Source organism: Pinus tabuliformis, chromosome 5_1 (genome assembly GCF_031772625.1).
Source record: "Pinus tabuliformis cultivar Carrire ecotype Pingquan chromosome 5_1, CPIR1, whole genome shotgun sequence".
NCBI classification, from domain to species: domain Eukaryota; kingdom Viridiplantae; phylum Streptophyta; class Pinopsida; order Pinales; family Pinaceae; genus Pinus; species Pinus tabuliformis.
The window spans coordinates 39,771,692-39,915,870 of record NC_142305.1 but is presented as its reverse complement, the minus strand read 5'-3'; the positions used below and the strand labels follow the sequence as shown (position 1 = coordinate 39,915,870).

General features: G+C 39.1%; 1 pseudogene; it reads right to left on the bottom strand.

The window, feature by feature from the left end:
* Positions 1-41,962: 41,962 nt before the first annotated feature.
* Positions 41,963-138,406, bottom strand: LOC149163372 (uncharacterized; annotated as a pseudogene).
* Between the last annotated feature and the right edge of the window lie 5,773 nt (positions 138,407-144,179).

Sequence of the window (144,179 nt, the reverse complement as noted above, 5' to 3'; positions counted from 1 at the left end):
GAGTTTCAGTTTTAATGGTTAATTTGCAGAGGAGCAGAATTCACAAGACTTCTTTGAAAAATGGGCAAACAGAGTGATTTGCAATATAAAGATGCACAGGCCATAGTGTAATTCAACTGGAATTCTAACTGTTCGGGCGATTTTAGCAGAGAAAGTCGAAAAAACAGGGCTTATCAGTGAGTTTTTTGGTAAATACCTGTTCTATGGGCGCCAGGTGCTAAATGCGGGTTGAGGAGCAAGGTGAGGGGCCGAGTTTGCGGACTGAACTCCTCAGGGTGGTGGACTGGAGCTATGGTGGCGAATTGGTCGTGTTTTGCATGCAAAATCGTCGTAAATCAATAAGAAGAAATAAACAAAACTATCGCTTTCATGACTTTTTAACAAAATTTTGGGTTTTTTCGGGCTTTTTGGCGCTTTTTTGGGATGACGTCATCATGACGTAACTTTGTCCTGTAGCGGGGTACAGAAGGTGACGTGGCAGATGACATGGTCGCTGACATGGATGGATGACATGGCAGACACAGTGGATGAAATAGTAATGCGGGTGCTGACGTGGGTGCAGACGTGGTGGATGACGTGAGCAGCGGGAACAGGAGGCGGTTTGTGGTTTCCATCGGACCGCTTTTTGTATGGGGGCGGTTTGCGTCAGAACAGTCCCGATGCAATAGAAAGGTGACACGTGTCCCAGGGTACGGCGGGAAAACCGCTTTCCATCGGGAGCTAACGAACGGACGTAGGAGCGGCTCCGATATCGATGAGAGCCGTTGGATCTAGAGGGCGCGATCCAATGGTTGACGGGAGGCATAGATGGTGGAGGTTTAAAACAAAGGGACCTGCGTTAATATTTGGTGTTTGAATAATGATTGTCGGGGTTTAAAACCTTTGATTATGGGTTTTATGCAGTTTATGAAGGCGGCCATGGTTATTTGTTTAACCAATGGTCAAACAAATCCCAGCGGAACACATGGTGGGTTGTTATTGGCCCCAGGTGGACCAATGACTCCCGAGAAAATTAAAACATAGCCATATTAGGCTAGGGCGAGATATTTATAATGTTTTTGGGATTTTTATGTATAATAAGGGAGGGGAAATATAAGTGGGAGTTATATAATAGAGTTAACACGTTAATATGAATATGAGGGGAAGTTCTAGGTGCATGAAATTGAATCACCTAGACTTGGGGGTGTGGGGAGAAATAAAACTTTACACAGAAATGTGGCTTTGAGCTTTTAAGCAAACCTAAAGTTTCACTTAAGTTTTTATTGAAATGGAGTGAAGTTAAGAGTTTAAGCAGATCCCAATCTCTTTGAGGGATGTTAGTGAATGATTATTGTGAGGGGAGAGAGGGTAAGTTAGACATGCAACATCTGATCTGTCATCACACCTTTTCCACAACACTTCAGATATCCATGAAAGAGATCATATTCAAAAAGATGACATTGCTGATAGACCTGTTTCTGCAACTTCAATCTACTTACCCATTCTACAATTCCTAACATTTTTCCTTCATTTTGATTGGGTGCACTTGAACTAGCAAACCGTTATTTTCCTCTTTTCTTTTGGCTGCCCTCCTATCTAAATCTATCCTTATTTCTTCCAAGGGCTTAGATTAAGCAGTTGGGCCCTTTATTTCTCTATCTATCTAGTGATCTGCCAAGCTTGAACTGTTTGGACAGACCTTCATTCTCTATTCTACAACAGGAAATTTAAATATGGACTGGCCCAGATTGAGCTGTTGGGCCATCCATCAAGTGTGATAAGAAATAGTGTTTGCACATTGTGAACTTGCTTTGCACAAATAGGATAGTAGTGGCATTTTGACTGGCCACTTTCCTGGTCTTTCTTTGGGGTTCATTTTCTTTATCTTTTGTTGACCAATTCATTCTTCTTGCCCTTTGATTTTTCTTTTAGGGCATACCCTCTTTACATTTTTTAATTTTCTTTATTTGTTTACAAAATATGGAACCTTTGCAGCATGGAAAGGATGATCATATTTGGCACTTCCATAGTCAATCATGAGAAATGACACCTATTGGTATAGGAACCTAACACATCCTTTGATACACCTCCAAATACATCAACTACCTCATCTCTTCTTCCACCACCTCCATTAGTGTCATCGTCTTTACCTACACAGCCCATTGTAGTACCTCTACTACATCCTCCAATAGTCATGGCACGATTCGCACCTCTTATGTTACCTGCTCAACTTGTTGCTCTACCTCAGAACTATGGCCAAAGACTTCCTCTGTTTGATGGAAGTTCAGAAATGACAGCCTAGCAGCATGTCAAAAAATTGATAGATTTTATTTATCTTGAAGAGATTGATGAAGAAGATGCTAAGATGAGAATCTTAGCTTAGAGTTTTCCCGGAGATGCGAAGAAATGGTTTCACAATTTAGCTACTAATTCTATCAATAATTCTCATAGATTGATAGAGTTGTTCTTAGCAAGATGGCAAGAAAAGAAAAATCCACTGCAGATTTTGGCTGAGTACAATTCTATGAAAAGAAATCAAAATGAGTCAGTCCAAGAATTCACAACATTGTTTAATATGGTGTATAATTCCATCCCTGAAGATATGAAACCTCCTCCTGGTTTAGCACTTCTCCACTATCCTGATTCCTTCGACCCAAACATGGCATATCATCTTAGGGAGAGAGACCCTGCAACTCTTGAAGAAATGCAGCGAAATGCAGTAAGTGTCAAAGCTAATCTGCTCATCAAGAAATCTAAATCAAAGCCTGAGAGATCTGAGAAGAAAGTTGTTTTTAAAGAAGAGCCCTCATCATCATCAGATGTAAAGCTTGACAATCTGATCAAAACCATGGAAAGAATGATGGATAGAATGTCTATAACAGATTGACAAGTGGAGCCTTCAGTAAGGAATCCAAATTTTCGAGGCCAACAATAACAATAGTTCAGAAATAGACAGAAAGAGTAGCGAAATCAAGATCCTTAGGGACAAGTAAGAGCCCCATTTCAGTAGAATTACAGCGAAGGGTAGGAAGAAGATGAAGAGGACATTGTAGAAGCAAATCATTTCTTTGAAGAAGATGAGCTACCCACCTTTCTGATGGAGGAAGATCAGTTTTTTGAAGAGTCTTTTATACCAAGTGATCAACATCTTGTACTTGCAAGTGATGATCTATGGGTAGTGCAAACTGAAGAATACCAAAGAGGATATCAGAATGCTCTTAGTCATTTGCAGAAACAATACAACTTAAGGAATAGAAATGTACCTGTTACATTGAATCAAAAGAGGTAGAATGCACAGAAAGATACACAAAGCAAAGAAGCAGCCCCTGCAAATCAAAATAAAGAAAAGGAGATTGTCATACTGAGCCGGGATAAAACCAATGAAGCCTCTACTAGCAATGTGAGAAAGGATAATGAGGTTCAAAGCGAAAGTCATAAGAAGGAGTCTCAAGCTAAAGGGAAGATTGAAAAGAAGGACATCGCTGCAAAAGAGGTAGAAAAGCAATCTAATCTATTTAGTTTAGAGAATGAAATTTCTAAGTTGAAAGTTTCAATTCCTCTAACTGAATTAGTGAAGAATGATAAGTACAAGTTTTAGATTGCTAAAATGCTAAAAGTAGACCAAATTTTAGACACATTAAATGTTGTCGATGATGAGCCTACAATTCTCTTTGGTCTAGCCTTAGAGGGAAGTCCTGAAGATAGTGAAATCCCACCTTTTATCTTAGTCTAAAACTTCATGATTTCATCCTCCATAACACCATGCTAGACTCCAGTGCCTTGCATAATCTTATGCCAAAATTCATTATGGATAAATTAGGACTAAGTATCACCCAACCTTATCATGACCTCTACTCATTTGATTCCAAAAGAGTGAAATGTCTTGGCCTTATTAAAGATTTAGTAGTGTCTTTGGACCAAATTCTGACCAAGAATGTGTTGATGGATGTAGTGGTCATTGATATCTCACCTCGGTTTGGTATGTTGCTTTCACGGTCTTGGGGGGGAAAGCCGAAAGGAACCTTACAACTTGACTTTTCATATGCTACTATTCCAGTATTTGGGCAACTTAGAAAATTCTATCGGGAAAAGACGAGGAAATTCATGATCAGTAGCAAAGAAAAATTGATAAATCACCCCATACATGTTGTACATACTGATCTAGATTCTTTCATTTTGTATAGTGATATGAATTCAGTAGATGATGATAGTCAACTTGTAGAAATTTTAGAAGTTTCGGATGTTATAAGTAGTGTGCAAAAAGTTGTGATTGCTGAAGGAAAAGAGAAGAATGAAAAATGTTTGCAGCCAATAAATTATTTTGAAAGGATTGTTGAGTTAGTGTAGAAAACAAAGTGTGTTGAGACAACAAGTCATCCTCCAAAAGGTCAAACAGTTTAGCCTTTAGAAGTTCTTTTTCTAGATGAAGAAAATGGTCTTTGGACCATGGAGTTTGATGGTGCATTAGGAAAAGAAGGAGTTGGGATTGGTGTCTGGATTCATGGTCCATTGCATCATTCATGTAAAATTCCACGCAATGTAAGAATGAGTTCTTATAAGTTAGCTTTTGATTGCTCAAACAATGAGGCGGAATATGAAGCATTGATTGCTGGCCTCAAAATTCTGAAAAAGTTGGGAGCAAAGAAAATTTATGTTTATGGCAACTCCGAGTTGGTAATCAAACAAGTGAAAGGGGAATACTAAGCCAAGCATCCAAGAATGAGAGCTTATCGCAATGTTGTCCTTGACATCCTCAAAACTTTTTCAGAATATACTTTGTCTCTTATTCCTAGAACTCAGAATGTTATAGTTGATTCTCTTGCTACTGCAACTAGTATGGTGAAGATTCCCATTCACTCCAATCAGAAGTATTCTATTCATGTTAAACATCACCCAGTTGTTCTTGATAATATGAGATTTTGATAGGTGTTTTGGGATGAAAAGCAAATCAATAATTTTCTGCAGATGGAAGGTGAATTCTAGAATTCCCGTATTGATGATTCATCTAATGTGAATGATCCGGAAATGGAAGCAACTGAGATTGAAATATTGCAGTTGAAGGATAATAACATTTCAAGAGGTCCTGTTCCTTTGGAAGAGTTGTTTGATCGAGACAATGTTGCCAAAAAGCCCACCATGGTTCCCACGGAGAAAGGTGTCGAGGATGTGAACATTGGTGCAACTAACAAGCCTAAGATGGTCAAATTGTCAAAGTCTTTATCTCCTCAAATGAAAATTAAGTACATGGATTTAATGAAAGAATTTTTTAATGTATTTGCTTGGGACTATTTAGATTTGAAGGTGTATGACAAGAACATCATTCAACACACTATTCCGGTCAAACCTGATCAAAATCCATTTCGCCAGAAACTGAGGAGTATTAATCCTAAGCTGCTGCCATCAATTGAAAAAGAGGTAAATAGGATTTATAAGTCTAGTATCATAATTCCTATTCGATTTTCTAGATGGATGTCAAATCTAGTGCCGGTAAGAAAGAAGACCAAGGATATTCATCTTTCCATTGATTTAAGAAATTTAAACAAAGTATCCTTGAAGGACAATTATCCCCTGCCAAAGATGGATCATATTCTTCAGAGGGTAGTTGGGTCTTCCAGGATGTCATTGCTTGATGGATATTCCGGGTACAATCAGATTTTGGTGCATAAGGATGATCAACTGAAAACAGCCTTCACAACACCATGGGGTGCATTCATGTATGCCAAGAGGCCATTTGGATCAAAGAATGCAAGAGCAACTTTTCAACGAGCTATGGACATAGATTTCACCAATGAAAAGGATGTACTTTTGGTTATTTATTTAGATGATCTCACAGTTTTTTCTAAATCTGATGAAGACGATTTATACCATTTAAGAATTGTCTTTCAGAAATGCAAAAAAATTGGTATATCTCTTAATCCGAAGAAGAACTTATTCACCATGGAAGAAGGTAAGTTGTTGGGACATATTTTCTCCAAGGATGCATTCACATTGACCCTACAAGAGTTCAAGCCATTCAACAATTATATTTCCCAAGGAACAAAAAAGAAAATCAGTCTTTTAATGGGAAAATCAATTTTTTGAGAAGATTCATCCCCAACCTCGCTGAACATATGAAAGAGATGACAGACATGCTGAAAAAGGATAGTGAGGTAAAATGGTCTTTAGATGCTAAGAAATCTTTTCATGTAGTAAAATTTTCATTATCTACTGCTCCTACTTTGATCAGTCTGGATTATACTTTAGATTTCATCATATTTTCATTCGCCTCTAAGCATGCATTAGCAATGGTCCTAATGCAAAAGAAAGATCAGAAAAATGAACAGACTATAGCATTTTTCAGTTGAACAATAAGGGATGCAGCACTAAAATACAACATAATTGAGAAGCAGGCTTTGGAATTGGTGAAAGCTCTCAAAGATTTTCAAGTTTATATTTTTCATTCTCATACCATTGCTTATGTTCCCACAACAATTGTAAAGGAAATTCTTATGCAGACATATTCAGAAGGTGGGCGGGGAAAACAGATCGCAGAGATGCTAGAGTATGATTTGGAGATAAAGCCCACAAAGCTCATCAAGGGACAAGGTTTGGCTAAGCTCATGGCTGAATCTAATTTGCATGCATTAGATATCAATTTGATTGTTGCACTTTCTAAAGAAGAAGAAGAAGACTCACAGTTACAAGTGTCCGACATGTTCATTTCATCTCCATGGTATTCTGACATTGTTTATGTGTTGTAGCATTTAAATCCTCCACCGGAAGTACCCAAAGGTAAAACTAGATCTTTAAAGTTGAAAGCTTCAAAATATTGTATTCTTGATGGTGTTTTATTTTGGAAAGACCCTGGTGGTGTGTTGTTGAACTGTTTGGTAGAAAATGAAGCAAAGGATGTAATGAGAGATTTTCATAAAGGAGACTGTGGTGGCCATCACTTCTGGAAGACTACAACAAACAAAATTTTGAGAGTCGGTTTCTATTGGCCTACTCTTTTTTCTGATGTATATAAAATAGTGATGAGTTGTCATGAATGTCAGATTTTCCAAGGAAAAAGAAAACTTTTGCCATTACCCTTGCAACCCATTTCAATCACAGCTCCTTTCCAGCAATGGGGTCTTGATTTCATTGGCGAGATCCATCCTTCATCATCAGCACAACATAAATGGATCCTGACAACCACGAACTATTTTACAAAATGGATTGAAGCAATCCCAACCAGGAAAGCTATTGATTCTGTTATCATTCAGTTTATTGAATCTAATATCTTGTCTAGATTTGGTTGCCCACAGAAGATAATCATTGATAATGTTGTTGCTTTCAAGTCAAAGAAGATGGTGGAGTTTTGTGCAAAGTATCATATTGTATTGGGGCATTCCACTGCTTATCATCCACAAGGGAATGGTCTGGCCGAATCATCCAACAAATCTTTGATCAACATCATCAAGAAAGTTTTAGAAGTCAATAAGAAGAACTGGCACAAAAAGCTCATTAATGCTTTATGGGTGGACAGAGTCAGTACCAAGAAATCCATAGGTATGTCTCCTTTTCAGTTGGTGTACAGGGTTGACACTATTTTTCCTTCATCTCTTGTTGTCCTGGTCATGAAAATTCTGCAGGAAATGGACAGTGAAACAAATGATATGTAGCAAAGGATAAATCAGATGATCCATTTACAGCAAACTAGAGAGGAATTTTTTCAAAACACTTTTAAACTTTAGGAAAGAATCAAAAATATTTATGATCGCAAGACAAAAGAAGACAATTCAATCTAGTTGATGTGGTTCTTCATTGGGATGCGAGGAATGAAGAAAAAGGAAAACATGGAATGTTTGAAAATTTATGGAAAGGACCATATAGAATTTCAGCTTTCAGAGGAAAGAATGCTTTTCTATTAGAGGAATTGAATGGAGAATATTCTTTAGGAGGAGTGATCAATGGTAGACTTCTCAAGCACTACCACACTACCATACTTGAAGAAATTTCTGCAAATTCTCACCACCATTGTATATACCAGTTTATTTTTTATGTTCAAGTGTCCAAGTGGCTATCATAGGAGTTTGAAGCCCAAGGAGAAGGCCATAAGGCTTCTTTGATCAGCTGCTGCTTTTATTTTACTTTTACAATCCTGTCATGTCAAATAGTCAGTCAATTTTCAGTTTCAGTTTAGTTTTCTGCATTTTGACTCCATTGCCCAATGAATAAGGCTACTTGGTCTACGGTGTTCTTGACACCTCCAAGGAGCTTCCATCCCCAACTGGAGCCAATGTTAGTGTCAGTCTTGTTTGCCTATCACCAGTGATCAAATATGATTTTACCAAGTCTGTTAGGGGTCTCAAGGTCAAATTTTATCATGTCACTAGGTTTTCAGAGTAAAATTTGGTCATTAGTTAGTTATCTAGGAATGTCTCTATTCTCTTAAAAAATCTCACATGTCGGTCACTTACATCACTCAGATGAGTGAATCATAATAAAGAGAATGTCTTCATCATATTAGTCATCATCATTACCATTTCACTTAGTCTGATGTCTTCATTAGGTCATTAGGGTTTCAAGGTCCATCTTCATTTCATGCATAAAATCCGGCATAGGATGAGTTGTGATAAGCAGCTCTTTGCAATAAGTTTTTATGAAATTTCATAAGTGTTTCATGGTTACAATCTCAAGGTTCCAAAAGGAAGAAGTTTCACTATTCAAAAAGATAAAGAGAAGTTCAGGTTTCAAGTCTCCAAAGTGGCCAAGTTTAAAAAGGTGAAAGTCATGTTTTGAAAAGGTATGTGGGGCCCATTTTTATTCAAAAGAAGATCTTATTGTGCCTATAAAAGCCAAAAATTCCCAAACATGTTTCTTTTGCATCCTTACCTCCTTTGTTCATTGAGCTCTCCCGTCCTTTGGTGAAAAAACATGGGTTTTATAGCTAAAATTAGCAAAAATCTCTTGGCGTTGCGCTATACTTCTGGAGGTGGTGCTGCGCTTCCATGAACTACGTTGTGCTCCTACCAACGGCACTACGCTTGTGACAGAGTGGCCCAAAAATTGAAAAAAATCACCCAAACTTCAAATTTAATCTTGCATTCCTAACTTTTGTTCTTCTAAGCTAATTAACAAGTAAGTATCATCATCTAACTCACCTTTTTCCTTTGGAAAAGTAAGTGCAAATGTGAGTTTTCTTCATCTAGGGTTTATGTGAAATTTCGTGTTGCAAGGCTAGTACAAATGATGGTTTTTGTTAGTTATGACATTGAAAACTTTTAAATTTGTGATCTCATACCTCTGTACATGTATAAATCACCCCATCAGTCACTAATCAACTCATTTACCTACAATTTACCTCACCTTTGCATAAATCCTAGCTCATACCTATCATTTTGGACAATTTCTTAGCAGGATTGTTTTTAAAATTATCCTACTCATCTCTCTCTCTCATTTCACTCCATTCAAACTTCATAAGTTTCCTACAACCCCTATCCATCTCCCAAAATTCCCCTATCATCATTTCCCTTCCCTAACCCCCCCCATTTCATCATTTCACTCATTCCTCACTGTTTTTCCATTTTCCTGTTATCTAGGGTTTTTATCAAAATGGAGGGAGATTATTCACCATCAAAAAGGAGAAAACATCATAAAGGAGGGAGAATCTTGAGATATGAGCCTACCAACTACAATGAAATCATCTCCTCACCATTCATCAAGCAGTGCTTTGAGGATGTCAGCTGTCTAGGGTTTTGTCAAAAGGTGGGTGAAGTGGGTTTCCATGAGCAGTGAACTGATTGGATTGCCACCAATATGAAAGGGCAAAGGGCCATCATAGCAGTGATTTTCACATTTTCAGTAGCTTCCATCTTTCTTGCCATAGGGATACCTAATCATGGGGTGTACTTGTTCAAAGGCATGAGCTTATACCTTGAACACTACCGACCTTTCTTGAAATTACCCTGCAGAGAGACCCATTCACACATCATCCCATTCAGGTACCTATTGGAAAAGTATGCGCCATTGATGAAGGTTGTAATGAAGTTTTTCACCTGTGAGGGAATATTTTCTAGATTGTATGGGTACCACATTAGACTGCTAATGCATTTCACAACTCTAAAACCTCTCAACATGTGTAATTATTTATGTAGAAGCCTTGTCAAAATGTCTGAGAAGGTACAAATGAAAGGAAAATAGCATCACCCTAGTCTTTTTCATCACAGCTTAATAAAGATTGTAGTTCTCCATCAATTAATAGAAAGGAACATTGCATGGGATTCTTTCATAGAAACAACTTTGTAGTGGCATGAAACTACTTCATTAGGTCATCATCTAGATACATCAACACAACAGGTGGAGGTAGGATCATCAAGCAAGTTAGTGGAGGTTCCAAAGGCACCTAAACCTGAGGTGACCAGAATATATCAGAGAGGAAAAAGGCTTGTGTTTACTTCTCAAGTTGAGAAAAGGGCCAAGCCTTCTACATCAGCAAAACAGGGATCACATGTACAAGATGAAGAGAAAATTGAACATGATTTTGAATTAGTTGACTTAGAGGTAGCAGATGAACCTTCAAACCTACAACAGATTATCAAAGAGAAGGATTCTCAAATCAAAGAACTCATGGACAATATGGCAAGGGCAAGATTCGTCATTTCCTTCCTTGAGCAAGAAAACAATCAGCTTAAGGCCAAACAACTCATCATGGAAAAAGAGAAATATAAGGTGCTGCAACAAGGAGGCAAAGATAAAGCAATGTTGGAACCTGGTGAACATGATGAACATGAAAAACAAGTAGGAAAGAAGAAGCCAAGAACCAAGGGACTCAAAAGGGCATTGAAGGAAGAGAAAGAACATAACCTGCTAGATGAAAATTTAGACATGGAAGACAAAATTGCCTTGGAGATCAATGAAGATAGAGAGTATTGGCTAAGTAATGTCAATGGCCACTTGGAACATCTTCTTGACAAAGCCAACAGGGACAACTAGCTATTGAGGCACATGGCCCATCATTATTAGACCATAAACATGATTTGCAACATTAAGCTCAAACAATTGAAAAACAAGCTAAAGGAAACCCTAAAGGACAAAAATGAGAGGGATAACTTGGAGATGCTTGCTGAAGAATCTATGAGAGCATGACACACCTAATTTTACACTTCATGACCAATTTTGGAGGTTTTCTGAGCATTTTTGTTTTTCTGAGAATTTTGGAACAAATTTCAAAAATTGGGCTAGTCACAAAAGTGTAGCGCCTTGGCGCTGTGATTTTTCCTTAGGGATCCAAATGACAAGCGGCTTACATTTTTAGAAATATGATGACCTCCTCTCAAAAAAAATTTCATCATATTTCTCAGACAGGGCTCAAAATTTGAGAAAAGAGAGAAAAAGGGGTCAAAAATGATCATTCTGCCATTCTTTTTGACAGGTGCTGCGCTTTTGGAGACACTTTGAGAGAATCAATTTTTGAAGGCCTTCCCATGGGTAATTTTCAAAAATTCAAGGTGTTAGAGAAACTAGAAAGGAAAGGCTAGTTGACGATTCTTTGAAATCTCAAATTTGACCTCAGGAAGGCACCTAAAAGTGGCCTCAAATTTGGCGCTACGCTTTTGCAAATTTCTGAGTTTTTATTTAAAAATTTCACTGTGTAATCTCAGGTTTTTACTTTGACTTGGTCAAAGTTAAACTCATGATGTAACTTAAGTAGCTAGAGATTTAGATGATGCAATAATGAATAAATAGGCATGATAGGTTGTTTTTATGGTTAATTAGGCCTCATAAAGGAAGCAAAACTCAAAACAAAGTCTAAGAGAAGAGTTTATGTTTGACCTTCTCACTCTCACTTGTTGGTTGAGAGAATCTTGGAAACAGTTCCACCACTTAAAAATTTTACTCCTGAAGGTGGGGAAGCTATTTGATTGAGTCTATATGTATCATTTATCATTCAGAGAGAAGGGTTGGACTTCAGAGGAGAGACTTGTATCTTATGCTTTCATACAGTTAATCAAGGAGCAATTGCAGCTATTTTTTAGGGATACTTGTTTAGTGAGTTTGTGGTGTTGTTTTCCTTTCATATCAGTTTCTTATTGATGAATCCATATCTTTTAAGATGATTTTCTTTCTTCATGTGGTTTTCCTTATAGTCATATAGGCAGAATTCTTTAGATTCAAAGCTCTATTTAGGTGGAAAATCATGTTTATGTATCTCTTCTTCCAGGTTAATGAATTCATGCTAATACATGCTTATTATGATTTCTTAAAGTGTTCAGACCTATAATACATTGACCAAATCTTAATTTCACCACTAAACATTGTTATCTTGCTCCTCTTTATGCCTGCTACTACAAACTTTGATACCTTGACCTAATTACTTGCTCTTATTCTCTGGTCTAGCAACCTAAAAAACCCTAAATTTCCAAACACTCAAACAAAACCCATACATATAGCCTAAAATCTATTTATCTTCCAGTCATTGACTAAGAAATCCTTAGAGAGATCCCTCTCTGGTTTAACAACGTTAGCTACTGAACTAAAAGTGGTTTGAGATTACTGTCATCAACCCAAGAAACTCACTTAGGTTGTAAATCAGTGATGCTCAGGAACATTATAAATTCAACAATTATGGTTGGATAAGATGATGGATAAATGGAGATATGTTGCACATTTAAGCCAGATAACCACTCCTACTATGATTATCCCTAGACATGGGTGAAGACCTCCAAACTACAAGGCTTTCAACTGCCAACTACTCACAGTTTAAGGTAAAGGTGATGATGGAGAAGACTAATTACACCAGCAGATGCACAGGACCCTATGACGGCCAGCTGCAGCCAGTTAGAAGATATGTGAAAGTATTGTTTAACACACAGGCAGGATGACAGCTCCCTGATATCCAAACAACAGCAATTTGCAAGCAATTTCAATGAACCACTAAATTATAATACAGAGGTGGGATGATAGCCCCCCTGATATTAAAAATCCACAGCACATCAAACAAATGCAAACAGACACAGCCTGGACCAAGAAAGAGGAGTGGAAAGTGAGCAAATGACAGCAAAAGAAGCTTGTATTAGTTGAAAATCAAGACCAGAAGCTACGGGTCTCATAGTATTTACAGTCTCCAGAAGTTAAAGGCAACAACAAAACTATCATTCATCAAACACTCATCCCCCCATTACATCTATTTTTTCAGTATATATGGTGTCTCATTACACAATCTCTGTGTTAGCTATGCGTGGAGGAGCCCATAAATGGTCACCAACCACATTTACATTTAGGAATGGGCCTCTGATACAAATATGGCTGTGCTGTAAATGGATTTGACCCCTCTGTTGCTCTGTAGTCCTCCTTTGAGCAGGTGGCGTGAAATACCAATGGAACCATAACCATTGAATGCTCTGAACTCCCTAGCGGTGTCCTGCTTCCTCCTTGGTCGTACTGCTGATTAATTGCAGCTGTTGAACATTAAAAATGGCTCCATTATGACTGTGTTGCTTTAAAACAGTGAAACGCTGCCCAAACTATTCATTCCCACCCATCATTGCTTCAAATTTGACTTTTAAGAGGTGCATGCATGGTTCATTCACTATCGGTTCCGCCTTTAAGGTCGCAATTCATATTAAAACAGGCCCATCCTTTGTTTTTTAATATTTGACAAATACATGCAAAACTGTCGCAAAACCATGAAAAATGGCTTTGGCGGATTTGAATCATATATATATTTTGTTTCTGAACCCTTTCGGATCCGAAACCCATCGCAATCGCACCCGCCAAGCATCCTTTGTATTTCTTTATATTTCATTATACACAGAAAATGCGCCCAAAACCATTGAAAATGGCTCAAGCGCGGATTTGAAATTTTATGAAAAATGACTCATAAACCATTGGGTTCGACCCATCGGGTCCGAAATCCATCGCAATTGGCACCTGCCCAAGGCTTCCCTTTGTATTTCCTTATATTTCCTTTAACAAAGAAAATGCGCCCAAAACCAATGAAAATGGCTTCAGCGCGGACTTGAAATTTTAATAAAAACCATTTATAGTCCCATCGGGTCCGACCTTCGTCGCTATCGGCACCCACCAGGCCTCCTTTGTATTTTCTTTATACAAAGAAAATACACAAAAAACATTAAAAACGCGAAGGGCGCGGACCTGAAAAATTATGAAATGGAGTGTTGTATTGCTATCGGGTCCGGCCCATCGCATCGCAACATACATATGTTAAAGCCCCGCCCCTTTGTTATCGCCGATAGCGATATCGGCGATCGCTCATCGCACAATAATAAAGCCCTTTTGTAAGTCCTCCATTGCGATACGCCGATAGCGATATCGGTGATCGCTCATCGGCGATGTCTCATGTCGCTGTCGCTGCCTCCCCCGACTTGCGATATGCCGATGCGATCTGGACCGTTGATCGGCCAGATCCAACGGCTGAGATTAATGCGGATCCTTAAGCCTGTAATTTTGATTTTTACATGGTTTTTGGGGTATTTTCGCCTCCCGATAGTGTATTTCTACCCTCCAAAGGGCTTTCCTCTTGCAATTTTTTCGATCGGTGGAAGGCTTTTAGCCAATATTTGAGGATTTCAACAACAACCACGGATCCTTTGGGATAATTATAATTGTATTTGCAGCCTTTGAGAGTGTTTGAATCCATTTTTTATCCTTTTGCATAGCAAAGCTAACACTGGCTCCTTCTGGGGATGAGATCCTCCCTGTGAGGTCTCAAGAACTATAGACCAATGCCTTCATACAAAACAAGCTTAAAAAACATTTGCCTAGTGTCCATTGGGCATGGAGTCAACTAAGCATACAACATAAAACTGTAAAAGAACTTAATTACAAACATTAAAGCCTAAAAATGTAAACTTCAAAATTTGCCCATTTGCTGGGCCACCAAAATTGTTTTTCCTGCTCTCAGCCCGGTTCACCATATATCAGAAGGATTGGATTTAATTGATCCCCTACCTCAAACAGTTTGGGACATTTGAGGTTGATAGGTAGATAGGGATCATATTTCACTTCCCTTCTGCGTATTTTTCTCCTTGGATGCTATTCAGAGGAGCCTTTGTACACCTGCTGGATAAAAATGAATGTTGTGTACTTCTTTGTGCTATCTATGGCCTGCACCGTTAACATGAATGGCAAACCAATGTACTCTCGTGTGGAGGACACACAGACATCACTTGCTCCAGCATCTTCTTTAGGACAGTCCTCTTCCAAGGAGGATTCCCAAAACTGCACATCCTCTCCCTCTGTTATCTGGCAAGCTGCCTTTTCATTTTTTGTGAGGGCCATCTGAGCAGGCATTAGAGTATCAAGATTGAGGTGATCAGTCTCAAGCTTGGGCATTGAGCTATTTCCTGCCTCAGTGTTCAAGGGGCAACAATGAGGGCTTTCCTTTTGAGCAAACAAGGAAACAAAAGATGATGGGGGACATTCTTCTCCCTTCTTGATTACTAGGCTGAGGACCAAAGCAGGCTGTAAAATTGGCAGATCTGCATAGTCATGGGAAGTTAAGATGGCTTCAGCTTCAGATTCTTTGAGGATGAAGGGATCTATTGCCATCTGGTGCAGTTGATCAGCTTGTTGTTCTGCAGCTACAACAAGCTCACGAGCAGTTCCTCTAGCTATTGCTTCTTCATATGCAGCTCTGGTTAGGAAAGGAGCACCTCCCAAACCATGGACCTCCTCCTCTTCTTCAAACAGATCTTCTTTCATGACTATATTCTGACAAAGGGTCTTCACCCTTTGATCCTCGTTTGCATCCCTGTTTCTCTGCAAAATCTGCAATTGCTCCTGTGCTCCTTTATATAGATTTGGAGCTGGAAGAGAAATGGAACAAGGAGCTCCTGCTTCCTTAGAATACTACTCAGCCTTTAATTTGGAAACTTCAGAGGTCAAAAGCTTGATCATCCTAGCTAATTTATCAATCTCAGGCTCTGAGGATGATGAGGATTCACCTCCCTGACTTCTGCACTCGGCATCATCTTCAAGTCTCTCTGCAGCTAGAATGTTCGATTCAACTTCAAAAGCTGCATCTTGCATATCAGCTAGAGAAGCACATCTCCTTTCTCTTAACAACAGGCAGAACTGAGAATCGAAGGCATTGGCATATGTGAGCATGGCAGAAGAAGGGGTAGGTTTTATTTCAGCTGGTATTCTGCTATACATTTGATTGAATCTGATATTGAAATCAGACAGCAGTTCACCATCTTCTCTCTGCAAGTTCCCAAATTCAGTATGATAATAGAGTAGATCTTTATTACTTCCCCAGTGCTTTAAAAATACATCATCTAGGGCCCCAATATCTGCAATAGACCTAGGGGGTAATTCTCTAAACCATTTTCTAGCCTCCCCATCTAGGCTTTGGACAAAAACCCTCATGCATACATCCTCTTCATTGATATCTAAGTTATCAACATAACAATAGAAAGATTCGAGGTTTTCTTCAGCTGATACTCCTTCTGCACCAGTAAACTTAGGCATAAATTCTTGATAATCTCCTGCAGGCATGGCATTTAAAGGTGTAGGCAAGACTAAGGGTCCATACCTAGCAACAATTATTCGTTCTATCTTTGAAAGGGCTTGCTGGCCTGCCATGACTGAGGTATTCTAAAGGGATACTGGTAAACTAAGTGATATGAATCAATGAAAAGGATAGCAGAGACCGAGGAGAATGATGGACAACATAGAATGCTTTTATGGATAGAGATCCGAAAGGGAAATGAATAAACGGGAGCTGTATGAATCTCCGAAGGTGAACTTCACTAACAGAGACACATAAAATTCTTTAAGGCTTACCTGATCCTGATGCTCCCATCTGCAAAGTTTTCTTCGATTAACAATCTTCTCAGGATCAGGCACTGGCCAGCTAGTGATTTCTGAAGATTTCTCCGAGCATGCTTCACGAACTGTGCCAGAACTTCAATGTGGAGTCGCCAAAGGATGGCCTTCCTCTAGTGGAGTCGCCAGACAGATGATTACAACCAAAATCTGTGTTCAAACCTTGTCTGTCATCAAAGCTTGAAGCTGTGTCGTCTCCCAGGGAAGCTGAGCTTCGATTCTCCTCTCCCCAACAACGGTGCCAATTAATGTTATCACCCCAAGAAACTCACCTAGGTTGTAAATCAGTGATGCTCAGGAACATTATAAATTCAACAATTATGGTTGGATAAGATGATGGATAAATGGAGATATGTTGCACATTTAAGCCAGATAACCACTCCTACTATGATGATCCCCAGACATGGGTGAAGACCCCCAAACTAGAAGGCTTTCAACTGCCAACTACTCACAGTTTAAGGTAAAGGTGATGATGGAGAAGACTGATTACACCAGCAGATGCACAGGACCCTGTAATGGCCAGCTGCAACCAGTTAGAAGATCTGTGAAACTATTGTTTAACACACAGGCAGGATGACATCTCCCTGATATCCAAACAATAGCAATCTGCAAGCAATTTCAATGAACCACTAAATTATAATACAGAGGTGGGATGACAGCCCCCCTGATATTAAAAATCCACAACACATCAAACAAATGCAAGTAGACACAGCCTGGACCAAGAAAGAGGAGTGGAAAGTGAGCAAATGACAACAAAAGAAGCTTGTATTAGTTGAAAATCAAGACCAGAAGTTGCAGGTCTCATAGTATTTACAGTCTCCAGAAGTTAAAGGCAACAACAAAACTATCATTCATCAAACATTCATCAAACTTTAACAAAGTGAAAATTCGGCCCTCCTGCAAAACACTGCCTTGAACTGCATGTACTGTCTTCCTCTGCCTTGAAATGCATGCTTGCTCCTGGTTCCTCCATCCCCTTTGGCGCACTATGCAAATGGAGGTTTATATTAAATTTCCCAAGCATATTCACCAACAAGCCCACGTGGTGGAACAGTTGGGCGTTGGCATCAAAGGCGGGAGGTTGAGGGATCAAATCCCGCCCCCACCAAACTTAGTGTGTTTTACACTAGTTGAAGGTTGTGGTTATAACTGCGTTTGATTGTTTTAAATGGTTGGTTATGGGGCCACCCAGTGGGCCGACCCACATGGCCGAGCAGGTTCAACTCCGGCCAGCCTCTCTTTTAATAGAGCAATGTTTCATGGGGGTGGTGGGGATAGTGGCCCCCACACCCTTTTATTATTTTTTTTGTTTTTAATATAACAAATGCACATTTTTTGAAATTCGAACTTTAGCCATAGGAGTGAATTTAATGACCCCACAATTTTGCCTGGAATCCAGCCCATTTTGGTCAGAATCTAGTGGCCGAAAAAAGTCCAAATTGTGGCCTCCTTAAGCTTGCCCAGTCATCAAAAAGTCAACCCAACTTTGACTGCTTCTAACTTTCGTATACAGACTCGGATTGATGAACCGTTCGCATCGGTCCTGGTTCGAAAGCATTCTGATCACTTTGATTTTTGAGCTTCCCTGAGTCCTCCTTGTCCTGTGTGTGTCTCTGGAGCCACCTGGATCAATCCTCCCCATTGAGGAGCTTTTGGCCCTCCAAAAGCATGAAAAATAATCTGCAACTTCTCTATACCCTATCTGCATCACAAGCGTCCTGAAAATTCTCGCTTCCATCTCCTTCACCTTTGTTCTTCAGAGCCTCAAGCGATGAGCCGACACCTACAACCTCTAGTACATTGTTTTGCAAATTACATGATTTACTTTCATGACCAAATAATGACCCAAGCGTCCCACACTTGCCATGAGTTTATAACACATACTTGGTGGTCAAGTTTACGTCAAGATGGACACAACACTCCAGCTACGAAAACAAGGCCAACATATCATTGTTGCTTCAAAAAGTGATGGAAAAACACATCATCACTGCAACACATGATTTACAAAGATAAGGCCAGACAATATTTGCTTTTACAAGTGATGGAAACACGACATCACTTTCACAGTTTATCATGCAACTCAAAATAAGACCAGACATCATTGTTGCTAAACAAGCGATGGAAAACAGATAATCACTTTTACATTTTAAAATGCAACAAATGATTTACAAAAGAATAATGAAACGACAACATGTCTAGAAACCATTTTTCACTTATCAATGGGAATGGATCTCCTCCTTGTGGCGGTTTTGCTTGTCGAACAACTGCTTCACCTGGTTCACGCACTGACATTTTGTCTTTATGGCGCTGCTTTGGATGGAGCCTCCAACAAGTGGCTCTTTGCTGGTCACTTTTGTCGTAATGACTACAATAGGTTTTCTTCCTCCAGATCTGCTTAACATGTTTCTTTTCATGCGGTTGAGAGGGTCTTTCACGCCTCATCCTTTTGTGCACTTCCATTCTTTTCCAACACTTAGAAAATGTATGGTTATGTAATCCACAAAAGGTACATGTTTTCCGACGCCATGTTTTACGTTCATCATTAACAACATGATTATAATCGAAATTAACATTCGAATGTCAAGACTGGTTATACCTTTCCTTGCTGTCTCTGGTGTAAGTATGGTGATGAGAGCTTGCCTCAACTCTCTCCCTGCAATTGAAACTGCCATGGGATGATGGGGATATGTTCCCATCATTTTCTTTCCTCGACGATTGTGATGATGTCTTAGAAGCATATGACACCTTCGAACATTCTCCTTTGGTGTATCTCGAGCCTGCAAATTGAGGCTCTGCACAACCTCCAAAGGTTGAGTTATGCCTTGGTTATTAACACCAAGTTCTTCTTCCTCCTCGTACTTCGTCTTGGTAAGGAGCCTCATGTTTGTCCCTGTAATTGGGATCTCCAAATCTCCAATAGAAATCATACTATGTGAAGATGAAACCGAAAGGAAATCAACATCTTTTACCTCCTCTTTCGATTTGGAAAGAACTGAATGAGGGTTTCTCATCATCCATTGTTGGTGGTTTGCTAACTGTCGTGGCACATTCCCCAACTTCCTTTCTAACATACCCAAGTCCTGCCTGACGGGGTAATTCCTCTACTTTGATGGGGTTGACAATGCCTTGGCCATTAATGCCTAAGCCTTTTCCTTCATACCCCATTCTCTTCAACAGTTTGGAGCCAATTCCTATGGTATGGTTTTTGAAAACAACGAAATCATCATCAAGAAATATACATGAAGATGGAGAACTACTTTTTACCTCACATGGGTTATGCTGCAGCTTTTCCAAGGCCTCATCCTTTTCTTGCAGCTGTCGTAGAAAACTTTGTTTTTCCTCTTTCTTTTCATGTAGAAGCGTCTTCAATTCAGCATTCTCTGTTTGAAGATTCTGTTTGTTGTGATTTAGTTCTTCCAGGGCCTCTTCCATGGCTTGCAGCTGAAGCTGCAATCCCTCCTTCTCCTCTGTCTCTTTCTGTAGAGTTTCATACATTATTTCCACTCTTTTGGAAATGTTGAGCATGGTCTCGTACATCGCTTTTTCATCCTCTATCGCTGCATGTTCCATTGTTCACGCTGCAATTCACATCCACGTAAAGACCACTCTGATACCACTTGATCCAGGTCCGAGTGTGACAAAGGACCCTTCCAAGACCTTTTACTTTCGTGATGTGTTAAATTGCATTTTTAAAAGAACATTAATGAATACATCTGCATGCTGTAAAGAACAGGAACATGACAAACATCAGAAACATAAAAACATAAGCCGTTGATAATAGAGTTTGTCCAGGAGGGACTACATCTCTGGGCCCCGCAGTCAAGATGGTGTAGGAAGCTGCATTAAGTGTTGTCAATAGTGATGATGTACATAGAGGTGATGTTGCTATCATATAAATAAAATACCCTCACACAAGAGTGGATCTAAGAGATGTTCCACTATAGGAACTCTTAGTCAAAAGACTCCTATCAGTATGACACAAAACTCATGCACGATGAGCATCCCGCCAACATGGCATAAAAGGGATCTCAAAGCAAACATGCATGGCGACACATGAGTATCCCATCAACATACAACAAGGGGATCTCAAAACACAACAAGATGAATCATGACAACAAGTACATCACATAGGCGATTCTACGTCACATCAAACAGGAATCCTAAGAATGAGTAATAAACAAGATCCCACATCAAGCATCAACAAGGATATGTGCAGCACAATGCATAAAGAAGAAGTACATGAACACAACGTATATCTGACAACCAAGGGCCATCTGAAGAAGTGGATGTCAAACTGCTGAAGCTTCTCGAACCATCTATCTCACAGCATCGAATAGCATGAAAATGGTTGCTCACACATGAATGTTGACACCTGCATTCCGCTTAGAAAAGTGGCTGAAGAATAGAATGAGAGAATGAGAAATCTGAATACACCATCAGATTTTTGGCGTCAAATAGTGCAAAATCGACTATCCAAAATCTGAATTCTGAGAAATTGAGAATCTGGGGCTCAAGGAATCTTTTAGATTCCCCCTAGATTCCTCAAAGATTCTGCTCCATGGGTGGACTGGAAATATGCAACTCCAAAGGCGAATCTAACTTTTCCATTGCGATCCCTATGGAAAACCATGAAAAATGACTGTAAACTTGACTATATTTCAACATGGAGAAAATTTACCTCCTCAGGAAAATTGCAAGGATCATGGTTCCGCTCCTTGTTTTTGCAATGATCATGGTTCCACTTGCATACTGAGAAATGGCCATAAAATGCAGAACTTTGATGTAGACATGGAAAATGCCATTGCATTCATGGTGTCGAGAAGTGTTGAAACCATATAAAATTTGTCAAATTCTGACAAAGTGAAAATTCGGCCCTCCTGCAAAATGCTGCCTTGAACTACATGTACTATCTTCCTCTGCCTCGAAATGCATGCCCACTCCTGGTTCCTCCATCCCCTTGGGCGCATTGTGCAAATGAAGGTTTATATTAAATTTCCTCGGTAGATTCACGAACAAGCCCATGTGGTGGAATGATTGGGCGTTGGCATTAAAGGCAGTAGGTCGGGGGATCAAATCCCACCCCACCAAACTTAGTGCATTTTACAACGGTTGAGGGTTGTGGTTATAACCGTGTTTGATTGTTTTAAATGGTTGGTTATGGCGCCACCCAGTGGGTCGGCCCATGTGGCCAGGCGGGTTCAAATCCCAGCGGCCTCTCTTTTAATAGAGCGATGGTTCATGGGGGTGGTGGGGTTGGTGGCCCCCACCCCTTTTATTATATTTTTTTGTTTTTAATATAACAAATACACATTTTTTGAAATTAAAATTTTAGCCATAGGAGTGCATTTAATGACCCCACAATTTCGCCTAGAATCTGGCCCAGGTTGGCCGGAAAAATTCCAAATTGTGGCCTCCTTAACCCTGCCCAGTCATAAAAAAGTCAACCCAACTTTGACTGCTTCTAACTTTCGCATACGGACTCGGATTGAAGAACCGTTTGCACCACCACGATCAGAATGACGAGGTATACTCTTTGGGCATAATTCAAAAGTATTCCTATCACTTTGGTTTTTGAGCTTCCCTGAGTCCTCCTTGTCCTGTGTGTGTCTCTGGAGCCACCTGGATCAGTGTTTTATTGTTCACATATCAGTGGGTGGAGGTAGAAACTCTCGGACCTTGGGATCCACATTTACTGCAGTGGGGAGAGTTGATGCCTCGTCATGGAGGTGGTCAACAAATTTCCTTTCCACACGCATTATGTATATGGCTACGTCAGTAGCTCATCATGGTGGATGATTGGGCCTACGTTGGGATAGATTTTTGAGGAGATCTTGATATCCCACTGCCACTTGGGACACAGTGTAATGAATAAGGTAAAGAAATGTTTTTTAAATTTTTCAAAAGTTTGATGTTTTTTAATTATGTGAATCGAGATTAAGACTTGTGATATTTTTCAGATTTTGTTGTGCAGGAAATCCTTTCTGTAGACAAAAATGATCCCTCTAGTCCTATGGGAGGATCTAGCAACAAACGAAGACAAATATATGTAAAATTTCCTAGTTTATACCAGAAAACACAAAGGAGGATAGATGACCTACCTCACTCTGATGCTAACATCTGTTGGTTTTGTCCTTGATTCTTTCATTTCCAAGCTCAATCTCCTCTTCACCATTATGGATGAATACCTACAAGGAAGATCACGTGGAGACAACAAACACATACATAGAAAAATTCATTCCAATATAAACCATGTAACAAATCAAGGAGTATTACACTAAATGAGCAATAATTAACACATTTATGGAAAGAAAACACATAATTTATTATTAATAGATAGTAAAGGGAACAATACAACCACTTAATCCTTGATGTGGGAAGCCTCCTTTAGGTGAGTTTCCAAGTCCTAGCCTTAACCTTCAAGCAGTCCTTTATACTTAGCAAAATGGACAACAATTGGGCATAGTTCAGCACTAGGAAGGCAACCAATCATTAGCCAACCATTAGTGGATAATAGCGATCTCATTTATAGGGAAGGAGAGGGAGTTGAGTATCCATGAAAGGAGGGATAAGTTCCACATCTCAAGGGAAAGATCCATGAAATTAGGATCAAGGACTAGGAATGGGAGGTCATGTTCCAATCTTCATTCACCTATAACCAGCTCATCATTCTCGAGACTTCTAGTAAGAGAAGTGTCTCCTCCATTTTGGGAAAAATTGCCTGAAGAAGATCAACACGTACTTCCCTGATAAAATTCGTGTTGGCAATGCCAGGATAGTGTGATGCAACAAGTGATCATCACAGGTCACTAGTTATGAAAAATGCACTGGTCTTGAAAAACAAGGTTTTTGACAAGTTCTTAAGAATTATCTCAAGGCTAGTCTTCTTCTTTTCTTTAGGGATGCTTCTGAACATGTTTCATGGTGAATACACTGATAGCTTTATTCATTTTGCGACATTTGTGGCATTAACACACAAAGTTCAACACTTGAGGATACGAGATGGGTAGTGTGACAAAATATTGTGTAACATGTGCCCCCTAAAGCATGAAGGTAGAACAGGAAGTGATGCTTGAAGTGCTTTACAAGCCAAGCCAAGGACTTAGAGAAACACCATCAGCAGACCTAGAAACCAAACACAATATAATATATTTGACATTTCTGATGTAAGTATGCCTAATAATACATCTCTGAGTAGGCATCTAATAATACATGAATCCAAGGCATGGACGCAACAATCTTAATAGAAGGGATCATGTGTACAATCATGAATACTTAATAACTCCACACAACCTAAATTTATGAGATGGAACCTAGAGTCTTCATCTCTATGCCGATCCAGCCAAAGTATGAACCTAACCATGTGAATAAATGTGTCAGAGTTGAACATGGTATAAGCCATCTGATTACTGGTCAATGATGTAAACCATTAACAGGTATGAGAGAAACCACCAATGATGACGATGGCTCTCAAGGTACAACATCACAATCCATGAGTGTGAACAACGAAGTTGAAGTCGAACACTTGCATAATCATTTGATTGAAGGCTAGTGATGTTAACATGTTAAGGTCAGTAGGTTTGTATTTGTCGAGTGTATACAAATTACTTAATGGTTTGTTTGAATAAAGTTGAATTTAATGTCACAGATGATGTCATAAGTTCGAGTGTCGCTATCCAGAATATCACAATGGGTGTGGTCATCAAGAGGTCTAGTCTAAAACATGAAGTTGTTTTGAGTTATTGGGAAAATTGTCAAAGTCTGAGATAACCAAGTCATGAATGTAAATAGTGGGTCTGTCATGAGATTTACATGAGACAATTGAGAATATCATTGTTCCACAGCAAGATAGTTGTTGAAATTCCACCTTTCTTTTCTCCCCCTTACTCTATTCTTTGCCCTAAGCATTATAACCTACATTCTAGATTCCCTTTTTCCCATTCACTATGTTTTAAATCCCCTACCCTACTCCCCTATATATCTAATCATTTGTCACTCCTAAACAAGAAATCATCACGACTCCCTTTTTCATTTTCATATTCAAGAGCTATGATTGCACATTTAAAATGGCATTACCCATATCATCCTCTCATCACTCCAAATCCTATGATAAATCAAATCTCCTAATGATTATAAGGCCCAAGTTATTATGTTTTGCAAAAGAAGGCATTGTATGACATCACACAACAAGACAAAATAGAAACAATTTGAAATCCAATGGACAGACCACCATTTTTCTTCACACAAGTTGCCTATGTTGTTGATTTTTAGTGAAGTTTGATTGAATGAAGTTTCAATTGCAGAGTATTCAAGCCAGTATTGGAAGAACATAGTATGCAGAGGTTTTGTTTGCAAGAGTTGGTTGATACAGGAGGTGATGCGCATTGGGTTGTTGCACATAGGACGCTATGCAAGTTGTTGCACAATTTCTTTCGATAACCATCCAGAATAAATTTAACTCATCCTTGGTTTTCTAGAGGTAGGGTCATGCCACTTAGCATTTAGAACCCTCTGTTGCCTTTCTAGAATGTGAAGTTATGGTTGTTTTTTAGTTTAAGCTTGTTGCACAGACCATGTTGCCATGCAGACCCTAATTTCCCTTTTAAAATTTTGAGTAAGGGTAATAGGTAGATAGCAGTTGATATTTAACGTTGAGTTGGCCTAGGGTTGGAATCTGTAAAGTCCTGAAACTCATTACTAACCCTTTGAAGCTGTCAACTTATCATATTTGCATTGCGCAGCGTGTTGGCAGCATGATGAACTAGTGACATAAATAATGGAAGAGATAAATGAAGATGAGTAGCTTAATAAGAAACCAAGAAAGAAATCCAGCAGAGGGTTAAGCAAGAAGCAAAATGCAAGAGGAAAGAAAAAGGACTAGGTGCCAGAGGTTTACGAAGCAGAGTTTCATGTAGTGGAGGCCCATGAAGCAGAACTCTAAGCAACCAAGGTTCAGTTGACAACAAAGGAGACAATGAAAGATAAAAAGTTCTTGTTGAAGCCTAAAAATAGGTTGAATGTGAAGAAGAATGTCAAGGAGTAATTTCTGAAATCAAGTGATGAAAATAAACAAGAAAAGGAGGACACTAAGTTTGTGTCAAGACCTAAAACCAGGTCAAAGGCCAAACAAAGTACTAGCAAAGTAGTGGAAGGTATAGTGGAAGTTGATGATGCCTCAAAAATTAACAACAACAAGATGTCAAGGAAGAAATGGATTTTAAAATGAAGAAAGTAGATGATGAGGTTGACAAATTGAAAGATGTACTCACAAAAGTTCAGTTTAAAATGGTACTTCTAAATAAGAAAGGTAAATAATTTCAAGATACTAATGCATAGGCAGTTAAGGTCAAAGAAGAACTGAAAAAAACTTCCAAACCTACTGCGCTAGATAAAGAAAAAAAGGTGATTGACGTTGAGTAAGAGCAAGAGCCAAAGTCAAAGTCTAGAAGACCCTTTACCAAAGCATCGAAAATCAAACAAGGTTGGGTTCAACAGATGAAACAAATAGCTCAATCTCATGATAAAGTAGACTTTGATCAGTGGAGAGAATATCATAGGTACCTAGAAGAGCTTGAGGAATGCCAGATGCAGGTGTTGCAAGTTTCACAGGACAATGATGACTACAAGAAGGTTGTTAATCAATTAATAATAGATGTTGACAAGGAACTGCTTCAAGCCAGTAAATCACTTGACAAATAAAAATATTTTGTTAAATGGACAATTCCTATAAGAAAGCAAGTCAAACAGTATTATATAAGAAATCTGGTTCTGAAGCAAAGGGTAAGGATAATGAAGTAAAAGTTATTAAAGGCATGGAGATTGATCAAGAAATATAGTGAAGCTTCTAGAGTATCTCAACCTAGCAATGTGCCTAGGCCAAGGACTAAAACTCAACCACAGTCAAAACCTCCTCAATCAACATCAGTTGTAGAAAAACATCTTCCACCCAAAAGCATTGGAGCCAAAGCAACCACCAACAAATCTCATCCAACAAAAGGAAGAGGAGGTAACCTGATATTAATTAAGTGTTGAAATTTTATTAATAACTGAAGATTGCTGGTGTTGTGTATCAGAACTTCTTTTTGTTTGCAGAAGCCATGGATATCTTTTTATAGATGAACCTGGGTATTTTGAAAGTGTTAATATGTGGCTAGTTTTGATGGAGTGAAAGAGGCACAAAATGGGTTTGAAAGCTAGTTTATACAAATGTTGTGCAGTGGCTGCATACATATTTATGTGTTTTTTTAATTATGCCACTGGTCAAGAGAAGAGTGGTTCCACATATTGTTGATTCAGAAGATGAATCATCATTTAGTCATCAGCTAGGTGTTTGATTTTTTGGAGACTTATGCCAACGGGGCATCATACGTAGTTGTTGGGTAGTTGCTATGAAGTGCAGGGCTTTATTGTTGTTTCCTCTTTTTATTTTATGAAAAAAGTATGGTCGATGTTTTTTGTTTTTCTATCAAAGAAAAAACTGATAAGTATGTTAAATTTCTTGTTTTTTTTTCAATTCGATCCATTTCATGGATAAGAGATGTTTTGCATCTGGACATAATGTTTAAAATTGTATGGCTATTTAATGCCAAAGTTTGGAAATTTGAAGGGGTTGGATAGTATTGCAAACTAGTTTTCAGAGACTTGTGTATTGTGATCTAGTTTTTCATGAATAAAGGTGTTTTGTGCTCAGTGTTCTAGTGGATATTCACAAAGATACTTATAGTAATGTGATTCAGATTTGTTCCTTCTTGTGATAATTATATTGTTATATTTCTTTTACAATCTGTCATCTTATGGGTATGTTGATTCAACCGTGTTAGAATTCAACCTTGCATTGCTCTAATTAAGTTGTGTCAAATAGTTCAGTTTCAAATGGAATATATTATACCCTTGTTTTATATCCTTTCCTCTTAATACTTAGTCTCAAATATGTGACACCATAACTTAATCTTTTTCTTTTATGTGTGAATGAGTATTTTTCATGTTCATATTCCACTATATGATAATTGGTTTCCTTTATCTGAAGTATATTCCAGACATGCCTATGTGTATGTTATTAATTTTTAAATGCATAAAGATCATTGGCCAATAGTATTAGGATCAAAATTTTTCACTTCTCAGTAATCTTTGTTTACTTCCAACAAGACATTTCAAAAAAACCCTTCAGATCTGGTCTATGTCTGCCATATAATCGAAATCTTTAGTTTTCATAAGTTGAGGGAGCCCCTTTGGTTGGAGAAGACAAATCTATCAACCCAAAGAGGTTTGTGGTTACCTCTTATTTTTCTCCTTTCATCATGGAGAGAACTACATAGTGCTAACACAATGGCATTGTTGTCAGGGAGTAAACAGTTTCATATTCCCCGGGAAAGATCATCATAGTTTAGATTTGATTGTTGATGGTGGACAACATTCAGACACAGGAAGGTTGAAATCATTCACCTGGTGACTCCAAGACTTCAAAACAGATTTACAGAAGGACAAACTTCATCAAGGAAGGATGGAAAAACAACTTGTGAGAGTCAGGTACTTGAACCTGAATTTTTTGCAGGATATAATTTTTTGTTGTATCAATTGCCTCCTATTTTTTCCTGAGTATATCAAAGGGATTTTCTTTTATTTGTTAAACCTAAATGTAGACTGTAAATATGCACATGAGTCTTCTTTGAGAGATGTACATCATTCTCCTGAAGTTGCAAGTGTATCTCTTGTTTGTACGAGTTGTCCTGAACAAGGTCCAATTGATAATCATAGTCTAGTTGATACAATTTTCTTTCATACATTAGTCTTGTATGTTTCTCAGTATGCTCCATTACATATGTTAGCCTCTTTGCATGAATTACCATAGGATTATGGGCAAAGGCTACATAAATTTGATAGTACAAGCAAAGTCACAACACAATAACATGTAAACAGAATTATCAATTTTATGGATCTGGAGGAAGTTGATTATGAGGACGTGAAATTAAGGTTGTTTTCTCAAAGCCTTACTGGAGAAGTCAGGACGTGGTATAAAAGCCTGGCAGTTGGAAGTATTCCTTCTTTCCAACAGTTTGAACATGTTTTCATTAACAGATGGGAGGTCAAAGTGAACCCTTTTCAGATTATGGATGAATATCAAAACCTAAAGAGGCAGCCTGGTGAGACAGTCCAAGGATTCTCAACTAGATTTAATAGAGTTTTTAATGCCATACCTTCAGATATAAAACCTCCTCTCAGATTGGCTATGCTTCATTTTTCAGATGGTTTTGAGGCCGAGATTGCTTATCAACTCAGAGAGAGGAACCCTGCCACTTTGGAGGACATGCAGAAAGTCGTGGTTGATGTGGAAACCAATCTGTTGGTAAAAAGGCTAGTATGGAAGCTGAAAGGAAGGAAGCAGTGAAGGAGGAGATTTCTCCATTGTCAGACCATAAGTTGGACATAGTGATAAAAACCATGGAAAGGATGATGGAAACATTCACCTTGCAAAATGAACCTGTTGTCAGAAAACAATGAAGAAAGCCTCCTTGCCAAGCAAAATGGGCAGAAAAAGGAGAGATTGGTTATTTGTCTCACAAGGAGTTAGACACTAATTGTTTTATTTTTTCATTTGAAGACAGTCCTGAAGGACAACCAACACTATGCACTCAGCAAGAGGACATTAAACCCCATTAGTTTGAAGAAAGTAGTCAGCTTGCATGTGTCAGCAATAAGGAATCTGATGAAAGTACTGAATCAGGTGAGCAGTCTTGTAGCTTCAACATGGAACACAAAGGAAAGGATGAATTTGTTGACAATAATTCTTTACCTTTATGTTATGTTGCATTGGAATTGGTGAAAGAAAACTATAAGCTCACCAAGAAAGTAGAGAGGCAATATGAAATTAGCATAAATTGGCAGCAATCCTTTCCTATATGTGATGCCCCTATTATCTGTTACATGGAAGACCCCCTCAGTCCAAACTTACACCCATTGAGTAATTACGAGGCTCAAGATCATGTAGTATTTTCAGAACCAATACACAATGAATTGTAACAACCTTCTTTAATTTTCAATGATCTAGTAGCCAATTATTTGGATGATTTCTGCAGTTAGAATGTTCCTCCTTTAGTTAGTTGTGAGCCTGAAAATAGGGGCAAGGAAGATTTTATTCAGTAGCCAACATTTTTGTCTTGTCCAACAGTAGTTCGATCATTTCCATTACAAAGGTCTCGGAAAAATTTGCAGCCCTATCTGTTGAAAATAGCAACAAGAAATGTTAAAAATAGAATCCAGAATATTCCAATTTTAATTTGTCGTTGAATTAAAATTGTGAATTAAATTCGAATTTAGTCTCACCAGCTGCTTTAAAAATAATTAATTAATTCATTATGGATTAATTAGTTGGAGAAATTTAAGTTAGAAGTCTTTGTGAAGTCATGCAACAGTTATCCCTTAAATTAAGGAGATTATCCCTTAATTAAGGAGATAAGATTGAGTTATATTTGAGTTGTAATTAGTTAGCTTAGTTTACTGAGTTAAGTCCAGTTAAATTAGTTCCAAACTGTTTGAGGAACTAATTGTGAGTTCATTCAGTTAATGCATGCATGCATCCAACTAGTGTACTCCAGATAACTGAAGATTCTCTCATCAGTAACTCATGCATGTCTATTCTAAGAAAGACCCAGTTGAGATTAAAGATAGGGACAATGTACTATCAATTGCATGTTTTCTCCTATAAAGGAAACTCATGCATGCAGAAGGAATAAGGTTCCTTGAGGATTGCACAATTTTACAGGGTGTGAGATCAGTGTGAGAGATCAATGTTACACTTGGTAACGGGAGGATCACCTAGGAGAAACTGCGCAAGGAAATAGGAGGCTTGAAGGGTAGAGGAGAAGGTTTGTGAGAAGCCTTGTTGCCTATGATCATCCAGGAGGATTGTACTGAGAGCTGGCTAGCTGTGGGAGCTAAGTCTTTGTGTAATCTTGATGTATTTCCACCTTGTATGATAATACATATAGTGGGGTTTTTAGCTGAGGCTTTCCCCTGAGTATTTTATGCGTTTCATGTATATTGATTCTTCTTCTCTGGTTATATGTGTTCCGCTTGATCTTACTCAAAAATTTTAAGCTTCCGCTAATTGATTGTAGAAGTAGATTAAAGTATTTTGCTTTAGTTATATTGCATTATCAGGTTAATATACAATCAGATTTTCTACATGGTCTTAGAGGTAGATTTGTAGAGAATTTGCAAAATTTCTACATGGTATCAAAGATGAGTTTATCGGAGCTGTGAACAATATACGAAGAAGAGAATTTTAAGTTTGAAGTTCAGGGTTGCAGGTGCAAATCAAATTCATATCATACTTTAGGTTGGTCAATGGCGTTCTATGGCTTGAGACTCGAATATGCCTTGGAAGGTAGCTCGAATTACATAGCATGGAAAGGTCGTATGGAGGTTGTATTAGAAGACAACGGCTTGAAGGATTTCATTGATCAAGAAATCCCAAAACCATGTTCAACTAATGCACAAGAGTTGTTTGAGTGGAAGAAGTGTGTGGTGAAGGCGAAACAGATCATCCTTGAGGGAGTTTGAGACCATATTATTCGAGTCTCCATGGGAAGGATACTCCATATTCAATGTGGGAGACATTGAAGGACCTCTACCAGAACAATAGCAACCAGAGGAAATTGGCGCTCAAGGATAAGCTTCGAAGAATCAAGATGGAGAATGGTGATACTATTTCCACATATCTGAACAAGCTCACTACCTATAGAGATGAGCTTGGAAGTGTGGGAATAACTACTGTCGATGATGATATGGTGAGCCTCGCTCTCTTTGGCCTTCCAATGAGCTGGCATAGCTACCAGGACTCTATGAATGGAAGTGAGAAACTACCGGATTGGGAACGACTGTGGTCAGATCTCATGCAAGAGGAGATCAGGAGGAGCACTCGAGATGGTTCTTCATCCAAGGATGATGATGAAGAAAATCTGGCCTTAGCAAGTAAGGAAAGGAAAGGGAAGGGGAAGTTGTCCCATTCCGAATCGAATTCTTCTCATGGAGGGAAGAAGGGTGACAATTCTAAAGTGAGATGCTTTAATTGTCACGAGATGGGACATTATGCGACTAATTCCCCATCGAAGAAATCCAAGAAGGGATCCTCAGAAGGATCAGAAGGTGAGGCATTAGCCTCTCAGTTCAAAATGGACTTTACTCTCATCGCATGCATGGTGTCATCGATGATGGGTTGTGGTTGGTTTCTTGACAGTGGAGCCTCATTCCACATGACTGGTGATAAAAGTTTATTCAGTACCTTGGAGGAAAAAGACCTGATGATTCGCATAGAGATGGGTGATGACAAAAATTTTAGTGTTTTAGGAGTGGGCATGGTTGCTTTTCAAAGGGAGCATGGAGCTTTTATCACCCTAACCAATGTGAAGTATGTGCCTAGACTCAAGAAGAACTTGGTATTGGTCGCAATGTTGGAGGACAAAGGCTACGATGTTGTCTTCAGTAAGGGAAAGGTTTTCCTTAGACACATCACCACTAGACATCTGAAACAGATCAGTTCACGAGTTAAGAACCTGTATGCACTTGAGGTTCAAGATGCATGCAAAGCCTTGAGGAGCAAGGCAAATGTTAGAGACTTGGTGGTTGAGAGGGAGAGTAAATTACCTCTCAACATGCAACCCTAGAAGAAGTCTCAGATAATTGTGGAGAAGCCACATTTGGAGATGCTGAGAGGAGACCGAGTGGAGGCATCCACTCATGCAGAGACCTTCAGTAGGGGGAAATTTCGAGCCAAATGGGTAGAGGGATCACATGCAACATACCTCCAGGTGTGAGGTGGGGCGATGTGAAGTGATAGTCTGAAGAAGGTTGAAATTGGGCAGGGTCCATTGAGAGGTTTTATCTCATGGATCGTACCTTGCTATGGGAGCCCAAAGTACATAATAGCAGGAAGAATCACTGGGATTGATGTAGTCAGAGATAAAAGTGACAAAGGCTAGAGTAGTCAGATACAGAAGAGTGCAGAGAAGGATTGACAATAGTGCAGAAACGCTGAGTCAGTAGAAGCGCAAAGTTTTCAATTGATAGAGGCAATAACAGTCAGAGACTTTGATGATAGAGGCATCATTCTGATTTAGGTTGGATGTTTTTTCATTTCTGGAGGTTGTTGGAGCAATAACACTAGAGAGAAGTGTTGCATGTAGAAAATTCCAAAGGTTTAGGATCGGGATCGAGTTGAATTCCTTTCTTGTTGAGAGGGAGTGTTGAAAATAGCAACAAGAAATGTTAAAAATAGAATCCAGAATATTCCAATTTTAATTTGTCCTTGAATTAAAATTGTGAATTAAATTCGAATTTAGTCTCACCAACTGCTTGAAAAATAATTAATTCATTCATTATGGATTAATTAGTTGGAGAAATTCAAGTTAGAAGTCTTTGTGAAGTCATGCAACAATTATCCCTTAAATTAAGGAGATTATCCCTTAATTAAGGAGATAAGATTGAGTTATATTTGAGTTGTAATTAGTTAGCTCAGTTTATAGAGTTAAGTCTAGTTAAATTAGTTCCAAACTGTTTGAGGAACTAATTGTGAGTTCATTCAGTTAATGCATGCATGCATCGAACTAGTGTACTCCAGATAACTGAAAATTCTCTCATCAGTAACTCATGCATGTCTACTTTGAAAAAGACCCAGTTGAGATTAAAGACAGGGTACTATCAGTTGCATGTTTTCTCCTATAAAGGAAAATCATACATGCAGAAGGAATAAGGTTCCTTGAGGATTGCACAGTTTTGCAGGGTGTGAGATCAGTGTGAGAGATCAGTGTTACACTTGGTAACGGGAGGATCACCCAGGAGAACTGCGCAAGGAAATAGGAGGCTTGGAGAGCAGAGGAGAAGGTTTGTGAGAAGCCTTGTTTGCCTGTGAGCATCCAGGAGGATTGTACTGAGAGCTGGCTAGTTGTGGGAGCTAAGGCTTTGTGTAATCTTGATGTATTTCCACCTTGTATGATAATATAGATAGTGGGGTTTTTAGCTAAGGCTTTCCCCTGAGTATTTTCTATGTTTCATGTGTATTGATTCTTCTTCTTTGGTTATATGTGTTTCGCTTGATCTTTCTCAAATCTTTTAAGCTTCTGTTGACTAATTGTAGAAGTAGATTAAAGTATTTTGCTTTAGTTATATTGCATTATCAGGTTAATATACAGTCAGATTTTCTACATGGTCTTAGAGATAGATTTGTAGAGAATTTGCAAAATTTCTACACTGTCAGGATAGACATAAGTTAAAGTTGCAGGAAAATGATGTTGCAGATAAAGATTTATCATAACAGAATTACAATCTATCAGAGGATCTAGAATTCAGTGTGCATTCCTATGAGGATCTTGTTGCAACATTCTTGAAGTCAACTAGTGGGCTCATGTTCTTTAATCTCATTGTTGTTGAAACTATTTGCAAGCTTTTATGGGAGTTTTCATTAATTAGTTTTCCCTTTTTGATTGGGAGAGATAACATGCGGAGAATTCAACCAGTGGATAAGGTGCTAGCGTGGTTGCACTGGTTGTTTGAATCAAGCATCTTATGGATTAGTTGAGCAAGCAATATAGCACGTGTGGACAACTATCATTCGAGTTTGAAGCCCAAGGAGAAGGCCCTAACACTTTGGTGTTGGGCTGTCAGAATTTCCTTATTTCCTTCAAAGTTTGCAGTTTATACAGTATCAGTTTGAATAAATGTAATTGGTTAGTTAACTAGTTTAGTATTTGTTTTTAGTATTTGACTCCATTTCCCAATGATTAGGCCACTAGTATGCGTTTTTTTCTTGGCACCTCGCTGGGAGGCTGCCATCCCCAATGGAGCCAATGTTAGGGTCAATAGGTTTGTATTTGTCGAGTGTCTACAAATTACTTAATGGTTAGTTTGAATAAAGTCAAACTTAATGTCATAGATGCTATCATAAGTTCGAGTGTCACTATCTAGAATATCGCCATGGGTGTGGTCATCAAGAGGCCTGGTTGAAAACATGAAGTTGTTTTGAGTTATTGGGAAAATTGTCAAAGTCTGAGATAACCAAGTCATCAATGTAAATAGTGGGTTTGTCATGAGATTTACATGAGATAGTTGAAAATATCACTGTTCCAAAGGAATATAGTTGTTGAGATTCCACCTTTCGTTTCTCCCCCTTGCTCTATTATTTTCCCTAAGAATTATAACCTACATTCTACATTCCATTTTCCCATTCCCTATGATTTAAATCCCCTACCTTACTCCCCTATATATCTAATCATTCTTCACTCAAACAAGAAATCATCACAACTCCCTTTTTGATTTTCATATTCAAGAGCTATGACTGCACATTTAAAGTGGAATTACCCATATCATCCTCTCATCACTCCAAATCCTATGATAAATCAAATCTCCTAATGATTATAAGGCCTAATTTATTATGTTTTGCAAAAGAAGCCATTGTATGCAATCACATAACAAGAAAAAATTGAAGCAATTTGAAATCCAATGGACATACCGCCATTTTTCTTCAAAAAAGTTGCCTACGTTGTTGATTTACAATGAAGTTTGATTGAATGAACTTTAAATTGTAGAGTATTCAAGCTAGGAGTTGAAGAACACAATACACAAAGGTTATTGCACATTGGGTTATTGCACATAGGATGCTATGCAAGCTACTGTGCAGTTTCTTTCCATAACCATCTAGCATCGATTTAACTCGTTCTTGATTTTCCAGAGGTAGGGTCATGCCACTCAACATTTAGAACCCTTTATTTCCTTTCTTGAATGTGGAGTTGTGTTTGTTTTTTAGTTTAAGCTTGCTGCGCAGACCATGTTTCCACGTAGACCCTATTTTCCCTTTTAAAAATATGAGTAAGGGTAATAGGTAGATAACAACTAATATTTAATGCTGAGTTGGCCTAGGGTTGGAATTTGTAAAGTCTTGAAACTCATTAGTCACCCTTTGAAGTTGTCAACTTATCATGTTTGCATTGTGTAGCGTGTTGGCTTTATAAACCTCTATCTACTGCTGTAAAAAAAGTGCATTTGTTATTGTTGTTGCAAGAGCCCACGTGGTCTCCCAAAACTTAGAAGTTTTCCCTATGTATAAAGGTGACCATGGCTCCTACTGTAAATAGAAAAGGAGGGGAGATTGTGAATACAAAACCCAAAAATTTGGCTCTCATAAACTCTAGTCCAACAATTAGAGTTTCTTTCGAAAATGTTGGGTGCATCCCCTTCTGTGAAAAGATACAATTAGTAGGTCATCATGTTCAGTTAGCTAGTCTTTTTTCCTTGAGTTTTAAAGATGGAAAGGTCAAGTTGGGAAATCTGGAGATAGCCATCACAAAAGAACTCATTTCTAATGCCACAGACATTCCTTCAGATGGGGAAAAATTGTTTAAAGGAGATGATAGAAATGCTTCATTTTTCAACGAATTTGTAAAACCATATTTTAAAAATCAGTTTGACACAACCTTCCCAAACACATACCTCCAAGATCACTACAACCAACTCCTAAAGGTCATACAAAGGTACTTTACTTGTGAGGGTAGATACAATCGAGTTTATTAGTATCACCTCAGACTTTTGGTTCATTTTACATCCAAGAAAACCATGAACCTACCTTACTATCTGCTTAAGAGTTTAGGAAGAATGTCTGAGAAGGTCCAACTCAAGAGAGACAACCACATGTCAAGTTTGTTTCATTTTTATTTGATTAAAATTTTGGTCATGTTTGAACTAGAGAAAACAAATGTTTCTTGGCCTAGTTTTTTGACATATCTCAATCTATTGCCTCAAGAGGTTTCTTAACCAATGGAATTGTGTGAGGGAAAAGAAGAGCATCATGATGAACTAGTGATAGAAACAGTGGAAGAGATAAATGAATATGAGAAACTTAATAAGAAACCAAGAAAGAAATCCAATGGAGGGTTAAGCAAGAAGAAAATTACAAGAGGAAAGAAAAAGGACTAGGTGCCAAAGGTTTATGAAGCAAAGTTTCATGTAGTGGAGGCCCATGAAGTAGAAATCAAAGCAACCAAAGTTCAATTGACAACAAAGGAGACAGTGAAAGATAAAAATTTCTTGCTAAAGCCTAAAACTAGGTCAAATGTGAAAAATAATGTCAAGGAGTTATTTTTGAAATCAAATGATGAAAACAAAAAAGAAAAGGAGGACACTAAGTTTGTGTCAAGAACTAGAACCAGGTCAAAGGCCAAACAAAGTACTAGCCAAGTAATGGAAGGTATAGTGGAAGTTGATGATGTCTCAAAAAATGAACAACAACAAGTTGTCAAGGAAGAAATGGATTTTCAAATGAAGAAAGTAGATGAGGTTGACAGATTGAAAGATGCACTTACAAAAGTTCACTTGAAAATGGTTTTTCTAAAGAAGAAAGATAAATAATTTCAGGATACTAATGCACAGGAAACTAAGGTGAAAGAAGAAGTAAAAACACCTTTCAAACCTACTATGCTGGATAGAGGCAAAAAGGTGATTGATGTTGAGCAAAAGAAGGAGCCAAATTCGAAGCCTAGAAGACCCTTTTCTAGAGCATCGAAATTCAAACAGGGTTGGGTTCAACAGATGAAACAAATAGCCCAATCTCCTGATAAAGAATATTTTGATTAGTGGAGAGAATATCACAGGTACCTAGAAGAGCTTGAGGAATGCCAGATGTAGGTGTTGCAAATTTCATAGGACAATTAGGACTACTATAAGGTTGTTAATAAGTTGATAATAGATGTTGACAAGGAGCTGCTTCAAGCCAGTAAATCACTTGACAGAGAAAAATATTTTGTTAAATGGACAATTCCTGTAAGAAAGCAAGTCAAACAATATTAGATAAGAAATATGGTTAGGAAGCGAAGTGTAAGGATAATGAAGAAAAAGTGATTAAAGGCACAAAGATTGATCAAGAAATACATGGAAGGTGCTGGAGTACCTCCACCAATCAATGTGCCTAGGCCAAGGACTAAAACTCAACCATAGTCAAAACCTCCTCAGTCAGCATTAGTTGTAGAAAAATATATTCCACCCAAAAGCACTGGAGCCAAAGCAACCACCAACAAATCTTCATCCAACAAAATGAAGAGGAGGTAACCTAATATTCGTTAAGTGTTGAAATTTTGTTAATAACTAAAGATTGATGGTGTTGCATAGCCGAATTTATTTTTGTTTGCAGAAGCCATGGATATATTTTTGTTGATGAACCTAGGTATGAAAGTGTTAATATGTGACTAGTTTTGATGGTGGGAAAGAGGCATAGAAAAGGGTTTGAAAGCTAGTTTATGCAAATGGTGTGCAGCAGCTGCACACATGTTTTGTACAGATTTATGTGTGTTTTTTCATATGCTATTGGTCAAGAGAAGAGTGGTTCCACATGTTGCTAAGTTAGAAGATGAATCATCATTCAGTCATCAGCCAAGTGTTCGATTTTGTGGAGACTTATGCCAATAGGGCATCATGCCTAGTTACAACACAGTTGTTACACAATGCAAGGCTTTATTGTTGTTTCCTCTTTTTATTTTATGCAATAAGTATTGTCAATGTTTTGGAAGACTAGACTTTGGATAGCTATCATGACAATATAATATGATAAAATTTGTCAAGCTTTTCTTGTTTTTTGTTTTTCTATTAAAGGAAAAACTGATAAGTATGTTAAATTTCCTGTTTTGTTTTCAATCTGATCCACTTCATGGATAAGAGATGCTTTGCATCTGGACATAATGTTTAAAATATTGTATGTTTATTTAATGCCAAAGTTTGGAAGTTAGAAGGGGTTGGATAGTATTGTGAACTAGTTTTCAGAGACTTATGTATTGTGATCTAGTTTTTCATGAATAAAGGTGTTTTGTGCTCAGTGTTCCAGTGGATATTCACAGAGATACTTGTGGTACTGTGCTTCAGATTTGTCCTTCTTGTGATAATTATATTGTTATATTTCTTTTACAATCTTTCATTTTATGGGTATGTTGATTCAGTTGTGTTAGAATTCAATCTTGCATTGCTCTAATTAAGTTGTGTCAAATATTTCAGTTGCAAATGGAATATATTATACCCTTGTTTTCTATCCTTTCCTCTTAATACTTAGTCTCAAATATGCAGCACCAGAGCTTAATCTTTTTCTGTTATGTGTGAATGAGTATTTTTCATGTTCATCTTCCACTATACGATAATTGGTTTCCTTTATCTGAAGTATATGCCAGACAAGCCTATGTGTGTGTTATTGGTTGTTAAATGCATAAACATCATTGACCAGCAGTATTAGGATCACAGATTTTCACTTCTCAATAATCTTCGTTTAGTTCCAACAAAACATTTCAAAAAAACTCTTTAGATTTGGTCTCTGTATGCCATATAGATGAAATCTTTAGTTTTCATAAGTTGAGGGAGCCCTATCCTGTTGGAGAAGACCAGTTTATCAAACCAAAAAGGTTTGTGGTCACCTCTGAGTTTTCTCCTTTCAGCCTAGAGATAAATACGAATTTCTAACATAACCTATTGTCGAATGTGAAGAACCCGCCATTAAGGCATGCAAGCTCCAAGGTAATTGAAAGGTAATTCCTAGACCATCTTCCCAGATAATGTGCTGGAGTCGACATGAAGTGATCCATCAAAGGAGGGCCATAATGTTTCCCACATCATCGACACAAAAAATAGGATTTTATAAAGTTGGTAAGAGTGATTCAGGATTGATGCAGAAAAAGTCAAACAGGGTATAAGTGGTTTGAATTTCAGATGGGACTTCTCTTGAACATATCAGTGACACGAATCTGGAATTTGGCAGCATTTGACTCCAAAAAGGATCAGAGATCATGGTGACAATAGGATATAATAATATGAGAGGCAAATGGATTCCTCAAACCCAGTAACGCAAGTGACGAAGTGAGGATAACCCAAACCTAACATGAGATATAGATAAGTGTCATGTTCAAGAGCGACATGCTGCATTTCATACAAAATATAGGATATATGTTTCCTTCCATCCCCCCTCCCCCCAATTATTTGTAGTGAGTACCTCTTTATTTTTAATCTCAAGCTTGAAGAGGATACCATATGTTTGTCATATAAGTTCATCCTTCAGATGAATCCATCCAGTATTTTTAATGAGCCCTTGGAAGGAGTAACTCAGTCTCGTCATGGTGACAAGTCCTTCTCATTTCAATTTTGTGAATCCGACGTAGGGGTAGCTCAACATCTTTTTCATGTTTAGAAAGTTTGAAAAAATGGTGAAAAGAAAAATCCAGATGTCCCTTTTCGTAGTAGTCTCTTAAATGCGAAAAGGTAGAAAACAATACTCAAGAGAACCTCTTAGTCATGTTTTACTAAGGTATTCATTTTTCATGACTAGTCTATCTCAGTATGGAAAAGGGTTAAACTTATACTAAGTAGACATATTTTCATTTACTTTAACAAGTTCAAAAAGACAAGTGCTCAACAATATTTTTATATTTTTGGAGTCTGAAAAGAGCTAAAAGAGGACTCCACTTGGAGGAACGAATGGTATAAAAGGATAACAATTAGTTTTGATCATGATGGAACTTCTCAAAACATGTAAAGGTCAATAGGTTGGCTAGTAAGACCACTCATCACAGATGTTCCTCAGTGAAGGGTAAAAAAACCAAGTGAAAGTGTATGATTGGCCAAAGAGATGGTGATGATGGAATGAAAAAAACATGGCTCATCTAGCAAAAATAGGCTGATAAAAACAAAAATAACGAAAGGTAAAGTGGGAATGGTTTCACTTTTACACAAGCTTGAAGCATGGGAAACTATGCTTGAGGATACTTGAAGATGGTTTCATTTTTCCATAATCTTGAAACATGAGAAAAAACTATGCTTGGATTTGGTTTCATTTTTACACAAACTTGAAACAGAGACAAACTATGCTTGAAATTAGTTTGCATGCCCCCAACATAATGACTCAATTTAGGGTGCATGCCCCCAAGCTTCATTCCATGCATCTAAGTAGATTACTAGGTACTAACAGGTGGATGGTGTTATCACTCAGGTTTTCCTTAAGCTCCCGAAAGGATACGGCCGAGGTAACCACATACCAACTTTGGATTGCAAGTTCTAGCCCACCTGCAATCAGAGAGGGCTCTCTCTTTTTGATTTAGCTTTGCTGACGATGTTTTTAGGCTAGTTATTAAGTTTAGGATTTTGTTTTGATTTTGGTGGGAAGGAGAATACTTTCAAGTAGAGAGGCAAAACATAGTCTGGTAAGTTTCAAACCATTGGGCATGGAGTCATGGAGGAGGACTGCTGGTGCATTTTCTTGGTTACAAGAGAAATGAGGAGCAAGGTAGCTGCTCATGAAACAACATTTAAGCTTAAAAGGATGGAATGAATGCTAAGAAATGAGAGGCAACAAAGAATCTCTCAAAGGGTTTAGCAGATAGAAGATGGACGATCTCTATCTAGGAGCAACTAAGAATCCCTAGATAACAGTCGTTCATATGTGAAATAGATCAAACACGAGCCATAACAGAATTCATATTTATGCCTAGATCAAGAGGAAAACATTAAGAAGCCACAGAACCTGAGTATAGAGTGCAGCAAAGAAAATTCTAAACCAATCCTTTGCTCTGTGACCTGAGCATATATGAAATTGAAATAACAGAGTTGAGGAACACTTATTGATTCATAGAGCAGCACAAGAATTCCACATTCAATTCTTCAGAACCATTAACAACACATCAAACAGTCCCTTCTCCAAGCTTGTAAGCAGTCTTTGATTATAAAAAAGTATCAGACATACAGAGCGAGACTCTCCTGGGATGCATTAGCCGACTAACCCTTTTAACAATGCAAAGGGCTGTATATTTACAAAAACAAGATACACAAATATCTAGAAGATGAGTCATTAACTCATAACTTCTTTACCAACTCGTAAGGAGCAGTTGATGAGAAAATAAATGCTGAAATAAAGACAAATGTAACAACTGTTCTTTTTTGCCAGCAAATGTTGACTTTCGAGTTCATTTGAGTTAGCTGGGGTTGTGCTCTCAAAATCTGCGCTTTTTGGGTTCGCTGTCCTAGCTCTTTGCTTCGTCACCGCTCTGACCTATTCTGCACATTCCTTAATTGCTCTCTCTGATGCTTTCGTGCCATATCCTGTGCTTGCTGCTGACCTGTAGCTGACCAAGATTCTGAAGTAGACAAAAAGGGGCACATATTGAAATTACTTGGGAAAAATGGCCAGCATTTCCTGCCACCGATCCTCGGGAGGTAACTGATGCTGCTGTATTTTGACAAGTGTCTCATTAGCCTCTGTATACTTGTAATAGTTGGGCGGCATTTCAAACAGGTGGTTGACTTCATGCTCCATGAAAAATAGGCTTTCCAGCTTGTCATAGAGGGTCTGTCCTGAAGGCGGCCCTGCCTCTGCTGTAGAACTTGATGCAGCAGTAAGCTGATTTGTGACGTAATTATTAAGCCTAGTCGCATATAGGTCACGTGTCAACAATTTTCCAGCGCTGGTCAGTAGGCTGGGAAATCCTCTAGCCTGTAGTGCCGCAAGCTTTATGTCAAAATTGTCTACATCCCTTTGTATTTCCCGACATCTTGCTTCCAGAGTTTGCACAAAGCTTCTCAATGTGGGCACCCTCTTTACTGTTAATATGGCCTCTGTTCGGTTCATGATATGCAGCGCTGCCAGTTCTTCCTTAGTCTGATGATTCATAAAATTAATCATTCTGTTGGCCTGTTCAGGCATGTTTCCTAATACTGCCTTGGCTCTCTGAATTTCAAACTTAGCAAGGCCAAGTAATTCTACATGTTCATACATTGCCTGAATTGACCTCCACTGGCTGGTGATTGACTGACTAATCTTGGCCCACAGGATCTTCTTTATTTCAGCCAGGGTCTTGTCCAAAGACAACTCTTTCTCCAAGGTTTTAACTTTGTCCTTCAGGGCCTTAATTTCCCTTGTCTGCTCAGCCACTGTCATTTTGGACTTATCATATTTTTCTTCTAGTTTGGCCAGCTTTTCTTTGGCCTCCTTTATCTCTGTTGCTTGTAACTTTAGCTCATTGACAGCTTTTGTCAGTTCATCCATGCTCATACCTGTTTCAGGTGCTGATGTTGTTGATGCTGTGGCTTCTGTAGCTATTGTGGTTGCCAGAATAATTGGAGGGGTTGTTGCTGCTTAGGCAGGAGGGACATCAACAAGAGTTGGAACTGTTTGAGGTGGCTGGGAGGTCGACTCTCCCTGCTTTCCTTGTAGTGCTCTCTTCAACTCTCCTTCCAAATCAATTACTCTCTGGTTCAATTTCATCATCAAATCCAGTTGATCCTCAGCTTCTTTCTCTTTTTGTAGTTCTCCTGTTTGAGGGTGCTCAGTAGGAAGCAACCTCAATCTCTTTTTCAATGCAGCTATATCATCACCTTTCTTTTTCATAAGGGCCCTCACACCCTTAGGATCCTTAGGATCATGTCCTAAATCAACAATAATGTCCTCCAATGTTTTGATTCTATTATCTTTGGCTGTGGAGGAAAGTCGTTCAAAATCCAGCTACGTGTTAGTATTCTTCAATGATTCCTTCAACTCATGGGCCAATGTGGCCTTCTTTGCAAGGGTGGCATAGACCATTTCCCCTGTTTGCTTATGTAGCTCTATTTGATCCATGGGGTGAATGTCCTTGGCTAGTACCTCTAACCTTGTCTTAACAAAGTCTGCAGCTGACTGTGGCTGCTAAACCTTGGGTTTGAAATGGCTGAGAATTATCTTTTCTTGTTTGATGTCAAATGCTGCCATCAACCTTTCCTGCTTGGTAGGTGTTGCCTTAAGAAATTGCTCATACAGTTGCACTCTTAGTAGCTCATTTTGAGCTTTGATTTCTTTGAAGCTGGCCTTGACGCTAGCTGGTTTCTTGCCTTTTCGTGTGGAGGAAGACACCTCCATGCCATGCTGTCTATCTTGCTCTTACTGAAAAGAGCTTGTAGGTGTGTGTTGACTTACCTCCCTGCTCGGGCTCTCTATGACCTCTTCACTAATCTCCTCCTCAATTAGAGGATCAACTCTTTGCCTTTTAGATTCAGGCTGCTGTGTAGACCCACTAATAGGTGTGGAATCCTCTCGGTCTCGTTTTCTGCCTTTTTCCTCATTGACAGGAGTTTGCAATGATGGCACTTGTAGTGCCTCTGTTTTCTGAGGAGGAGCTCGTTCTTGGGTTTCTTCCATTGAAGTGGCAGGTTGCTCTGTGACCGTTCCTTGTTCTATCTCCATTGGCTCTTTCCCTTTGGCGGTACCTGTTGCTGATGTAGATGCTCCTTGGGCTTCTTGTGAGGCTGCAGCTGTAGATGTGCCCTCTTCAACCTGGTATGGCAGTGTTGTGCTCTACAACAACCCCCCATTTCATAACATTTTCATTCACAAAAATTAACATATGGAATGGGTCCCTTTTAGAAATTTAATTGGCATCAATGAGTTTGTTCAAAAAAGGTATGATAATCAAATGAGTTTATGAATTTAAGCCTTTTTGAATAATAATGTTCCAATAATTAAACAATCTTTCGTTATTGCGATAAAGCAATCGCAAGATCGCATATCACAATAACACGAGAAACGCATTTAAATGACACTTTGGTCTTTGCTGATGCGATATCGCTATCGGCGATCGGCGGTATTCAATGTACACCTAATAAGAGCACATAACTCACACCCCGATGCGACGCGATATCGGCGATCGGCTATCGGCACTACCTCTTGTGATAAAACACTTTAAGTTATAAACCCCGACTCGATGCGATATCGCTATCGGCCGTCGGCGGAATCCTATGCACTTTGATAAGGCGCTCAGGTCTTACCCCCGATGCGATGCGATATCACAATCGGAAGTCGGCAAATCACTTTATAAACACTTTGTTTTGTTTTCATGCACTAGTCCGATGCGATGTCGCAATCGGCATTCGCCTAGGACCTTTTCCAAACAATAGTGTAGCATCTTACCCCCGATGCGATGCGATATTGATTCATCAGTGATCGGCATTCTCAAAAAGTGATTGCTTCAAGCCTTAAAATTATATTTAAATCCGGTTGATAAAGCGCAAATTTCAAAATACCGTTAAATGCAGGGATAAGGTAATGCATGCGTATTTAAAACCTTGCCCCTTCGATTAACGAACACTTGCGTTTAAACCGTTAAAATATCTGTTGCACGCTTTAGGGGATCATTCAGCCGAATAACGGTGTAATACTCATTTAATGGGTAGCAGGCCTTAAATCACCATCAATGCATCTGCAATGACTTCCTAGTGATTAGATCCGCAGCCACCTTTGAAAATTAATCTCGCCACGCTTTAAGTGATATATATCTTTCCCATTATGGATTGTCATCGTTATTTTTCTTGTTACGATTTCTCTTGCATTTGTGTAGAGTTCATCTGTTGAGAAAAGCCTGAACATGATGGGGAAGAAATCCAAGAAGACTGCTGGTTCCACTGCTACATCTGTTGCAGGTCAAGCTGCCACAAATCCGAAGAAAGGCCTAATTTCAGACACTACGTGTACTGGTCTCACTAGGACTTCATGGCAGGGCACATATAATCTATTAGAGGCTGAGCAACCGAATGTGACAGTGACAGAGGCTAGTGTGGATGTACTAAAGAAGTCCGATGCTACTCTCAAAGACTTGGCCGACTCCTTTCTTCACAGGATAGCAGCCAGAGAGCAGGTCCTTCCCTACACTGATGTAGTGCGCTGGGCAATCGAGGAAATTCCAATCATCGATAGAACGTTTCACACAAGGGATGGAAGGATTTTCGGGTCATTCAAGCCAGAGCATCTAAGGCAAATGTACCATTTGCCCGAGCCGGAGAAAATCTATAACAAAGCCTTCGTGGAGAAATTTGCAGCCGAAAATGAAGTACAATCTGAACCCATCCGGGATTGGAGGCAGAACCCAGCCAAACACAAGCACGAAAGCTCGGGTAAGTACTCTGTTGATTCTTTGGCTTCGCTCTATTGCTATGCGGGAATTATGATGTGTAGGCTATGGGGATTACATGATTCTGCCAATTTTGATATAGAAATGGTTCCCCTGATGGAGGCCGCTGTTAATAGTATAATCATGGATTGGGCCACCATTCTTTCTGATAAGTTGACTATAGCTATTCGGGATTTTAGAGCTAAATCTGTAGTCACCGAAAGGAAAATTCCCCCATTTTATTATAGTGCCTACATTATGGACACATTGTGTTTTAACTCTGAGTTTCCCATCCTCGGTTGGAGATGGACCACCCAAGACCCTTCGCCCATTCATTTGTATCATCAGAAATTGTGGAAATCCTCTTACAAGGACCATTTGCATCAAATTTGCAATGGTTTTATGGTTCCCATTCATTATTCCATTTTTGATCGGCCCATTCCCAAAATCTCCTATCTGGCTTCCTTCGACTTACCAGCTGTAGCAAGTTGGTTCGGAGAAGAGCATTTTACCTATGTTAGGGTTTTTGGGATCCAGGTCAAGCCGCATGTTCTCCCTTTATATGTTCCAGACAAATTGTTGGCCCGAGAAATCTCCTACCAGATTATGGCCGAGAGTGTCACACAAACTCTCAAGAAAGAAAAGAAGAGGGGTTGGACCTCTTTTCCCTTGAGAATTGGTGTTTTTACTCTGCATGATCTCAAGCATGCGGAAAAAGAGGCAACAAAGATGCAAGCTTTATCCCTGGCCACTATCCCAAGAAGACTCTATGATCCAAACAAAACTGCCTACACTGCCCTAGAACAGGCCAAATTAACAAAAGTTGACCATCAAGAGGATATGTTTGATGACCTGTTCGTAGCTGCCGATACAATAATCCAAACCAAACAGCTTGCCAGGATGAGATACAATGATGAGAATTTAACTGAGTTCAATAAACTTAGAGAGCAAAGGTTGCAAACTCTGCCTCTAGATTTATTGTCATTAACCTCAGCATCCTCCTCAAGCGAGCCTGGTCAGAAACAGACAAGCCAACCTCCTGTTATAACTAAGGAACAAAAGAAAGAACAGGAGGAAAGGCAAAAGAAGCAGCAGGCAGAGAAGCAGAGGAAGGAGCAAATAGAGAACAAGAACAGAGAAAGAGCTGGAGGAGCAAAAGAGGTCGAAACAAGAAAAGGAAAAAAGTAAATCCCAAATGGAGCAACACAAACAGACCTCCATAGATCCTGAATTGCTTAAACAATGGAATCAATTCGATTCCATTATCAGTGGAAAGGAAGGCTCCAAAGACACAGACACCACTTCTTCTCAGGTTCTAAGCGGAACCAGTGCCCCACCCACTTCAAAGGAAATCGAGGTAATCACCAAAGACCCTTCCGATCAGATTGTGCTCCAGGTGGAAGATATTCCTCCCCTGGACGTTTTCTACAGCCCTAGGCACAAAGCAGTTGTTAAGCGCTCAAGGAAGAGACGAAGGCTTGATCAACCTTCCATCTTTCCTGAGCAAACAGTCACGGGGAATGTAGTCTGGAAAGAGGAATTGGAGCCTTCCGATGATCTGACAAAGCTGTCGCAGTATGCGGGAGCTTATTCCACAACGACTATTGATAAAGCATCGGAAGTAAGTCTTTTGTTAAAAACTAAGGACCAGGAGATTTGTGCATTGCAGGCAGAGGTAATTGAGGCGAAAAACAAGGCAGCACAGGTAGAAGAGCAGTTGTTGGCACAACAGCAGCAGAACAATGAATTAACACAGCAACTGCAAGCCGAAAAACAGAGAATAGACCAGAGCGCAATCCAGAGGCAGAAAGAGTTGTCGGACACATTGTCGCAGTTGAGAACGGCGAACGAGCTGATGATGAAATCAAAAGATGAGCGAATAGCACAACTATCAGCACAGCTCGAAGGTATCAAGGGCACCCAGAATGTGAAAAATTTCCGAGCAGAGGCAGCTCAAATAAATGGTGCATTACTATCTCAGATCAGACTTCTATGCCGACAACTTTCTAAGGCTGAGCTATTATGCGAAACATCTACAGTAGTTTGTGAGCAAATAGAGAAATCCAGAAGCGAGCTAGATCAGGCCGAAGAAACCTTATCCGAATATCTTGAGTGGCAAGATTCTGAAGAGGGAAAAGCGGCAAATTTGCCCCGAATCTATGAAACGTATAAGAACATACTCTTCACAGAATGGGAAACTCAGGTGATGAAAGCGGAGAGGGCGGCTTCAAGGTGTAAAATTATTGCCACCAATATGATCGATCTAGTCAACGACACACTCTATTTAGCAAACCTGATCTCTCAGTGCACACCTGGAAGTATAACAACAGCAAATGTGATTGAACAAACAAGTTATCATGACTTGGAGGAACAGAGGAAGTTAATTACCGGAGTAAATACTTTAACCTCTGAAGCATATTGGTCTTTTCTCATCAAGCCACACACTCAAAGGTCGGCTCTCAAATGTTTAACAGATGCCCTCGGATGCCTGATCTCCGACATTCAGGATGCCACATATGATGCCCAACTCACTTCACGTCTCAACACTCCACCAGAAGTAGAGCCAATGCTGGCGATATGTCAGCTAAGGTGTAAAGGCAAAGAGCCCACCGAATGAAGCATTACCGCCGACTGCCAGATCGCCAAGAAAGATGGAAAAATATTTATTGATGCCAATTTAATAGCTTTTCAGTTTTTTAGATATTTAGAATAGCATAGTATTTATAGACCCTTTCATTGTTTTGGAAAGGGTCGTAAAATTTTGTAATAGACTTAAAGGCTGAAGTTTGCACTATTGTGCTTCAGTCTATATTCTTTTGTGAAACTCGACCGATGGTTCTTAATTTTGATTAGAAGGCTATTGTATACAATTGCGCACTACTGTCTCTTGTTTGGAATGCTTTCTGGTTTGAAGGAAGGACTGCGACATAGTGATTAATATACTGGATTGATCAAGCAGCTTACATGGTACTTTTATCTGCATTTGTGTTCTTTCCTCTTATATGAATTGCTGTGTTATTATCTTTGCTATTGTTGAATACATGTATGCAATATAACAGCAAATCTTCATTTCATTTCACTATTGAATGTTTTGTGATTTGTTATCTCTTTTACTCATGGATGTAGCAATGATATAAATGACTAAGTGTAGTAATTCGCTATTATCGCTCTGCATAACTAATTATGCAGAGCAATCTTAAATGGTTTAAACATCTGTGCTTTAGTGTTAGAGTCATCTATATGCCTGCCTTAAAGCACAGATTATCAAATGCTACGCTCTACCAATTGATAAGTCCCGGGATTAGATTATAGTTATTATATTTCGCCTATAGTTTAGCTGTTCGCTTATTACCATCCTATATCATAAGTCACTCATCCATCCCGTTTACTTATAATTCTTGGGAAACTGGTCCCATTATCCCCAGTCGGAGCCACTATTCCAAACAGAAAAGGAGCTGCACTAAGGTCCGGACCGGGTGGTTTCCCCAATGTGGTTGCAACGATTTTCGGGGCATCAACATTTTTGGCGCTAGAAGGAGGGCCTTGACTGTGAATGGCAAGCAGACCCAAATCGGCAAGTCATTCTAAGAGTAACTCTCCCTCCAAATCTCCTCGTTCTTCTCAATTGCATGCTGGTTCGCTAGCCCATAATCAAGAAGAAGAGGAATCAACTACCACTGCTCAATCCCATCATATCCCAGAACAGCTAAGTCTTGAATCTCCTGAAGTCCAGTCTCTAATCCATAAACTTCAGAGCTTCTCGATCTCACCACAGAAATCTGAGATATCAGAAAGCAGTGCGACTTCGCAGTTCAACCTCACTCATCCTCTCACCAGACTTCAGAGCGAAAAACTTGGTATTGAACCCACTGAGTTTCCTTTACCCAAAAGGAAAAAGCCAAAGAAAAATACTGAAGGATCTGATAGTGGAGATTTTTCTTCCACATCCTCCATTTCATCTCCCCATCTGCAAAGTCAACCACCCACTCCTCCATTACATATTGTTGTTCATCAGGGATTAGGATCCTCTGCATCTCAACCTGCTTTCTCCGCGACTTCATTATCTCCCCAAACATCTGGAATCCCGACAGTAGTGTCAACCACTATCGCTAGCATAATGGCAGACCCATGGACTAGGCCGGGTGCAGTCAACATGCCTGGACCATTGCATGATCTACCAGATGCTCCCGAAAAATGGCTGCCTAAATTTAATCTAGATAACGGAATCCAAGCTGAAGAACATATTAACAATTTTATGTTAGCAGTTAACTTAAAAGGAGTGACAGAGCAAGATGTTGTTGTAAGACTCTTCCCCTATACCTTACAAGGGTCAGCAGGATCCTGGTATTTCTCTTTACCCTCTAGTTCCATTACCAGTTGGAACACATGCCAAGAGCAGTTTCTTACCAAATATGGAGATGATAGGTCTTTGGCTACTCTAATAAATGACCTCTCCAATCTGAGAATAGAGCATAGGGAACCTATAAAGGAATTTAATGCTAGATTCAATAAACTCCTTAACAAAATCCCTACAGATTCCAAACCAAGCGAACAGATTCGCAGCGAATGGTATATTACTGCCCTACCTGCCAACATAGCTATTTTTGTACACAAGGCTGGGAAACCTACCTTAGCTGAAAACATGAAGGAAGCACTTGCTGTTGAAAAACGCATAAATGCTCTAGAGAAGAAAGCTGCTCTAGAAGACCGAAAAGCTAAAAAAGTCTCGTTTAAAGAAGATTCTAAGAAGAAAACCCCAAAGGACCCCTATGACATGGAAGGTTTACAAAAGGTCCTTAAAACATTGTCTAACGAAATGGTTGATATCAAGAAGCAGGTAGCCGAAACCTCAAACAAAAGACCATTCAAAACTTATAAGAAAACTGAATCAAAGCCGCCCAATGTTATATCTAACGCAGATGCGGATCAAGAAGAAGAGGAAGAGGAAACAACTTCACAAACCGATGATGAAGAAGATGTAGCTGAATGCCATGGAATGTGGGATTTTATACTCCCAAGCTCCGATACCGAGAATGAAGAAGAAGCCTTTCCAGTTACTACTAGAAGTAAAAGTACTTCTGAACTTGCTCAGGCAACTTCAAAGAAGAGGAGCGCAGGTGCTGCTACAGCAAAGGAAAAAGTCCCCCCTAAAAAATCGCCTGTAGTAGCCCCCCAAAACCAGCCTTCAACTTCTAATTCTCCTTCAACATCCAAGACATTAGTAATATCTGATTCAATGGAGTATAACATTGTTGATGACATGAAGAAAACTAAGGCAAATATAACTATGTTTGAGCTTAGCAAATTAAAGCATCAACAAAAATTACTTCTCAAAGAATTAAATGCAGTTCCCTCTACTCCCCTTCCCAGTGCAAGAGCTGCCAACGATTCAGGTCAGCCTCCTGCAGGTATGGTTGAAGCTACCGATTCAGTTCTAATTGGAGATAAGTCAAATTCTCACACTCCACCCTTCCTGCTGACGTATGAGATTTATAATAGAAACCTGCACAACTGTTTAATTGATTCAGGGGCTTCATCTAATATAATGCCAGCTTCAGTTTGCTCTAAGCTGAATATTGAACCCCAGAAGTCTGCCACTCATATTGTATAGTTGGATAGGACTAAAGTGCAGGTTGTGGGAGAAATTAATTCTGTAACCATCAGGTTGTCTGCCGACCCTAGGGTTGTACAGAGAATTGACATTTTAATTGCTGACATACCTGAATTTTATGGTTTAATTTTGAGCAGAGATTGGTCCGAAAAACTGCATGGGTATATTTCCACAGATTGGTCACATATGTGGCTTCCCTACAAGGGAAAGCCAAATCAAATAAGGATCGATCGAGAGAAACATATGACCCACACAGTTATTGAATTTGAGCAAGAAAATCAACCTGTTGCGTTCAACAACAACATTTTGGGGAACTATTCATCAGAGTCATTCTTTGGCAACTTTGTTACCCAACCATCTCCTTTTTCAGTCAATCATTTTACATCTCAAATTGAAAATTTTTCACAAACTGATAGGTCCAGATGTTTCAATGATGCTGAGAAAACTGTAAATACATTTGATAATATTTCTTTATTCTGGTCTTTATATTTTGATGGCTCTAAGTCCAGCGAAGGCTCAGGAGCAGGTTTCATTTTGGTCAGTCCACAAGGAGAAAAGACAATGATGTCTTGTAGGTTAGAATTTGAATGCACTAACAACAGAGCCGAATCGAATATGAAGCTTTAGTCCAGGGATTATACAAAGAAATCGGCCTTAAAGTGAAATATCTAAAGGTATTCGGCGATTCTGAAATAATTTTTAAACAGGTGAGAAATGCAATTTATTGTCTCTCAAATCACCTCAAGCATTATCAATCGCTAGTGCAAGACCTCACCTCACATTTTTCGGCATTCAACATTTCTTCTATACCCAGGTCACAAAACTCGGCAGCCGACCTACTAGCCAATGTAGCTTCCAAGCTCCTACCTTCGGAAGACTACAACCCTGATAGATTTTCCGTAGAATTGATTTTCAGGCCTTCAATTCCCAACAATGTCACTAATTGGAGAGTATTTAACCATGATGAGGATATTTTACAATTCTTAACTTCTGAAAAGTCCTATGATAATCAAATCATTGAAGAAGATGAGCATGACTCCCAAATGAAAGAAACACCTCAAGAAAATGCAATTTCTAAGCCTGTAGTAAAGCTAGAAGATCTTTATGATATTAAAGACAGGTTTAAACCTGTAATTAATGCAAAGCTCCAAAGCTCTACCCTAAGGTTTGAATTGATAAATTTAGGTACAGAGCAGGCTCCTCAATATATCAATTTAGGATTAGGACTTTCTTCTGAAGAGAAAGAGGCATTCATTACACTGTTAAGGAAGAACAAACAGGTCTTTGCTTGGAAGTATGATGATTTAAAGACTTATGATACATCTATTATCCAGCATACCATTCCCATGCTTCTTGATCAGAAACCGATTCAGCAAAAGTTAAGAAAAATACATCCAAATTTGGAGAGCGAGATAAAGTTGGAGCTTAATAAGCTTTTGAAAGCCAAGATTATTTTTCCGGTCCGACACTCAAACTGGGTCTCTAATATGGTGCCAGTCAGAAAGAAAAATGGCGACATTCGAATTTGTATTGATTTCAGGAATCTAAATAAAGCGAGCTTAAAAGATAATTTCCCATTGCCTACTATGGAGCAAATCCTCCAATCAGTAGCAGGCTCTGAATTGATGTCCTTTCTTGATGGATTCTCAGGATATAACCAGGTCCTGGTTCACCCTGAGGACCAACTTAAAACTACATTCAGAACAAAATGGGGAACGTATGCATATCAAAAAATGCCTTTTGGACTCATAAATGCAGGAGCAACATTCCAGAGAGCTATGGATATAGCCTTTAGAGGGTTGATTAATCGAACAGTAGTCGTCTATCTTGATGATATTACTGTATATTCTAAAAAGAGATATAATCATTTGCATGACTTAAATCAAATCTTTCAGCGATGAAAAAGATATGGTATTTCTCTAAACCCAAAGAAGTCTTTCTTTGCTCTTGATCAAGGAAAACTCTTAGGCTTTATTGTATCCAAGGATGGAATTTATATTGATCCTGATCGGATCAAAGAAATTTCTGAGATCCCATTGCCACACAATAAAAAATCGATGCAGTCATTTTTAGGTCAGATCAATTTTGTTAAAAGATTTGTTCCAGATTTTTCTCAAATTGTATTACCACTACAGACAATGATTAAGAAGAATTCAATCTACAGGTGGGGATCAGAAGAAAAGCAAGCTTTTGATTTTATCAAGCAATCAATAATCAATGCCCCAGCCTTGAATACTCCAAATTTTTCTAATCATTTTACATTGTATACTATCGCATCCGACTCCTCATATGCTGCAGTACTCACACAACAGAATGATAACAACTTAGAAGCACCCATTTCATTTTTTAGCTCAAATCTTCAGGGTGCCGAATTGAATTATTCCGATGTGGAGAAACAAGCCTTTGCTGTATTCAAAGCAGTCAAACATTACAGACCCTTCCTTTTGAAAACTCACACAAAAGTTATAGTCCCTTTCCCAGCGGTAAGGCAGCTATTAATTCAAAAAGAACTGGGTGAAAGAAGGGCCAATTGGGTCACAGCGCTTCAATAATATGACTTAAAAAAGCCAGCAAAGATTGTTAGGGGCCAAGGTTTTTGCAGGATATTGGCAGGAGCATCAAACATTCCTGAATCAAGCGACTTGGATCAGACTGAATCAATCAATCAGATAAGTGTCACTGATTCTGAATCTCAATATGCAGATTTAATATTTTATTTGAAGAACGGTTATGCTCCTCCAAATTTATCTTACAAAAATAAAAGGGCCATTAGATTGAAAGCAAAGAATTTCACTCTCATTGATGATGTGCTTTTTAAACAAAATTATGATTCTATTCTGTTAAGATGTCTTGAGAAACCTGAAGCTCAAAAGGTTTTGCAGGAACTACACGATGGACCAGCTCGAGGACATTTTGGAGCTGACACAACAGCTCACAAGATTATTCATGATGGATATTATTGGCCCACTCTATTTAGAGATTGCCATGAGTATGTAAGGAAATTCCTTAATTGCCAAACATCTAGTGGAAGACAACGGAAATCAGCTTTCCCTCTGCAACCTGTCAACATTGAACAGCCATTTGAACAATGGGGATTAGATATCATCGGGGAAATTACTCCACCATCCTCCAAACAACATAGGTATATCCTCACTGCTACCGATTATTTTACTAAATGGGTAGAGGCTATTCCTTTGAAAGCAGCGAATTCAGAGGCAATCATCGAGTTCATAGACCAATTCATCATTACCAGGTTTGGTGTTCCAAACGCTCTCGTTTTTTATAATGCTTCCTATTTCTCAGGAAATGCTATGTATGACTTTGCTATTAAGAGAGGGTTTAAACTGAAATATTCTGCTAATTATTATCCCCAAGGAAATGGTTTAGCCAAATCTACTAATAAGAATCTCATCAAAATCATTAAGCGAACTGTTGAACAGAATCATAGAAACTGGCACAAATCTTTAGTATTTGCATTATGGGATGATAGAATAACACAAAAGGCTTCTATAGGAACCTCTCCTTTCAATCTTGTGTATGGGAAAGAAGCCGTATTGCCTACGAATCTGGTTCTTCCATCTTTAGCCCTAGTACAATACATTGAAGAGAATCCTTCTTCTTCTATCCAACTTAGACATGACCAAATTCTTAAATTAGAAGAAGAAAGGGAAAAAGCTAGAATCACTCATTCCAAACATCAACAAATCATCAAAGCATCCTTTGACTCAGCATCATCCGGTTCCAAACAGCTTCAAGTTGGTGACTTAGTTCTCAAATGGGACAAGGCCCATGAAGATAAAGGTAAGCATACCAAATTTCAGAAAATGTGGCTTGGACCATTTCAGATCTGTGAGAAGATATGCCATTCAACCTTTATATTGCAAGATTTATCAGGGTTGAGATATTCTCTCCCTGTTAATGGCCTGATCCTGAAGAAATTCTTTAATTGAGAAGGTAATCCCTTCTCCTCTTTGTAGATTTGCGTAGTTTGTAGGATTGGTAGGAAATAAAACTAAAAAAAAAAATTAAGTAGGAAATAAAACTGTAGAGTATCCCCATTGACCTTTTGCTGTGTTTGATGAAGCTGTCTCACAAAAATAATATGAATATTTGCTTTTAGATAATAGAACCCTCAACCAAAAGGAATAATTTTTAGGAAATTAGAAATCCTTGTGTTCTGAAAATACAATCTAACTTTTGAAGACTCTTCTCAAGAGGTAAAAGTTCTGTGAATCATTTTCTGTTTTCAAAACTGGTCTCCAAAGGTTATCCATTTTAAGATAGAAACTAACCCATTTTCAGCATCTACAACTCTTCACCTGTCATCCATTTTCTCTTAAGAATAAGATTGTTCACCCCATTCACTAAAGTTTATGGTTACTCAGAGTGTAATTCTAAAATATAAAAGATTAAAGATAAGAGGTCTTATTACAAGCCTGCTTACCATGTTCATAGGAAAATAGTTTGACTGACATTACCAATACTGCCTATCAAAACAGGGTAATGGCTTGAAATTACAAGACAAGGGGTCTCATCACGAGCCGGCTTGTTCAGTTAAATTACTACCAGTGAATGGCGTTGTCAACAGCTGGCCACCAAACCAGGACAATGGCTTTTTATCTTATCAATAACAGATGAAAAATAAAATATGTAAACATATTTTGGATTCATTCTGTTAATCACACTCTTATGTGAATGGAAAAGTGGACAATACTATGGTTAAAAGGTATCCCTGTCGAGACTATAAACGTTTGCTGGCAACAGAGGCTCTACCTATGACAGAGGAGTTAATTATAAACGCTGATTTGGGAGAATTTTCTGTTTTATCATTATAAACCAATAAAGACTTATTTTAAAAAATTAGAATGTATTTGTTTTCTTGAAACTAAATGGGAAGAAGTTAACGAAATGAAGTTCACTTTAGTCAGAACACATGAATATCTAGTTATATTAAAAGTTTCCCCTTCTGATTGAGTTTCCATTTTTGAAAAGCTTAAGTGTTTGTATTACTGTCAGAGATAACTGGTTCTACCAGCGAATCGCCAATTGTTGTGCTCTACAACAACCCTCCATTTCATAACATTTTCATTCACAAAAATTAACATATGGAATGGGTCCCTTTTAGAAATTTAATTGGCATCAATGAGTTTGTTCAAAAAAGGTATGATAATCAAATGAGTTTATGAATTTAAGCCTTTTTGAATAATAATGTTCCAATAATTAAACAATCTTTCGTTATTGCGATAAAGCAATCGCAAGATCGCATATCACAATAACAAGAGAAACGCATTTAAATGACACTTTGGTCTTTGCCGATGCGATATCGCTATCGGCGATCGGCGGTATTCAATGTACACCTAATAAGAGCACATAACTCACACCCCGATGTGACGCGATATCGGCGATTGGCTATCGGCACTACCTCTTGTGATAAAACACTTTAAGTTATAAACCCCGACTCGATGCGATATCGCTATCGGCCGTCGGCGGAATCCTATGCACTTTGATAAGGCGCTCAGGTCTTACCCCCGATGCGATGCGATATCGCAATCGGAAGTCGGCAAATCACTTTATAAGCACTTTGTTTTGTTTTCACGCACTAGTCCGATGCGATGTCGCAATCGGCATTCGCCTAGGACCTTTTCCAAACAATAGTGTAGCATCTTACCCCCGATGCGATGCGATATTGATTCATCAGTGATCGGCATTCTCAAAAAGTGATTGCTTCAAGCCTTAAAATTATATTTAAATCCGGTTGATAAAGCGCAAATTTCAAAATACCGTTAAATGCAGGGATAAGGTAATGCATGCGTATTTAAAACCTTGCCCCTTCGATTAACGAACACTTGCGTTTAAACCGTTAAAATATCTGTTGCATGCTTTAGGGGATCATTCAGCCGAATAACGGTGTAATACTCATTTAATGGGTAGCAGGCCTTAAATCACCATCAATGCATCTGCAATGACTTCCTAGTGATTAGATCCGCAGCCACCTTTGAAAATTAATCTCGCCACGCTTTAAGTGATATATATCTTTCCCATTATGAATTGTCATCGTTATTTTTCTTGTTACGATTTCTCTTGCATTTGTGTAGAGTTCATCTGTTGAGAAAAGCCTGAACATGATGGGGAAGAAATCCAAGAAGACTGCTGGTTCCACTGCTACATCTGTTGCAGGTCAAGCTGCCGCCGATAAGAAGAAAGGCCTAATTTCAGACACTACGTGTACTGGTCTCATTAGGACTTCATGGCAGGGCACATATAATCTATTAGAGGCTGAGCAACCGAAAGTGACAGTGACAGAGGCTAGTGTGGATGTACTAAAGAAGTCCGATGCTACTCTCAAAGACTTGGCCGACTCCTTTCTTCACAGGATAGCAGCCAGAGAGCAGGTCCTTCCCTACACTGATGTAGTGCGCTGGGCAATCGAGGAAATTCCAATCATCGATAGAACGTTTCACACAAGGGATGGAAGGATTTTCGGGTCATTCAAGCCAGAGCATCTAAGGCAAATGTACCATTTGCCCGAGCCGGAGAAAATCTATAACAAAGCCTTCGTGGAGAAATTTGCAGCCGAAAATGAAGTACAATCTGAACCCATCCGGGATTGGAGGCAGAACCCGGCCAAACACAAGCACGAAAGCTCGGGTAAGTACTCTGTTGATTCTTTGGCTTCGCCCTATTGCTATGCGGGAATTATGATGTGTAGGCTATGGGGATTACATGATTCTGCCAATTTTGATATAGAAATGGTTCCCCTGATGGAGGCCGCTGTTAATAGTATAATCATGGATTGGGCCACCATTCTTTCTGATAAGTTGACTATAGTTGTTCGGGATTTTAGAGCTAAATCTGTAGTCACCGAAAGGAAAATTCCCCCATTTTATTATAGTGCCTACATTATGGACACATTGTGTTTTAACTCTGAGTTTCCCATCCTCGGTTGGAGATGGACCACCCAAGACCCTTCGCCCATTCATTTGTATCATCAAAAATTGTGGAAATCCTCTTACAAGGACCATTTGCATCAAATTTGCAATGGTTTTATGGTTCCCATTCATTATTCCATTTTTGATCGGCCCATTCCCAAAATCTCCTATCTGGCTTCCTTCGACTTACCAGCTGTAGCAAGTTGGTTCGGAGAAGAGCATTTTACCTATGTTAGGGTTTTTGGGAGCCAGGCCAAGCTGCATGTTCTCCCTTTATATGTTCCAGACAAATTGTTGGCCCGAGAAATCTCCTACCAGATTATGGCCGAGAGTGTCACACAAACTCTCAAGAAAGAAAAGAAGAGGGGTTGGCCCTCTTTTCCCTTGAGAATTGGTGTTTTTACTCTGCATGATCTCAAACATGCAGAAAAAGAGGCAACAAAGATGCAAGCTTTATCCCTGGCCACTATCCCAAACAGACTCTATGATCCAAACAAAACTGCCTACACTGCCCTAGAACAGGCCAAATTAACAAAAGTTGACCATCAAGAGGATATGTTTGATGACCTGTTCGTAGCTGCCGATACAATAAGCCAAACCAAACAGCTTGCCAGGATGAGATACAATGATGAGAATTTAACTGAGTTCAATAAACTTAGAGAGCAAAGGTTGCAAACTCTGCCTCTAGATTTATTGTCATTAACCTCAGCGTCCTCCTCAAGCGAGCCTGGTCAGAAACAGACAAGCCAACCTCCTATTATAACTAAGGAACAAAAGAAACAACAGGAGGAAAGGCAAAAGAAGCAGTAGGCAGAGAAGCAGAGGAAGGAGCAAATAGAAAAGCAGCAGAAAGAGCAGAAGGAACAAGAACAGAGAAAGAGCTGGAGGAGCAAAAGAGGTCGAAACAAGAAAAGGAAAAAAGTAAATCCCAAATGGAGCAACACAAACAGACCTCCATAGATCCTGAATTGCTTAAACAATGGAATCAATTCGATTCCATTATCAGTGGAAAGGAAGGCTCCAAAGACACAGACACCACTTCTTCTCAGGTTCTAAGCAGAACCAGCGGCCCACCCACTTCAAAGGAAATCGAGGTAATCACCAAAGACCCTTCCGATCAGATTGTGCTCCAGGTGGAAGATATTCCTCCCCTGGACGTTTTCTATAGCCCTAGGCACAAAGCAGTTGTTAAGCGCTCAAGGAAGAGACGAAGGCTTGATCAACCTTCCATCTTTCCTGAGCAAACAGTCACGGGGAATGTAGTCTGGAAAGAGGAATTGGACCCTTCCGATGATCTGACAAAGCTGTCACAGTATGCGGGAGCTTATTCCACAGCGACTATTGATAAAGCATCGGAAGTAAGTCTTTTGTTAAAAACTAAGGACCAGGAGATTTGTGCATTGCAGGCAGAGGTAATTGAGGCGAAAAACAAGGCAGCACAGGTAGAAGAGCAGTTGTTGGCACAACAGCAGCAAAACAATGAATTAACACAGCAACTGCAAGCCGAAAAACAGAGAATAGACCAGAGCGCAATCCAGAGGCAGAAAGAGTTGTCGGACACATTGTCGCAGTTGAGAACGGTGAACGAGCTGATGATGAAATCAAAAGATGAGCGAATAGCACAACTATCAGCACAGCTCGAAGGTATCAAGGGCACCCAGAATGTGAAAAATTTCCGAGCAGAGACAGCTCAAATAAATGGTGCATTACTATCTCAGATCAGACTTCTATGCCGACAACTTTCTAAGGCTGAGCTATTATGCGAAACATCTACAGCAGTTTGTGAGCAAATAGAGAAAGCCAGAAGTGAGCTAGATCAGGCCGAAGAAACCTTATCCGAATATCTTGAGTGGCAAGATTCTGAAGAGGGAAAAGCGGCAAATTTGCCCCGAATCTATGAAACGTATAAGAACATACTCTTCACGGAATGGGAAACTCAGGTGATGAAAGCGGAGAGGGCGGCTTCAAGGTGTAAAATTATTGCCACCAATATGATCGATCTAGTCAACGACACACTCTATTTAGCAAACCTGATCTCTCAGTGCACACCTGGAAGTATAACAACAGCAAATGTGATTGAACAAACAAGTTATCATGACTTGGAGGAACAGAGGAAGTTAATTACTGGAGTAAATACTTTAACCTCTGAAGCATATTGGTCTTTTCTCATCAAGCCACACACTCAAAGGTCGGCTCTCAAATGTTTAACAGATGCCCTCGGATGCCTGATCTCCGACATTCAGGATGCCACATATGATGCCCAGCTCACTTCACGTCTCAACACTCCACCAGAAGTAGAGCCAATGCTGGTGATATGTCAGCTAAGGTGTAAAGGCAAAGAGACCACCGAATGAAGCATTACCGCCGACTGCCAGATCGCCAAGAAAGATGGAAAAATATTTATTGATGCCAATTTAATAGCTTTTCAGTTTTTTAGATATTTAGAATAGCATAGAATTTATAGACCCTTTCATTGTTTTGGAAAGGGTCGTAAAATTTTGTAATAGACTTAAAGGCTGAAGTTTGCACTATTGTGCTTCAGTCTATATTCTTTTATGAAACTCGACCGATGGTTCTTAATTTTGATTAGAAGGCTATTGTATACAATTGCGCACTACTGTCTCTTGTTTGGAATGCTTTCTGGTTTGAAGGAAGGACTGCGACATAGTGATTAATATACTGGATTGATCAAGCAGCTTACATGGTACTTTTATCTGCATCTGTGTTCTTTCCTCTTATATGAATTGCTGTGTTATTATCTTAGCTATTGTTGAATACATGTATGCGATATAATAGCAAATCTTCATTTCATTTCACTATTGAATGTTTTGTGATTTGTTATCTCTTTTACTCATGCATGTAGCAATGATATAAATGACTAAGTGTAGTAATTCGCTATTATCGCTCTGCATAACTAATTATGCAGAGCAATCTTAAATGGTTTAAACATCTGTGCTTTAGTGTTAGAGTCATCTATATGCCTGCCTTAAAGCACAGATTATCAAACGCTACGCTCTACCAATTGATAAGTCCCGGGATTAGATTATAGTTATTATATTTCGCCTATAGTTTAGCTGTTCGCTTATTACCATCCTATATCATAAGTCACTCATCCATCCCGTTTACTTATAATTCTTGGGAAACTGGTCCCATTATCCCCAGTCAGAGCCACTATTCCAAACGGAAAAGGAGCTGCACTAAGGTCCGGACAGGGTGGTTTCCCCAATGTGGTTGCAACGATTTTCGGGGCATCAACAGGCAGCCTGAAAGTTACCTGGTCAACAGAATCCAAGTCAAGAGTTTTTTCAAGATCTCTAGCAGTTTGCTCCAAAATTTCCTCTTGAGTGAATTCTTCAACTAAAGTTCCTTGTGCCCATGCATCTTGATTAGCATATTTTTCGATGTGAGGGTTTTTGCAGTGGTCATAGGGTGTCAATCTATATTTGATCCTTCTGGCATTAATAAAGCCAAGCGGGTCATAAGGGACCCACCAAAAACTTCTTTTCAACTTGAGTTGATCTTTGAGTATCAGGTCAGCATCTTGCCAACCTTCCTTCTTGTTCATGATGAAGGGGCCTAGGTGGTCTTTGAATTTCAGTTGTTCCTTCTTCTTGGTGCTGTGAAAATGAGTCAAATCTGAATTTATAAGTTTCCTGTAGTATTCCAAGGCAAACAGCCTCATTGGCACATATCTTGGGAGCCTGTAAGGACAAAGCTCACAGCCATAGATGTTGTGGGGAAAAATGCCTATGCAGGACGATCCTATCCACCTAAGGTGTGACAGTGCCTTAGCAACAAACAAAGACAGCTATTCTGGTTTCTTCCTTTATGAAATGTGAAAGAAGAGAGATAAGTAGACTTACCGGTGTCTTCCGTTTGTCCCTCGATCCGGTCTCTCTTCTCTTTGGGAGTTCACAGCTACTTGCCTTCTTGCTCGTCCAGCTCCAACGGGTTCATACGAGATCACAAGAGAACAGCTACTTGCCTTCTCGCTAGCCCAGCTTCAACAGGTTCCTGCAAGATCACAAGAGAACAGCTACTTGCGACAAGAGAAGAACACTACACAAAGACAGATATTCACATTCATAACTAGTTCAGGATTAGAAATAAACCAAATACACTAATGCAATCATACATCAAAGATACATCAGTATATAGGAGAAACCAAGATAGCTTTATTGATGAATAACAAGGTTCAGGAAGAGATACAACCCAAAGGGCTCCAATCCAGCATCTCCTTCCCAGCAAATAGAATTCCTATCTTCACCCCCTTCAAAGCATTAAGCACCCAATGATTCCAATCTCAAACCAACAGCAATTCTTTGCAATAACAAAATTCCAGCCTCTAGATCTCATGGAGGAGAGATCCATATATAGATGTTTCGAGAGAGGATGAGTCAGCTTGAGATCTGACTAGTGTCCTCTCCCTCTGTCAGTTCTTGATTCCACTTGGAGGTTCTTGCTTCCACTTGGAGATTTGGAACCTCTTACTCATCACCAGTCGAATTCCCTGAGGCAAGTGTCATTTTGGAAGCTTCCTGGGTTTTGACACCTTGAGAAATGAACTTGCCACATGTCCACTCTCGCTCAGCGCAGGTAGCCAGTGTTCCCTTTGACATTCAGCGCAGGTAGCCAGTGTTGGCTTTGACATTCAGCGCAAACAACTAGTGTAGCCACTGAAATGATCCTGAATTGACTTGTTTTTGAGCAGTTTCTGGTGGAGAACTTCTGTGAATTGCTGTGGTTTGTTAGCCTTGTTCCTCTAGGGGTAGGAACAACATGTTTAGGGACTTTGGATCCCTTAGATAATGGACATTTCATGCTCAATGCTGTAAGGCACAAAAATGTCTATAACAGTTGCCCCCTAAAGTATGAGGCCGTTTATCGGGTGAAATGCTTTATCAAGGGGATCCGAAGTTCATCCAATGCTGGGAGGAGACCTGTAATAAGATACAATGCAATACATTATTTTTCATACTGCTTTCATGATCTAGCTAAGGTGGGCATTCCCATGCTCAGCTTTATAAATTCATTTTTCTGTACATAGAACAGACAATCGTCTGATGATAGACTGATAATTTTGAAGAAATTATCATCCTTTGAGTAGGATGATTATCTGCTGCAATGATGTACATGTCAATGTCTTTATCTTTCCTGAATATATATCGCAGCCCGGATGGATGAAACTAGATCCAGGGTCTTCAAACTCATTCGATCTTCACTCAAAGTACAAGTCGATCCATGTGAGAAATGTTCTAAAGTCGAACATGGAAAGACATCGCTTGATTACCGGTCAATGATGTAAACCGTTAACAAGCGCGAGAGGAATCACCGATAATGATAATGACCCTCAAGGTACTGCAGTACAATTCACGTGGTGTGAATAAAGGACTTGGCGTCGAACACCACGCAAAATCTTTTGGTCGAAGGCCATTGATGTATACCTATCGCCAGAAGTGAGAAACTTGCCATTGAGGTATGCAAGCTTCAAAGTACTGAAGGGGTTGTTCCTAGATCAACTTCTTGGATAATGAGCTGATGTCGACAAGAAGCGATCCGTCAAAGGAGGGCCTTAATGAATCCCACATCAGTGACACGGAACAGAGCTAATGATTTTGATGGAGGTGAAAACGATCTGTGACATATGATTCAGGGTGGCGGTCATGAAAGGATGAAGGATAATGTATGGCAGTGGATGGGACACGGTTGACTTTTCTGAACGACTTCTCTTGAACATGTGGCGACACTGATGCGATGGATCGGTAGCATTACCCCAAATATGGATGGTATGGCGAGACCATGGATGTGACCGGTGAATGAAACAACCCAATCCGATTGTGGTACGGAGGAAAAGTGTCATGTTCAAGAGAGACTTGCTACCATCAAAGTTTTCTTTAGTTTCTCCCAATTTTTCCCCAGTCATTGCTGACCAGTACCTCTTTATTTTTGTCAAACTTGAGGAGGATAAAATATGCTTGTTCTATAACCTGCCCTTCGGGCAAGCCCATCGCTATGTTTTAACGAGCCTAGCGATAGTGAAACTCGTTCTCGTCTAAAGACAAGTTTGTCGCTATTTAATGATTTTAACGAGTCTAACGACAAGGATAACTCGATCCTTTTCATTTTTAGAGAGTCTAAAAAGGTACATAAAGTTAACTCCAAAAGTCCTTTTTCGTCATCTAATCCCTTAAGTCCGAAAAAGTATAAAACAATACAGAAGGGATGAGTTTTCGATAGTTTTAACGAGCCGAACAAAACAAGCGCTCGATCTTTTTGTGCAATAATCCCTCAGGTCCAAAAAGATTAAAATCTAGAGGAGGGATAGCGCTTCCAGTCGCTTTAACGAGCTGGAAGGCCAAAACTCGGCAATCTTTTCATATTTTACGAGTCAGATGAAAAGAGCTTAAAGAAGACTCGTCTTTTGAGGAATGAGTGATGAAACGGGTTAGCAGCTGATTCCAGGTACAGGTTGGAATTTTCCAATCATGGCAGTGTCACAAGGATGGCTAGGTGAAATCACTCTTCGCAGCTGTTCCTCAAAATGGGTAAACAATCATATGGAGGTGAACGATCGGCCAAATGAAAAGTGGCGGTGACGGTGCAAACACAACCAAGGCTTTAATGGCTGATAAGGTTACATTCACAGTGGTTATTTACCGGGTAGATAGTTCATTTTTTAACGTGCTTGAACGCGGAAAAACACAGCTCAATCTTATGTTTATTTTTTAACGAGCATGAACTATGCGCTAAAACTGCTCGGATCTTGCGTTTATTTTTTAACGAGCATGAACTATGTGCTAAAACTGCTCGATTAACCCAGTCATACGATAAGAGTGTCTCAGTAAGATTCTATTTTTTATGGAGCTTCATCTTACAAAGCTATGCCCCGCATCCTTTCATTATGCAAGTTCGGAAACGACTAATCCTACGAGTTTAAAGGGTTAGACCTACAGGTTTAAAGGGAGGACCTAAAAATTTAAAAAAATAAATAGCCGCCCCTTGCTTGCACTCAAAAAGGTTTGCATGCCCCCAGGCATAAAGTATGATTTCAAGGTTACCCCTCAATTTGCAGATAAAACATTTGCTTTACCGGGAGAGGCCTACCTCTTTCAGGCTACCCAAAGATTGTTCTGTTATTCTTTCAACAAAACACTTCTTTGGCGATATCTATCGAAATAGACAAAGGTGAGTGACAACGAGCGCCAAACACATAACTTTGACAAGAGAATCTTATTCCAGAACAACCCCTCTTCCAACCACGGACGGGGTACGGACTAGTCATATTCTCCCACGGAAACCTACCCTATACCCAAAGTTTTCCTGCCGAAGCAGACCAGGACGCATGCCCCCTGGGTTCCAGTCATACCCTCCCGGATTACTCGCGCTCATCAGGAGGACGGACTGTGGGTTGAGACATTTCTTGCGTGAAGAGACCATTTAGGGATGGTATATGACTATTTGTGATGCGTGATCCAGGAAATGAAAGTTGGTCTACGAGCTTGACCACTCTTCCTTCATGCGGAAAACACATTACTCTAAAGAGTGAGGAGACGATGGCCCTTATGCAATATATATGGTCTCGTCCAAGGAGTAGGTTATAATCCAAGGGTCCTTGAATGACCATCACGTTCATTTGAACGGTCTTCCCTTTCAATGTAATAGGCACATTGGGGAGGATCCCTAAAGGTCGACTGGTTCCTTTATCAAAGCCCGTCAGATTTCTCATTTCAGGCAAAAGCATTGGTGAACCAAGCGCTTTCCAAGCAATAGAGGAAATGATACTCACATATGCCCCCGCATCAATGATGGTGCCAGCCATAACCATTCTATATATTTGAACGATAATTTTGAATGGTATGCTTGCTGGCAACCGGGGTCTACCTAGCTGGTTCCAGTCGAACGAGACAACTAGGTTGCTTGGTGGTGGGACTGAATAGACGGCCGGATATGACTCTGACGAAGTTCCTTCCTGTGATAAAGGAATGGGCAAATTGCCCCCTTGTTCGTCGGAGTCTGTGCTGATGAAGAGAATTTGGACGGTGTCGTCTTTATTCTCTTCTGTGATAGTATCATTCGAAGATAGAGCCTCTGAAGGCAAAACCGGGTCAACTGCCGCCTCAACCTTTTGACTTTCGTTGGGTATGGATTCAGACGGTTCATCTTCAATGATAGGTGCTTCGGCTGACCACCTGAGCGGGCCAGCCGGGTTCTCAACTAGTGAAGGACTTGGCAGGAGTTTTTGATATCCAGGAGGAAGTTGCACTGGTAAAACCGGGCGATCTTCCAAAACTCTTTTATCCTCGTCTAAGAAGGGACAACGGTGGATGGCGTGATCGCCTTCGCACAGTTTGCAGGGAAATCTAGATTTCCCTCTCTATCCTGTGGCTTCACTTTCACTAGTTGACGGTGAGCAGTCAACATGGCTATCAGAGGTTGACACTACCGAATTGTGCAGACGGGGAGACCAGTCCCTTAGTATCCGAGGGATGCAGGGACAGTCTCTGTGGAAGTGGTCTCCCTTGCATATGACACATGGCAATTTAGGCCTGGTCAGTGCTGTGTGTGGATTTTTGTCAGACGACACTCGTTTGCCCCCAGTCGCCTTTGGCTCCTTCTTCTTCTTCTTTTCCTTCTTCTCCTTAGGAACTCGGTTTTTTGTTTTACCAATTCCGTCAAGCGAAGAGGAAGGAGGAGAGGAAGAATTAGATGAAGTAGAAGGCTGGTGGGCAACCCTGGTTTGGTCTAACTGTTGACTCGACTGTTCAGGAATAACGGTGTTCTGAACGACATTGGTTGAAAAGAGCCAGACTGGTAGGCCAATTGTCAGTCCTGGAAGCGACAATGTGGCCATGTGGGGTGCACCAACATCTCCCCAAGAGGAGAAGGGACTAGGATTTCCACCAAGGGGAATTCCTTGGTTGGTGGGCTCCATCCTTTCAACCTAAAGATCAACGCGGGAATAAAGGGTGATTGTTCCGTTTAAAATAAATTTTTAACGATGCTTTAGACACAACTTTCTTTTTCAATTTTAAAGAGTCGAGAAAAAGCTAAAGATGACTCTAGTCTCCTTCGATGTTTTAACGAGCCCGAAGTGACAAATGCTCGGATGGACTTTTTCTATTATAGAGTCTGAAAAATGCCAAAAGAAACTGCTCTGGAGTTCTAGGCAGAGGGTGTGCCAAACTTTTCGCAAAACCGCAGAATACTTTTTAGGGTACGGGCGGTCGATCTTCCTGAATGCTGTGTTCAGTGCATTGCAATCAGTAGGGCGGTCGACACGGCTTCCTAAGGATAAAGGTTTTATGCCTATAGGGGTCTCCCAATATATACGCGACGGTACGTGGGAGCACAATCCGTACTGGCGCTATCGTCCCTCAAGAGGAATCACCCACCTTCAACGAGATCGACAGTCACCAGGCTTTACGACGCCGGAACACGTCTCTAGCCTAGACCTCTATGTTGTGCGTTATGTTGCAAAGCGTTGTTAAGTTCATTTAGTTTATTTTAAGTTGATCTTTTTTAGAAGTTTGCCTTTCTGGATCACCACGAGATGTATGATACAATTCCTAAATGCAGTCTAAAGATGATAAGCAAGCTTTATATCTTTTCAACTTTGAAAATCCTAGCTACTAAGGGAAAAGAAAGACACCATCTTTTCTCAAAGAGCAATCAGCACACTCTAATGCACTTTTCCTAAATCAAGCATGCAAACTATCAAAATGCAAATGCACAATGCAGGTGTTTGTTTTCCGCTTTCTTAGTATTGATGCCTACAAAGAAAGCTTTTTGTACAACTTTGAATTTGCTTTTAAATGACAAATACAAACAAGTTTACTTTTTCGAAATCAGAGAGGGTAGAAGAGATTACAACACTTAACGATTTTTGAAATGAACACTTGTTTCGACACTTAAAAGAGACAAACTCAAACAAATAAGAAAAAGTAAATGTATAATCAACTGTAAACAGCCAATGAACTCTCTCCTAAGATCACAATGAACAGATCTGAATCAAGGGCTACAGGATGATTATTTCACTCATGCAAAGGAAAACTGTAAATGACACCACAAACACATAAAAACACTCACAGTCTTTTTGTACAAGTGGAGGCGGAATTTAAGCAGAGAAAAGGAGTTATCAGACCGGTACCTATGCTGGTTACAGGCTGCAAAAAAATCAGAGATCAAAACAAGGCAAAACAGAGCAGAGAACCCCAGCTGCACAAGGCCAAACTGAATCAGCGCAACCTCAACACTGGGGTTTTGACATTCAACGCAGGTAGCCTTCACGGGACCTGCGTTGAAATTCAGAACCTCTTCACAGCTGTCACGCTGAAGGAGAAACGAGAGTTTCTCACTAGGTTCTGGGTCACAGATTGCTATTTTAATCTACTATTTCAGGCCAAATAAAAGCAACAAGCAAGGTACAATCAAAGGGATGCTTTGAGGGAGTACTAAGATCTATCACAAAGGATCATCAAATCATTTGTGAGTCCATTGTTCAGATCATAGACAAATCCAGTGATTGGATCAAGGTAGCAATTGTCTACTTTGCATCTGAGAATAGCAGAAGTAGTTCGATTGTTGCTGTTGAGTCTATGAGACAAACAATGATAAAGACACAAATAAAATGACTAAACAGATCTTCCCCAGTGGAGTCACCAATTTGTTGCGGGGAAAAATGCCTATGCAGGACGATCCTATCCACCTAAGGTGTGACAGTGCCTTAGCAACAAACAAAGACAGCTATTCTGGTTTCTTCCTTTATGAAATGTGAAAAAAGAGAGATAAGTAGACTTACCGGTGTCTTCCGTTTGTCCCTCGATCCAGTCTCTCTTCTCTTTGGGAGTTCACAGCTACTTGCCTTCTTGCTCGTCCAGCTCCAACGGGTTCATACGAGATCACAAGACAACAGCTACTTGCCTTCTTGCTAGCCCAGCTTCAACAGGTTCCTGCAAGATCACAAGAGAACAGCTACTTGCGACAAGAGAAGAAAACTACACAAAGACAGATATTCACATTCATAACTAGTTCAGGATTAGAATTAAACCAAATACACTAATGCAATCATACATCAAAGATACATCAATATATAGGAGAAACCAAGATAGCTTTATTGATGAATAACAAGGTTTAGGAAGAGATACAACCCAAAGGGCTCCAATCCAGCATCTCCTTCCCAGCAAATAGAATTCCTATCTTCACCCCCTTCAAAGCATTAAGCACCCAATGATTCCAATCTCAAACCAACAACAATTCTTTGCAATAACAAAATTCCAGCCTCTAGATCTCATGGAGGAGAGATCCATATATAGATGTTTGGAGAGAGGATGAGTCAGCTTGAGATCTGACTAGTGTCCTCTCCCTCTGTCAGTTCTTGATTCCACTTGGAGGTTCTTGCTTCCACTTGGAGATTTGGAACCTCTTACTCATCACCAGTCGAATTCCCTGAGGCAAGTGTCATTTTGGAAGCTTCCTGGGTTTTGACACCTTGAGAAATGAACTTGCCACATGTCCACTCTCGCTCAGCGCAGGTAGCCAGTGTTCCCTTTGACATTCAGCGCAGGTAGCCAGTGTTGGCTTTGACATTCAGCGCAAACAGCTAGTGTAGCCACTGAAATGATCCTGAATTGACTTGTTTTTGAGCAGTTTCTGGTGGAGAACTTCTGTGAATTGCTGTGGTTTGTTAGCCTTGTTCCTCTAGGGGTAGGAACAACATGTTTAGGGACTTTGGATCCCTTAGATTATGGACATTTCATGCTCAATGCTGTAAGGCACAAAAATGTCTATAACAATAGATTCTAATCACAGTGTGGTCCTGATATAGGTACCAATCACCAACTTTGTAGCTCTTAGATAGCTGTAATAACTTCTGCATCTCATAAGTTATTCTGGGAGGGGGAGCTTTCATTAAGAGGTAGGAGACTGGATAAACGAACTGGTCGATGAACTCACAGTACGAGTAAGGAGAATGCTGGATTTGATGGAAAACAGATGACCAGAAGACAACGGATCTTCTTTCTCCTTTTGAATCTAATTTTTTGATGGGACACTGGAAGATTTCAGACTGATAATACATGATCAAATGATAGATATATGAGGAATATTTGAAAACTCCCTGCCTATCTAGGTTAAGGAGCTGGTCATGGATTTTATTTGCTATGAACCTGGCATAATTATACTTGACAGCAGGAGGCTGTCCTTGGCTAAATGAAGACAACAGAACCAACACTGTCTCATCTACATGTTCACTTGTTGTGAAGCCTAGCACATAGGATATCATGTCTATAAGTAACTTGCCCACCTCATTGAAATGGTCATAAGGGAATGGAGGTGGTTCCTTTGGTTGGCAATCTGCCCTCATAAATGTCTTAGCAATTTTTTCAATCTTGGGACCAGGGAGCCAAGAGGCATCTTCCAGCAAGTTATTTATGGAGAAGGGCAATAGTATCTGAGTCTTCTTGAAATTTAACATCTGGTTGATGGAGTCAGCAGTGATGTAGAAAAGTATGCTCCCAGATGGAGACTTAACAGCCCTCTGACTTGGCTCATAATTTGCAGCACACAGGTGAATAATTTTAGGAAAAATATTGACAGAGGGGAGGAAATAATGTGGCAAGTTGGACTCCCATATGCCATACATGTCAGATTTATTTATGAAACTGTTTCTCAGCTGGCAATAGGTATGCAAATGATTTCTGTTTCCAACCAGGTCTTGAATAAGATAGTCTGTATCAGCCAAGGCCATTGACTCAAGTTCTTTGATTATTGGATTTATGGGAGTGATGTTCAGAGCAGATGGAGTGGCCATTATACAACTTTTGAATGCTTGACCTAAAAACTTCCCTTTTCCTAGTGAATTCTCTGGGGTTGGAGACCGTGGGGAAAAATGCAGAGGGGCAGAGGACAATTACAGTTTCAGTGGACTGACTTGAACAGCAGAATAAGGAAAAATAGGGCAATGCTGAGCTGTTGCAAGATTTCTCCTGGAGGCTGAGCTCTAAACGGAACTCGCCAGTGAATTTGTAAGTGGGCAGCAAGTTTACAAGGCCTTTTTTGAAGTGAAGGGTTTCCAGTGGGTTTAATGGAGTCTCAGGCGTAGCAGAGTTGGAAATTGGAGAAGTTTGTAGGCTTACAGTATGTGCAGTGGGTAAAATGAAAGAACAAGAGTGAAAATGGGGGAAATATGACAAATACCTGGTTTAAACAGCGCCAAGAGTGGACGAGCAGGTGCGAAGGTAGGCAGTGAAGCCGAATTTGCAGGCCGCGGCAGCTCAACTGGACGTTTTAGCTTTAGAAACGCGAGAATGAATAAAATAGGGAACCGGAGCCTTTCAAATGAACCAATAGAAGTGAAGTGTAACGGTCGCTAGCGCGCTTTTATGCAAAAAATGACAATTTGGTGCTTTTGGGCGCTTTTTCGGGATGACGTCAGCGTGACGTCATCGGCGGGTCCTGGGTATGGATGGATGATGTGGCAGCTGATGAGGCGGTGACGTGGCACAACAGCGGAGGAGAGGAGGTGATGTCATGAGGGGAAAACATGGCGCTTACGTCACCCAAGGGAGAGCGGTAAGCGGTTTCATGGCGCACCGCTTTAGCGCCTGGGCGGTTTGGGAGGAGGGGGCTCCGCCACACCCGGGAGGGCGACGCGTGGCTGGAGTAGGATAGGGAAACCGCCGAACTCCCGGACGCTAACGCTCGGGTTGTTGGCGCATGAAAACACCCGTCCACCGTAGATCTTGGGCGGGGCAGACCAGGAGATGGCAAGTTAGGGACGGGGCCCGCGCGTTATTTTGTTCGTTTATTTATGCGGCGCAGGGGGGGGGGTAAACATTAATAAAGTGGGTTTTTTGGGTGTTATACAGCGCAGGTTTGGGTTAAGTGCGGGGAATGATAATTTAATGTTTAACAACATTTAAACATTAGCTTTGGAATAATAACTGCGGAGGAGAATTAAAGGCTTATCAATTCAACTAGAGGTTGACTGATTCCAAGGGGAAAACGAGGAAGGGTTAAATATAAGTCCCAGATGGACTTAATATTTCCCCAGATTTTTAGAACATATGGCTATAGTGCCAAGGGGTGGGGATATTCATTATTTTTTGGGAATTTATATAATTTTCGTAGTGAATAGGGATAGGGAAGTAGTTAAGGAGCTACATAGTAGAATTAGGAGTTAATATGATCTAGTAGAGTGGAGATGGAAAGGGAACAATGATAAGTCTATGAAGTGATGATATACATAGAGTTTGTGTAGAAGATGAAAACATGACTTTTACACAAGAAATGTGGTTTCTTTTCATTTAAGAAAGCCAACATTTACCTTGATGTTTCACAAAAATGAAGTGGACTAGGACTTGTTGGGCAGATCCCAAGGTCCTTTGGGGGGATGTTAGTAAGAGACTTTAAGGGGGGAGTGAAAGGAAATTAGACATGCTTCCGGAATTCTGCCATTTACAACACTGCTTTGGGACCTCTGACACTGATGAGATGAGCTTTCCTTGTCAATGCCCAAAGACTGAAGATAAACTTGCTTTTGCAACCCCGGGCTACCTACCCAGCCTATTTTCCTAACATTTTTTCTTCTTTTTGGTTTGGGTGCACTTAGACTTGCAGACCCAGCTTTACAACTTTTCTTTTTTCTGTCCTCCTATCTAAGTCTACACTTATTTCTGCCAAGGGCCCAGATTAAGCAGTTGGGTGCCTTGATTCACTACCTAGCCACTAATCTGCCAAGATTAAACTGTTTGAACAGATTTTCTTTCTCTATCATCTAAGACAAGCAATTTAAACCTAAGGAAACCAAGCTTATGCTGTTTGGCTTTCCCTTAACTGAGAAAACTATCAAAAATGGAACTTTTTGCAGCATGAAAAGGATGAACATTTTTGGCACTTCCACTGTCAATCATGAAATATGAAACCTGTTGCAACATGAGGCTAAAATATGGAATGAAGGTTCATTTACGAGATCAAGTGAAAGACTTGACTGGGAATTTACGAGATCTAATCAAAGACTATAATTGAAATGGGATTTATTTCATTTTTAATGAGCTTGACATACAAAAATAACTATTCTCATAGGAACCCATTTCACTTTTTTAACGAGGTTGACATAGTAAAAGAAATATCCTCACAAGAACTTGTTTCATTTTTTAATGAGATTGACACAAGAAACAAAACTCTGCTCAAGGACCTTGTTTCATTTTTTAAGGAGCTTGACACAAGAAAAGGAACTCTGCTCTAGGTATCTTGTTTCATTTTTTAAGGATCTTGACACAAGAAAAGTAAATTTTCTCTAAGAACCTTGATTCATTTTTTAAGGAGCTTGACACAAGACAAGGAACTCTATTTTGACACGTTGATGTATGGTCCATAAGAGGCCATGAATTCCAAGAGGTTCTCATCAGATGGGAGAACAACACTCTGGAAGGGATACATGTCAAGGGATCTAATGGAAAGATCATGCTCCAATGCCCCCAGTACATGATGCACTATATCACTGACTAGATCATTAGTAGACATGGGCATGGAAAACATTGTCACATAATTAACTTGTGGTGAGGGTGATACCACTTGCATATAAGGACAATTTAGGGATGTTGGTTGATTGGGAGCCAAATTAGGACCAATGAATGAAAGTTTATCAATGGTCACAATTCCTCCTTCATGCGGGAAACACATTACTCGAAAGAGATAAGAGAAAATAGCTCCCATGAGATAAACATAGTCACGGCCCAGGAGTAAATTAAAATCCAAAGGGCCTTGGACAACCATCACATCGATATAGATGATTTTTCCTCCTAAAGTAACATGAAACTTAGGAAGGATCCCTAACGATTGATTGGTTCCTCTGTTAAAAACTAACAGATTCTGTGTAATGGGCACAAGCTGTGGAGAACCTAAAGCTTTCCAAGTGGTTGAAGACATAATACTAACTGATGCACCTTTGTCTATGATTGTGCCAGGTATGGGTATATTATAAGCCTGTACTATGATTTGGAAGGGCATGTAAGAAGGAAGACGATATCTTGTAAGTCGACTCCAATCAAAGGAAATGACCATACTATTTGGAAGGGGTGCCATGGGAATGGGAGAAATACCCCCTTGCATTATGGGAATAGGAGGATCAACCCCCTGTACCACGAGAATAGAAGAATTTCCCCCAATTCATTGGAATCTAAATAAACTAGAAGAACTTGAGTGGTATTAAGTTCACTCTCTACGAGAAAGGTACAATCAACTGAAGGTGGAATCGATTAAACCATTTTCTCAACCAACAGTTGGTCGAGAATGAACTCATGGGATTCACTTTTAGAGAGAGTGGGATTGACTAGAGATGAATTTAGTTCAATCACTTGGTCAACTAGTGGAGGATCAAGGGAAAGCTTTTGATAACTAGTCGGAAGACGAGGCTGAGAAGTTGTATGGTTGTCCAACACTTTTGAGGCTTCATCCATATAAGGAAAAAGGTGAATAGGATGATTCCCTTCACATAAGCTACATGGAAATTTGACTTTACCCTTTTTCCCATGGACCTTACGATTACTAGTTGAGGGTTTATCACCAACATGATCTCTAGAAGTTGATGATGAAGGCTGATGTGAGCTTGTAGACCACACTTCTAATACCTTAAGAATACCAGGATAATTTGTTAGAATGTGGTCACCCTTACAAAGCATGCAAGGGAATTTCAATTTGCGGTGCTGATTGGAAGGTTTCTCCCTACTAGTTGCATCCATAGAAATGGTTGCTTGGTTGTCCCCTTGCTTATTTTTCTTATTCTCAATCTTCCTTTTCTTCTTCTTATCCACTTGGTTACTTACTCGCAAGCTTTCACCAGATGAAGAGGAAGAAGAATGAACATGGAAAGAAGGCAAAGAGTCAACTTTAGGATGAACTGGAGGTTTATATTGTTTAGGTGGAGAAGAACTTGGTTGAGAAGCAGTTTGAACATTCACAACCATAGGGGTAGAAAATAAACAAACTAGCAAACAATGGTAAATCTGGGAAGGGACAATGTTTCCATATAAGGAGGACCAATATTTCCAAAAGAATGAAAAGGAACAAGATTCCTATCAGAGAGGATTCCTTGATTTGTGGACTCAATAATTGTTTCCATTAATCTCAACCTAAGATCTACTAAGGATTATTTCCACAGGAAGGATGTTATTCCACGGTCAATTAATTGATTTTATAAATTAACAACAAAAATAAATCAAAGAGGGGAATATAGGCATAAAGGTTTACCAAGAAACCGTGAATTGCAATATACAACTTGGCAAACAAAGGACTTAATGTACGACAACCAATCTCCCTGAATGTTGTGTTCGTTGTATCATGGTATACAATGTGGAAGACTCAGTTACCTATGGATGGATAGAAACCTATAGGGGGCTCCCAAAATATACTCGATGGTATGTGGGAGTGGAATCCATAGTAGTGTTATCTAATGCATAATCGTTCGATGAGAGCATTCCTTTATACTTTTCATGCGTGGAGCATCGTCTGATATACTCGAAGGTACGTGGAGAACGATCCTATACGCTTACGTACATGGAATGGGATTTCACCCCCTTGATGCAATGCTGGAAAACAACGAAAGCTCCTACATTTAACGATGCTGGAATACGTCTCTAGCTTAGACCTATAGATGTTTATGTTAATGTTCCATATCCTCCTTATGTTAATTGAGATGAATTTTAAAGTCAATCTTGAATTATGTTCTGGTTTCAGGGCTCAAAAATCAATGTCACCTAAACACACCTACAATGCAACTAATATGAAAAAATGATTATTTTCATTTCAATGAAAGCTATCTAGTGTAGGGAAGAAGTGTAAACATTGATTCAACAATCAAATATGCAATCAAGAATAGCTTCCTAACTAGATCTTTCAATTCCACAATTCCAATGCAATGATAAAAAAGCAAATGAATTTCAATTCACTAAAATCCACCTACATGAATTTTTTCTTTTCAAATGAATGAGGATGCACTTATCAATTTTCAACATCAAGCAATGTAATCTATGCTAAATGATAATCTCAAAAACAACTTTCTAGTGTGTTGACATTGCTGGACCTACCAACATGTCAGAGGATCTCTCCAGTAAGAAGTCCCAACTAGACCTCAAACTGTTTGGAGCAGGAGTCCCAACAGTGGGTAGTACAGTAGTGCCTTAACTGCAGTAGCATGCAGAGGTAAGCAAGATATCTTTGTCAGAAGCAAGTTTGTGACCTTGCAGTGAGTCAAGAGATATGCATGGGGAGGTTCTAACAAATGAAGGGAGAAAGAAAGTGTATCACTTAGAATCTTGTAATAGTAAACAACCTGAAAGGAACACACGAGCACAAAGACAACACAGATTAAAAGTGGAATAGTCCACAATCCAGGTTGACGGGTTAAACCAACAACACGATTCCAACAATATTCATACAATCATATACAAAGTAGTTCACACATGAATGTGTAAGTCAAGTACCATACATTACTAAAGAAACTAGAATAGTCCAACTACAATAAAAACATATGCATGAAAACGTGTCGGATATATATATCAATATATATATATATATATATATATATATATATATATATATATCAATATATATATCTATATATATATATATAAAGTGAAAGTTCCATCCATACATACAACCATGACAACCACTAGCCCCAATAGTGGAACATTACAGTCAACATTGCCTACTCCTCCAAAGAAATGTGCTCGCTCTTCATTGTGGAGAAGCCAAGGCTCGTCACAATACTCTCCAAGCCCTTTCTAAGTAATGCTTAGAGAAATCTTGGTTCCCAAAAGTCTGTTCTATGAGTTATGAGGTTCTATCTATAACAAAGGGTGGGGTGACCCTTGACATTCCCCTTTGACTCTTGGACTACCCTCATGACTCTTCAACTTCATTACATATAACTTTTTACATTACATATGACCGTTTGTATTCCACTAATGACACTTGGAATTTCACTTTACATTACATTTGATTACAAAGGATACAACTCATAGTAGTGAGGTGGCCGAGACAACTCATGACGCAACTCAACATGACACTGCTGACAAGTATTGGATGACTATGGTGTCCATGTCAAGTTGTTGCACTGTTGAGTGATAAATCTGTTCTTGGACGTGCTTTGTCTTCACCTCCGCATATCTTGGTGTTGCGGTGTATCCAATGGTCTTCATCTTTGCAAGATGGTTCCATGCATGTACTCCTTTCTCTTGCTACTCGATGTGCTTTGTACGTCCGTCCAGCTACAAGCAATTCTTCTAGCATGTGTTCCTTCTTCATCCCATTCGTCATCTCACCATGTTCCATCGATGTACCTGTTCCTGCAATTCACTCATGACAAGATGACATCAAATACGAAAATATCCTAGTCTAGCATGATGCATTGTTTTCCATGTTCGAGTCTAGGTGACTAGGAGGGAGGAAAAGACACTAAAACTATGCAAAGCATAGCTCAAGCCGAGATGAGGGATTTTGGAGCTTGTTCTGAACTGGTGGAAAAAGCTATGCAATGATCACTAAAAGGCAGAATCAGGCAGTGACAGTCACTAGTGTCAACTGCAAGATGGGATCCTAAAGGGGACATTTTATGCGCAGTTTCCTGAGGGGGGACAGAGCAAGGTTGCAGAGAGACTGTTAGCCAATTCTGTGCAATTTTTGGGAGGAAGAAATAGTTGGGTGTAGGGGCATTGATGTGCATTTTTCAATGGGAAGACAAGGCAGGCCACTCACGAGACCAGCTGGGAATTCTGCACAGCTTCCTGGAGCAGTGCAGAGCAAGCCAACATGGGACCTGCCAGATAGGACTACACAATTTATAGCGACAGTGCAGAGCAAGGCAACAGAGGCCTTGTTGATCATGACTACGCAGTTTTTGAAGGCAGTACGAGGTAGGCAACAGGGGAATCATCTAGGCATGTCTACGTAGTTTTGGAGAGCAGTGCAGTTGTGGGTCTCAGTGGAGTGCAGGTTTCCGAAAAATAGGAGGGAGGCTTGATGACTGTGCTTGAGAAATGCGCAGTTTAGTTAGCTTATGAGGAAGTTTCTGGGTAGTTCTGGAAAGGAAGACAACTGCTCATTTTCGGGATTGTGCAGTGCAGCTGGACCAAGGGACAACCTCAAGCACCGTGTAGTTCCAGACAACATAGCAGCACTAGTGAGGGCTGAGACTATGCAGGAAAACTCGTACGAGGTCCGGGGAAGTGAAGTTGTTCCGTCGAGAGGTTTTCAGGAAAATGGCTAAGTGTGAGAGGCAAGTGAACTTGTGATGTCTTCGACATGGTGATCACACACTTAGCATACTTGACAACATGACGACACTAACTAGCAGGAAGCCATAGCAAGGCATGACCCTCCGTGGGACTATCAAATGGTGAAAGCGACAAGTGCAACACTTGTGATAGACCTTCATACGACCGTGACAACACTTGCGTGACAGTGCTTACAACATTGTGTGTGAGTGTGACGGGTGTTCACATAGATAATGCAACCCAAACACATAAAGATAAACCTTTGACATCACCAGAACAATATCACAAGCATGGCACAACGATCAATATGCCAAAGATGACAATTGGTCCAACAAGCGAAAGGGAGCAAGACATGTAGAGGAAACACATGGAATGACTTTTAGTGTTTGCAAACATGCATGTTATTGAAGACATAATGATATGACGATGATCAATAGTACTTCAAGCTACACTAAGAGATGTACTTTAAAAATGTATACTTTACTTACCATACTTACCCTCCAGATGGTTATGCATCTGACGGAGTTTGCATGCGGTCCCAATCTTTTATCATAATGCAGTTCCTTGTTATTTCTCCTCAACTCCTTGAGAGTCATCTAGCATGTCATATTTCCTTGTGGTCATTGAGAGATAGATCTGCATAGCTTCAGCGAACAATGACTACTATCGGGATGAGGCCTTGGGAGGCACATCTGTGCAGTTTCTGAATGTAAGTCAGATTGGACAGCTAGGACAACATTGCGCAGCTTTGAGATGCAAGAAACTACTACAGGATGGGGTCCTAGGAGGACACCTTTGAGAAATTTCTAGATGCAAGACAGATTGAGCAGCTGAGGGACAATACAACACAGTTTCTGAATGCAAGGCACCTTTGCGAGATGGGGACCCAGGAGGACACATCTATGGAGTTTCAGGTTGCAAGATAGATTGGGAAGCTGAGGGACAATGTTGCACATATTCTGGAGATAGTGGGTTCTAGCTGAGGGAAGGATAATGGAAAAAATAGTACGTAGTTTTGGATGCCAAGGGAGGTTGGGGTTCTTGTGCATTGCACAATTCCGACAGGAAAGGGAAAAAGCTTGAGGGTTGCAATAGCAAAGTGTGTAGTTCTGGAAAGATGGATGAGACTAGGTTGCTCAGGAAACTGGATAAGTGTGATATCAGTGAAACCGATGTAAACAATGATAGAACTTTACTATGATCACACACTTGAACACTTAGTGATACAACATAGATCATCCAGTACATATAAAATATACCTTGCTTGATGCAAAAACCTTCATGACAAGAGTGCATGAAGTGAGTGTGAAACATGTTTATGTGATTAGAACAACCCATATGCACAAGATTTCCCCTTGAAGCAGAAAAAAATTCCTTTTGCATGACGAACGATAATCTTGATGCTCCAAAGATGACACATGTTGCATAAAGATGAGAATGTGAACAAATCTTAAGATCAAGGAGGAGGCTTGGGATGATCAACTTACCAATAAGTGACCAAGGAATGATAAATCACAGGATTGATGGTAGGCTCCGAAATTTTCATGCGAGCCAAAATTTTGGAGTGTGGTTGTAGCCACTACAACATTGGCAATACACTAGTAGAAATCTAGCTCCCTGTATGGACATTGTCTCGTGAAAGTGAGTCTAACTCTTTCGGAAGTATTATTCGATTCTTCGATCGTCATGGCTTCCTCACTAGATTAAGTGAAAGATGTAGTCCCTACCATTATCTTGATTGGTCAACACACATATTGAGCCAATTCAACTGAGTTGTTTCGATTGGGGATAAGAGGTATATTTATGCACAAGTAATATAACTGTCAAATTTTTAGCTTCATCTCTAGTGTTGCTTCACTACCAGCAGGCTTGGATGGTACACTGACAGAGTCACGTAGGAACACAAGCATCACTCTACTACCACTGAGCATGGTTAGTACCCTTGTGGAGTTATTTGCACCACCTCTCTGGGCAAGAAGCCTTTCTCTTCTTTTGCCTTATTTATTATTTAATTTTTTTCATTTTCAAAGGACTGTGCATAGGCACTTATTTGTTTTATGAGATTGAGAAGTATGTTATATATACCTTTGAAATAATGTTAAGGTTTCCCCCCTCACCTTACTCCACTTGACTGAGCTGACAAGGGTTAACCCAAAAACCGATTAGAGTAGGCGGTACTAGTTAAAAGTGAAAGAATTTTGTTTTAACCATGACTTACTCTGAACACAACGTATTTTCCATCAAGGTATCATTGACTAAAGATAACAAGCTATTCATAAAGATAGAGGACAACAGATAACCAAATGTTGATAGCTATACAAGTCTTCTTATATTTGTTCGACTTGTCTCAAGAGCCAAACATGGTTTCATGTGAAGCTAACCTATGGGTGCAAATAAGCAAACAAACAAGAAAGCAAAGGGAAGAAGTAAAGTGAAAGTAAAACAAGCACGCAAAGCAAAACATGCAAGCTAAGCAAAGCAAAGCAAGAAAGTAAACACTACTCCTACTCCTACGCTAAACAGTTCATGAGCCTACTCACATGAAATGATATTTCCAATGCTGCCATTGGCGCATTGGTTGGCCCATGTTGGTGAAGGCATGGTAGACAAGAAAGATAAGCATGTAAACTAGCAAACAAAAATGATAAGACAATGCCGACCAACACACTCAAAGTTTAAAAGTGTCCACAGAAAAGAAAAGAGTAAATGCGCAAGACAAAAATTTTGCGGACGTACCATGGTGTTGCAACACACTATGCACAGATGATGAGTACATACACTCTTTTGACTGTGACAAATGAGCAAACATGAAAAAGAAAGAAAACTTACGTTTCACAAGAGTGCTCATTGTGTAAGACTCCTCCAATGCATGGGCAATAGGATCGTGTGATGCTGGTGGAGGGAGTGAAATCTATGAACTAGATTGATCTTCAATGCAAATAAGAGAGTGATGAGAAGCCTAGGGTGTTTCAACAAATTTATGATCGGAAGTGGAACTAACCTCAGGAAAACGAGGGCCTGACATAACCATCAAGGTAGGATGAAGTGCTTTGACAGCTTGAGGGGTTTCCACTTCATCAACGAGTAGATCATCAAAGACTAGTGGCTTAGAAAGATCAACAATGAGTGAATCAACATTGTGATCAAATGAAGGAGTAGAAAGATCACGACAACCACGATCAGAAAATTTGAGATGTTCATTGGCATCCTCATGATCTGACAAATCATGCAGAGGGGTTGATGAGAAACAAGGATGTTCACCCTCTACATTTTCGGAAATGACAAATGAAAGATTGAATGGATTTTCAAATAAAGATGTGTCCTCTCTGCAATGTAATGAAAAAATGACATCTGGTGTGTCGTGAATGATCGGAAGTAGCAACATCCGATAATGAGTTTTCACAAGGAAAATAAAAAGTGGCAGAATCACAAGAGATGTCAGGATAGAGCTATAAGGTGTGGATGGAAGGAAGTCATCCTTCACCGTGGGTTCTTCTTCAGATTCCTGCACACACTCATCATAAATGACAGCGTAGGTTGGTTGAACAACATCAACTTTGTTGACAACTTGATCCTCATGAACACAAGATGTGGAGTCCAGAACGTGAGAACATAACACAGTACAATCCAGAGGATCAATGGAACCAGAAGACGGAGGCTAAGAGAATGAGTTCATGTGACAACCATCATGATTTCCAACCAAATATGTGCAAATATCCAAAGTGGATGGGGTGGGGGAATGTGACAGTTCAACAGATGTGCGTGCACCTTCTCCCACCTCACACTGCGGAGCTAGAGTTGTTTGATGAGAAGCAGGCGAAGGGTGACTTGTGACAACAACATTGTCCATTCTTAGATTTTGCAACTTTAACACCGAGGTGTGTTGGGAGGGGTTCGAATGATTCTAAGATATGTGGATTTTCAAATATGTGAAGAAGATACTAAAATATTTGATCGATAAATTTCCATTAATTTCATCTTCTGGGATTTGAATTGCAAGATTACGAAAGAGATCCCAAAATTGCACAAGGGATTATTTAGCTACTTTCTGTAATTTCTTAATTTTCTTTTTGAGTGTTTAACGATCATACTGATAGAAAGCACTTGTCAAATCTCTGACCAACTAATCAAAAGAGTGAATAGAGGCATCAGGCAGTGTGACACACCACATCGGTGCATGCCCACGAAGTGCGAATGCGAACAATGGGCAGGCAATGTAATCCTCATGGATTTCATTCTTATCAAGTAAAGGTGACTTGTGTCTAAGCGAAGTCAGTACACCTTCACCATCGTATGTGTTACGTGACAATTCATTCCAAAGCTCCTCCGATACTTCAAAATAATTTCCATAAGACAAACATCTTGAAGGATTGACTGTAGCATAAGTCATGACAGATGTGTAGAGAATAAAAACAAACTTTGAGGACTTAGCTTGTCATCTGGCCCTCCTTCTAGCTCCAGAAATGTTGACGGTGTTGAACCTGGCAACATGTCAGGAGATCTCCTTGGTAAGAAGTCACAACTAGACCTTAGACCATTTGGAGTAGGAGTCCCAACAATGGGTAGTATAGTAGAGACTTGACTACAGTAGCGTGCAAAACTAAGCAAGATATCTTTGTCGGAAGCAACTGTGTGACCTTGCAACAAGTCAAGAGAGATGCATGGGGAGGTTTTAACACACAAAGGGGGAAAGAAAGTGCATCCCTTAGAAGTCTGTAATAGTATGCAACCTTAAAGGAACACACGAGCAAAAAGAAATAGTCCACAATCCAGGGTGATGGGTTAAACAAACAACATGATTCCAACAAGATTCATACAGTCATATACAAAGTAGTTCATACATGAATGTGTAAGTTAAATAACATACATTGCTAAAGCAACTAGAACATCCCAACTACAATAAAAACATATGCATGAAAACATGTTGGCTCTATTATATATATATATAAAGTGAAAGTTCAATCCATACATACAACCATGACAACCACTAGCCCCAATAGTGGAACATTATAGTCAACACCGCCTGCTCCTCCAAAGAGATGTACTCGCTTTGCATTGTGGATAAGCCAAGGCTTGTCACAATACTCTAGAGGCCCTTTCTAAGCAATGCCTAGCAAAAGCTTGGCTCCCAAAAGCTCGTTCTATGAGTTATGAGGTTATATATATAGCAAAGGGTGGGGTGGCCCTTGAAATTCCCCTTTGACTCTTGGACTACCCTTATGATTCTTCAACTTCATTACATATGACTCTTTACATTACATATGATGATTTTTATTCCACTAATGACACTTGCAATTTCACTTTACATTACATTTGATTACAACAGATACGGCTCATAGTAGTGAGGTGGCCGAGAAAACTTAGGACGCAACTCGACATGACATTGCTGACATGTATTGGATAATTGTGGTGTCCATCTCAAGATGTTTCACTACTGAGTGATAGATGTGTTCTTGTATGTGCTTTGTCTTCACCTTCACATATCTTGGTGTTGCAGGGTCTCCAATGGTCTTGGTCTCTGTAAGATGGTTCCATGCATGTACTCCTTTCGCTTGCTACTCAATGTGGTTTGTACGTCCGTCCAACTACAAGAAAGTCTTCTAGCATGCGCTCCTTCTTCATTGCATTTGTCATCCTGCCATGTTCCATTGATGTACCTGTTCCTGCAATTCACTCATGACGGGACGAAATCAAATCTGGAAATCTCCTAATCTAGCATGATGCATTGTTTTCTGTGACCAAGAGGGAGGAAAAGACACTGAAACTGTGTAGAGCATAACTTAGGCTGGGATGAAGGATTCTGGAGTTTGGTTTGCACTATCGGGAAAAACTGCACAACGATCACTGGAAAGTAGAATCGAGCAGTGACAGTCACTAGTATCAACTGCAAGATGGGATCCTGAGGGGGACAATTTCTGTGCAATTTCCCAAGGGAGGATAGAGCAAGGTTATAGAGGGAATGCTAGTCATTTTTGCATGGTTTTTGGGAGGAAGAAAAGGCAGGCCACTCAGGAGAATAACTGGGAATTCTGCACAGCTTCCTGGAGCAGTGTAGAGCAAGCCAATAGGGGACCCCCTGAACAAGATTGCATAATTTCTGGAGACAATGCAAAGCAAGGAAGCATAGGCCTTGCTGATCATGATTGCACAATTTTTTAGTGCAGTGCAGGACAAGTAGTAGGGGAATCAATTGGGCATGTCTACACAATTTCAGAGAGCATTTCAACCTTGGTTCTCAGTGCACTGCAAGTTTTTGACAGGCAAGAGGGAGGCTTGATGACTATGCTTGAGAAATGTGAATTTCAGTTAGCTGTGAGGCAGTTTTTTTGCATTTATGGGAAGGAAAACAAATGATCATTTATAGGATTGTGTAGTGTAGCTAGCTCGAGGGAGAATCTTAAGCACTGCACAGTTCCAAACAACATAGCAGGACCACTGAGGGTTGAGACTATGTAGGGCAGCTCGGTTGGGGTCCGGGGAAGTGAACTTGTGATGAATTCAACTTGGTGATCACACACTTAGCATACTTTAAAACATGACGACACTAACCACCCAGACAACATAGCAAAGTGTGACCCTCTGTGAGACTACCTAATGGTGAAATCGACAAGTGTGACAAGTCTTGGGATCGACGTTCAGATGACCTTGACGAAACTTTTGCGACAATACTTACAACATTGTGTGTGAGTGTGATAAGTGTTCACATAGCTAAGACAACCCAAACACACAAAGACAAACCTTCGACATTATCAAAACAAGATCACAAGCATGGAACATCGATCAATATGCTAAAGACGACAGTTGGTCCAACAAGTGAAAGGAATCAAGACATGTAGAGGAAAAACATGGAATGACTTTCAGTATTTTCAAACATGCATGTTATTGAAGACAAAATGATATTACAATGATCAATAGTACTTCAAGCTACACTAACAGTTGTACTTCAAAAAGGTGTACTTTACTTACCCTACTTAACCTCCAGATGGTTATGCATCTGACTAAGTTTGCATGCAGTCCCGATCTTTTATCATAACGTAGTTCCTTGGTCTTTCCCCTCAATTTCTTGAGAGCCATCTAGCATGTCATCTTTCCTTGTGGTCATTGAGAGATAGATCTCACAGTTTCAACAGGCAGTGACTGTTGTCGGGATGAGGCTGTGGGAGGCACATTTGCACAGTTTCTAAACGCAAGGCAGACTGCACAGCTAGTACAACACTACGCAATTTTGAGATGCAAGACACTGCTATGGTATGGGGTCTTGGGAGGACACCTCTGCATAGTTTCTGAATGAAAGATAGATTGGGTATCTGAGGGACAATTACACAGTTTGTGAATGCAAGGCACCGTTGCGGGATGGTGTCCCGAGATGACACATCTTTGTAGTTTCAGGTTGCAAGATAGACTGGTCAACTGAGGGACAACATTGAAAGATTCTAGAGACAAGGAGTTCTAGCTGAGGGAAGGACACTGGATGAAACCATTGCATAGTTTTGGATGCCAAGGGAGGCTGGGGTTCCTATGCATTGCACAGTTCTAGCAAGCAAGGGAAAAAATTTTAGGGTTGTAGAAGAAAATTGTGCAGTTCTGGAAAGATGGATGAGGCTAGGTTGCTTAGGAAACCAACTAAGTGTGAGATAAGTGAAACTGATGTAAACGATGATAGAAATTAAGTACAATCACACACTTGAACACTTAGTGATACAACATAGATCACCCAAAACATATAAAATATACGCTGCTTGATGCAACAACCTTTGTGACAAGAGTGCATGAAGTGAATGTGAAACATGTCTATGTGATGAGAACAACCCATAGGCACAAGATTTCCCATTGAAGCAGAACAAAATTCCCTTTGCATGATGAACGATAATCCTGATGCCCCAAAGATGACACATGCTGCATAAAGATGAGAATGTGAAAAACTCTTAATATTAAGGAGGAGACTTGGGATGATCAACTTACCAATAAGTGACCAAGGAACAATTGATCATAGGATTGACGATAGGCTCCAAAATTTGCATGCAAGCCAAAATTTTGGAGGGTGGTTGTAGCCGCTACAACATAGTGCAATGTAATCTAGTGAAATTTCCAAAAGCAATGATCAATTTTGGGATGAAGGCTTAACAAATGCAAATTCAATTTCTTTCTGGTTTCCAAAGAACTAAAAATGCTTATTAGACAACAAATCAGTAACACATGCAAGAAACAAAACAATAGATTTGGTTACCCAAAGAACTAAAGATTCAACCAAAGTTCATTTTCACTACTTAAAAACATGGAACAAACTTTTGCAAACCACAAAGAATCTAACAAGAATAAGTCAAAATTCTATGCACACAGAGCAAGAGAAAGACTTCAGAGATCAAGACATTCTAGGTTTTCTATCAGAAACAGTTGGGCAATTTAACTGTACGCTAAATCTTTGTCATTTAATTTGTCAACTCGGGGGTTTCATAAACTTAGAAGCAAACCAAAATATATGGGACCTCAGATGAAATTGGTGTAGGAAGTTTGTTTAGAATGGAAATGCATATTATAAATCTAAACTATTTTGTAAAGAAAGGATTCGGATCTATTTTATGAAAGCATAAAAATGTTTGATCAATGGAATTAGTTTACTTTAGAAGATAGAGAAGAGTATCTTGTTCAAGGGTCTTGGTTGTCCTTCTACAATATTTCTATAATAGCATTGCCAAACATCTAAGAAAGAAGGAAAGAAATGAAAGTAAGTAAATATTGTTTTCAGTTCAGTTCTTAGCTCATGGAGAAGAGTCTCCTAACTTAGGAGAACCTGATTTTCCTTCTCACATAAAAACTAGTTACTGAAAGGAAATCATTCTTCACATAAATGTAATCTAGGAAAGCATATGGGAAAGTAAATCTTGTTTCAGTTCAGTCTAGCTCATGGAGAAGAGGCTCCTAACTTAAGAGTTCCTGGTTGTCCTTCTCACATAAAAACTAGCTACTGAAAGGAGATCAATCTTCACACAACAAAACATGGCCATAACTTGAATTCATACTAAAATTACCTACAAGTATTTACAACAAAGAAATAAGATGAACATCCAAATTAAAACTAATATATTCACAACTATGAACATTACTCTACAACAAAGTGCAATTATCTTGGTATGGGGATCCTTCCATTCCTCATTGAGCACACATGAACAACTATCACACCTTAAGAATCAAACAACACTCATGACTCATGATTTGGAGAAAATGATATTATTCATGCTGAATGAACAATCATAAATCTGACGCTAATGAATAACTAACAAATGTTCTCCCTCCTTTGAAGGATGCTTCTCTTTTTTATACATGAATTAGGGATATCTACTCAATAAATGTAGATCCCTTAAATATCTACTAGATCCATACTTGTCTCAACTTATCCCTACATACTAGATACAAATCCCATGACACATCAAGATCTCCATGATCTTTCTCCTTGGAATATGGTCCACCTCTTGAGTTGAAATTCGAATTGATCTTGGGAGGCCACATAAGGGTGCCTTGGAAGCTTCCAAATGATCTACACATGTTATCAAACTCAAGCCACTTTTAGGTATAAGAAAATACATGTTATTTCTCTAACTTTTAATCATAAATTCACTCTAAATACATAAAATTAATAACTTTGGAAAATGTAAATGTGAACTCATGTAGTAATGATAATGTAGGTTTATGTAATGATAATTTTATGGAACGAGGTGACAAATTGAGGATAAAGGTGAAAAATAAAGTGAAAGTGAATGTTAATTTGGCGGCCCAATAGAAATCCTAAAAAAATATCTCATTTTTGGACCAACACTACTGTAATGGTCAAAATACACGCTAACAGGGTCTTCAGCGCTACTGTAACCAACAAAATATGTGTTGGTTGTGCTCTGTTTTGCATAAAAGAATGTTATGGGCGAGAAAATATTAGGAAAAAAAACAAAGTTGAACAGATACCTAGATCTGACACTCTAAATGACACACCACTCATAATGTGGATCCACAATTAATCAACGTTATGGATCACTAAGAGGTTGGCCAAACTAATCAAAAATACCAAACATAAATGGAGTTTTAAAGGGTTATAAGCTCCCTAATGGACTCACCATTTTGTTGTGCAAGCAATCCTTTCTGCAGACATAAATGATCCCTCTAGTCCTTCGGGAGGATCTAGCAACAAGCAAAGACAGATATATGTAAACTTTCCTAGTTTATATCGGAAAACACAAAGGAGGATATATGACCTACCTCACTCTGATGCTAATATCTGTTGGTGTCATCCTTGATTCTTTCATTTCCAAGCTCAATCTCCTCTTCATCATTATGGATGAATACCTGCAAGGAATATCATGTGGAGAAAACAAACACATACATAGCAAAATTTATTCCAATATAAACCATGTAACTAATCAAGGAGTATTACACTAAATGAGCAATAATTGACACTTATGGAAAGCAAACACGTAATGTATTAATAATAAATAGTAAAGGGGACATTCTAACCACTTAATCCTTGATGTTGTAAGCCTCCTTTAGGTGAGTTTCCAAGTCCTAGCCTTAACCTTCAAGCACTCCTTTGTCCTTAGCAAAATGGGTAGCACTTGGGCATAGTTCAGCACTAGGAAGGAAACCAATTATTAGAAACCATTAGTGGATAGTAGGAAACATAACCATTTGTTGGTTTGGTTTGGGATGACCCAGGTTTGATCTATACTGCATACCAACAAAACCCTCAATCACTGGCCCTTCCAGCAACAACCTGCAAAATAATCACAGTGTCACTTGAAGTGACTATGGGAGGATGCAAAACCAAGTTTCTGTAGCCTTGAAGGATGTGAAGATGGGGTATTATTATGTTCTGTTGTTCTTAACATTCACAAATCACTTCTCAACATTACATTAATCACTTAAGCATATCATATAAAATCATAAACCATCATTGTGTTGAAATCAAACAAAATTGTAATAACTTCAACTTTAAAACAGATAATAAGCAAATATACACATGAAGACACCAAATTAATGTGGTTCACCCCAATGTGGGGCTACATCCACAAGAATTGTTTGTTAATATAATAAATCTTTCAAATCAAATAGTTCTTGGCCCACACACTCAGCTCCAGACTTAGGTCTTTGCATGCCTAGCTGCAGAGCCTCTCCTTCGCTACAAACTACAGATCACAATAATACAACCATAACATTGATCTGGATCAATTCGATTTGACGATTATCTTCTTATTATTTTACCTTATATATACTATTACATTGAGGCTTACATCATCACAATAGCATGGTCCAAATACCATGGACTCCCTAAAACAAGAAACTGTGGCCCAAATCCCATTACCCTTTACAATAACACATGGTTTTACAAAACAGAGGGGCTTTGATCCACCCCGAAGCTACCATACCGTGTGGTATATTCACTGCACGGTCCACTTCATGCTCCACTGCATTCTCCACTGCACACTCAGCTCCACCAAATGCAGATTCTTTGCCAAAATCTAGGTTGAGTTGGGTTGTGCTCAACATAGGGAAGAAAGGGAGTTGAGGATCCATGAAAGGAGGGAGAAGTTCCACATCTCAAGGGAAAGATCCATGAAAGTAGGATCAAGGACTGGGAACAGGAGGTCTCATTCCAATCTTCATTCACACGTATCCAACTCGTCATTCTCGAGACTTCTAGTAAGAGAAGCTTCTCCTCCATTTTGGGAAAAATTGCCTAAAGAGGATCAACGTGGATTTCCCTGATAAAAATCGCGTTGGCAGCGCTAGGAGAGTATGATGCAACAAGTGATCAACATGGGTCACTAGTTATGCAAAACACGTTGGTCTTGAAAAACAAGGTTTTTGACAAGTTCTTCAGAATTATTTCAAGGCAAGTCTTCTTCTTTTCTTCAGGGATGCTTCTGAACATGTTTCATGGTGAATACACTAACAATTTTCGTCATTTTGTGACATTTTTGGCATTAACGACACAAAGTTCAACACTTCAGGGTACGAAATGGGGAGTGTAACAAAATATTGTATAACAATACTTAGCCTCTAAGTACAAAAGATATTTTCTTCCTGCTCATCCACAAGACCGAAGTCCAAACTGAAGTGATTTTGTTTTCAATGCTCCTTAAAAAATTTGAATTTTTGAATCCTTGCAACTTTTGAATCCACATTGCTTGAGTACAATATTCACAGGCTACGATATATTTTGCTTCTATAATGATAAGTGAGAAAAAATTCTATCATTGGCTTATAAAAATAATCACAAAAAAGCTCAAACATCTTCATGAAGTACTCTTCTTGTCATTTGCACTCCCTACCTAGTTAGAATTTGTATATCCCTACAATTGTACATCATTGTTTGAGTCATATATCTCTAAGCATAACTGATTATGCCATGACCAATTGTACCATGTTGGTACTTCAACACATCTTGAGCTATATTCCTTGGATCAACCATAAACTAATTTGCTTCCTTCTCTTGATCCATCATCTTGGTTGCTTTTGTGTAAACTACTATGGGTGTTCTTTCTGGAACATATCCTTCCATGGAAATCTTATTTTCTCCCTCTGCCATTGATGTTATTAGGGTGCATTAGCTATATAGTCAAGAACCTTCATTTTTAATCTAGAGATCAACTCCCTCTGAAGTTAAGGCAAGAGTTCGTAAGAATGATTTGTATCATGGAGGGAGGCCCCCAAGATCTAAAAAATTGAAATTCTAGAAAAAATAGGAGAAGACACAGTAAACAAAACCATAAAGAAACTTTTTTTATTAAACAAGAATAATTGTAAAAGCTACATTGTGGTGGACAATTTATCCTCTTACAAAGTGAGGTTGGTTATTTATAACCTTTTTTAGTAACATTACCATGGGTGAGTTATTTATGGCCTTTCGTTACATTACCATGGGTAAACACCATGGGTAAATTTTCAGTCAGATCATTCCTTCCCCCTTAGGAAGCAATGGTCCCCATTGTGTGAATTTCCCTCCAAAGAAGCCTTTGTTGAAGATAAGTTGTAGATGACCAAGTGTTGTTGAAGACAAGAGTTTTGCGTGTTTGACCCATAACCAAGGGTTTGTGGGCAACCCATAACCGTGTTGGCATTGTGATGTAGGCATTGTACTTGATGGCAACCCTCTCATAGACGAACATCTTCTTATATACATCTACAGAGGAGATAATCAGAGAAATCAGGGCATCTCGGAGCAGGATGGGGACAAGAGGAGACAAGAGGAGCCATTTACATATGTATATATCTCATATATGTCCCAAAGTTATCGGGAGCCATTGAGCCATTGGGAGCATATCGGAGCAAGAGAGGCACATTCTCATATATAAAGAGCTTATCGGGTGGAATAGGGCTTATAAAACCCTTGGATGCATGCTTAATCATTATCGGGAGTCATCAGGCCATGCTTTAACTCTATCGGGAGTTATTCGGGCGATTAAAACCCATACATGCATGCATTAACACTATCGGGAGTGTTTAGGTGCCCAAAAACCATATATATGCATTTTACATTAATCAAAGGCTTTTTCCCTTTTGGTGGATAAACACAGTTATATATTTCGGCATATATGCATATAGGGTCGCCCACCCCAATCCTCCGATTGCAATAACATATGGACCCGATGGAATTTCAAATGTGGTTTATAATAATATCGCATCCGCAGTATATCGCAATGTATATAGGGTCGTCCACCCCAATCCTCCGATTGCGATAAGAGGTGGCGGACCCGATGGAAGCATTAAAGGCAACATATATTAACATCGCATCCGTGGTAATCAATTGCGATAACATATGGACCGGATGGCATTTCAAATGTGGTTTATAATAATATCGCATCTGCAGTATGTCACAATGTATATAGGGTCGTCCACCCCAATCCTCCGATTGCGATAAGAGGTGGCGGACCCGATGGAAGCATTAAAGGCAGCATATATTAACATCGCGTTTGCGGTAATCGCCCATTTTATAAAGGCTTCCCACATCTAATCGTCGATAGCGATGAAAGGAGTGGACCCGATATATTATTGTTATGGGTGCATTCAATTTTAAAGTCCCCCTCTTTGCCCGTTTGGACCGTTTTCATCATATTTTCGCTATTTTTATCACTTAAGTCATTCTTTAAGTGATCGGTCAAAGCAAGTGAGCCCCAGGTTTTCGGATCCCTGGTATTGTTAATCTACGGTTTTGATTCTTTGTTTTAAAAAGAGCTTTGCTATATAAGAGGGAATGAGATCGTTTGGCAGTAGAGAAGTGGGTATTAAAGATCTCATAAAAGAACAGTTCTGAAAGACTTTCGATTGGTTGGGAAGTGTTGGCTGAGATCTCATCAGCGCTGTCTGGTATGATTGAAGTCTGAAGATCATAAATTGCAGGAGACTGTGCAAGCACATATTCCCGCATATAAAAAGGCACAGGCGCAGATATTTACGGATGCCTTGATGAAGTCGCAATCCCCGATAGAGATTCGTTTCTGGCTTTTATCAATCTGTAGGTTGATGGGTGCGCAATATTAAGTCTTTCAGCTATATTGATCATTAAGGAATTTAGACTTCTGTGATCCATAACATTGTATAGAAATCTTCGGCAAAATCACATAACCAATATTTCGTCGACGCGTTTCGAACCAACCAGTGTGGTTCATCGTCAGGACAAGATGAAGAACTGATCTGGCGTAGCGAGAATAAATAGAGTGTGCAGAGATTCCAACAGCTAAATCCTAACGGCTAATTTTGACCAGGTCAAACCACTAAATTAGTTAGTTAATATTTCTCGAAGAAAGTAAAATAAGGTAAATTAAGGAAATTCAATTGTTAATTTAAGGAAAAGAATAATATTAATATTATCCCAAATATTAAGAAAAATTGATATTTTAATAATAATGGTCATATTATATAATAAATAATCTATAATCCCTTATTCTTCCAATATAACCTACGAGTAAAGATAACCCATTACTAAAATTATTAGAATTTATTCATCATAGGTAATTTATTGATAATTATTTAATGGTAAATTAGATCATGTTTTTTAGAATAAATCATAAATAATGTTTAAAATCCTTGGTCAATAATCAAAAACAATATAAGATTATTAAATCATCTATATCTACTAATAGTTAATATTTCTAGAAATTAGTTACAATAGGTAAACCCTAATCTAGGGTTATTAATATTAAAAATAATAATAATCCTAATATTAATATTAATATTAATAATAATAATATTAATATTATCCTAAATATTAAGAAAATTAATATTATAATAATAATGGTCATACTATATAATAATTAAACTATAATCTATTATTATTCAAATATAACTTATAAGTAAAGATAACCCATTATTAATATTATTAGAATTTTATTTACCCTAGGTAATTTATTCATAATTATCTAAGGTAAGATATATCATGCTTTTTAGAATAAAACATATATAGTGTTTAAATTAATTGGTCATTAAAATGATAAGTTATATAAAAATAATTATAAACAATTTAGGTCTACTAATAATTAATATTTCTAGAAATTAGTTCCATTATGTAACATCATAATCTAGGGTCATTAACACTAGGACTATTAATATCATAACTAAAAACTAAACTAATGGTCAAAAAATCCATATTAGAACTATAATTGTTAAAATTACTGAGGTTAACTAAGACTATAGGTAAGCAAATTATTACTAATAGAAGAATGTCGAAATCTAGGGTTGATATATTAAAATCCATCCTTAAAACTTAATGGTCAAAATATACTATATAATTATTTTAAAATTATTACAATTAACTATGCCAATAATAAGGAACATATAAAGTAAAAAATAAAAAATATAAAGAAATAAGGGAAAAACACATATGCCCAATAGTATGAAAGGTTAATATTACTAAGCCCGAAACTCAAACAAAGCAAAAAAAAAAAGGACCCAAACACCATATAATAACAGGACAAACCTGCCAAAGGAGAGAAAAAGAGGGGGGGAAAAAACAGAAACCCTACGACCTCTGTAATTGGGTTCTGAAATTGGCCTCTGTTGTTTTCTAAAAGGGTTCTGGGTGCGCAATATTAAGTTCTTCCTGTGTAGCGATAATGTTTAGCCTCTGGGTGTGCAGCAGTATGTAAATCCTCTGTATTGGGTTTTGATATTCAGCCTCTGTATTGATCTGATGCTTGGGTAATTCTGAAGATTTGTTTATACTTGATGACCATTTGATCTTCTTGGATCCAGTCTGAAAATTAATGAAACGTGGTCCTTGAACGAAGTAGGGGGTTGTAGCTCCCTTCCAGGAGAGACTGGAAAACGAGAGAGGGTTGTAGCTCTCTGCAGGTTGCAGCCTGCGTACTGGTAAAGGACTGCACCAGTACAAATTCATTGTAAAAGAAGTTCTATTTGAAAGAAGATAGAGACATATTGCAGCAGGTGGTTTTCACCCACATTGGGTTTCCACCTTATATCTGGTGTTCCGTTGTGTGACAATCTGTTTTTTACTGTTCTTGTTCATTATTATATGGTACTGACATACAAGTTAATTATCAATTTCGAAAGAATAATTTAAAGCATAAATCTAGATGGTTTATTGAAAAGAAATTAATAATACTGATTCACCCCCCCCCTCTCAGTATTATTTCCAACAATTGGTATCAGAGCAGGTCCTTCAAAGAAGCTTGATCGCTTGAAGGGAGATCGTTCATCATGAGCAACTATGAGAGGGAAGCATCAATCAGGCCACCAATTTTTGATGGGACAAACTTCGTATATTGGAAGGTAAGAGTTACTACCTATCTTCAATCTCTGGGTACAGAAGTCTAGGACATCATAGAAACAGGGTATACTTTTCCATCAGCTACTCCTATATATCCAGCTGAGAAGAAGAAATATGAAACAAATGCAAAGGCGGTCAATACTCTTCTAGGATGTCTATCTCAATCAGAATTCGTGAAAGTTATGCAGTATAAATCCGCAAAAGAAATATGGGACAAGATTGTCCTAAGCTATGAAGGAGATGATCAGGTAAAATGAGCAAAACTTCAAACCCTCAGGATTCAGTATGAAAATCTCAAGATGTATAATGATGAAAGTGTGGCACACTATTTTCTTCGTGTAGATGAGATTGTTAATTGTATGAAAAACTTGGGTGAAGAAATAAAAGAGGTTGTTGTGGTTAAAAAAGTTCTAAGATCTTTGTCACCTAGGTTTGAATCTAAAGTTTCTGCAATAGAAGAAAAGGAGAATCTACAAAGTCTTAAAATGTCACAACTGCATGGAATTCTAACTGCTTATGAAATGAGGAAAGGAGGTCCATTAGACAGGAGAGAAGCTACCTTCAAGGCTTTAGGCAAAGGAGAATACTATGAATCTGGACACGTGTCAGAAGAAGAAGAAGAATCAAATTTTGTCAAAAATCTCCAACGGGGTGCTGGACGATTCCGAGGTAAGTTACCTTTCAAATGCTTTGCATGTGGAAGAGTGGGTCACTATGCTGCCAAATGTCCTCATAAAGAAAAGAATGACAAGGGAAAGGAACCTGTTAGATGGAACAAGAAACAGAATGCTAACAGGAAAAGCTATTACACTCATGAAGATAGTGATGGACTCTCAAATAGTGACGAAGATGAACGAGGTAATGACTATAAACTCTTAATGGCTTTTGAAGATGATGATTACATGGATGCTATAGATGAAGAAGGTTTTTATGAAGAAATGTCTAATCTCAAAATTTGCTTAGAAGAGAAGAATGTGATTATTGAATCTCTGCAATGTCAACTAGCTGAAAGGGAAAAACATCTTGAAAAATTGGAATGTGAAATTGTTGGTCTTAGAAAAGAGATTGAGAAGACAAAAGCTCTTAATCTTAAATTTGTTAAAGGATCTGAAACTCTGGATGAGATCATCAATGTGCAGCGTTCTCCATTAATCAAGACAGGTCTGGGATATAATGGAGAAGCATCTCAAGCATCCACCTCCAAAAGTTATCTTGATGCAGCAAGGAGGAGCGAGCAAAGGCCTAATAGAAATCATCAAGTAAATCAGGGACAGTTTATCTCAAGAACGAACAAAAACTATCAAGAAAATCGGGGGCAAGCTACAAACAGAAGCTACAACCAGCCACAGGTAAAACCTTCTCAATTTGCCTCAAGAATGGATGTCAGTAGAAACTACAATCGATTGGATGATAGATTTGATAATCGCAGGAGTTTCTTCAATGGCCAATGTTTCTCTTGCCATAACTTTGGTCACAAAGCAGCTCAATGTGTTGCCTATAAGACAATCATGACTAGAGAAGCTCAAAAACAAAGAAGTATGTCTAGAATCACGAAGAGGACCTATAACAACTTTTCCGCCCTTGAAAGTGAAATTGAATGTTCTATTTGTAATAACTTTGGTCATGAAGATGCTGAATGCAGGAGCAGGTTTTGGCAGACAAAGGAACAAGCCTCAAATACCAGAACATGGAGAATAAAAGAACCAAAACCAGAAAGATGTGGGATAGATTTTTATGCAGAAGGACAAGAAAATTTATGGTTTATCGACAGCGGATGTTCGAAGCATATGACAGGTGATAAAGAAAAACTTGAATCATATACTACTCTAGAAAAGGGAAAGAAGGTTTCTTTTGGAAATGATACTCCTGCGGCCATAAAAGGAAAAGGCACTGCTCAGTTGAAAGAAAAGGTCAAGGCTGGAAATGTTTTGTATGTTGATGGCTTGAAGCATAATCTACTGAGTGTCAGTCAGATGTGCGATCAAGGAACAGAGGTAATATTTCGATCAAATGGATGTAGTGTTCGTGATCTCGATACAAGAAAAACAGTGATCAAAGGCAGAAGAACTCCAAATAATTTATACATATTTGAAGAAGGACAACAACAATGCTATTTGAGCAAGGACGATGAACATTGGTTATGGCACTGGAGGTTGGGGCACCTAAACTTTTCACAAATAAGGAAAGCATGCAAATACCAGGCAGTCCGTGGTCTTCCAAACATCAAAATTCCAGACAACACAATATGCAAATCATGTCAGTTTGGTAAGCAAACCAGAACTAACTTTCCTGAAAAGGAAGGATCAGCTAGCAGGCCTCTTGAGCTGGTACATACAGATGTATGTGGTCCATTTAGGACAAGGTCACCTAGAGGAGAAGAATATTTTATATTATTCATTGATGACTTCTCTAGGATGGTTTGGTTAGGACTTATGAAGCACAAAGACGAAGCATTCAAAAAGTTCAAGTCTTTCAAAGCCTTGGTTGAAAATGAATCAGATTAGAAAATTAAGTGCCTTAGGTCTAACAGAGGTGGGGAATTTACCTCAAATGAATTTTTCGATTTCTGTGAAGAACATGGAATAAGAAGGGAATTCTCTACAGCTAGGACTCCTCAGCAGAATGGAGTTGTGGAAAGGATGAACAGAACAATCCAACAAATGGCTCGTGCTATGCTTGATGAGTCTGGAACTCCCGCAACCTTCTGGGGTGAAGCTGCATTTGCTGCAGTTGTTATTCTCAACAAAACAAATGTCCGAGTGAACAGCACTCAAACTCCGCATGAGCTCTGGTATGGTGAGACTCCTTCGGTAAAGCACTTCAAAATTTTTGGGAGCAAATGCTATATTAAGAATACTGATGAACAACTTGGCAAACTTGAGCCTAGAGCAGACGAAGGCATTCTCCTTGGTTATTCTCCTCACAGCAAAGCATATAAGTGTTACAATAAAAGACTTGGAAGAATTGTTGACAGCATTGATGTAGTGGTTGATGAAAAGGGATACATTCCTAGGCAAGTAAGGTATGAAAATATCAAAGAAGATGAAGACTACCCTCCAAATCAGACCAATGATGAAGAAAAAGAACCTCAAGAGGCACCCGAAGAACAGATAATGATAGAAGAGAAGACTCCATCCAGGTATGTACAGAAGAATCATCCAGAATCTCAAATTCTGGGACAAAAAGAGGCAGGCATACAAACTAGAAGATCAACTGCAGAAGCTTCAAGCTATTTGGCATTACTCTCCTCCACTGAACCACAAAATGTAAGAGAGGCATGCAAGGATGAATGTTGGGTCAAGGCAATGGATGAAGAACTTGAACAGATCGAAAAGAACAACACTTGGGAGTTGGTTCCTAGACCAAAGGATAAGAATGTCATAGGAACAAAATGGATTTTCAAAAATAAGTTGAACGAAAATGGGGAAGTAATTAGAAACAAGGCAAGACTGGTGTGTAAAGGGTATGCCCAACAAGAAGGAATAGATTTTGAAGAAACTTTTGCTCCCATTGCAAGACTTGAGGCCATCCAAATGTTCCTTGCTCTCTCAAGCTTTCAAAAGTTCAAAGTATTTCAAATGGATGTGAAATCAGCTTTTCTAAATGGAGACTTAGAAGAAGAAGTATACATTGAGCAGCCAGATGGTTTCATTCTTGGGAATGATCCAAATCTTGTATGCAGATTGAAAAAGGCTCTCTATGGTCTTAAACAGGCTCCAAGGGCTTGGTACTACCATTTGGACAAATATCTTCATCAACAAGGTTTTTCAAAAGGATCAGCAGATAGCAATCTTTATATAAAAATTGAAAATGACAAGTTGCTAATACTTGTTGTGTATGCAGATGATATTATCTTTGGCAGCAATGAAGAAGCTATGAGTCAAAACTTTGCCTCGGTAATACTGAAAGAATTCGAAATGTCCCTGCTAGGAGAACTAACATACTTTCTTGGATTGCAAATCCAACAAAATGAAGATGGTATCTTCTTGTCTCAAGCCAAGTACCTCAAGCAGATTTTGAAGAAGTATGGCATGGAAGATTCAAAACCAGTATGTACCCCCATGGTTACAGGATGCAGTCTTAGTGCGAATGATGAATCAGCAACAGTTCATCAACCAACCTACAGATCTATGATTGGAAGTCTACTTTATTTGACAGGTACCCGACCAGACATCATGCATGCAGTGGGAATAGTTGGAAGATTTCAGGCAAATCCTAAGGAAACTCATCTTCAGGCAGTAAAGAGAATCTTCAAATATCTTCAAGGAACTCAAAACTATGGCTTATGGTATCCTAGAGACACAGATCTCACACTTCATGCTTACACAGATGCAGATTGGGCCAGAAGTGTGGATGACAGGAAAAGCACAAGTGGTGGTGCTTTCTTTATGGGTTCCAGATTAGTATCTTGGTTCAGCAAGAAACAGAGTTTGATTGCTTTATCTACAGCTGAAGCAGAATATGTGGCTGCTGCATCTTGTTGCACTCAACTTCTTTGGATGATGCAGACCTTGCAGGATTTTCAAATCACTTGTACACCACCTATCTCCATCTTATGTGATAATACAAGTGCAATTAGCATTTCAAAGAACCCAGTCATGCATTCAAAGACCAAGCACATACCGATCAAGTATCATTTTCTCAGGGAACAAGTGCTTGAACAAAAGGTCAAGTTGGAATATGTTCCTTCTAAGGAACAAGTCGCTGATATATTCACCAAACCATTGCCTAGGGAAACCTTTGAATATCTCAAGCAAAAACTGGGAGTTGTTGATGCATCATCTTGTTGTTAATTCTCAGATTGGTGCTTGTACGCGAGGTTCGTATGGGGTATACGCATACAAGGCTCAGGGGGAGCATATCTAATCCATTGTTGGCATTATAGTATTGCACCATATTTGATCTTAGTAGGAGCGAACAGGGTGGATGGTGGTCCTCGGTAAGTTCTTGGTTGTCAAAATATCCATGGCATTAAAGGTGTCGAGTTCGATTAGCGGCACGAGCAGAAGGGAAAATAGGGCGGTCTCTGTATTATAAGTAGCCAGTAGCCAGAATAGCTATGGAGTGGAATGGTTACCTGAAAAATCTGAAGTTGATATCGCTTTTATGATCCGGTTCATAATCAAGGGGAGCAGGTTCTCAGGGGGAGATATAGTCAAGAGGAGCAGGTTTGGGCAGCCAAATATATATATATCAAGGACAGAGTATGTCTTGATTCGCCCTTTGCCCTTGATTTCAAAGGGGGAGAGTGATTTTGGTGTTGTTGCAATTAAGTCCAAAGGGGGAAACTGTTGGCATTGTGATGTAGGCGTTGTACTTGATGGCAACCGTCTCATAGACGAACATCTTCTTATATACATCTACAGAGGAGATAATCAGAGAAATCAGGGCATCTCAGAGCAGGATGGGAACAAGAGGAGACAAGAGGAGCCATTTACATATGTATATATCTCATATATATCCCAAAGTTATCGGGAGCCATTGAGCCATTGGGAGCATATCGGAGCAAGAGAGGCACATTCTCATATATAAAGAGCTTATCAGGTGGGATCGGGCTTATAAAACCCTTGGATGCATGCTTAATCATTATCGGGAGTCATCGGGCCATGCTTTAACTCTATCGAGAGTTGTTCGGGCGATTAAAACCCATACATGCATGCATTAACACTATCGAGAGTGTTTGGGCGCCCAAAAGCCATATATATGCATTTTACATTAATCAAAGGCTTTTTCCCTTTTGGCGGATAAACACAGTTATATATTTCGGCATATATGCATATAGGGTCGCCCACCCCAATCCTCCGATTGCGATAACATATGGACCCGATGGCATTTCAAATGTGGTTTATAATAATATCACATCCGCAGTATATCGCAATGTATATAGGGTCGTCCACCCCAATCCTCTGATTGTGATAAGAAGTGGCGGACCCGATGGAAGCATTAAAGGCAGCATATATTAACATCGCATCCGCGGTAATCGATTGCGATAACATATGGACCCGATGGCATTTCAAATGTGGTTTATAATAATATCGCATCCGCAATATGTCACAATGTATATAGGGTCGTCCACCCCAATCCTCCGATTGCGATAAGAGGTGGCTGACCCGATGGAAGCATTAAAGGCAGCATATATTAACATCGCATCCACGGTAATCACCCATTTTATAAAGGCTTCCCACATCTAATCGCCGATAGCGATGAAAGGAGCGGACCTGATATATTATTGTTATGGGTGCATTCAGTTTAAAGTCTGCCTCTTTGCCCATTTGGACTGTTTTCATCATATTTTCGTTGTTTTTATCACTTAAGTCATTCTTTAAGTGATCGGTCAAAGCAAGTGAGCCCCAGGTTTTCGGATCCCTGGTATTGTTAATCTACGGTTTTGATTCTTTGTTTTAAAAAGAGCTTTGCTATATAAGAGGGAATGAGATCGTTTGGCGGTAGTGAAGTGGGTATTAAAGATCTCATAAAAGAACAGTTCTGAAAGACTTTCGATCGGTTGGGAAGTGTTGGCTGAGATCTCATCAGCGCTGTCTGGTATGATTGAAGTCTGAAGATCATAAATTGCAGGAGACTATGCAAGCACATATTCCCGCATATAAAAAGGCATAGGCGCAGATATTTATGGATGCCTTGATGAAGTCACAATCCCCGGTAGAGATTCGTTTCTGGCTTTTATCAATCTGCAGGTTGATGGGTGCGCAATATTAAGTCTTTCGGCTGTATTGATCATGTTTAGCCTCGGGTGCGCTGTAATATGTATATCCTCTGTAATTGGGTTCTGAAATTGGCCTCTGTTGTTTTCTAAAAGGGTTCTGGGTGCGCAATATTAAGTTCTTCCTGTGTAGCGATAATGTTTAGCCTCTGGGTGTGCAGCAGTATGTAAATCCTCTGTATTGGGTTTTGATATTCAGCCTCTGTATTGATTTGATGCTTGGGTAATTCTGAAGATTTGTTTATACTTGATGACCATTTGATCTTCTTAGATCCAATCTGAAAATTAATGAAATGTGGTCCTTGAACGAAGTAGGGGGTTGTAGCTCCCTTCCAGGAGAGACTGGAAAACGAGAGAGGGTTGTAGCTCTCTGCAGGTTACAGCCTGTGTACTGGTAAAGGACTGCACCAGTACAAATTCATTGTAAAAGAAGTTCTATTTGAAAGAAGATAGAGACATATTGCAGTAGGTGGTTTTCACCCACATTGGGTTTCCACCTTATATCTGGTGTTTCGTTGTGTGACAATCTGTTTTTTACTGTTCTTGTTCATTATTATATGGTACTGACATACAAGTTAATTATCAATTTTGGAAGAATAATTTAAAGCATAAATCTGGATGGTTTATTGAAAAGAAATTAATAATACTGATTCACCCCCCCCCCCGCCCCCCTCTCAGTATTATTTCCAACAAACCGAGGGTTTGTGGATGACCCATAACAAAGGGTTTGTGGGCAACCCATAACCGAGGGTTTGTGGATGACCCATAACCAAGGGTTTGTGGGCAACCCATAACCGAGGGTTTGTGGATGACCCATAACCATGATGAATGAAGATCCGAGGATAAAGATACCTTCTAATGCTTTCGAGCCAATTGTGATATTGACATTATGTGGCCAAGCAAATGGATTTCGAGGACAATGGTTTTTTGTGGTTGACCCATAACCATGATGAATGAAGGTACGAGGATAGAGATACCCTATAATGCTTGTGGCCAACTGTGATGGTGACAGTGTGCGACGGAGAAAATGGACTTTAGTGGTAAGGGTTTTGTGTGGTTGACCCATAACCAGAATGAAATAGTTTGCTTTTCGGTTTGTCTGGTACAAATATGGTGGCTTATCCTTTTAAATTATTTTGGGACCCATTGCAATAAATATATCAAGAATTGCACCTGCTTCTGCCATGCTTATATAAAACATGTTTTCTAGGTAAGACATCTCAAGCATATAAGTTGAAACTGAATCCACTCCTATTTCCAATTCTCTTAAGGCTAGCATGATATCACAAAATAAATGTTCCATTTGTGCAACATTCAGGGTTCATGACATAGCATATTTGACCTTCTTGTCAAGATGAACTAGGGTTTCCTTCTTGTTTTTTAATGGGAATGTCATAGAATTAAATTCAACCTCCATAAAATTATGGAATTGAGTAAACGTGTGAAATATGAGTTTCAACAACTATCAATACATAATGCCTTGTGCTATGTTACCTTCCCATGTGAAAATAAAATGTTGGGTCCCTATAATACTAGTGATTACCCCATTACTATTGTAGTTATACCCCTTATTAATATTGTTGTGCCCCTATTTCCCCCATATTTTTATTACTGTGCCCCATAGTATCCCTCTATTATTATTTTTGTGGCTTTATATTATTATTGTTAGGTCAGCTGGATTATATTGTGACTCCTTAGACTCCTATATATAGAAAGGAGGTTTGTCATTTGAATCATCCAATAATTGCTCATTTATGTAATGTAAAGGAGGTTTCCCCTCGAAGAGGCTGAATTCTAAGGCGTTGATCTATCTTTTCTATCTTTTCTTGCGCTGGTTTCATAACATTTAGTATCAGAGCTTTGGATTTTAGGGTTTTGCTGCTCCAAACAGGCCTTCGTGGAATGTTCACTATAACGTTTTTTCTGTGATGTTTCAGAAGTTGCAAAAAAAACCCATTTGAGAAGAAATCGCACTGAACCTCGGGTCCAAATTTCAGAGCTTTTCGCGCTATATTTGCGGAGATATGATCTGAGGAATTTGGTCTTTTTGCAGACTCCTGAATTACATTCCAAATAGGTGACCTGGGGGAAATCGTCATAACTTTCTCTCTAGGGATCAGATTGAAATTTTGTAAGAAGGTATAGAAATAGGATGGACTGTAGTTTCTTGTATGCATTTTTCAGATCCAAAGGTTGAAACAGTGACTCATGGCACGTCGTACAAGTTCGCTCTACTGAACTAGTCTATAATCAAGTCACTGTGGGAGATTTCGCATAACTCTTCCTTGGAGGATCCAATTTGGGTCAGACTTGTGGAATTGGAAATAGGACACAAAGGGCTACTTCAGGTAACAAAATCAGAACTAGATGATCAGAAAGTACAAAGATACATCAGAGGCAATAACAAGCTCCTACAAAGTGAAAAAAAGGTGTGTAGTTTTTTAAAAATTTTGCATAAGATTGGTTTGAAAAATTAGTTTGAAGGAATTCCAAGGGCATAGTAAAGCATTATTATTGGTAATTTATGCCCCAAGGAAAGAAAATGCAAACACCTAGTAGGAAACCTGAAAGCTCTAGCATGATCCATGAAGAAGAGGAAGAAATGCAACATGATATATCAAAATTATGAGACCAAGTGCAACAATTGTCACTTGCACAAAAAGGAACAGAATCTAAGATGGATGGTTTAAAGAAAGGCATAGAATCTAAGATGGACGATTTGAAGATAGACCTGAAGACAAACATGGACGAATTGAAGATAAATATGAATAAGTTGCTACAAGAAATGGTCACTAAGGGTGAAAGGGTACTAAAGGAAACTCATGATGAGAACAAAAGAAATGTTAATCATGATTCCATAGACTCTAATGTTGGATTGAAGACTCACCATATTCCAAAAATCGATATGAGGAAGTTTGATCGCAAGGATCCCGCCACATGGATATTACAGATGGAGCAATTCTTCGATCTCAATAATGTGTAAAACACAAAAAAGGTACATATGGCAACTTTATATTTGGAACCAAATCAGTTTGTATGGTATCAATGGCTTTGCTCTCGTAAACAATTTATCACTTGGGCAATTTTTACGGAAGAATTGATAGCACATTATGAGGATACAAAAAGCAACACTTTTTTTAGCCAATTGATAAGTCTCAAACAAAAGGGTTAAATAATGGAGCACATTGAGGAGTTCCAAAAATTGAACATAAGGGTAAAAGATATTCCAGAGGAGCATAGGATTGATGTGTTCATAGGGTCTTTAAAGGATAATATCCAACATGATGTTTGCCTTTGGGAACCTGATTAATTAGAGAAGGCATTCAGGTTAGCAAGAAAAATGGAAAGCAAAATTATGGCAACCAGGAAGCATACCACTCACAACTATAAAGACGGAAGTGTTGTTGGCCCTAGTCTTCCACAACCTATAAGGTTGACACCACAACAATTGGAAGAAAAAAGAGCAAAAGGGCTTTGTTACAGTTGTGATAGAAAATACACTAAAGGTCATAAGTGTGCTGAGAAGAAATTATTCTACATAGATTGTGAAGAGGAAGAAGAAAAGGAACAAGAAAGGTCAAAAGAAGAGGATATACTCTAGGAACAAAGCCTAGATGAAGAACAAATAAATCCGACCATATCTTGTAATGCATTGGTGGGAATTACCACTCCTCAAACCATCAAGATAGAAGGACAAATCAAGAAGAAAAAGGTAATAGTGTTGATTGATTCAGGAAGCACCCACAATTTTATTCATTGTAAGGTAGCAAAAGAATTGAATTGCTTCCTATATCCAGCACTAGAGTAATCCCCTTGCTTTGATTTTACCAAATGATCACCATGGCACCTGTGTTAAAATAACCAACTTCTCTCCCTTGGAATGTCTTGGATAAAATGAGATCCGACCAGAAACAATCCATGAAATATTAGGTAAAGTTCGCATGGCAATATTCTAGGGCCACAAGAACGTGCGATCCCAGGGTCATTCACCACAACTCGACAATATGATCCACAACAACTAAATCAAAGTCGAGGTAAATGATCCTCGAGATATCGACCAAGTAAGTGTGAGTGTAGTTGACTCACTGATACAATGCCTCCCTAATGGAATATGATATCTTGTTCATGACAATATTCTCGTCAAAGTGATATAATTTGAAGCACAAATATGGAAAATTTGCTTGAAGCACAACCTTAAGATCATGTTAGCACTAGGACACCAGGAAAAGGAAGAACACATTCTCAGGACAAGCAGCATGTTGGATATTCGACAAAATTCTAGTGACCAATCCTCTCAATAAGCAACATCCAATGTCATTTCTATATGAACGATCATGGTATCACAAAGCTCCACATCATCATCTTCTTTCTCTTTCTTTCAAGAGTAAGTTGATTTTCATGACACATGCGTCGAGATGATGCATTCCTTACCATTTCTAAAAGTTAGAGCTTCTTGGAAAACCACCAAGGTCGACGATCATCGTGGTATGTGCAGTCGGTCTGGGAGCATGCTGGGAAGCTTTGCTAAACCAAGACTATCTCTAGCATTTTATTAGCTTGAAAGTTATCCTTCTCGTCCCGTAGGAATCTAGTTGCCACCAGGCCAATACTGCTCAGCTAGATTGAAACCAAAATGCTTGCAAATAGAAAGAAGCAAGACACACTCATTCTTGGAAACATATTTTCCTTTAAAGCGTCCAGAGGCTTCAATTAACAAGCTTTGAATATGTGTCTAGATTGCATATAAAGCTTGTAGGAACAAATGCTCCATGCTACTTAAGAAAAACCACAAACTTAGTCAACCTTGAGAATTAGCAGTAATTGATTGCAGATAGCTAGAACTCAGGATTCAACAGGTCAAAGATATTAAGGTCTCGAGCACAAAATACTAAATATTATTTTGGCAAACCAAACAAGAAGATAAATATCCAACTCGTAAACCGTAGTTGGACATGTTGGCTTGGCATTGATAATCTGCGCTTGTCCTAACATTCCTCCCTTTGCTCTAATTTAGTACTTGTTCTTGATATGAATGTGATAGAAAAAGAAAAAGTACTAAATTGGAGAATAGGGAGGATTACTAGGACAAGTGTAGATTGCACATCAACTCAGGTATTCCCGACAAAGGGTATCCACAACACTATATATTGGAACAATTTATGGTAGAAAACCAATAGATATGAAAATTTTATGGAACCCTGATTGCCTCAGAGTCATAACCTGGGTTTGATACCACTGATATGGACTTTGGAGGGGACAAATATATGATTAATTGTCACATCAAGAAGTGAAAGAATAAACCCACATCGTAAACCAATCCAGAAAATAAATCAGAAAACTAATTTTTTTTATTACATCAAAATGATGATTGCAACTACATTGTGCTCGACAATTTGTCCTCTTACAAAGTGAGGTTGGTTATTTACAACCTTTTTTAGTTACATTACCATGGGTAAAGTTTCGTTCGGATCAGAGAAGGCCTTCACTGCTTCCTCTAAAACAATTCCTTTTGGTAGATGTTGTTCCCTCTAACACATGAGCTCTTTTGATTTTGTCAAAGAAAAATAAAATAAAAATCATATAGGATCAACCTTGATCCATCAATCAAATCTGAGGAGCCTGTATAAAGCCTTCTTTCTACTTAAAAGTAGAAGACTTCGTCATCTACCTCAAAACCCTGAGGTAGCTCTTATGTACAGTTCTTCAAGGAAGACGATCTCTACATCCATCTGATGTAGTTTTCAACATAAATCATAAAGATAATAATTTTTTAACATAAGTGTACTTGACAAGATATCCCTTCATAGTATTCTCCCTCTTACTGAGGTGATCCTTCACTTTGTACTTCTCTTCAAGTTTCTATTTACATCATAGTTCATCTTAGAAGTCACCACTGACTTCTTTTCAACATAGATCACGGCATACTCCAATATTGTTGATATGTCTACTCCCTCTGAGTCCAGATCTCATTTAGTACTATATCTCTCAATATAAGTCCTCTTATCACAGGCTTTGCTTTGTTCTTCATTTCTTTCATCTGTTTCCAAAGCATTGACAACCTTAACTATGTACCTACAATCCTCACTATGGACGCCATGGAAGAACAATTATAGCCAAGCAAAGATTTCAAAGACAAGAGAATAACTACTAGTGAAAACAAGAATAATAGTAATAAATAAGAGAGACAGACTTACCTCTTAGGAATAATTTCATGTTGGCATCGATGTCAACCTAATGGCAAGAGTTGTTAGTACCATGTGATGTAGAGATACTTGGTTTGTGCATTGATTGTAGACCTTAGTTCAATGGTTGCATAGGTTGGTGCATGCTTGTATGCTGATACCTTGGCAGAGTGTTGAGTTTCTACACCTAGTTGACAGTGATGGAGATTGTCAAGTTATGTTTATGATACTTGGTGTGTGTGTGGATGGTTTTTAGATTGTATGATCAATTTCAATGACTACAATGGGTTCCTGAAGGTCTTGTAGAAGATTGTTAAGTAGTGGAACAAGTTTGGGAAGATTTTGAGCTAAGTAAATTTGTTCTTGGCCATCCTCTGCCCCAGCCACATAGATGGAAGCTTATGGGAGTGACTAAAAGTTTTCAATCATTGGATAGCAATGTTGTGGGAGTGAATGCAGTCAATTTCACACATTCTTGTTTGTGTGACCGAAAGAAAACACAAAATTTATTCTACATTTCTCTCGCATAATTGGAATTAATTTGTTCTTAGCGAAGTTTATGATCATAATTTTCCAGAAAAGGTTTGAGACAAGTCATGGGACCTCTGGAAGGTGATAAAATTTGAAACTATCAAAAAACTAGTGGAATAAGTGGTTTGATTTGGTCAAGAAGTCTAGCTCAATCAAATTTGAAGCATGTGAAAAGGTTTTGGGTGAGCTCCATCACCTATAGAATTAATTGATTTAATCACCTTCAGAAACTACAAATATGATGAGAAAGGTTGCTCATTTGGTTGGTTCTCTTGTGTGAGAAAATTGTCATAGTGTTTTGGAGAACCAATGGTGAGGAGAGTGAATTTGTTGTAGAAGAGTGTGCATGAAGGTGCGGCAGTAGCAGAGACAAAAGTATGCATGGCTGAAGACTATTTGTATGTAGAAGAAAAGTGATAGATTCATTAAGGAGTTTGCTAATGCATTTGTGATTATAGGGGCAAAATTTTTATTTGAGTTTATATATGTTGATATGATTGTGATAGATTGACTGCAACAATGTATCATGTTTTTATATGGTGGTCTTATATTGCATTGTTACACAATATTTTTTCACACTTCCTATTCCAGATCCCAAAGTGCCAAAATGTTGACAACTGTGAATTGTACTCATCATGAAACACATACTAAAACATCCCTACAGAACGGAAGAAAAACTGCCCTGAGTCAATTCTAGAGAAGGTTGTCTGAAACCCTAAATTTTAGGACCAACGCTCTTTGCTGCACTGCTTGCCCATGCTGATAGAAGGTTGCAGTTATTTGACATAGCAATTCCAGCACGTGTTTTGATATGAAATCCTATGCCGAACCTCTTCTGGCAGGTTTTCCCAAAATGGAGGAGAAGCTTCACATGCTAGAAACTTCAAGAACAACAAGTTGGATGTTGTTGGGTAGAGATATGGTTGAGCTCTCCCATTTGGAGCTCTTGATCCTACCTTTAAGGGTCTTCCCCTTGAGATGTGGACCTTCCTCCCTCTTTTGTGGATCCCTAACTCCCTCTCCCTTCCTATAAATCAAATCCCCTCCATCCCTAAATGGTTGGTCATTGATTGCCTGCATTCCTATGCTGAGATTATGCCCAAATGCTGCCCATCTAACTTGGAGAAGGAGTGTTTGAAGAGTCTTGGCTTGGACTTGGAATTCCACCCGAAAAGAGGTCTCCAACATTAAGAAATGGTTGTATTCTTCCCCTTTTTATTCATTAATATATACATCTAATGTTCACTTTCCATAAATGTCTAAATATTTATACATTTAGCTTAATGCTCCTTGATCTGTCAGGTAGTTTATGGTTGATATATACTATGTATGATCTTGTATATGTTGTTGTCTTTTGATCTCTCTTATAGGTATTCGAACACAAGGAATAGTGAGTAGCGAGCCCAGAAGCTAAGGGATCGAGGTCATCATCAAAGGATTGAGCACTTAGCATCAGAGTGAGGTAGGTTTCTCTCTCTCTGTATTTTTCAACATAAGCTAGGAAACTCTGCATTAGTTTTTTCATTATGTTGTTAGACCCACTCATTGGGATAGAGAGATCACTTTTGTTTGCAGAAGGGATTTATCTTCACTACAAAATAACAACCATAATGGTGAGGCTATAACCTCTTTAGTCTCTTTTTTGATTTGGTCTTTTGACCAGTTTGACTAACCATTGAATTATCATTTAGTGTGAGTTTGTATAGGACTTCACATTGAATGATCACTACTTTAGAGTGTTAGTTCTGCACTGTTTATTTAAATTATTTTTATTTTTCCAAATTTTCTCACCCAGCATGTTTTTTCCCTGAACAATCACACTTCCAACACATTTTTCCTTAAAACGATAGCGCTAAAACCACTTTCAGCACGGGCTTGTCTTTGACAGTCACGTTGATCTCAGAGATTCGAGAAAAAATTAGGGTTTCTTCCCTAGAATCTAGTGTGTCCTGGTCTCTGAAGGTCTTTCCCTGTCCTTTGTGTCTGGGTTTGCCAGTGTTTTTTCTGGTTGTCTTGGTTAATTAGCAAAATTTGTCTCTTTGGCTTTGAAGTGCTTCAAGTGAAAATTTGATTGAATTCTAGGGTTTTTAGGTCAATTATTCATCACTTGCTGCTTTTTGTGTCATTGAGATACTAGTTTATTGATCGATTGAGTCTTGTTTTCTATGGAAATCATTAAAAACATCAGTTTGCATAGCTTGTCTTTCACAAAGTTGTTTTTCAAGTTACTTTAGGTCATTTTCACTTGGAAATCATCTTTCTTTTTAATCAAGCATATATTACATTGATTGCTTTTCAAGCTGAAAAGAGTGCATTGTTTATTCGTTCAAAAGAAGAAAAAAATGAAATATATTTTCATTTAGGTGCTTTTGAATTGGATTTGGTGTTGCTTTGGTTGATGCATTAGTTGCATTAGAGAATTTAAATCAAATCATAATTTTGCTTTTGGTTGATGCTTTAGTTGCATTAGAGCATTCAAAAATCAAAGAAAAAAATTCATTTATATAAGTGCATCTTAGTAAAAGTGAAAATCATTTTGCTTTTGAAAATTTTCGTTTAGGATAGTGAAAAGTGAAGATCATTTTACTTTTGAGCATTGCATTTGGAAAGAGAAAGTGAAATATAATGGAAGGCGTGTTGTTTGATACATTTTTTTTGATCCATTATTGATTGAAATTTCTTCCCTTGAAAGTCTAGCTTTCATCGAAGTGGAAAGTTTTCCTTTTCTCATATAACTTCATCTTAATGATTCAGCTGACATCATTTTAAGCCCAAATTTGAAACATAATTCAAGATAAACATTAAAATTTACTTAATTAACCCAAGGAGAATTTGGAACTTAACACAAACATTTAGAGATCTAGGCTAGAGATGTGTTACGATATCTATAAACCTAGCAACTGTCATTATCTGTTAGCATTGTATCTCGAGGGTGAAATCTCGTTTTACGTATAAAAGTATATAGGATCATTCTCCAGTACTCTCAGGTATATAAAAGGTGTTCCATGTATGGAAGTATATGGGAACACTCTCATCAAATGATTATGCATTAGACAATGCTAACATGGACTTGTGTTCCTCGTATTGTTGTGTATATATTGGGAGACCCCACTAGGTTGCTATCCTTTAGCCACAAGTAACCGAGTCAGCTACCTTGTAAACATGATAGATTGAACACAACATTCAGGGAGATTGATCACCATACGTTAAGTCCTTGATTTCAAATAAGGTGTATATTGTGGTTCATGAATACTTGGTAAACCCTCTTGCCTAGCTTACCCCTATTTTATTTTGTTTTGTTAATTTCTAAAATCAATTAATTGACCATAGAACAACATCCTTCCTGTGGAAATACTCCTTAGTATATCTTAGGTTGATACTGATGGTAACATTTCCCAAGCATACCAGTCAAGGAAGCCCCTCTGATAGGAATCCTAGTCCTTTTCCTTCTTTTGGAAATACTGGTGCTCCCTATATGGCAACATTGTCCCTTCCTGGATTGACCATTAGTCTGCCAGTTTGGTTATTTTTGACCTTGATGATTCCAAGTGTCCAAACTGCTTTTCAACCGAGTTCTCCTCCACCTGAACAACATCAATAACATGTTGATCCTAAAGTTGACCCCTCACCTTCTTCACCTATTTCTTCACCCTATTCTTCCTCTTTGCCTGGTGAAAGTCTGGATTTTAGTAACCAGAAATCTATGAAGAAGAGGAAGAGGATGAAGAAGAAGAAGAAAAATAAGTAAGGGGGCAACCAAGAAACCATTTCTACATATTCTTCCAACCAACCCCAGAAAGTAAACTTCCCTTGCATGTTATTTAAGGGCGACCATCTTATTTGGAATTGTCCTGATATTCCCAAGGTCTTAGAAGTGTGGTCCATAGGTTCACATTAGCCTTTATCATCAGCCTTGGAGATCATGCTAGTGATGAACCTTCAAATAGTAATAATAAGGTCCATGGGAAAAAAGGAAAAGTCAAATTTCCCTGTAAGTTGTGTGATCGTAATAATCCCATTAACCTTTGTCCTCTTCTAGATGAGGTTTCCAAAGAGTTGGAAAACCTTACAACTTCTCAGCCTTGTCTTTCGACTAGTTATCGAAAGCTTTCCCCTGAGCCTTCACTAGTTGATTAAGTGATTGATCAAAAGTCATCTTTGGTCAACCCCACTCTCTCTAAAAGTGAGTCTCTTGAGTCCATTATCGACCAACCATTGGTTGAGAAAACGGTAGACCTGGATCCACCTTTAGTTGACCATACCTTTCCGGTAGAGAGCGAACCTAATATCGCTTAGGCTCTTCTTGTTTCTAGAGTTTCAAATGAACTGGAGGGAAATCCTCCTATTCCCAAGGTGCATGGGAGTAGTTCTCCTATTCCCATAGTGCATGGAGACAACTCTCTCGTTCCTATGGCACCCTCTCCAAGTATTTTGGTCACTTCTTTTGATTGGAGTCAACTAGCAAAATATTGTCTTCCATCTTATGTGCCTTTCTAGATGACAGTGCAGGCTTCTAATATGGCCGTGCCTAGAAAAGTCATAGATGAGGGCGCATCTATTAGTTTTCTGTCCTCCACTGCTTGGCGAGCTTTAGGTTCTCCATAGCTTGTCACCGTCACTCAGAATCTGTTGGCTTTTAACAGAGGAACTAGTGAACCGTTAGGGATCCTTCTTAAGTTTCCTACTACTTTACGAGGCAAGGCTATCTATATAGACATGATGGTTGTCCAAGGCCTATTGGATTTTAATCTACTCCTTGGCCGTGACTATGTTTATGTCATGGGAGCTCTTATCTCATCCCTCTTTCGAGTGATGTGTTTCCTGCATGAAGGAAGAATTGTGATCATTGATCAACTTTCATTTGCTGGTCCTAATATGGCTCCCGATCTGCCATCTTCCCTAAATGGTTCTTATATGCAAGTGGTATCACCCCCGCCATAGGTTAATTATGTGGTCACCTGTTCCATGCGTGGGTCAACTAATGATCTAGTCAGTGATATAGTGCATCATGTACTCGGGTCATTGGAACCTGATCTTTCCATTAGACCCCTTGACATGTACCCCTTCCAGAGCATTGTCCTCCCCCAAAGAGAACCTATTGGAATCCATGGTCTCTTATAGTCCATGTTCAAGGTGTCATGAGCATAGTTCTTTTCTTATGTCAAGCTCGTTAAAAAATGAAACAAGGTGTCATGAGCATAGTTTTTTTCTTGTGTCAAGATTGTTAAAAAATGAAACAAGGTGTCATGAGCATGGTTCTTTTCTTGTGTCAAGCTTGTTAAAAAATGAAACAAGGTGTCATGAGCATGGTTCTTTTCCTATGTCAAGCTTTCTAAAAAATGAAACAAATCCCCTTCCAATTCGAGTCTTTGATTAGATCTCGTAAAATACTAGTGGAGTATTTCACTTGACCTCGTAACTAAACCTTAATTCCATCCACCTATTAGTAACCAATAGTCTGATTCAATGAATGAAATGAAGCTTGGGGGTGATGTAACTCGAATTGAGTCATTATGATGGGGGCATACAAACTCATCTCAAGCATAGTTTATCTTTGTTTCAAGCTTGTTTAAAAATGAAACCAAACCAAACCAAAGCATAGTTTGTTTCTTTCTCAAGCTTGTGTAAAAATGATACCAAATCCATGCATAATTTTTTCCCATGTTTCAAGCTTGTGAAAAAATGAAACCATCTTCAAGTATACTCAAGCGTAGTTTCCCATGTTTCAAGCTTGTGTAAAAATGAAACCATTCTCGCTTTACCTCTCATGATTTCCATCTTTATCAGCCTATTTTTGCTGGATGAGCCTTGGTTTTTTCATTCCATCATCACCATCTCTTTGGTTGATCATACGCTTTCACTTGGTTCTTTTACCCTTGCCTGGGGAACATCTGCAACAAGTGCTCTTATTAGCCAACCTCTTGACCTTTACATGTTTTGAGTAGTTCTATCATCACCAAAACTAGTTGCTATCCTTCTATACCACTCCTTCCTCTAGGAGGACTCCTCTTTTAGCTCTTTTCAGACTCCAAAAATATGAAAAGATTGTTAAGCACTGGTCTTTTCGAACTCGTTAAAGTAAATTAAATGATGTCTACTCAGTATAAGTTTAACCCTTTTCCACACTGAGATAGACTAATGTATGAAAAAGGAATACCTTGGTCGCACATGGCTAAGAGGTTCTCTTGGATATTATTTTCTACCTTTTCAGATTCGACAGACTATTTACGGAAAGGGACTTTTTGAGTTTCCTTTTTTCCTCTTTTTCAAACTCTCTAAACATGAAAAATATGTCAAGTTACCCCTATTCGGACTTGTAAAACTTAAACGACATAGGACTTGTCATCATGACGAGATTGAGCTGCTCCTTCCTAGGGCTCGTTGAAATTACTAGGATGGATTCATCTGAAGGATGAATTTATACGAAAATCATATGGTATCCTCTTCAAGCTTGTGTAAAAATAAAGAGGTACTCGCTAGAAATAGTGGGGGGAAATGAAAGTGAACATCTCTTGTATTTTAAGTAAAGGCAGCATGTCGCTCTTGAACATGACACTTATCTGTTGCTTATGTCAGGTTTGGGTTATCCTCACTTCGTCACCTGCCTTCCTGGGTTTGGGAAATCCATTTTGCCTCTCATTTGATTATACTACATTATCATTATGACCTCACATCCTACGTTGAGTCAAATATTTCCAAACTCCAGAGTTGTGTCATCAATATGTTTAAGAGAAGTCCCATCTGCAGTCTTTTACCGCTTATACAGTGTCTGACTTTTCTATCACAAAACTAAATTGAACTTATCTAATATACTACATCTTTTATTTCATGTTGATGTTGTGGGATACATTATGGCCCTCCTTCGATGGATCATTTCCTATCGACTTCAGCTCATTATCCAGGAAGATGATCTAGAAACTCCCTTCCAGTACCTTGGAGCTTGCATGCCTCAATGGCAAGTTCTTCGCATTTGATGATAGATTCACATCATTGGCCTTCAATCGAGTGATTTTGTGGGTGTTCGACTTCAACTTCATTATTCACGCTTGTAGATTGTGTTGTTATACCTTGAGAGCCATTGTAATTATTGGTGGTTTCTCTCATGCCTATTAACGTTTTACATCATTGACAGGTAATCAGGTGGTTTTATATCATGTTCAACATTGACACATCTATTCGCATACTAGAATTCGTACATTGATCAAATCAGGATAGAGTTGAAGACCTTGGGTTTCATATGATAAATCCAGATTGCGTGGAGTTATGAGTTATTCATGATTGTACACATGATTATATGAATGGTTGCGACCATATTGTGGGTTTATCTATATGATCCTTTCTATTCAGATGGTCGCATTGATCTGAAAATGGGGCACTTAGGCTTCTTGTCCAACTTACAAGAACCTGTCCCACTTCCAAAGCTTGAATATTCCCAAGTCTATTTGATTAACCAATGTGGAATTAAGAAATGCTTGAGAACATGGGTGTATGCTAGTATTTGTTTTAAACTGATTATATGTGCTATAAATTAATGTGCTAAAACTGATGTATAAATACATGTAATAGAAAATAAAGTAGAAATAAACCTTCACACAGAAACAACAATTTAATTAAGAGTTCACTCACAACTCTTGGGCTACATCTTCGTGAGCTCTAGTCAACTCAACTAGGCTCTCTGGGATTATGGTATAAGTCTTTTTTACAAGCTCTTGGCTTAACTCCTGCTGTTTTACATAGAAACAGTGGGTTCAGACACCATGTTATTCCCTGGCTCTTGAAGCTCTGGATCTTGGCTCTGGCTCTTGGCTCATGGTTCTGGCTCTTTGGCTCTGACTCTAGCTCTTCAACTCTGGCTCTAGCTCTGGCTCTTTAGCTCTGGCTTTCTTTCTTCCCTCTATTAGTTTACAGCCCTCTTGGCTTTTCACTTGACTTCCAAGTGACTCCCTTGGTTGCCTTTTTTTGCTTCTGTACTGCCTCCTTCGCCTCAGCTTCCTACTTTGGCTTCACTGTCAACAACAAAAACCCCAACAACATCCTCAGCAACCAACAATCCCCCACTGTCTCTGTCGTTCTGTGGTTTTTTAAGCCAAATCAACATTGTTTGTTCATTTTCCTCTTGGGCTCTCTATCTTCCTATTTTAGTTCGCTCAAATCCCCTCTCTGAGCATTAGCAATCATTGCTAAATTCCCTTAGGGATGGATGCCACCTATTTTGTAATGAATGAGTGCATCGGGCTTGTGAAATACCTGAAACGACCACTTTCTATTAACACAGAGAAATTCCTTCAAACTATGAAAATCCACCAAAAACACTATTCATGTGGACTTCAAATGTCCTCAAATATGATTTATACTCCTATCGGGTCCGCCCACAAGTCGTTGTTCCCAAGTCGCAAATGACCCTATTCCAAGTTTTCCATTCATATTTTAAAAATATGTTAAAACATGGAAAAATCCTGAAAATGGCCTTATGGTGGATTTTAAAATAAAATGCATTTGCATTTCGAAACCCTTTCGGGTCCAGTTTCATCGGATCACGCATATATATATATATATATATATATAGATATCTATATATATATATATATATAAGCCTCGCTCCATGTAATGTTGCGACGTGATATTGCGATGCAACTTGTCGTAATTGCATATCGCATAAGCCTGAGGCCTTTCCATATAGTATGGTCTATACCAATGCCAATTTCAATCCACTGATATCAGCGATCATGGTATCGCATTGGCCCGGTCCCATTGCATGTTATGCCTCTGATTACCTCCGCCTATCACTGTTGATGTGATATGCCGATCGGATCTGGACCATTGATTAGCCAGATCTGACAGCTCCTATGGAGATTTGGTTTAAGCCTCCGATAGGCCCTATTTCCACCATTTCTTCAGATTTTTGGGTCCTGATAGTGTTATCTGATAATTCTAAAACTTCTCCTTTTGCGATGGTTTTGACCTTTTAGGAGATTTTGAAGACTTGAACATTTAGAGGGTTATCTAGGATCCATTTTTGCATCACGCCTTCCCACTAAGAGAACTTTTGGTCTCCAAAAGACTGATATACTGATTTGAATAGTAAATGAGAGTGACTCACCCTCTTCTTTCAGCCTCCCTACACTTGCCTTTGCATAGTGCCTCTAAACTAATAGTTTCTGACCACTTCCCTTCTTGGATGGGCTGGTCTTCTTGGGAAGAACTGTCTTCCTCCTTGCCTTCCTGTAGAACTCCTACTGAAATGGTTATAGAAGGTAGTTTGAGCTTCTCTGCCTTGATCATTGATCCAAGGTGGCTAAAACAAATGTGACGTACACCTGCTCCACAAAAATTTCATTTGTACTTGTTTGAAAAGTTGTCAACAACAATTGTTAACAACAACAGAAACACAGAAAACAACTAGATGGCCTAAACTTCTGCTTCAACGAAAGAAATAGATTTTCACATCTCGTGATCACCTCCATGTCTTACATCTTCATACAAATGAGGGACTAGATAACAAGCCCACAAAACATGCCTTTAAACAAATGACCCTTCAAGTCAAGCATGTAGAAAAAGACCATTAGGACTCTTTTTCAAAAGATGAAACTCTTCATCATTATCTCCATTTGGAGACCAAGTTAACTTCTCCCAAGTTAACATGGCATCACATGCATGTCAAAGCAATCAACCCTACAAGTTAATTACACATACATGTTCAAAAACAAGGAAATCATCAACATCCCTGTGCTCATGCATGCATTTCATCCTTCAACTTTCACTTAAGCACACTGTACTATCGAAGCTGAAATGAAATATAATGTAGATGGATCAATAGACATGCAATCTCAATTGGATATGAACTCTAACCATTCCTTACCAATCCCTTTCAAAGGTACTACCTTTGTCTGCACATCAACATCATCATGTGAATTATCTTGAGACACGTCATTCATGGAATCTTCACATCCATTTCTGCCATCTTCTCTTTCCACTTTCTTCAGCTTTTGTGGAAGAATTGTTGGATTCAAAGTCCAACATTTTGTAGCAAGATGTCCTTGCTTATGGCAGTAAGTGCACTGCATGTGCATTCTCTTGACAACATGATTTGCCTTGTCCAATGGACCTTTGGCTTCTTGCTTATTTTTCTTCTTCTGCTTCCTATATGTGGCCATCCTCTTCCAACATCTAGAAGCATTATGGTTATCCAGTCCACAAAAGGAACATGCAATTCTTTACCCATACATATGTGGAAATTTATCATGCTTTGCAAAATCAAAAGGAAAATGTTTGGAACCAGATTTATACCTTTCTCTTTCACCTTTGTTGCCTTCATGTGGAGGTGAAGCAAATGAAGAAGTGGCTCCCTTTGGAACACCATCAACCTCTTCAAGGCTATTGGAGTCTCCCCAACTCTCTGGTTCAAGTGTGTGCTTCTAAACACCTGCATCCTACAAATGATGTTTGAAGCTATTGCATTCTTCCTAAATACAATCTTCACACTCTGTAATGCAACTCCTTCTTGGAGCTGTTTCAATGGCCTTCATGGTAGCTTTGGAACTTTCTCCATGAGCTTGTCCATAGCCAAGACCCAAATACTTAGGCCTTTCCTCAATTATTATTGGCTCAACAATACCTTGTGCATGTCTAACCAAGCCTTTTCCTTCATAGCCCATCTTGGACATTAGCTTGGAACCTATGCCTCTAGTATGTTTTTCAGAAGAACCAATATAAGCATCCTTAAAGGAATTTGAAGACAAACTGGAATGGTTTACCTCTTCTTCAAGCTGATACTTGACCAAGGCATCTTGGGCAAAAAAGAGCCGTGTCTCCAACTCGTGCATCCTTTTCAGGTTCATATTTGCAATATGAAGTTGCCTCTCCATTTCCTGCAATTTGTCAGAAAGAAACTGCTTCTCTTCCTCCACAGAATTCAACTGCTCTCTAAGTCTGCTGCTCTTCCTTCCATCCTTATACATTTGTCTCACCATAGCCATCATGGTGGACAATTCTTGCTTCATGTCTTCATCAAAGAGTCTTGTGATGAAGAAAGAAGAATTCAAGGACTCACTTGTAGAAGTTGTCATTATGCCAATGAACAAAAAAACTTCAACAAGATAAATAAAGAGCTTATTTAAGCAACCTCTTGCAACAAACCTCTTGTGCTTTGGATTGCCTTGAGGTCCTTTGGGATAGAAGAATGCCTTCAGCCCTTCTTCCTATTTGTCCTTCCTAGACTGAGCTAGCAACAACTTTCCCTTTACCTCTGCAAACTCAGAAAATAGTCAGTCTGCAAAACAAGCATACAATCAGCCTCTTATTGTTCAAACACCTTTTAGACAAGAAATCTTTGCTTTGTCAATCAAGCATTCTAATATAACATTATTCGAAGGTGGGTTTAATCAATCTTAAGCTCTAATACCACCTGATCTGAAAATGGGGCACTTAGGCTTCTTGTCCAACTTACAAGAACCTCTCCCACTTCTAAAGCTTGAATATTCCCAAGTCTATTTGATTAACCAATATGGAATTAAGAAATGCTTGAGAACATGGGTGTATGTTGGTATTTGTTTTAAACTGATTATATGTGTTGTAAATTAATGTGCTGAAACTGATGTATAAATACATGTAATAGAAAACAAAGCAGCAATAAACATTCACATAGAAACAACAATTTAATTAAGAGTTCACCCACAACTCTTGGGCTACATCTCTGTGAGCTCTAGTCAACTCAACTAGGCTCTCTAGGATTATGGTATAAGTCTTTTTTACAAGCTCTTGGCTTAACTCCTGCTATTTTACATAGAAACAACGGGTTCAGACACCATGTTATTCCCTAGCTATTGAAGCTCTGGCTCTTGGCTTATGGTTCTGGCTCTTTGGCTCTGACTCTGGCTCTTTGGCTCTAGCTCTGGCTCTGGCTCTTCGGCTCTAGCTTTCTTTCTGCCCTCTATTAGTTTACAGCCTTCTTGGCTTTTCACTTGACTTCCAAGTGACTCCCTTGGCTACCTTTTTTTTCTTCTGTGCTGCCTCCTTCGCCTCAACTTCCTGCTTTGGTTTCACTGTCAGCAACAAAAACCCCAACAACACCCTCAACAACCAACAATCCCCCACTGTCTCTATCGTTTTGTGGCTTTTAAGCCAAATCGGCGTTGTTGGTTCATTTTCCCTCTCAGGCTCTTTGTCTTCCTATTTCGGTCTGCTCAAATCCCCTCTCTGAGCATTATCAATCATTACTAAATGAACTCAGGGATGGATGCCACCTATTCTGTATCGGATGAGTGCATAGGGCTTGTGAAATCCATGAAATGGCCACTTTCTGTTAACATAGAGAAATGCCTTCAAACTATGAAAATCTACCAAAAACATTGTTCATGCAGACTTCAAATTTCCTCAAATCTGGTCTATACTCCTATCAGGTCCACCCATAAGTTGCTATTCACAAGTCGCAAATGGCCCTCTTCCAAGTTTTCCCTTCGTATTTTAAAAATAAGTTAAAACATGGAAAAATCCTGAAAACGGCCTTATGGCAGATTTTAAACTAAAATGCATTTGCATTTCGGAACCCTTTCAGGTCCGATTTCATTGGATTGCACATATATATATATATATATATATATATATATATATATATATATAGATAGATATAAGCCCCGCTCCATGTAATGTGCCGACACGATATTGCGGTTCGACTTATCGCAATCGCATATTGCATAAGCCTGAGGCCTTTCCATATAGTATGGTCTATGCCAATGCTGATTACGATCCCTAATATCGGCAATTGCGATATCGTGTCAGCCCGATCCCATTGCATGTTATATCTCCGCTTGCCTCCACCTGTCACCACCGATGCAATATGCCGATCAGATCTGGACTGTTGATCGGCCAGATCTGACAACTCCTATGCAGATTTGGTTTAAGCATCCGACAGGCCCTATTTCCACCATTTCTTCAGATTTTTGGGTCTCGATAGTGTTATCCGATACGTCTAAAGCTTCTCCTTTTGCGATGGTTTTGACCTTTTATGAGATTTTGAAGACTTGAAGATTTAGAGGGTTATCCAGGATCCATTTTTGGATCATGTGTCCATACCGTGGATTCATCGACATGATCCCTTCTTTTCGGATGGTTGTGTCCATGTCATGGATTCATGTATTGTTAGATGCCTATGCATGTATCATTAGGCATGTTTATATCATAGATGTCATATATGTATATGTATGTGCTTGATTTGTAGGTCTCCTGGCAGTGTTTTTCTGGTCCTTGCCTTGACTTGTAAAACATTTCATCCATCACTCCCTGTTCTGCCTTCATGCTTAAGGGGGCATCTGTTACATAGTATTTTGTCACACTTCATGTTCACTTCTTGTTCCACATCCTAAAGTGCCAAAATGTTGACAAGTATGAAGTGTACTCATCATGAAACACATACTAAAACATCCCTGAAGAACGAAAGAAAAATTTCCCTGAGTCAATTCTGGATAAGGTTGTCTGAAACCCTAAATTTCAAGAATAGTGCTCTTTGCTCGATTGCTTGCCCGTGCTGATAGAAAGTTACAATTCTTTGACCTAGCACTACTAGCTCGGGTTTTGATATGAAATCCCACATTGAACCTCTTCTGGCAGGTTTTCCCAAAATGGAGTAGAAGCTTCCGATGCTAGAAACTTCGAGAACAATGAGCGGGATGTTGTTGGGTAGAGATATGGTCGAGGTCTCACATCTTGAGCTCTTGATACTACCTTTAAGGGCCTTTGACTTGAGATGTGGACCTTCCTCCCTCTTTTGTGGATCCCTAACTCCCTCTCCCTTCCTATAAATCAAATCCCCTCCATCCCCAAATGGTTGGTCATTGATTGCTTACATTCCTATGCTGAGATTATGCCCAAATGCTACCCATCTAACTTGGAGAAGGAGTGCTTGAAGAGTCTTGGCTTGGACTTGGAATTCCACCCAAAAGGAGGTCTCCAACATCAAGGCAATGGTTGTATGCTTCCCTTTTTTATTCATTAATATATACATCTGATGTTCACTTTCCATAAATGTCTAAATATTTATGCATTTAGCTTGATGCTTCTTGATCTGCCAAGTACTTTATGTTTGATATATCCTATGTATTCTCTTGCATCTCTTTTTGTCTTTTGATCTCTCTTACTGGTATTCAGATGCAAGGAATAGTGAGGAGCGAGCTATAAGCTAAGGGATTGAGGTCATCATCAAAGGATCGAGTGCTTATCATCAGAGCGAGGTAGGTTTCTCTCTCTCTATATATTTTTCAACGTAAGCTATGAAACTTTGAATTAGTTTGTTCAGTTTGTTTCTAGATCCACTCATTGGGCTAGAGAGATTGCTTCTGTCCGCAGAAGGGATTTATCTTCACAACATGCATCATTTAGATTTTTCATCTAGATAATTTGCAGCTAATATATCGAGGCTATGTGAGTTGAGTATGGTGTGTGGATGTGAGAGAGAGCTAAGGTTTGAGTTTGATTCAGTGATTGATGTTTTGTATTGAGAGTGTTGATAATGTGCTATGATGATATTGTTGCTACGATGTTCATGTTGAGCAACTTTGGGGTTCTAGTTTGAAAGTGCATGAAAGATGAACCACATAGAGAAGTGGGGTGGGTGCTTCGGAAAGACAATTATTGAGAACATATGTCTTCATAAGTCCAATTGGACTTGGGTAAGGCTCGATGCTCATGGAGGCTTCCAGCAGATGGTGGTCCATAGAGTTGTGAGATGGAGACCAGAGTTCCTTTCAAACAGTTTCCATATTACACTCTCTATGTAATGATTTGCTTGAAAAGTAATAAAATCTATTCCACATCGCAACAACAATAGGGTGGTTTTTGACCTAGAGGGTGTTGACCAGATATCTTGTGTTCCTATGTGATGTGATGATTTGTGTCTCATTGTGCATTTTTATTTCATATGTTATGGCTCTCATGTGTTGATTCTAGTTGAAGTTGCATGTTCAGATCTAATGCTTATTTGTTAAGTGATGAATTGATTAATATATTAGAGAAATTTTTTTATTGTTGTGAAATTGTTATCACTACTGATTCACCCACCCCCCCCTCTCAGTACCGATCAAGGTTCCAACAATTGGTATCGGAGCCTAGTTCCTTCCAATGTAGTTTCACCACTGGAAGGTAGATCATGGGTAACCAGGGAATATTTGCAGCAGATGGAGTTCCTTTTCTACATGGATCAGATTATATGCTTTGGAAGGTGAAATTTGAAGTGTATCTTTTAACTCTTTATGTGAATATTTTTCTCTCAATTGAATATGGCACATAGGATGAATTTAATGAGGAAGCCAAGAAGATCATTTTGAAGGGATTGTCAAATCATGATGTAGCTAAAGTAAGACACTGCAGGACTGCAAAGAAATCATGGACAAGCTACATAGTTTGTATGGAAGAGAAAGGGTTCAAGATTCAAAAATTGTTGAAAAACCCCATTGCATTCTTGAAGATAAAGAGAATGATAAAAAGGACTCCACATTCATAGCAGTAGCAAATATAATTTTCTCTCAAGAAGATAGTGAGAGTAGCCATGAGAGTAATGACATGCAAATCATTGATCTAAAGATACAACATGAGGAAATCATTAAGGAAAATGAGAATTTGTCAAATCAACTTCAAGACCGGGAAGCCTATTGTGAAATACTAGAAAAGGAATTAACCTCTTTGAGATGTGAGCTTGAAAAGGAAAATAATCAACTATCCCAATATTGAAAGTTGGATAAAAGAACAAAATTTTTGGATGAAATCCTCATCAGTTAAAGATATCTGTTTATAAAAACTGGATTGGGCTTTGAAGAAGAATCATGCCTTGTGAAGGAAAAGGAGAAAGTGGAGGACAACCATGTAGTAGACAATCACAAGTCCACCACCTTTGAAGTCAATCAAGGACCTAGGAAGCAACATCATCAAAAGAAGCCAAAGAAGAAAATAGATTATCAACAGAAGCAAAGAAAAGAAGATCACAATCACAACATGCAGTAGTTCATGAAGATAAGGAAGCAACCAAGTGTTCATGGTCCAACAAATCAAAGCACAAGGTATCAAAATTTATTTTATGGGTATTGTTTTTCTTGTAATCATTATGGTCATTGTGCTAGAGAATGTAAATATTTTGCAAGAAAACAAAGTTTGTTGGATAATTGTTGTTTCAAGTGTGGAAAATATGGCCACAAATCTCTAGCTTGCAGATATGATAGGATCAAGCCTACAAAAATAGCAAGCCCACCATTAAAGACAAAGAAGGTATGGAGGAGAAAATATGAGTTTCAAATATCTAACTATTCAAAGGATTTCAAGGAAGGATGCTTTTCTTTGAAAAAGGATAATCTAATTTGGGGGAGTAGATCTTTATCTTATGCCCATTAGGATATGGCTTCAAGAGAAGCCAAACTTGATAGGTGCATGTGATTAAAAGAGGAAATTTCAGCTTCATGCATCTATTCATTTCAGATTCACAAGATCAGTATGAGGCATAGAAGGAGAGCGCATGAGTCTAGGGGAGTTCTACAAGGTTTGATGTATTACATGCCATTTTTATCTTTTTTATCTCATGATTGTTGATGGTTGCAGCCATGTTGTGAGAAGATAATTTTTCTATCTATGCACACTAACATAAGTTTATGCAGTAAGCAATAGTTGTTGATGGAGAAATGGCATATGCTTAGGGGGAGTTTGATATGGCTTTATGATATGCATGCATAACACTTATTTCATGCATGTTTCTACATCTTCCATGGCATGATTGGTGATGGTTTGAGTAAATAGTATTACTCCATTGAAACCCTCACTCATTATGCTTCATTAGATAGTCATATTTCACATGAGGAAGGGTCATTGATGCATGCATGTGTCTTAGAAAGTTGTTGGTCAGTTTTGTGAGTTGTTTGAAGAAAATTGCTACATCATTCAGTACATTACTAAGTCCTTATGTTTCTAGTTGTAGTATGGTTAAGATTCCATTGCATGTGTATCCACATGAGTTATGTATCTCACATTGTATTATCATGAAGCCATGTATCCTATTTTCATATCATATTGTCATGAGGTCGAGATATTTTACTTCTTCCATGTCATGCAAAGCTGAGTCAAGATCCAAGCACTCAAGTGTCTAGTGTTGAATTTTGCTCATGAGGATCTTACCTTGAAGACTACCACATGTATTTGTTGATGATGATGAGGATTATGCTTGCTAGTGCACATATGATTTCAAGAGAGAATGGATGAAGTTTGTATTGTGGATTCCTTACTTTGCTGATGCTCATGTTATGCCTAAAGGATGTGCTAAAAATGCATGGTTGCATGGTTATTGCTGCTGATTTTATTTGAGGATTACTTGCATATGTTGTTGCTGCATTATTGTTTTGTAGATCAGATTATTGAAGTTGAGTCATTGATGATGATGCTTGTGTGTTGATGGTGCTGGATAAAGCAAGGTTTTGTTGACGGCATATGTATATATATATATATATAGTTGTCTAATGATTAGAGGCTTGTTGCTGCTCGATTTTCACTGGGAGGTTATAGTGTTGATTGATCCATGTGGTTGGATAATAGTAGTTTGTTGCTTACTGCTACATGTTGACCGATAGTTTCTACTATAATTTATTCTTGGAGACTTGGGATGTTGGGGCTGCTAACTATTGATGTTGCAAATTGTTAGTTCTTGACATGTGGTAGCAAAATTCTAGAGAGAGTTGTGTATGCTCCTTTTTGGCATGCAGTTATTCATTTATAAATCTTGATCATGGGTTGTTGGTTACATTGTCGCAACAATTATAGCTTTGTACTCTCATATTGTGGGTCATGAGTCAAAATTGTTCTAAGAGAGAGAGATTTGAGAGTCATTTCAACCTTGTTTTAGTTGGTATATTTATGTCTTGCAGCCATGTGTGGGTTTTCAAATTCATTATGTAGCCATGTAATATCATGTATCACTTTTGGGTCATTGGTGGAGTCATATGAGTGATGTTCATGTATAAGTGAGGAGTCATATTTCAGCCTTGAGGAAGCATTGTACAATCACAATCTATCATTCTTGTAGCCATGTAATAGGCTTGTGAAGCCTTGTACTTTCATTGCATATATTTTTGAGTCATAGTCCTTGGTTCTCTTGGAGTAGCCTCCTACTTGTCACATGGAGGAAATGATGATTGTTTCTGCTATGGTTTATGATGTGTTGTTGCTCACACTATATTGCTAATGATGGTCATCATGTGCCTTGTTGTTATTATTGTCGGTTATGGTATGCTGCTACATGGGAGGATGTTGATGTTGTTGCCTATACTATGTTATTATTGATGGATGTAGTCAATCCTACTTTATTATGGTGATCAGATTTGTTTTGTTGCTACTATTGGTGATGTTGATGGAGAGAGTGTTGTTCATGTTGACGCTTATGTTGTCACTGCCTTAGTTGAGAGTGATATTTATGGGGAGTTTATTGTTTTTGTTTACTCTATATTGTTGTTCCTGAGAGCTACAATATATTTCTGCTATTTCAGCCTTGAGAATATTTTTGATCTAGATGGAGCTATTCCTTGAGATTGTTGGTGCTGCTTCAAGAGAAAGTGAACCATTGTTGTTGCCTCTTGTCATACACTCATAGAGGAGTGAGTGTTTTTGTTGCTTGATCTACTATTTAGCCCTTGGTTGTTCAGTAGAGTGTTAATGGCTTAATGTTTGTCCCTTTTCCATTGATGTCAAAGGGGGATAAAATGAGGATTTTAGTTTTTCAGAGGTTGTTTGGATGGTTCAACTAGGGTTTCCATCAATGCCAAAGGGGGGGATTGTTGGCATTGATGTTGTGATGTAGTGTTGATGGTTGGAATTGATGTCAACCTAATGGTATGAGTTTTTGGTACCATGTGATGCAGAGGTACTTGGTTTATGCATTAGTTGCAGACCTTAGTTCAATGGTTGCAGATGTTGGTGCATGTATTTGGCCTATATGTTGATGCCTTGGTAGAGTGTGGAGCTGCTACACCTAGTTGACAGTGATGGAGACTGTCAAGTTATGTTTATGATACTTGGTGCATCTGTGGATGATTTTTAGTTTATATGATCAGTTGCAGTGGATGCAATGGGTTCTTGAAGGTCTTGCAGAAGGTTGTTAAGCATTGGGGCAAGTTTGAGAAGATTTTGAGCTAAGGAAGTTTGTTTTTGGCCATCCTTTGCCCTAGTCACATGGATGGAAGCTTATGGGAGCGACTGAAAGTTTTTAGTCATTGGTTGGCAGTGTTGTGGGAGCGATTGCAATCAAGTTCACTGACCAAAGTTGAAACTATCAAAAGGCTAGTGGAATACGTGGCTTGATTTTGTCAGGAATTCTAGCTCAATCAAATCTGAAGCATGTGAAAAGTTTTTGGGTGAGCTCCATCACCTGTAGAATAATTGATTTAACCAACTTCATAAACTAAAAATATGATGAGAAAGGTTGCTCATTTAGTTGGTTCTCTTATGTGAGAAAATTGTCATAGTGTTTTGGAGAACCAATGGTGAGGAGAGTGAATTTGCTATAGCAGAGTGTGTGTGAAGGTGCAGCAGCACCAGAGACAAAAGTATGCATTGTTGAAGACTATTTGTATGTAGAAGAAAAGTGATAAATTCGTTAAGGAGTTTGCTAATGCATTTGTGATTCCAGGGGAAATTTTTTAATTTGAGTTTATATATGTTACTGATATGATTGTGATAGATTGGCTACAACAATGTCTCATGTTTTTATATGGAAATATTATATTGCATCATTGAGATTTTGCATGTAGATTTTTTGCAGCTAATATATTGAGGTTTTGTAAGTTGAGGATGGTGTGTGGATGTGAGAGAGAGCTAATATTTGAGTTTGATTCAGTGGTTGATGTTTTGTATTGAGAGTGTTGATAATGTGTTATGATGATATTGTTGTTGTGATGTTCATGTTGAGCAACTCTAGGGTTCTAGTTTGAAAATGCATGAAAGGTGAACCACATAGAGAAGTGGGGTGGGTGCTCCGGAAAAACAAGTATTGAGAACATATTTCTTCATAATTCCAATTGGAGTTGGGCAAGGCTCAATGGTCATGGAGGCTTCTAGTAGATGGTGGTCCATAGAGTCATGAGATGGAGATCAGAGTTCCTTTCAGATAGTTGCCATATTGTACTCTCTATGTAATGATTTGCTTGACAGATAATAAATATTCAGCATCGCAACAACAACAAAGGTGGTTTTTGACCTAGAGGGGGATTTCCACCAGATATCCTATGTTTCTATGTGATGTGATGATTTGTGTCTCATTGTGCATGTTTATTTCATATGTTATGGCTCTCATGTGTTGATTCTAGTTGAAGTTGCATGTTCAGATCTAATGCTTATTTTTTAAGTGATGAATTGATTAATATATTGGAGAAAAAGTTTTATTGTTGTGAAATTTGGATCACTACTAATTCACTGCCCCCCCTCTCAATAGTGATCCTAGTTCCAACATTTCAGCTCCCTTTGATCTTTAGTCTCCTTGTATCCACCTGCAACTTTGTTAGTGTAACACCCTCCTCCCACATTTACCCAAGTTAACTAGTCCACTAGGGTAAACATGTGACGAATAGTTACTATGATGTGATTCAACTCCCCATGTATAGTTAAGGAAGTGGAATCAACAAAACGAAACCAAACTAACCTTTTTTAGGAGCTACAAAACCTTTAGGATACAATCAACCCTTTTAAGTGGCCAACCCCTCAGAAAAATTGTCATCTTATTGAGCTAGACCCGCATTCGCTCCCATGACAAGCCATGCATGCGACTAAGACTCTCCAGTCGCTCCCACAATGAGGCATGCATGCGATTGTGGCCCATTTCAGGTAGTTCTAAGATAGCGACCCCAGATTCTGTGCCACCTTTTCAAGTCTAGGTATCAGGCCTTTATCGGGAATAGTGTCTATACAGAACTGCTAATCCCACTAAGGCTAGTGGCTACCTTAGAAACAAACAAAGTAAAACTACTTTCGATTTCCTTTATGAGAGATAGATGAGAGAAGAATACAGGAGACCAACCTCTGTCTTGTGCTTGGTTCCTTGCTCGATTCCTCCCTCTTCTGATAGTCCTTTGCTACTTGCTTCCTTGTATACCCAGCTTCACAGAGTACCTGTAGAATCAAAGCAGCACAATACTATACGAGAACATAGATCTATTATCATAAACAATCTAGGATCAGATGTAAATTGACCATACAAATGCATAAAACATAAATCATACAAGAGTATGGAGGAAAACTTGAATAGCTTTATTGATAATCAAGAAAGAGCCAAGAGAGTTACAACCAATTGTTCTGACCCAGCATCATCCTCTCAGCAAGAAGCCCTTCTTCACCTCATGACAAGCTTAGATCACCCAACACTATGATATTGCACCAAGAAACCAGCAGCACTTCCTCACAAGATACAAAATTCCAACCTCCGGATCTCTGGGATGAGGGATCCATATATAGATGTCTGCAAGGGAGGTGAGTGAGCTTTTGAGAGTTGATTAGTGTCTTCTCTCTGATAGTTCTTGATTCCACTTGGAGATTGATGATCTCTTACTCATCCCTGGTCGAATTCAGAGAGGCAAGTGTCACAGGAGAAGTTTCTGGAAGATTCCATGCTCCTCCACCTTGCGGATTGACCCTGCCATTTGTCCCTTCTCGCCCATCGCACCCCATAGAAGGGCTTTTTGAAATGCATCACACCCACTGTGTGTATTTAGGTGGGATGCAGCGCACTTTTCCTATGGAGCAGGTGAAATGGTCCAGTTTTGACCAGTTCTGAGTAGTTTTTCATGGAGATCTTCTGGGAGAAGATGTAATCAGTTGACCTTGTCCCTTTATGGGTCGGAACAACACTTTTAGGGACTTAAGAGCCCTTGGTTTATTGACATTTATGATTGGGATTGCAGTGCCCAAAAATGTCTATAACAGTTTCCCCCTAAAGCATGAGGTCGTAAATTTGTTGATGTCGGGTGAAATGCTTTATCATGAGGATCTGAAGTTCTTTCAAGCTGGAAGGAGACCTGTAATAAGATACAATACAATACATTATCTTCATAATATTTTCATGATCTAGCTGAGGCGGGCATTCCCATGCTCAGCTTTATAAATTCATTTTCATGTACATGAGACAGACAATCGTCTGAGTGTAGACTGATGATTTTGGTAGAGTCATCATCCCTTAGATTGGATGATTATCTGTGTAGCAATGATGTACATTTGATGTCTTTATTTTCCTAAATATATATCACAGCCCGGATGGATGAAACTAGATCCGGGGTCTTCAATCTCGTTCGATCTTCACTCAAAGTACAAGTCGATCCATGTGAGAGATGTTCTAGGGTCGAACATGGAAAGACATCGCCTGATTACCAGCCAATGATGTAAGCCGTTAACAGGCGCGAGAGGAATCACCGATAATGATGATGATCCTCAAGGTACTACAGTACAATTCATGTGGTGTGAATAAAGGACTTGACATCGAACACCACGTAAAATCTTTTGGTCGAAGGCCATTGATGTAAACCTCTCGCGGGAAGTGAGAAACTTGCCATTGAGGCATGCAAGCTTCAAAGTACTGAAAGGGTTGTTCCCAGATTGAATTCTTGGATAATGAGCTGATGTCGACAAGAAGCGATCCGTCATAGGAGGGCCTTAGTGAATCCCACATCAATGACACAGAATGGAGCAAATGATTTTAATGGAGGTGAAAACGATCTGGTGATATATGATTCAGGGTGGTGGTCATGAAAGAATGGAGCGAAGATGTATTATAGTGGGTGAGACACAAGTGAATTCTCTGAGTGACTTCTCTTGAACATATCGGCGACACTGACATGATGGATTGGTAGCATTAACCCCAAATGTGGATGGTGAGATGGAACCATGGTGATGTGACCAGTGAATGGAACAACCCAACCCGACTTGGATGCGGAGTGAAAGTGTCATGTTCAAGAGCGACTTGCTACCAACAAAGTTTCTTCAAGTTTTCTTCCCAATTTTTCCCCAGTCATTGCTGACCAGTACCTCTTTATTTTTTTCAAGCTTGAGGAGGATAACATATGCTTTTTCTATAATTTTCCCTTCAGGCAAACCCATCGCTATGTTTTAACGAGCCTAGCGATAGTGAAACTCGTTCTTGTCTGTTATGGACAAGCTTGTCGCTATTAGGTTTTAACGAGTTTAACGACAAAGATAACTCGATCCTTTTCAATTTTAGAGAGTCTGAAAAGGGACATAGAGGAAACTCCAAAAATCCTTTTTCGTAATCTAATCCATTAAGTCTGAAAAAGTATAAAATAATACAGAAGGGATGAATTTTCGGTACTTTTAACAAGCCGAACAAAACAAGCGCTCGATCTTTTTGTGTAATAATCCCTCAAGTCCAAAAAGATTAAAATCTAAAGGAGGGATAGCACTTCCGGTCACTTTAACGAGCTGGAGAGGCCAATGGCTCAGTAATCTTTTCATATTTTACGAGTCAGTTGAAAAGAGCTTAAAGGAGACTCGTCTTTGAGGAACGAGTGATGAATTCGGGTAGCAACTGATTCCAGGTAAGGTTTGGAATTTTCCAATCACGGCAGTGTTACAAGGATGGCTGTCAGGATCACTCTTTGCAGCTGTTCCTCAAAAGGGGTAAACAATCAAGTGGAGGTGAATGATCGGCCAATACAGAGTGGAGGTGATGATGAGAACACGACCAAGGCTTTAAAGGCTGAAGTACTACATTCACGATGGTTATTTACCTGTTCATTTTTTAATGAGCTTAAACGCGGGAAGAAACATTTGCTCATGACTTATGTTTATTTTTTAACGAGCTTGAACTATGTGCTAAAACTGCTCGATTAATCCAGTCGCATAATAAGGATGTCTCATAAAAACGACATTATTTCAAAGCTTTGCCCCACATCCTTTCTTTATGCAAGTTAGGAAACGACCAATCCAAAAAAAGATAAATGGTTGCTCTTCGCTTGCATGCCAAAAGGTTTGCATGCCCCTAGGTATAGAGAAAAATTTCCAGGTTACCGAGAAAGTTTCATCTGCGTAGCGGATAAAATTCTTTCTTGGCGATGCCTATCGAAATAGGCAAAGGGGAGTGGTGTCACCCAGCATAACCTTAACGAAGGTATCTTATTCTAGTCTATTCCGATTTTCCTGTTAGGACGGGTTCACCAGATTAATCATATATCCTTCGCGGAAATCAACCCTATACCCAAGGTTCTCTTGCCGAAGCAGACCAGGGTGCATGCCCCCTAGGTTTCAGTCATGTCCCCCGAAGCACTCGCGCTCATCAGGTGGACGGACTAAGGATTGATGAGACATTCCTTGCATGAAAAGACCATTTAGGGATGGTATATGACTATTTTCTATGCGTGAACTGGGGAATGAAAGCTGGTCTATGAGCTTGACCACTCTTCCTTCGTGTGGAAAACACATTACTCTAAAGAGTGAGGAGACAATGGCTCCCATGCAATAAATATAGTCTCGTCCAAGGAGGTGGGACCGAATAGATGACCGGGTATGACTCTAACGAACTTCCTTCTTGTGGTAAAGGAATGAGTAGACTGCCCCCATGTTCATCGAAGTCTGTGTTTACGAAGAGAATTTGAATGGTGTCGTTCTTGTTCTCTTCAATGATTGTATCATCCGAAGATGGAACCTCTGAAGGCAAGACCAGGTCAACTGCCACCTCGACCTTTTGACTTTTGTCTGGTGTGGATTCAAATGGTTCATCTTCAATGATAGATGCTTCGGCCGACCACAAGGGCGTGTCAGCCAAATTCTCAACTAGTGACGGACTCGGCAAGAGTTTCTTATATCTAGGAGGGAGCCGTAATGGTGAAACCAGATGGTCGTCCAAAACTCTTTTAGCCTCATCTAAGAAGGGACAACAGTGGACAGCGTGATCGCCTTCACACAATCTACAAGGAAATTTATATTTCCCTTTTTGTCCAAGGGCTTCACTTTCACTAGTTTATGGTGTACTTTCAACATGATCATCAGAGGTTGACGACACCGGATTGTGCAAACGAGGAGACCAGTCCCTTAAGATCTGAGGGATGCAACGACAATCTCGATGATAGTGGTCTCCTTTGCAAATGACACATGGCGATTTAGGCCTGGCTAGTGCAGTGTGTGGATTTTCGCTAGACGATGCTTGGTTGTCCCCTTTCGCCTTTGGCTCCTTCTTCTTCTTCTCTTTCTTCTTCTTCTCTTTCTTCTTCTTTTCCTTCTTCTTCTCAGGTACTTGATTTTTGGCTTTACCAGCTTCATCAAGTGAAGAGGAAGGAGGAGAGGAAGAATTGGACGAAGTAGAGGGTTGGGGGGTAACTCTGGAATCATCTAGTTGCTGACTTGATTGTTCAGGAATTGCGGTGTTCTGAATGACAGAGGTTGAGAAGAGCCATACAAGCAAGCCGATTGTCAATCCTGGAAGTGACAACGTGGCCATGTGGGGTGCACCAACATCTCCCTAAGAGGAGAAGGGACTAGGATTTCCTCCAAGAGGAACTCCTTGGTTGGTGGACTCCATTTTCCTTAACCTAAGACCAACGTAGGAAAGGTGATGATTATTCTGTTTAACATAAATTTTATACGCTTTGACACAACTTGTTTTTTCATTTTTTAAGAGTCGAGAAAAAACAAAAGATGACTCTAGTCACCTTCGATTTTTAATGAGCCTGAAGTGACAAGTGCTCAGATGGACCTTTTCCGTTAAGGAGTCTGAAAAGGAATGAAAGGGACTCCTCTGGAAATCTAGACAGAGGGATTACCAAACCAATCGCAAAACTACAGAATAATTTTTACGGTACGGCAGTCAATCTTCCCGAATGTTGTGTTCAGTGCATTGCGATCGATAGGGCGGCAGACACGGCTTCCTATGGATAAAGGATTAAGCCTATTGTGGTCTCCCAAAATATACTCAACGGTACGTGGGAGCACAAGTCCGTACTGACACTTATCGTCTCAAAGTGGAGGAATCACCCAACCAACAGTGAAAACAACAGTTACCAGGCTTTACGACACCGGAATACGTCTCTAGCCTAGACTTCTAGATGTTGTGTGTTAGGTTCCAAAGCATTTTTAGATTCATTAAATTTATTTTATAGTTGATCTTGCTTAAGAAATTTTCCTTTCAGGTTCACCACATGATGTAGATGTACAATTCCTAAAATGCAATCTAAAATGATAAACAGTCGTTTAATCTTCTTTTTGGCAAATGAAAATCCTAGCTACTAAGGAAAGAGAGATGGCGTTCTTTCAACAAACAGCAAAGAGCACACACTATATGCACTGTCCTAAATCAAACCAACAAACAGTCTAAATGCAAATGCACATGCATGTATTTGTTTTCAGCCTTCTTAATATGTGAATGATAAAAAGAAAGCTAATGCGCAAATCTGAATTATCTTTCAAAGCAAAAATTACTAACAAGTTTCTTTTCAAGACAAAATGAGGACAATGACACCACTTTGCGATTTGGAATTGAAAACTTGCTTTCGACACTATAAAAACTACTAATTCAGATCAAATACAAGAGTAACAAGGTAATCGACTATCAAGAACAATCAGATTCTCTTCTACGATTGAAAATGGCACTTGCGACACTTTCAAATCAAGAAACGACAGTACAATTATGCTACTTCTTTGTAAAGGAGAACTAAAAATGACTCAAAAAATACACAAAAACATTTACAGTTCTTTGCACAATGGAGGCAGAATATCGGCAAGGAAAGGGGTTTCAAACAGAGGTGTACTGACTACAGGCAGCAAAACTCCTGAATAGATCTGAAAAGAACGAGCACAGAAACCAAAATTTAGGAACAAGGCCTTGTCTGATTAGCGCACCTGTAACACAGTGAAACTGAAATGCAGCGCACCTACTACACTCAGGAAGTGCGATGCATTTGAAGTTCACAGAACAGACAGTGCGCTAGACCAGAAACGAGACTTTGATTGGGTTTCGGGTCACAGTTTGCAGCTCAGTTCAGGGATTTTGGCCGAGCAAGTGGTAATCAGTAAATCAATCACAGGGGTAGATCTAAGGAGGTTACTAGAGACATCACAAGGGCATTTAGAGAGCTTGTAAATCAATTGTTTAATTCATAAACAAAACCCGGAGATTGACTGAAGCGACATTTATCTACTTTGCATTTGCATAGCAAATGCAGTTCAAAGGCTACCTGGCTCAACTTTAGGCTCCGTCTGTAAGTTTATAAAGTAAACAAATGTAGATAAACAAACAATCTACTCTCTCCCCAGCGGAGTCGCCATTTTGTTACCGGGAATAGTGTCTATACAGAACTGCTAATCCCACTAAGGCTAGTGGATACCTTAGAAACAAACAAAGTAAAACTACTTTCGTTTTCCTTTATGAGAGATAGATGAGAGAAGAATACAGGATACCAACCTCTATCTTGCGCTTGGTTCCTTGCTCGATTCCTCCCTCTTCTGATAGTCCTTTGCTACTTGCTTCCTTGTATACCCAGCTTCACAGAGTACCTGTAGAATCAAAGCAGCACAATACTATACGAGAACATAGATCTATTATCATAAACAATCTAGGATCAGATGTAAATTGACCATACAAATGCATAAAACATAAATCATACAAGAGTATGGAGGAAAACTTGAATAGCTTTATTGATAATCAAGAAAGAGCCAAGAGAGTTACAACCAATTGTTCTGACCCAGCATCATCCTCTCAGCAAGAAGCCCTTCTTCACCTCATGACAAGCTTAGATCACCCAACACTATGATATTGCACCAAGAAACCAGCAGCACTTCCTCACAAGATACAAAATTCCAGCCTCCGGATCTCTGGGATGAGGGATCCATATATAGATGTCTGCAAGGGAGGTGAGTCAGCTTTTGAGAGTTGATTAGTGTCTTCTCTCTGATAGTTCTTGATTCCACTTGGAGATTGATGATCTCTTACTCATCCCTGGTCAAATTCAGAGAGGCAAGTGTCACAGGAGAAGTTTCTGGAAGATTCCATGCTCCTCCACCCTGCGGATTGACCCTGCCATTTTTCCCTTCTCACCCATCGCACCCTATAGAAGGGATTTTTGAAATGCATCGCACCCATTGTGTGTATTTAGGTGGGATGTAGCGCACTTTGCCTATGGAGCAGGTGAAATGGTCCAGTTTTGACCAGTTCGGAGTAGTTTTTCATGGAGAATTTCTAGGAGAAGATGTAATCAGTTGACCTTGTCCCTTTAGGGGTCGGAACAACACTTTTAGGGACTTAAGAGCCCTTGTTTTATTGACATTTATGATTGGGATTGCAGTGCCCAAAAATGTCTATAACAGGCCTTGACCCAAAGCTTCATGACAACTGTATAAATGATAAATAACAATGAATTAAAGCTACTAATTCAAACATTGGTACAAGGAATTTACCTGACACCTACTAGCCATGACAAGCATTTTGTCAAACATATCACAAACATGTAATCTACAGATCATAACCATAGATCTGAACATAAGGGCCTCATACTTATATGAAAATCATCAAGAAGAAGTTATGCCTTATCATAATAGCTGCATTATCATCTATTAGGTCATAAATTCATTCACATTTCATGTAATAATCAATTCATGATGAGAGCCATTACCAAAGTCTAACATGAACCATGCTTATTACTAGCATATAATCAACAAAATAACAAGAGTAGACTAGCCATAAAAACCACATATTAACAAGTACATTTACATGTGAAATACCAAAGGAAAAGGAGTTCTTATTAATGTATGTATAAGCCAACCAAGTCAGGGACTTCCATGAAACACCTGACCATAGATTGGCCTGAACCAAATATTTCTTTTAGCCAATCACCCTTGTACCATATTCCGAACATGAATGTGGGACTCACAAAAAAACTAATCAAGGTTTCCCCAGGATTTACTGTATCTCCCACTAAGGGATTCCTAGACCTGAAACCTTCATCAATACAACTCGGCTTTACTGTAATCCCACTGGATCACTAGGACCTAAACAAGCATGGATGCCTCTAGATCTCTCCACCTAAATTGTGAGGAATTTTTCTGTCTCCACCTCTAGGCTTTACCATATATCCTACCATTCACTGGTTGAGGATTCCTAGGCCCAACAAGGCTCCACCCTCTAGGATTTACCATATATCCCACCATTCACTGGTCAAGGATTCCTAGGCCTATCAAGGGCATACACAATCAGGCTTTACCACAATCCCACCTATCATATCAACTCATTTACTATCACGTTCAACCTATTGTTTCAGTTCCATAATAGAGTAATATTGTAACCATTCCAACTAATACTCATCCCGAGCTACGTCAGGGGTCCAACTACCCCCTAAACAATATGTTGCCTTATTACCTTCCCTCTTAGTGTGCACAAAGATAACATAGTCAAAATTTAGCAGTAGTTCCTTGATGTTGTTTTCTGCTTCTTGAAGATGCCAAATTGTGATAGATTTCTCTAGAGGATGACCCAATATGAGTTTTTGTACCATATTAATCATAATTTGGGAGTCTTCATGAACCTGTAACAAATGTATCCGCTTTTGGGTTGCTATCTGAAGACCTTTTTCGAGCACCCAAAATTCTGCCAAATTATTTGTGGTTTCTCCACACGAGAAAGCATAAACACGAACCAGATTTAAATTGTCATATCTCAATATGCCTCTGAAACCATCCATGCCTGGGTTGACTCGTGAGGCTCCATAAAAAAACAACGTAAAGAAGGATTGGGGGGATGGTTGAAAGAAGAACTTCACCTTTTGTATTGTACTATGTTTTTTATTAAGAGAAGAGCTAGAGCCTACCTCTAGGTAAAGTTTTTGCAAAATAAGAAACTCATCTTCATCTAGTTGTCCATCTCCCGACTCGGCGGATGTGCTAATAGGGTTTCTCTAACATTTGAACAAATTTGTTCTTGTATTATATATGAAGGTCTATTTTTGCTTTCAAACACCCTCATATTTCTCTCTTTCCATTAATTCCATAAGGATAAGCTGACAAATAGACACCATGTTGGCAATGCCCATGGGTGCTTAAACTTCTCTTGAAACTGATCTATCAACCATGGCTTGACGTTCATTGAATTTGGTAAAACTTTATTAAATAGAGCATGAAAAAACTGTCATATTCCTGTGAGTAAGCACAAGAGATCAATAAATTATTTGCACTCTCCTCTTCCTGTAGACATAACAAACATATTGATGGACCTACAAAGCCTTTTCTTTGTAGTCAATCCCAAGTTAATGCACGTCCCCATGCTATCAACCAAAGAAAGGTGGAAACTTTGGGCCATCTGCCTTTATTCTAAACAATACCCCAAATTTGATTATCCACCTAAGGATGTGATTCTAGTAGTATTGAATATGCTTCTCCTAAAGAAAAGGATTTTGATTTCCATTTTACCCAATGCAGGAGATCATTTTTTATGGAGTGTCACATTCATATAACTTGAAGGCTTTGGTGGAAATTCGTCCAAGGAAAAGAGTTGTCTGAGTTTTCCCAATCCGTATGTGTTTTCCACTATCGCCAACCATGGGACGAGTTCATCTGACTCCAGTAGTCAACTACTTTAAGAGAGCTTCTAGATTGTGTCCATTTGTTTAGCTCAAGAAAATTTGTTCGTTCAACTAGGGGTGGATTTTATTGCCATGAATCCTCCCAAAATGATTTAGTTTTACCATCCCTAATCTCCCAAAAGGTGAATTGTTTGACCTTTCCCTTTGCCTCATAGGACAAATTCCAAAATTTTGAACCTTTAATGAGATCTTTCGAATAAAACCTATTAGGGCCATATACTTCCTCTCCTAAACCTTTTTCCGGACCTAGTTACAAGCCTGAACCCATGACCACAACAAATTCATTGCATAAGCTTTGTTGATCAAAGAGGGATCCATAAGACCCAAAAATCCATGCATTTATGGTAAAACCAACCTATCCCATCCAATCATGGCCCACTTACCTACTTTGGCTGAACCCTTCCATACAAAATTTGACCAAAGGGATATGAGAGACTAGCACACTTTGTTTGGGATTGGCATTAAATATAGTTGATAATTTGGAAGTGCTTGAAGAATGGATTTAGTCAATACAAGACGACTAGGGAAATATAAGGATCTAAACACCCAATTGTTCACTCTATGACACATTTTCTCCAAAATGTTTGCCCATGTGGAGGCCCTATGATAGTTCTAGACTATTGGTACACCTAAGTACTTAACTAGAAGCATACCCCTAGTATATCCCATTATCTGACAGAACCTTTGTTGCATTAATTCTGGGCAATTGAAAAAGAACATTTTGGTTTTCTCTTTATTCACCACAATCCCTGAAGCTGACATGAAAGCGTGGAGAATCCTCTCCATCCTTGTAACCTCTTTCATGGTGGGTAGACCAAATATTAATGTGTCATCAACAAACTGGAGATGGGTGATTGGAAAGTCCTTTCCGTACAAGCGAAGGCCATATATATATTTTGACTCCCTTTCTTTTTGAAACATTCTCTCAATGCCTTCCATAAATAAAATAAAAAGAAATGAAGACAAAGGATCTCCCTACCTGATACCTTTGGATGGGTGAATGGTTTGTGAAGGTGATCCATTGACCAAGATGGAATAGAAAAATGTGTTGATAATAGATCCCACCCACTCCATCCAATTCTCTGAAAAAACAAAAGCTTGTAGGACTTTAAATAAAAAAGACCAAATAATCCTATCATAGGCTTTACAGAGATCCAACTTGATGAACATACCCGGGAAATTAGTCTATTTTAGTGAGTGGATTATTTCATGCATGACTATGATTCCATCCGCAATCTGCCTTCTATAAGCCTTGTTTGAGATGTTGAAATCAAGGACGAAAGCAAAGTTTTTATTATATTTACTATCATTGTAGATATAATCTTATAAATTACATTACATAATTATATGGGTCTAAATCCCTCTGGATTCTTGTTGAAATATGGAAATAGGAATATTCCAATTTAATTTGTCCTTGAATTAAATTGTGAATTAAAATCAAATTTAATCTTAACAACTACTTGAAAATAATTAATTAATTTATTTTAAATTAATTAGTTGGAGAAATTCAAGTTAGAAGTCTTTCTGAAGTCATGCAAGAGTTATCCCTTAAATTAAGGAGATAAGATTGAGTTATATTTGAGTTGTAATTAGTTAACTTAGTTTACTAAGTTAAGTCCAATTAAATTAGTTCCAAACTGTTTGAGGAACTGATAGTGATTTAACAGTCAGTTGATGCATTAATGCACTCAACTACTGCTACTCCAGTTAACTGAAGATTACCTCATCAGAAACTCATGCATGTCTATTCTGAGAAAGACCCAGTTGAGATAAATGTTCAAGGGCAGTGTACTATCAGTTGCATGTTTTTTCTCATGGAGAAAACTCATGCATGCAGTCAATGATTTATCCTTGAGGATTGCGCAGTTTTGAAGAGGGTTTTCCACTTGGTAATAGGTGAATCATCCACAAGGAACAATGCAAGGAAATAGGAGCTTGGAGGGTAGAGAGGAAGGCTGGAGAGAAGCCAAGATTGCCTATGAGCATCTGTGAGGATTGTACTGAGAGATGGCTAGTTGTGAGAGCTAAGGATTTGTATAATTCCTATGTATTTCCACCATGTATGATAATACAATAATGCGGGGTTTTTAGTTGAGGCTTTCCCCAAAGTATTTTCATGTGTATTGTGTGATTGATTCTTCTTCTTCTTGTTATATTGTTCAGCTCTACCTTTAAGCTTCCGCAAATTGATAGTAGAAGTAGGTTATAGTATTATTCTTTGCTTTATATTGCATTATTGGGTTAACCTACCATTAGATTTTCTACATAGTATCGGAGCTGTGAATAGTATATTGAGAAGAGAATTTGAAGTTTGAAGTTCAAGGTTGCAGGTGAAAATCGAATTCATATCATACTTCAAGGTTGGCCAATGGTATTATATGGCTTAAGACTCGAGTATGCCTTGGAAGGTAGCTCGAATTACATAGCATGGAAAGATAGAATGGAGGCTGTATTAGAAGACAATGGCTTGAAGGAATTCATTGATCAAGAAATCCCAAAGCCAGCTTCAACTAATGCACAAGAGTTGGCTGAGTGGAAGAAGTGTGTGGTGAAGGTAAGATGGATCATCCTTGAGGGAGTTCGAGACCATATTGTCTCGAGTCTCCATGGGAAGGATAATTCATTTTCAATGTGGAAGACATTGAAGGACCTCTACCATAACAGTAGCAACCAGAGGAAATTGGCGCTCAAGGATAAGCTTCAAAGAATCAAGATGGAGAAGGGCGATACTATTTCCGCATATCTAAACAAGCTCACCACTTGCAGAGATGAGCTTGGCATTGTGGGAATAACTACTGCCAATGATGATATGGTGATCCTCGCTCTCCTTGGCCTTCCAAAGAGTTGGAATAGCTACCAGGACTCTGTGAATGGAAGGGAGAAACTGTCGGATTGGGAATGACTATGGTTGGATCTTATGCAGGAGGAGATCAAGAGGAGCACATGAGATGGTTCTTCATCCAAGAATGATGATGAAGAAAATATGGCCTTAGCAAGTAAGGAAAGGAAAGGGAAGGGGAAGGCTTCCCATTTCAAATTGAATTCTTCTCCTGGAGGGAAGAAGGGTGACATGTCTAAAGTAAGATCCTTTAATTGTCACAAGATGGGACATTATGTGACTAATTTCCCATCAAAGAAGTCCAAGAAGAGATCCTCAGAAGGATCGAAAGGTGAGGCATTAGCCTCTTAGTTCGAAATGGACTTTACCCTCACCGCATGCATGGTGTCATCGATGATGGGTTGTGTCTGGTATCTTGACAATGGAGCCTCATTCCACATGACTAGTGATAAAAATTTATTTAGTGCCTTGGAGGAGAAAGAACTCAAGATGTGCATAGAGATGGGTGACGACCGAAGGTATAGTGTTTCGGGAGTGGGCATGGTTGCTTTTTAGAGGGAGCACAGAGATCCTCTCACCTTAACAGATGTGATGTATGTGCCTGGATTGAAGAAGAACTTGGTATCAGTCACAATGTTGGAGGACAAAGGCTATGATGTTGTCTTCAGTAAAGTAAACACATTCCTAAGACACATAGACACGGGTCACACTAAGAGGATAGGGATTTGGGTGAAGAATCTCTATAAACTGGAGGTAGATGATTGTGCAACATTGAGTACGAAAGTAGAATTGGTGTAAAGCCAAGACATTGGAGAGTTGTGGCACAGGCAGTTGGGCCATTTTCATCATGGGGCTTTGAGGATAATGCAACAGATATCTACATGACTTCCCAAACGTAAACTTGAGCAAGTTGACACATGTAAAGGTTGTACCTTGGGAAAGTACACCAATTCTTCCTTTCATGATCGAGACAGTTGAGCAAAGGCTATCTTAGAGTGAGTTCATATTGATTTGTGCGGACCATTCTCAACGACATCCACATTGAAGCAAAGGTATTATGTGATTTTCATTGATGACTATTCTCGTAAATGCTAGATTTATTTCATGCGGAAGAAGGACCAAACTTTCACAAAGTTTTGTGAGTTTTGTTATCACAAAATCTTTCACTAATAGGCTGTTGATCAGGTAGACCTTGAGTAACTATTTCAAACCTACTTTTGGCTGAGGTTTAGCCTCCTCAACCTGAGAGGGCTCTCTCAAAGAATTAATGATATTGATAATGGATTAGATGGCTAACTCTATTAAACAAATGAAGAAGTGTAAGTGGTTGAAACATAATCAATAAAAATCCATTGGGCTTATGGAGTCAGAAAAGCTTAGTATGACAACAGTATCAGTTGAACATGGAAGTCAAGGCATCAAAGTTCAATATATCAGTTAACACATAGAGATATGTAGGAAACACAGTCTATAAATGTATGAAGGAAGTTAGAGCATGTCCATGAGTTCTAAGTATCATACATTCATACTACTGCAAATAAGGAAATAAGGACAAACATAAAACAAGCACCATTGAACTCTGTCTAAATCTTGAGAAGTAAAGCCAAAGTATGCATTCATAAAAACATAATCTTCTACAATGACACAACATGAGTCTTTCTCTAAAAATTTCCAACCCTTTGTACCTTAGATCTTCTCCTATATAGAGAGCTCTTTACATAACTGATATTCCTCCTCTAGCATGAGGGGAATTCGAATTCTACCTTACCTGACACCTATTGACACTGAAAACAAACTATTAAATGTAATTAACTGTTAACTGGCAATTCTAGAGACCTAAAACAATTAAGAGTGTAACTCCTCATTATGATTAAAACCAGCCTTATCTAGGAATTAAAAAATCCTTTTGACACCTATAACTCCATGAATTCTAATTTGATGATGCTCATAACCCTCCAACTGGCCCTTGATGACTTATCCTCTTACTGTTCCTGGAAACTAGGAGACTGTTCCTTGCTCTGTTCTGGCTGAAAAATA